Consider the following 144,179-nt stretch of genomic DNA (forward strand, 5'->3'; position numbering starts at 1 on the left):
TCGTGATACTACATGAAATAGTATCGAAATATTGGTAAAAAGGAATATATTTACGTAATATCAAACTACATGAAAAACGTGAAAAAAGTCACTATTTAACCATATTTGAGGATTTTAACTTCAAATCATAGAGCGAGGTTTCGTATTATTTAGTTCCAAGAAAAGACATATGACAATGTTGTTTCCAATACAAATGATAAAAAACAATGTTTTTCATTAGAATTAACTATAATGTTCTTGATTTTCCGTTTATATTAACGAGGGAAGATGTACACGTAAAACTGCTCTAATCCGCTGAAACGTCGATATATGCAATAAAAACCGAACTTCTCCCCTTTTCAATATCTTACTCAGTATTTTATCGAGAAACAAATAGATGATTGCAAATGAAGTATGTAAGGTTATTATCTAATCAATTATGTGTTTGCATCATTTTTATCGTATATATATGAAGTAATACCCATGGACTGAAAATTCACAAAAACGTGGAAAACGGCAAGATATTGCCTAATTCGATGATATTTTGTTTAAATCACATAAGGAAAAGGGGATGATAACGTCAAAATATTGCTAAATTCGATGATTTTTCGTACGAAACAAAATGCAAGAAAACTTGCTTAAAATGCAATATTATGCGAAATTCTGAGATTTGAAGGCCAAATCACATATCGTGATACTACATGAAATAGTATCGAAATATTGGTAAAAATGAATATATTTACGTAATATCGAAACTACATGAAAAACGTGAAAAAAGTCACTATTTAACCATATTTGAGGATTTTAACTTCAAATCATAGAGCGAGGTTTCGTATTATTTAGATCCAACAAAAGACATATGACAATGTTGTTTCCAATACAAATGATAAAATCAATGTGTTTTCATTAGAATTAACTAAAATGTTCCTGATTTTCCGTTTATATTACCGATGGAAGATGTACACGAAAACCTGCTCTATTCCGGCTGAAACGTCGATATATGCAATAAAACCGAACTTCTCCCCTTTCAATATCTTACTCAGTATTTTATACGAGAAACAAAATAGATTGATTGAAAATGAAGTATTTAAGGTTATTATCTAATCAATTATGTGTTTGCATCATTTTTATCGTATATATATGAATTAATACCCATGGACTGAAAAATTCACAAAAACGTGGAAAACGGCAAGATATTGCCTAATTCGATGATATTTTGTTTAAATCACATAAAGGAAAAGGGGATGATAAACGTCAAAATATTGCTAAATTCGATGATTTTTCGTACGAAACAAAATGCAAGAAAACTTGCTTAAAATGCAATATTATGCGAAATTCTGAGATTTGAAGGCCAAATCACATATCGTGATACTACATGAAATAGTATCGAAATATTGGTAAAAATGAATATATTTACGTAATATCAAACTACATGAAAAACGTGAAAAAGTCACTATTTAACCATATTTGAGGATTTTAACTTCAAATCATAGAGCGAGGTTTCGTATTATTTTGATCCAACAAAAGACATATGACAATGTTGTTTCCAATACAAATGATAAAAATCAATGTGTTTTCATTAGAATTAACTAAAATGTTCCTGATTTTCCGTTTATATTACCGATGGAAGATGTACACGAAACTTGCTCTATTCCGGCTGAAACGTCGATATATGCAATAAAATCAGAACTTCTCCCCTTTTCAATATCTTACTCAGTATTTTAACGAGAAAGCAAATAGTTGATTGAAAATGAAGTATTTAAGGTTATTATCTAATCAATTATGTGTTTGCATCATTTTTATCGTATATATATGAATTAATACCCATAGACTGAAAATTCACAAAAACGTGGAAAAACGGCAAAATATTGCCTAATTCGATGATATTTTGTTTAAATCACATAAAGGAAAAGGGGATGATAAACGTCAAAATATTGCTAAATTCGATGATTTTTCGTACGAAACAAAATGCAAGAAAACTTGCTTAAAATGCAATATTATGCGAAATTCTGAGATTGAAGGCCAAATCACATATCGTGATACTACATGAAATAGTATCGAAATATTGGTAAAAATGAATATATTTACGTAATATCAAACTACATGATAAAACGTGAAAAAAGTCACTATTTTACCATATTTGAGGATTTTAACTTCAAATCATAGAGCGAGGTTTCGTATTATTTAGATCCAAGAAAAGACATATGACAATGTTGTTTCCAATACAAATGATAAAAATCAATGTGTTTTCATTAGAATTAACTAAAATGTTCTGATTTTCCGTTTATATTACCGATGGAAGATGTACACGAAAACCGCTCTATTCCGGCTGAAACGTCGATATATGCAATAAAAATCAGAACTTCTCCCCTTTCAATATCTTACTCAGTATTTTAACGAGAAAGAAATAGTTGATTGAAAATGAAGTATTAGGTTATTATCTAATCAATTATGTGTTTGCATCATTTTTATCGTATATATATGAATTAATACCATTGGACTGAAAATTCACAAAAACGTGGAAAACGGCAAGATATTGCCTAATTCGATGATATTTTGTTTAAATCACATAAAGGAAAAGGGGATGATAAACGTCAAAATATTGCTAAATTCGATGATTTTTCGTACGAAACAAAATGCAAGAAAACTTGCTTAAAATGCAATATTATGCGAAATTCTGAGATTTCAAGGCCAAATCACATATCGTGATACTACATGAAATAGTATCGAAATATTGGTAAAAATGAATATATTTACGTAATATCAAACTACATGAAAAACGTGAAAAAAGTCACTATTTAACCATATTTGAGGATTTTAACTTCAAATCATAGAGCGAGGTTTCGTATTATTTTGATCCAACAAAAGACATATGACAATGTGTTTCCAATACAAATGATAAAAATCATGTGTTTTCATTAGAATTAACTAAAATGTTCCTGATTTTCCGTTTATATTACCGATGGAAGATGTACACGAAAATTGCTCTATTCCGGCTGAACGTCGATATATGCAATAAAAACCGAACTTCTCCCCTTTTCAATATCTTACTCAGTATTTTAACGAGAAACAAATAGTTGATTGAAAATGAAGTATTTAAGGTTATTATCTAATCAATTATGTGTTTGCATCATTTTTATCGTATATATATGAAATTAATACCCATGGACTGAAAATTCACAAAACGCTGGAAAAACGGCAAGATATTGCCTAATTCGATGATATTTTGTTTAAATCACATAAAGGAAAAGGGGATGATAAACGTCAAAATATTGCTAAATTCGATGATTTTCGTACGAAACAAAATGCAAGAAAACTTGCTTAAAATGCAATATTATGCGAAATTCTGAGATTTCAAGGCCAAATCACATATCGTGATACTACATGAAATAGTATCGAAATATTGTAAAAATGAATATATTTACGTAATATCAAACTACATGAAAAAACGTGAAAAAAGTCACTATTTAACCATATTTGAGGATTTTAACTTCAAATCATAGAGCGAGGTTTCGTATTATTTTGATCCAACAAAAGACATATGACAATGTTGTTTCCAATACAAATGATAAAAATCAATGTGTTTTCATTAGAATTAACTAAAATGTTCCTGATTTTCCGTTTATATTACCGATGGAAGATGTACACGAAAATTGCTCTATTCCGGCTGAAACGTCGATATATGCAATAAAAACAGAACTTCTCCCCTTTCAATATCTTACTCAGTATTTTAACGAGAAACAAATAGTTGATTGAAAATGAAGTATTTAAGGTTATTATCTAATCAATTATGTGTTTGCATCATTTTTATCGTATATATATGAATTAATACCCATAGGACTGAAAAATTCACAAAACGTGGAAAAACGGCAAGAATATTGCCTAATTCGATGATATTTTGTTTAAATCACATAAAGGAAAAGGGGATGATAAACGTCAAAATATTGCTAAATTCGATGATTTTTCGTACGAAACAAAATGCAAGAAAACTTGCTTAAAATGCAATATTATGCGAAATTCTGAGATTTCAAGGCCAAATCACATATCGTGATACTACATGAAATAGTATCGAAATATTGGTAAAAATGAATATATTGCGTAATATCAAACTACATGAAAAACGTGAAAAAAGTCACTATTTAACCATATTTGAGGATTTTAACTTCAAATCATAGAGCGAGGTTTCGTATTATTTTAGATCCAAGAAAAGACATATGACAATGTTGTTTCCAATACAAATGATAAAAATCAATGTGTTTTCATTAGAATTAACTAAAATGTTCCTGATTTTCCGTTTATATTACCGATGGAAGATGTACACGAAAACTGCTCTATTCCGGCTGAAACGTCGATATATGCAATAAAAACCGAACTTCTCCCCTTTTCAATATCTTACTCAGTATTTTATCGAGAAACAAATAGATGATTGCAAATGAAGTATTTAAGGTTATTATCTAATCAATTATGTGTTTGCATCATTTTTATCGTATATATATGAATTAATACCCATGGACTGAAAATTCACAAAAACGTGGAAAACGGCAAGATATTGCCTAATTCGATGATATTTTGTTTAAATCACATAAAGGAAAAGGGGATGATAAACGTCAAAATATTGCTAAATTCGATGATTTTTCGTACGAAACAAAATGCAAGAAAACTTGCTTAAAATGCAATATTATGCGAAATTCTGAGATTTAAGGCCAAATCACATATCGTGATACTACATGAAATAGTATCGAAATATTGGTAAAAATGAATATATTTACGTAATATCAAACTACATGAAAAACGTGAAAAAGTCACTATTTAACCATATTTGAGGATTTTAACTTCAAATCATAGAGCGAGGTTTCGTATTATTTTGATCCAACAAAAGACATATGACAATGTTGTTTCCAATACAAATGATAAAAATCAATGTGTTTTCATTAGAATTAACTAAAATGTTCCTGATTTTCCGTTTATATTACCGATGGAAGATGTACACGAAAATTGCTCTATTCCGGCTGAAACGTCGATATATGCAATAAAAACAGAACTTCTCCCCTTTTCAATATCTTACTCAGTATTTTAACGAGAAACAAATAGTTGATTGAAAATAAAGTATTTAAGGTTATTATCTAATCAATTATGTGTTTGCATCATTTTTATCGTATATATAATGAATTAATACCCATAGACTGAAAATTCACAAAAACGTGGAAAAACGGCAAAATATTGCCTAATTCGATGATATTTTGTTTAAATCAAATAAAGGAAAAGGGGATGATAAACAGTCAAAATATTGCTAAATTCGATGATTTTTCGTACGAAACAAAATGCAAGAAAACTTGCTTAAATGCAATATTATGCGAAATTCTGAGATTTCAAGGCCAAATCACATATCGTGATACTACATGAAATAGTATCGAAATATTGGTAAAAATGAATATATTTAGCGTAATATCAAACTACATGAATAACGTGAAAAAAGTCACTATTTAACCATATTTGAGGATTTTAACTTCAAATCATAGAGCGAGGTTTCGTAGTTATTTAGATCCAAGAAAAGACATATGACAATGTTGTTTCCAATACAAATGATAAAAATCAATGTGTTTTCATTAGAATTAACTAAAATGTTCCTGATTTTCCGTTTATATTACCGATGGAAGATGTACACGAAAACCGCTCTATTCCGGCTGAAACGTCGATATATGCAATAAAAATCAGAACTTCTCCCCCTTTCAATATCTTACTCAGTATTTTAACGAGAAAGAAATAGTTGATTGAAAATGAAGTATTTAAGGTTATTATCTAATCAATTATGTGTTTGCATCATTTTTATCGTATATATAATGAATTAATACCCATAGACTGAAAATTCACAAAAACGTGGAAAAACGGCAAAGATATTGCCTAATTCGATGATATTTTGTTTAAATCACATAAAGGAAAAGGGGATGATAAACGTCAAAATATTGCTAAATTCGATGATTTTTCGTACGAAACAAAATGCAAGAAAACTTGCTTAAAATGCAATATTATGCGAAATTCTGAGATTTCAAGGCCAAATCACATATCGTGATACTACATGAAATAGTATCGAAATATTGGTAAAAATGAATATATTTAGCGTAATATCAAACTACATGATAAACGTGAAAAAAGTCACTATTTAACCATATTTGAGGATTTTAACTTCAAATCATAGAGCGAGGTTTCGTATTATTTAGATCCAACGAAAAGACATATGACAATGTTGTTTCCAATACAAATGATAAAAATCAATGTGTTTTCATTAGAATTAACTAAAATGTTCCTGATTTTCCGTTTATATTACCGATGGAAGATGTACACGAAAATTGCTCTATTCCGGCTGAAACGTCGATATATGCAATAAAAACAGAACTTCTCCCCTTTTCAATATCTTACTCAGTATTTTAACGAGAAACAAATAGTTGATTGAATATAAAGTATTTAAGGTATTATCTAATCAATTATGTGTTTGCATCATTTTTATCGTATATATAATGAATTAATACCCATAGACTGAAAATTAACAAAAACGTGGAAAAACGGCAAAATATTGCCTAATTCGATGATATTTTGTTTAAATCACATAAAAGGAAAAGGGGATGATAAACGTCAAAATATTGCTAAATTCGATGATTTTTCGTACGAAACAAAATGCAAGAAAACTTGCTTAAAATGCAATATTATGCGAAATTCTGAGATTTGAAGGCCAAATCACATATCGTGATACTACATGAAATAGTATCGAAATATTGGTAAAAATGAATATATTTGCGTAATATCAAACTACATGAATAACGTGAAAAAAGTCACTATTTAACCATATTTGAGGATTTTAACTTCAAATCATAGAGCGAGGTTTCGTATTATTTAGATCCAAGAAAAGACATATGACAATGTTGTTTCCAATACAAATGATAAAAATCAATGTGTTTTCATTAGAATTAACTAAAATGTTCCTGATTTTCCGTTTATATTACCGATTGGAAGATGTACACGAAAACCGCTCTATTCCGGCTGAAAACGTCGATATATGCAATAAAATCAGAACTTCTCCCCTTTCAATATCTTACTCAGTATTTTAACGAGAAAGAAATAGTTGATTGAAAATGAAGTATTTAAGGTTATTATCTAATCAATTATGTGTTTGCATCATTTTTATCGTATATATATGAATTAATACCCATGGACTGAAAATTCACAAAAACGTGGAAAAACGGCAAGATATTGCCTAATTCGATGATATTTTGTTTAAATCACATAAAGGAAAAGGGGATGATAAACGTCAAAATATTGCTAAATTCGATGATTTTTCGTACGAAACAAAATGCAAGAAAACTTGCTTAAAATGCAATATTATGCGAAATTCTGAGATTTCGAAGGCAAAATCACATATCGTGATACTACATGAAATAGTATCGAAATATTGGTAAAAATGAATATATTTACGTAATATCAAACTACATGAATAACGTGAAAAAGTCACTATTTAACCATATTTGAGGATTTTAACATTCAAATCATAGAGCGAGGTTTCGTATTATTTAGTTCCAAGGAAAGACATATGACAATGTTGTTTCCAATACAAATGATAAAAACAATGTGTTTTCATTAGAATTAACTATAATGTTCTTGATTTTCCGTTTATATTAACGAGGGAAGATGTACACGTAAAACCGCTCTAATCCGGCTGAAACGTCGATATATGCAATAAAAACCGAACTTCTCCCCTTTTCAATATCTTACTCAGTATTTTAACGAGAAACAAATAGATGATTGAAAATGATGTATTTAAGGTTATTATCTAATCAATTATGTGTTTGCATCATTTTTATCGTATATATATGAATTAATACCCATGGACTGAAAATTCACAAAAACGTGGAAAACGGCAAGATATTGCCTAATTCGATGATATTTTGTTTAAATCACATAAAGGAAAAGGGGATGATAAACGTCAAAATATTGCTAAATTCGATGATTTTTCGTACGAAACAAAATGCAAGAAAACTTGCTTAAAATGCAATATTATGCGAAATTCTGAGATTTCAAGGCCAAATCACATATCGTGATACTACATGAAATAGTATCGAAATATTGGTAAAAATGAATATATTTACGTAATATCAAACTACATGAAAAACGTGAAAAAAGTCACTATTTAAACCATATTTGAGGATTTTAACTTCATATCATAGAGCGAGGTTTCGTATTATTTAGATCCAACAAAAGACATATGACAATGTTGTTTCCAATACAAATGATAAAAATCAATGTGTTTTCATTAGAATTAACTAAAATGTTCCTGATTTTCCGTTTATATTACCGATGGAAGATGTACACGAAAATTGCTCTATTCCGGCTGAAACGTCGATATATGCAATAAAAACCGAACTTCTCCCCTTTCAATATCTTACTCAGTATTTTATCGAGAAACAAATAGATTATTGCAAATGAAGTATTTAAGGTTATTATCTAATCAATTATGTGTTTGCATCATTTTTATCGTATATATATGAATTAATACCCATGGACTGAAAATTCACAAAAACGTGGAAAACGGCAAGATATTGCCTAATTCGATGATATTTTGTTTAAATCACATGAAGGAAAAGGGGATGATAAACGTCAAAATATTGCTAAATTCGATGATTTTTCGTACGAAACAAAATGCAAGAAAACTTGCTTAAAATGCAATATTATGCGAAATTCTGAGATTTCAAGGCCAAATCACATATCGTGATACTACATGAAATAGTATCGAAATATTGGTAAAAATGAATATATTTACGTAATATCAAACTACATGAAAAACGTGAAAAAGTCACTATTTAACCATATATGAGGATTTTAACTTCAAATCATAGAGCGAGGTTTCGTATTATTTTGATCCAACAAAAGACATATGACAATGTTGTTTCCAATACAAATGATAAAAATCAATGTGTTTTCATTAGAATTAACTAAAATGTTCCTGATTTTCCGTTGATATTACCGATGGAAGATGTACACGAAAATTGCTCTATTCCGGCTGAAACGTCGATATATGAAATAAAAACAGAACTTCTCCCCTTTTCAATATCTTACTCAGTATTTTAACGAGAAACAAATAGTTGATTGAATATAAAGTATTTAAGGTTATTATCTAATCAATTATGTGTTTGCATCATTTTTATCGTATATATAATGAATTAATACCCATAGACTGAAAATTAACAAACACGTGGAAAAACGGCAAAATATTGCCTAATTCGATGATATTTTGTTTAAATCAAATAAAGGAAAAGGGGATGATAAACATCAAAATATTGCTAAATTCGATGATTTTTCGTACGAAACAAAATGCAAGAAAACTTGCTTAAAATGCAATATTATGCGAAATTCTGAGATTTGAAGGCCAAATCACATATCGTGATACTACATGAAATAGTATCGAAATATTGGTAAACAGAATATATTTGCGTAATATCAAACTACATGATTAACGTGAAAAAGTCACTATTTTACCATATTTGAGGATTTTACAATTCAAATCATAGAGCGAGGTTTCGTATTATTTAGATTCCAAGAAAAGACATATGACAATGTTGTTTCCAATACAAATGATAAAAATCAATGATGTTTTCATTAGAATTAACTATAAATGTTCTGATTTTCCGTTTATATTAACGAGGGAAGATGTACACGTAAAACCGCTCTAATCCGGCTGAAACGTCGATATATGCAATAAAACAGAACTTCTCCCCTTTTCAATAGTCTTACTCAGTATTTTAACGAGAAACAAATAGATGATTGAAAATGAAGTATTTGAGGTTATTATCTAATCAATTATGTGTTTGCATCATTTTTATCGTATATATATGAATTAATACCCATAGACTGAAAATTAACAAAAACGTGGAAAAACGGCAAAATATTGCCTAATTCGATGATATTTTGTTTAAATCACATAAAGGAAAAGGGGATGATCAACGTCAAAATATTGCTAAATTCGATGATTTTTCGTACGAAACAAAATGCAAGAAAACTTGCTTAAAATGCAATATTATGCGAAATTCTGAGATTTCAAGGCCAAATCACATATCGTGATACTACATGAAATAGTATCGAAATATTGGTAAAAATGAATATATTTACGTAATATCAAACTACATGAAAAACGTGAAAAAAGTCACTATTTAACCATATTTGAGGATTTTAACTTCATATCATAGAGGGAGGTTTCGTATTATTTTGATCCAACAAAAGACATATGACAATGTTGTTTCCAATACAAATGATAAAAATCAATGTGTTTTCATTAGAATTAACTAAAATGTTCCTGATTTTCCGTTTATATTACCGATGGAAGATGTACTACGAAAATTGCTCTATTCCGGCTGAAACGTCGATATATGCAATAAAAACCGAACTTCTCCCCTTTTCAATATCTTACTCAGTATTTTATCGAGAAACAAATAGATTATTGCAAATGAAGTATTTAAGGTTATTATCTAATCAATTATGTGTTTGCATCATTTTTATCGTATATATATGAATTAATACCCATGGACTGAAAATTCACAAAAACGTGGAAAACGGCAAGATATTGCCTAATTCGATGATATTTTGTTTAAATCAAATAAAGGAAAAGGGGATGATAAACATCAAAATATTGCTAAATTCGATGATTTTTCGTACGAAACAAAATGCAAGAAAACTTGCTTAAAATGCAATATTATGCGAAATTCTGAGATTTGAAGGCCAAATCACATATTGTGATACTACATGAAAAAGTATCGAAATATTGGTAAAATGAATATATTTGCGTAATATCAAACTACATGATTAACGTGAAAAAGTCACTATTTTACCATATTTGAGGATTTTACATTCAAATCATAGAGCGAGGTTTCGTATTATTTAGTTCCAAGAAAAGACATATGACAATGTTGTTTCCAATACAAATGATAAAAAACAATGAGTTTTCATTAGAATTAACTATAATGTTCTTGATTTTCCGTTTATATTAACGAGGGAAGATGTACACGTAAAACCGCTCTAATCCGGCTGAAACGTCGATATATGAAATAAAAACCGAACTTCTCCCCTTTTCAATATCTTACTCAGTATTTTAACGAGAAACAAATAGATGATTGAAAATGATGTATTTGAGGTTATTATCTAATCAATTATGTGTTTGCATCATTTTTATCGTATATATATGAATTAATACCCATGGACTGAAAATTCACACAACGCGGAAAACGGCAAGATATTGCCTAATTCGATGATATTTTGTTTAAATCACATAAAGGAAAAGGGGATGATCAACGTCAAAATATTGCTAAATTCGATGATTTTTCGTACGAAACAAAATGCAAGAAAACTTGCTTAAAATGCAATATTATGCGAAATTCTGAGATTTCAAGGCCAAATCACATATCGTGATACTACATGAAATAGTATCGAAATATTGGTAAAAATGAATATATTTACGTAATATAAAACTACATGAAAAACGTGAAAAAGTCACTATTTAACCATATTTGAGGATTTTAACTTCAAATCATAGTGCGAGGTTTCGTATTATTTTGATCCAACAAAAGACATATGACAATGTTGTTTCCAATACAAATGATAAAAATCAATGTGTTTTCATTAGAATTAACTAAAATGTTCCTGATTTTCCGTTGATATTACCGATGGAAGATGTACACGAAAATTGCTCTATTCCGGCTGAAACGTCGATATATGAAATAAAAACAGAACTTCTCCCCTTTTCAATATCTTACTCAGTATTTTAACGAAAAACAAATAGTTGATTGAATATAAAGTATTTAAGGTTATTATCTAATCAATTATGTGTTTGCATCATTTTTATCGTATATATAATGAATTAATACCCATAGACTGAAAATTAACAAAAACGTGGAAAAACGGCAAAATATTGCCTAATTCGATGATATTTTGTTTAAATCAAATAAAGTAAAAGGGGATGATAAACATCAAAATATTGCTAAATTCGATAATTTTTCGTACGAAACAAAATGCAAGAAAACTTGCTTAAAATGTAATATTATGCGAAATTCTGAGATTTGAAGGCCAAATCACATATCGTGATACTACATGAAATAGTATCGAAATATTGGTAAAAATGAATATATTTGCGTAATGTCAAAGTACATGATTAACGTGAAAAAGTCACTATTTTACCATATTTGAGGATTTTAATTTCAAATCATAGAGCAAGGTTTCGTGTTATTTAGATCCAAGAAAAGACATATGACAATGTTGTTTCCAATACAAATGATAAAAATCCATGTGTTTTCATTAGAATTAACTATAATGTTCTTGATTTTCCGTTTATATTAACGAGGGAAGATGTACACGTAAAACCGCTCTAATCCGGCTGAAACGTCGATATATGCAATAAAAACCGAACTTCTCCCCTTTTCAATATCTTACTCAGTATTTTAACGAGAAACAACTAGATGATTGAAAATGATGTATTTAAGGTTATTATCTAATCAATTATGTGTTTGCATCATTTTTATCGTATATATATGAATTAATACCCATGGACGGAATATTTACAAAAACGTGGAAAACGGCAAAATATTGCCTAATTCGATGATATTTTGTTTAAATCCCATGAAGGAAAAGGAGATGATAAACGTCAAAATATTGCTAAATTCGATGATTTTTCGTACGAAACAAAATGCAAGAAAACTTGCTTAAAATGCAATATTATGCGAAATTCTGAGATTTGAAGGCCAAATCACATATCGTGATACTACATGAAATAGTATCGAAATATTGGTAAAAATGAATATATTTACGTAATATCAAACTTCATGAAAAACGTGAAAAAATCACTATTTACCCATATTTGAGGATTTTAACTTCAAATCATAGAGCGAGGTTTCGTGTTATTTAGATCCAAGAAAAGACATATGACAATGTTGTTTCCAATACAAATGATAAAAATCAATGTGTTTTCATTAGAATTAACTATAATGTTCTTGATTTTCCGTTTATATTAACGAGGGAAGATGTACACGTAAAACTGCTCTAATCCGGCTGAAACGTCGATATATGCAATAAAAACCGAACTTCTCCCCTTTTCAATATCTTACTCAGTATTTTAACGAGAAACAAATAGATGATTGAAAATGATGTATTTAAGGTTATTATCTAATCAATTATTTGTTTGCATCATTTTTATCGTATATATATGAATTAATACCCATGGACGGAAAATTCACAAAAACGTGGAAAACGGCAAAATATTGCCTAATTCGATGATATTTTGTTTAAATCCCATGAAGGAAAAGGAGATGATAAACGTCAAAATATTGCTAAATTCGATGATTTTTCGTACGAAACAAAATGCAAGAAAACTTGCTTAAAATGCAATATTATGCGAAATTCTGATATTTGAAGGCCAAATCACATATCGTGATACTACATGAAATAGTATCGAAATATTGGTAAAAATGAATATATTTACGTAATATCAAACTACATGAAAAACGTGAAAAAGTCACTATTTAACCATATTTGAGAATTTTAACTTCAAATCATAGAGGGAGGTTTCGTATTATTTTGATCCAACAAAAGACATATGACAATGTTGTTTCCAATACAAATGATAAAAATCAATGTGTTTTCATTAGAATTAACTAAAATGTTCCTGATTTTCCGTTTATATTACCGATGGAAGATGTACACGAAAATTGCTCTATTCCTACTGAAACGTCGATATATGCAATAAAAACAGAACTTCTCCCCTTTTCAATATCTTACTCAGTATTTTAACGACAAACAAATAGTTGATTGAAAATGAAGTATTTAAGGTTATTATCTAATCAATTATGTGTTTGCATCATTTTTATCGTATATATATAAATTAATACCCATGGACTGAAAATTCACAAAACGTGGAAAACGGCAAGATATTGCCTAATTCGATGATATTTTGTTTAAATCACATAAAGGAAAAGGGGATGATAAACGTCAAAATATTGCTAAATTCGATGATTTTCGTACGAAACAAAATGCAAAAACTTGCTTAAAATGCAATATTATGCGAAATTCTGAGATTTCAAGGCCAAATCACATATCGTGATACTACATGAAATAGTATCGAAATATTGGTAAAAATGAATATATTTGCGTAATATCAAACTACATGATTAACGTGAAAAAGTCACTATTTTACCATATTTGAGGATTTTACCTTCAAATCATAGAGCGAGGTTTCGTAATATTTAGTTCCAAGAAAAGACATATGACAATGTTGTTTCCAATACAAATGATAAAAAACAATGTGTTTTCATTAGAATTAACTATAATGTTCTTGATTTTCCGTTTATATTAACGAGGGAAGATGTACACGTAAAACCGCTCTAATCCGGCTGAAACGTCGATATATGCAATAAAAACCGAACTTCTCCCCTTTTCAATATCTTACTCAGTATTTTAACGAGAAACAAATAGATGATTGAAAATGATGTATTTAAGGTTATTATCTAATCAATTATTTGTTTGCATCATTTTTATCGTATATATATGAATTAATACCCATGGACGGAAAATTCACAAAACGTGGAAAACGGCAAAATATTGCCTAATTCGATGATATTTTGTTTAAATCCCATGAAGGAAAAGGAGATGATAAACGTCAAAATATTGCTATATTCGATGATTTTTCGTACGAAACAAAATGCAAGAAAACTTGCTTAAAATGCAATATTATGCGAAATTCTGATATTTGAAGGCCAAATCACATATCGTGATACTACATGAAATAGTATCGAAATATTGGTAAAAATGAATATATTTACGTAATATCAAACTACATGAAAAACGTGAAAAAAGTCACTATTTAACCATATTTGAGGATTTTAACTTCAAATCATAGAGGGAGGTTTCGTATTATTTTGATCCAACAAAAGACATATGACAATGTTGTTTCCAATACAAATGATAAAAATCAATGTGTTTTCATTAGAATTAACTAAAATGTTCCTGATTTTCCGTTTATATTACCGATGGAAGATGTACACGAAAATTGCTCTATTCCTACTGAAACGTCGATATATGCAATAAAAACAGAACTTCTCCCCTTTTCAATATCTTACTCAGTATTTTAACGACAAACAAATAGTTGATTGAAAATGAAGTATTTAAGGTTATTATCTAATCAATTATGTGTTTGCATCATTTTTATCGTATATATATAAATTAATACCCATGGACTGAAAATTCACAAAACGTGGAAAACGGCAAGATATTGCCTAATTCGATGATATTTTGTTTAAATCACATAAAGGAAAAGGGGATGATAAACGTCAAAATATTGCTAAATTCGATGATTTTTCGTACGAAACAAAATGCAAAAACTTGCTTAAAATGCAATATTATGCGAAATTCTGAGATTTCAAGGCCAAATCACATATCGTGATACTACATGAAATAGTATCGAAATATTGGTAAAAATGAATATATTTACGTAATATCAAACTACAGGAAAAACGTGAAGAAAGTCACTATTTAACCGATATTTGAGGATTTTATCTTCAAATCATAGAGGGAGGTTTCGTATTATTTTGATCCAACAAAAGACATATGACAATGTTGTTTCCAATACAAATGTTAAAAATCAATGTGTTTTCATTAAAATTAACTAAAATGTTCTTGATTTTCCGTTTATATTACCGATGGAAGATGTACACGAAAATTGCTCTATTCCGGCTGAAACGTCGATATATGCAATAAAAACAGAACTTCTCCCCTTTTCAATATCTTACTCAGTATTTTAACGACAAACAAATAGTTGATTGAAAATAAAGCATTTAAGGTTATTATCTAATCAATTATGTGTTTGCATCATTTTTATCGTATATATAATAAATTAATACCCATAGACTGAAAATTCACCAAAACGTGGAAAAACGGCAAAATATTGCCTAATTCGATGATATTTTGTTTAAATCAAATAAAGGAAAATGGGATGATAAACATCAAAATATTGCTAAATTCGATGATTTTTCGTACGAAACAAAATGCAAGAAAACTTGCTTAAAATGCAATATTATGCGAAATTCTGAGATTTGAAGGCCAAATCACATATCGTGATACTACATGAAATAGTATCGAAATATTGGTAAAAAGAATATATTTGCGTAATATCAAACTACATGATTAACGTGAAAAAGTTACTATTTTACCATATTTGAGGATTTTACATTCAAATCATAGAGCGAGGTTTCGTATTATTTAGTTCCAAGAAAAGACATATGACAATGTTGTTTCCAATACAAATGATAAAAAACAATGAGTTTTCATTAGAATTAACTATAATGTTCTTGATTTTCCGTTTATATTAACGAGGGAAGATGTACACGTAAAACCGCTCTAATCCGGCTGAAATGTCGATATATGCAATAAAAACCGAACTTCTCCCCTTTTCAATATCTTACTCAGTATTTTAACGAGAAACAAATAGATGATTGAAAATGATGTATTTGAGGTTATTATCTAATCAATTATGTGTTTGCATCATTTTTATCGTATATATATGAATTAATACCCATGGACTGAAAATTCACACAACGTGGAAAACGGCAAGATATTGCCTAATTCGATGATATTTTGTTTAAATCACATAAAGGAAAAGGGGATGATCAACGTCAAAATATTGCTAAATTCGATGATTTTTCGTACGAAACAAAATGCAAGAAAACTTGCTTAAAATGCAATATTATGCGAAATTCTGAGATTTCAAGGCCAAATCACATATCGTGATACTACATGAAATAGTATCGAAATATTGGTGAAAATGAATATATTTACGTAATATCAAACTACATGAAAAACGTGAAAAAAGTCACTATTTAACCATATTTGAGGATTTTACCTTCATATCAAAGAGGGAGGTTTCGTATTATTTTGATCCAACAAAAGACATATGACAATGTTGTTTCCAATACAAATGATAAAAATCAATGTGTTTTCATTAGAATTAACTAAAATGTTCCTGATTTTCCGTTTATATTACCGATGGAAGATGTACACGAAAATTGCTCTATTCCGGCTGAAACGTCGATATATGCAATAAAAACCGAACTTCTCCCCTTTTCAATATCTTACTCAGTATTTTATCGAGAAACAAATAGATTATTGCAAATGAAGTATTTAAGGTTATTATCTAATCAATTATGTGTTTGCATCATTTTTATCGTATATATATGAATTAATACCCATGGACTGAAAATTCACAAAAACGTGGAAAACGGCAAGATATTGCCTAATTCGATGATATTTTGTTTAAATCACATGAAGGAAAAGGGGATGATAAACGTCAAAATATTGCTAAATTCGATGATTTTTCGTACGAAACAAAATGCAAGAAAACTTGCTTAAAATGCAATATTATGCGAAATTCTGAGATTTCAAGGCCAAATCACATATCGTGATACTACATGAAATAGTATCGAAATATTGGTAAAAATGAATATATTTACGTAATATCAAACTACATGAAAAACGTGAAAAAGTCACTATTTAACCATATTTGAGGATTTTAACTTCAAATCATAGAGCGAGGTTTCGTATTATTTTGATCCAACAAAAGACATATGACAATGTTGTTTCCAATACAAATGATAAAAATCAATGTGTTTTCATTAGAATTAACTAAAATGTTCCTGATTTTCCGTTGATATTACCGATGGAAGATGTACACGAAAATTGCTCTATTCCGGCTGAAACGTCGATATATGAAATAAAAACAGAACTTCTCCCCTTTTCAATATCTTACTCAGTATTTTAACGAGAAACAAATAGTTGATTGAATATAAAGTATTTAAGGTTATTATCTAATCATTTATGTGTTTGCATCATTTTTATCGTATATATAATGAATTAATACCCATAGACTGAAAATTAACAAACACGTGGAAAAACGGCAAAATATTGCCTAATTCGATGATATTTTGTTTAAATCAAATAAAGGAAAAGGGGATGATAAACATCAAAATATTGCTAAATTCGATGATTTTTCGTACGAAACAAAATGCAAGAAAACTTGCTTAAAATGCAATATTATGCGAAATTCTGAGATTTGAAGGCCAAATCACATATCGTGATACTACATGAAATAGTATCGAAATATTGATAAAAAGAATATATTTGCGTAATATCAAACTACATGATTAGAGTGAAAAAGTCACTATTTTACCATATTTGAGGAATTTACATTCAAATCATAGAGCGAGGTTTCGTATTATTTAGTTCCAAGAAAAGACATATGACAATGTTGTTTCCAATACAAATGATAAAAAACAATGAGTTTTCATTAGAATTAACTATAATGTTCTCGATTTTCCGTTTATATTAACGAGGGAAGATGTACACGTAAAACCGCTCTAATCCGGCTGAAACGTCGATATATGAAATAAAAACCGAACTTCTCCCCTTTTCAATATCTTACTCAGTATTTTAACGAGAAACAAATAGATGATTGAAAATGATGTATTTGAGGTTATTATCTAATCAATAATGTGTTTGCATCATTTTTATCGTATATATATGAATTAATACCCATGGACTGAAAATTCACACAACGTGGAAAACGGCAAGATATTGCCTAATTCGATGATATTTTGTTTAAATCACATAAAGGAAAAGGGGATGATCAACGTCAAAATATTGCTAAATTCGATGATTTTTCGTACGAAACAAAATGCAAGAAAACTTGCTTAAAATGCAATATTATGCGAAATTCTGAGATTTCAAGGCCAAATCACATATCGTGATACTACATGAAATAGTATAGAAATATTGGTAAAAATGAATATATTTACGTAATATAAAACTACATGAAAAACGTGAAAAAGTCACTATTTAACCATATTTGAGGATTTTAACTTCAAATCATAGAGCGAGGTTTCGTATTATTTTGATCCAACAAAAGACATATGACAATGTTGTTTCCAATACAAATGATAAAAATCAATGTGTTTTCATTAGAATTAACTAAAATGTTCCTGATTTTCCGTTTATATTACCGATGGAAGATGTACACGAAAATTGCTCTATTCCGGCTGAAACGTCGATATATGCAATAAAAACCGAACTTCTCCCCTTTTCAATATTTTACTCAGTATTTTATCGAGAAACAAATAGATGATTGCAAATGAAATATTTAAGGTTATTATCTAATCAATTATGTGTTTGCATCATTTTTATCGTATATATATGAATTAATACCCATGGACTGAAAATTCACAAAAACGTGGAAAACGGCAAGATATTGCCTAATTCGATGCTATTTTGTTTAAATCACATAAAGGAAAAGGGGATGATAAACGTCAAAATATTGCTAAATTCGATGATTTTTCGTACGAAACAAAATGCAAGAAAACTTGCTTAAAATGCAATATTATGCGAAATTCTGAGATTTGAAGGCCAAATCACATATCGTGATACTACATGAAATAGTATCGAAATATTGGTAAAAATGAATATATTTACGTAATAACAAACTACAGGAAAAACGTGAAAAATGTCACTATTTAACCATATTTGAGGATTTTAACTTCAAATCATAGAGGGAGGTTTCGTATTATTTTGATCCAACAAAAGACATATGACAATGTTGTTTCCAATACAAATGATAAAAATCAATGTGTTTTCATTAGAATTAACTAAAATGTTCCTGATTTTCCGTTGATATTACCGATGGAAGATGTACACGAAAATTGCTCTATTCCGGCTGAAACGTCGATATATGAAATAAAAACAGAACTTCTCCCCTTTTCAATATCTTACTCAGTATTTTAACGAGAAACAAATAGTTGATTGAATATAAAGAATTTAAGGTTATTATCTAATCAATTATGTGTTTGCATCATTTTTATCGTATATATAATGAATTAATACCCATAGACTGAAAATTAACAAACACGTGGAAAAACGGCAAAATATTGCCCAATTCGATGATATTTTGTTTAAATCAAATAAAGGAAAAGGGGATGATAAACATCAAAATATTGCTAAATTCGCTGATTTTTCGTACGAAACCAAATGCAAGAAAACTTGCTTAAAATGCAATATTATGCGAAATTCTGAGATTTGAAGGCCAAATCACATATCGTGATACTACATGAAATAGTATCGAAATATTGGTAAAAATGAATATATTTGCGTAATATCAAAGTACATGATTAACGTGAAAAAGTCACTATTTTACCATATTTGAGGATTTTAACTTCAAATCATAGAGCGAGGTTTCGTGTTATTTAGATCCAAGAAAAGACATATGACAATGTTGTTTCCAATACAAATGATAAAAATCAATGTGTTTTCATTAGAATTAACTAAAATGTTCCTGATTTTCCGTTTATATTACCGATGGAAGATGTACACGAAAACCGCTCTATTCCGGCTGAAACGTCGAAATATGCAATAAAATCAGAACTTCTCACCCTTTCAATATCTTACTCAGTATTTTAACGAGAAAGAAATAGTTGATTGAAAATGAAATATTTAAGGTTATTATCTAATCAATTATGTGTTTGCATCATTTTTATCGTATATATATGAATTAATACCCATGGACTGAAAATTCACAAAAACGTGGAAAACGGCATGATATTGCCTAATTCGATGATATTTTGTTTAAATCATATAAAGGAAAAGGGGATGATGAACTTCAAAATATTGCTAAATTCGATGATTATTCGTACGAAACAAAATGCAAGAAAACTTGCTTAAAATGCAATATAATGCGAAATTCTGAGATTTGAAGGCCAAATCACATATCGTGATACTACATGAAATAGTATCGAAATATTGGTAAAAAGAATATATTTGCGTAATATCAAACTACATGATTAACGTGAAAAAGTCACTATTTTACCATATTTGAGGATTTTACATTCAAATCATAGAGCGAGGTTTCGTATTATTTAGTTCCAAGAAAAGACATATGACAATGTTGTTTCCAATACAAATGATAAAAAACAATGAGTTTTCATTAGAATTAACTATAATGTTCTTGATTTTCCGTTTATATTAACGAGGGAAGATGTACACGTAAAACCGCTCTAATCCGGCTGAAACGTCGATATATGCAATAAAAACCGAACTTCTCTCCTTTTTAATATCTTACTCAGTATTTTAACGATAAACAAATAGATGATTGAAAATGATGTATTTGAGGTTATTATCTAATCAATTATGTGTTTGCATCATTTTTATCGTATATATATGAATTAATACCCAAGGACTGAAAATTCACACAACGTGGAAAACGGCAAGATATTGCCTAATTCGATGATATTTTGTTTAAATCACATAAAGGAAAAGGGGATGATCAACGTCAAAATATTGCTAAATTCGATGATTTTTCGTACGAAACAAAATGCAAGAAAACTTGCTTAAAATGCAATATTATGCGAAATTCTGAGATTTCAAGGCCAAATCACATATCATGATACTACATGAAATAGTATCGAAATATTGGTAAAAATGAATATATTTACGTAATATGAAACTACATGAAAAACGTGAAAAAGTCACTATTTAACCATATTTGAGGATTTTAACTTCATATCATAGAGGGAGGTTTCGTATTATTTTGATCCAACAAAAGACATATGACAATGTTGTTTCCAATACAAATGATAAAAATCAATGTGTTTTCATTAGAATTAACTAAAATGTTCCTGATTTTCCGTTGATATTACCGATGGAAGATGTACACGAAAATTGCTCTATTCCGGCTGAAACGTCGATATATGAAATAAAAACAGAACTTCTCCCCTTTTCAATATCTTACTCAGTATTTTAACGAGAAACAAATAGTTGATTGAATATAAAGTATTTAAGGTTATTATCTAATCAATTATGTGTTTGCATCATTTTTATCGTATATATAATGAATTAATACCCATAGACTGAAAATTAACAAACACGTGGAAAAACGGCAAAATATTGCCTAATTCGATGATATTTTGTTTAAATCAAATAAAGGAAAAGGGGATGATAAACATCAAAATATTGCTAAATTCGCTGATTTTTCGTACGAAACCAAATGCAAGAAAACTTGCTTAAAATGCAATATTATGCGAAATTCTGAGATTTGAATGCCAAATCACATATCGTGATACTACATGAAATAGTATCGAAATATTGGTAAAAATGAATATATTTGCGTAATATCAAAGTACATGATTAACGTGAAAAAGTCACTATTTTACCATATTTGAGGATTTTAACTTCAAATCATAGAGCGAGGTTTCGTGTTATTTAGATCCAAGAAAAGACATATGACAATGTTGTTTCCAATACAAATGATAAAAATCAATGTGTTTTCATTAGAATTAACTAAAATGTTCCTGATTTTCCGTTTATATTACCGATGGAAGATGTACACGAAAACCGCTCTATTCCGGCTGAAACGTCGATATATGCAATAAAATCAGAACTTCTCACCCTTTCAATATCTTACTCAGTATTTTAACGAGAAAGAAATAGTTGATTGAAAATGAAGTATTTAAGGTTATTATCTAATCAATTATGTGTTTGCATCATTTTTATCGTATATATATGAATTAATACCCATGGACTGAAAATTCACAAAAACGTGGAAAACGGCATGATATTGCCTAATTCGATGATATTTTGTTTAAATCACATAAAGGAAAAGGGGATGATAAACGTCAAAATATTGCTAAATTCGATGATTATTCGTACGAAACAAAATGCAAGAAAACTTGCTTAAAATGCAATATTATGCGAAATTCTGAGATTTGAAGGCCAAATCACATATCGTGATACTACATGAAATAGTATCGAAATATTTGTAAAAAGAATATATTTGCGTAATATCAAACTACATGATTAACGTGAAAAAGTCACTATTTTACCATATTTGAGGATTTTACATTCAAATCATAGAGCGAGGTTTCGTATTATTTAGTTCCAAGAAAAGACATATGACAATGTTGTTTCCAATACAAATGATAAAAAACAATGAGTTTTCATTAGAATTAACTATAATGTTCTTGATTTTCCGTTTATATTAACGAGGGAAGATGTACACGTAAAACCGCTCTAATCCGGCTGAAACGTCGATATATGCAATAAAAACCGAACTTCTCCCCTTTTTAATATCTTACTCAGTATTTTAACGAGAAACAAATAGATGATTGAAAATGATGTATTTGAGGTTATTATCTAATCAATTATGTGTTTGCATCATTTTTATCGTATATATATGAATTAATACCCAAGGACTGAAAATTCACACAACGTGGAAAACGGCAAGATATTGCCTAATTCGATGATATTTTGTTTAAATCACATAAAGGAAAAGGGGATGATCAACGTCAAAATATTGCTAAATTCGATGATTTTTCGTACGAAACAAAATGCAAGAAAACTTGCTTAAAATGCAATATTATGCGAAATTCTGAGATTTCAAGGCCAAATCACATATCGTGATACTACATGAAATAGTATCGAAATATTGGTAAAAATGAATATATTTACGTAATATGAAACTACATGAAAAACGTGAAAAAGTCACTATTTAACCATATTTGAGGATTTTAACTTCATATCATAGAGGGAGGTTTCGTATTATTTTGATCCAACAAAAGACATATGACAATGTTGTTTCCAATACAAATGATAAAAATCAATGTGTTTTCATTAGAATTAACTAAAATGTTCCTGATTTTCCGTTGATATTACCGATGGAAGATGTACACGAAAATTGCTCTATTCCGGCTGAAACGTCGATATATGAAATAAAAACAGAACTTCTCCCCTTTTCAATATCTTACTCAGTATTTTATCGAGAAACAAATAGATGATTGCAAATGAAGTATTTAAGGTTATTATCTAATCAATTATGTGTTTGCATCTTTTTTATCGTATATATATGAATTAATACCCATGGACTGAAAATTCACAAAAACGTGGAAAACGGCAAGATATTGCCTAATTCGATGATATTTTGTTTAAATCAAATAAAGGAAAAGGGAATGATAAACATCAAAATATTTCTAAATTCGATGATTTTTCGTACGAAACAAAATGCAAGAAAACTTGCTTAAAATGCAATATTATGCGAAATTCAGAGATTTGAAGGCCAAATCACATATCGTGATACTACATGAAATAGTATCGAAATATTGGTAAAACTGAATATATTTGCGTAATATCAAAGTACATGATTAACGTGAAAAAGTCACTATTTTACCATATTTGAGGATTTTAACTTCAAATCATAGAGCGAGGTTTCGTGTTATTTAGATCCAAGAAAAGACATATGACAATGTTGTTTCCAATACAAATGATAAAAATCAATGTGTTTTCATTAGAATTAACTAAAATGTTCCTGATTTTCCGTTTATATTACCGTTGGAAGATGTACACGAAAACCGCTCTATTCCGGCTGAAACGTCGATATATGCAATAAAATCAGAACTTCTCCCCCTTTCAATATCTTACTCAGTATTTTAACGAGAAAGAAATAGTTGATTGAAAATGAAGTATTTAAGGTTATTATCTAATCAATTATGTGTTTGCATCATTTTTATCGTATATATATGAATTAATACCCATGGACTGAAAATTCACAAAAACGTGGAAAACGGCATGATATTGCCTAATTCGATGATATTTTGTTTAAATCACATAAAGGAAAAGGGGATGATAAACGTCAAAATATTGCTAAATTCGATGATTTTTCGTACGAAACAAAATGCAAGAAAACTTGCTTAAAATGCAATATTATGCGAAATTCTGAGATTTGAAGGCCAAATCACATATCGTGATACTACATGAAATAGTTTCGAAATATTGGTAAAAAGAATATATTTGCGTAATATCAAACTACATGATTAACGTGTAAAAGTCACTATTTTACCATATTTGAGGATTTTACATTCAAATCATAGAGCGAGGTTTCGTATTATTTAGTTCCAAGAAAAGACATATGACAATGTTGTTTCCAATACAAATGATAAAAAACAATGAGTTTTCATTAGAATTAACTATAATGTTCTTGATTTTCCGTTTATATTAACGAGGGAAGATGTACACGTAAAACCTCTCTAATCCGGCTGAAACGTCGATATATGCAATAAAAACCGAACTTCTCCCCTTTTTAATATCTTACTCAGTATTTTAACGAGAAACAAATAGATGATTGAAAATGATGTATTTGAGGTTATTATCTAATCAATTATGTGTTTGCATCATTTTTATCGTATATATATGAATTAATACCCATGGACTGAAAATTCACACAACGTGGAAAACGGCAAGATATTGCCTAATTCGATGATATTTTGTTTAAATCACATAAAGGAAAAGGGGATGATCAACGTCAAAATATTGCTAAATTCGATGATTTTTCGTACGAAACAAAATGCAAGAAAACTTGCTTAAAATGCAATATTATGCGAAATTCTGAGATTTCAAGGCCAAATCACATATCGTGATACTACATGAAATAGTATCGAAATATTGGTAAAAATGAATATATTTACGTAATATCAAACTACATGAAAAACGTGAAAAAGTCACTATTTAACCATATTTGAGGATTTTAACTTCAAATCATAGAGCGAGGTTTCGTATTATTTTGATCCAACAAAAGACATATGACAATGTTGTTTCCAATACAAATGATAAAAATCAATGTGTTTTCATTAGAATTAACTAAAATGTTCCTGATTTTCCGTTGATATTACCGATGGAAGATGTACACGAAAATTGCTCTATTCCGGCTGAAACGTCGATATATGAAATAAAAACAGAACTTCTCCCCTTTTCAATATCTTACTCAGTATTTTAACGAGAAACAAATAGTTGATTGAATATAAAGTATTTAAGGCTATTATCTAATCAATTATGTGTTTGCATCATTTTTATCGTATATATAATGAATTAATACCCATAGACTGAAAATTAACAAAAACGTGGAAAAACGGCAAAATATTGCCTAATTCGATGATATTTTGTTTAAATCAAATAAAGGAAAAGGGGATGATAAACATCAAAATATTGCTAAATTCGATGATTTTTCGTACGAAACAAAATGCAAGAAAACTTGCTTAAAATGCAATATTATGCGAAATTCAGAGATTTGAAGGCCAAATCACATATCGTGATACTACATGAAATAGTATCGAAATATTGGTAAAAATGAATATATTTGCGTAATATCAAAGTACATGATTAACGTGAAAAAGTCACTATTTTACCATATTTGAGGATTTTAACTTCAAATCATAGAGCGAGGTTTCGTGTTATTTAGATCCAAGAAAAGACATATGACAATGTTGTTTCCAATACAAATGATAAAAATCAATGTGTTTTCATTAGAATTAACTAAAATGTTCCTGATTTTCCGTTTATATTACCGATGGAAGATGTACACGAAAACCGCTCTATTCCGGCTGAAACGTCGATATATGCAATAAAATCAGAACTTCTCCCCCTTTCAATATCTTACTCAGTATTTTAACGAGAAAGAAATAGTTGATTGAAAATGAAGTATTTAAGGTTATTATCTAATCAATTATGTGTTTGCATCATTTTTATCATATATATATGAATTAATACCCATGGACTGAAAATTAACAAAAACGTGGAAAACGGCATGATATTGCCTAATTCGATGATATTTTGTTTAAATCACATAAAGGAAAAGGGGATGATAAACGTCAAAATATTGCTAAATTCGATGATTTTTCGTACGAAACAAAATGCAAGAAAACTTGCTTAAAATGCTATATTATTCGAAATTCAGAGATTTGAAGGCCAAATCACATATCGTGATACTACATGAAATAGTATCGAAATATTGGTAAAAATGAATATATTTGCGTAATATCAAAGTACATGATTAACGTGAAAAAGTCACTCTTTTACCATATTTGAGGATTTTAACTTCAAATCATAGAGCGAGGTTTCGTATTATTTTGATCCAACAAAAGACATATGACAATGTTGTTTCCAATACAAATGATAAAAATCAATGTGTTTTCATTAGAATTAACTAAAATGTTCCTGATTTTCCGTTGATATTACCGATGGAAGATGTACACGAAAATTGCTCTATTCCGGCTGAAACGTCGATATATGAAATAAAAACAGAACTTCTCCCCTTTTCAATATCTTACTCAGTATTTTAACGAGAAACAAATAGTTGATTGAATATAAAGTATTTAAGGTTATTATCTAATCAATTATGTGTTTGCATCATTTTTATCGTATATATAATTAATTAATACCCATAGACTGAAAATTAACAAAAACGTGGAAAAACGGCAAAATATTGCCTAATTCGATGATATTTTGTTTAAATCAAATAAAGGAAAAGGGGATGATAAACATCAAAATATTGCTAAATTCGATGATTTTTCGTACGAAACAAAATGCAAGAAAACTTGCTTAAAATGCAATATTATGTGAAATTCTGAGATTTCAAGGCCAAATCACATATCGTGATACTACATGAAATAGTATCGAAATATTGGTAAAAATGAATATATTTCCGTAATATGAAACTACATGAAAAACGTGAAAAAAGTCACTATTTAACCATATTTGAGGATTTTAACTTCATATCATAGAGGGAGGTTTCGTATTATTTTGATCCAACAAAAGACATATGACAATGTTGTTTCCAATACAAATGATAAAAATCAATGTGTTTTCATTAGAAGTAACTAAAATGTTCCTGATTTTCCGTTTATATTACCGATGGAAGATGTACACGAAAATTGCTCTATTCCGGCTGAAACGTCGATATATGCAATAAAAACCGAACTTCTCCCCTTTTCAATATCTTACTCAGTATTTTATCGAGAAACAAATAGATGATTGCAAATGAAGTATTTAAGGTTATTATCTTATCAATTATGTGTTTGCATCATTTTTATCGTATATATATGAATTAATACCCATGGACTGAAAATTCACAAAAACGTGGAAAACGGCAAGATATTGCCTAATTCGATGATATTTTGTTTAAACCACATAAAGGAAAAGGGGATGATAAACGTCAAAATATTGCTAAATTCGATGATTTTTCGTACGAAACAAAATGCAAGAAAACTTGCTTAAAATGCAATATTATGCGAAATTCTGAGATTTCAAGGCCAAATCACATATCGTGATACTACATGAAATAGTATCGAAATATTGGTAAAAATGAATATATTTACGTAATATCAAACTACATGAAAAACGTGAAAAAGTCACTATTTAACCATATTTGAGGATTTTAACTTCAAATCATAGAGCGAGGTTTCGTATTATTTTGATCCAACAAAAGACATATGACAATGTTGTTTCCAATACAAATGATAAAAATCAATGTGTTTTCATTAGAATTAACTAAAATGTTCCTGATTTTCCGTTGATATTACCGATGGAAGATGTACACGAAAATTGCTCTATTCCGGCTGAAACGTCGATATATGAAATAAAAACAGAACTTCTCCCCTTTTCAATATCTTACTCAGTATTTTAACGAGAAACAAATAGTTGATTGAATATAAAGTATTTAAGGTTATTATCTAATCAATTATGTGTTTGCATCATTTTTATCGTATATATAATGAATTAATACCCATAGACTGAAAATTAACAAACCGTGGAAAAACGGCAAAATATTGCCTAATTCGATGATATTTTGTTTAAATCAAATAAAGGAAAAGGGGATGATAAACATCAAAATATTGCTAAATTCGATGATTTTTCGTACGAAACAAAATGCAAGAAAACTTGCTTAAAATGCAATATTATGCGAAATTCTGAGATTTGAAGGCCAAATCACATATCGTGATACTACATGAAATAGTATCGAAATATTGGTAAAAATGAATATATTTGCGTAATATCAAAGTACATGATTAACGTGAAAAAGTCACTATTTTACCATATTTGAGAATTTTAACTTCAAATCATAGAGCGAGGTTTCGTGTTATTTAGATCCAAGAAAAGACATATGACAATGTTGTTTCCAATACAAATGATAAAAATCAAAGTGTTTTCATTAGAATTAACTAAAATGTTCCTGATTTTCCGTTTATATTACTGATGGAAGATGTACACGAAAATTGCTCTATTCCGGCTGAAACGTCGATATATGCAATAAAAACCGAACTTCTCCCCTTTTTAATATCTTACTCAGTATTTTAACGAGAAACAAATAGATGATTGAAAATGATGTATTTGAGGTTATTATCTAATCAATTATGTGTTTGCATCATTTTTATCGTATATATATGAATTAATACCCATGGACTGAAAATTCACACAACGTGGAAAACGGCAAGATATTGCCTAATTCGATGATATTTTGTTTAAATCACATAAAGGAAAAGGGGATGATCAACGTCAAAATATTGCTAAATTCGATGATTTTTCGTACGAAACAAAATGCAAGAAAACTTGCTTAAAATGCAATATTATGCGAAATTCTGAGATTTCAAGGCCAAATCACATATCGTGATACTACATGAAATAGTATCGAAATATTGGTAAAAATGAATATATTTACGTAATATCAAACTACATGAAAAACGTGAAAAAGTCACTATTTAACCATATTTGAGGATTTTAACTTCAAATCATAGAGCGAGGTTTCGTATTATTTTGATCCAACAAAAGACATATGACAATGTTGTTTCCAATACAAATGATAAAAATCAATGTGTTTTCATTAGAATTAACTAAAATGTTCCTGATTTTCCGTTGATATTACCGATGGAAGATGTACACGAAAATTGCTCTATTCCGGCTGAAACGTCGATATATGAAATAAAAACAGAACTTCTCCCCTTTTCAATATCTTACTCAGTATTTTAACGAGAAACAAATAGTTGATTGAATATAAAGTATTTAAGGCTATTATCTAATCAATTATGTGTTTGCATCATTTTTATCGTATATATAATGAATTAATACCCATAGACTGAAAATTAACAAAAACGTGGAAAAACGGCAAAATATTGCCTAATTCGATGATATTTTGTTTAAATCAAATAAAGGAAAAGGGGATGATAAACATCAAAATATTGCTAAATTCGATGATTTTTCGTACGAAACAAAATGCAAGAAAACTTGCTTAAAATGCAATATTATGCGAAATTCAGATGATTTGAAGGCCAAATCACATATCGTGATACTACATGAAATAGTATCGAAATATTGGTAAAAATGAATATATTTGCGTAATATCAAAGTACATGATTAACGTGAAAAAGTCACTATTTTACCATATTTGAGGATTTTAACTTCAAATCATAGAGAGAGGTTTCGTGTTATTTAGATCCAAGAAAAGACATATGACAATGTTGTTTCCAATACAAATGATAAAAATCAATGTGTTTTCATTAGAATTAACTAAAATGTTCCTGATTTTCCGTTTATATTACCGATGGAAGATGTACACGAAAACCGCTCTATTCCGGCTGAAACGTCGATATATGCAATAAAATCAGAACTTCTCCCCCTTTCAATATCTTACTCAGTATTTTAACGAGAAAGAAATAGTTGATTGAAAATGAAGTATTTAAGGTTATTATCTAATCAATTATGTGTTTGCATCATTTTTATCATATATATATGAATTAATACCCATGGACTGAAAATTAACAAAAACGTGGAAAACGGCATGATATTGCCTAATTCGATGATATTTTGTTTAAATCACATAAAGGAAAAGGGGATGATAACCGTCAAAATATTGCTAAATTCGATGATTTTTCGTACGAAACAAAATGCAAGAAAACTTGCTTAAAATGCAATATTATTCGAAATTCAGAGATTTGAAGGCCAAATCACATATCGTGATACTACATGAAATAGTATCGAAATATTGGTAAAAATGAATATATTTGCGTAATATCAAAGTACATGATTAACGTGAAAAAGTCACTATTTTACCATATTTGAGGATTTTAACTTCAAATCATAGAGCGAGGTTTCGTATTATTTTGATCCAACAAAAGACATATGACAATGTTGTTTCCAATACAAATGATAAAAATCAATGTGTTTTCATTAGAATTAACTAAAATGTTCCTGATTTTCCGTTGATATTACCGATGGAAGATGTACACGAAAATTGCTCTATTCCGGCTGAAACGTCGATATATGAAATAAAAACAGAACTTCTCCCCTTTTCAATATCTTACTCAGTATTTTAACGAGAAACAAATAGTTGATTGAATATAAAGTATTTAAGGTTATTATCTAATCAATTATGTGTTTGCATCATTTTTATCGTATATATAATGAATTAATACCCATAGACTGAAAATTAACAAACCGTGGAAAAACGGCAAAATATTGCCTAATTCGATGATATTTTGTTTAAATCAAATAAAGGAAAAGGGGATGATAAACATCAAAATATTGCTAAATTCGATGATTTTTCGTACGAAACAAAATGCAAGAAAACTTGCTTAAAATGCAATATTATGCGAAATTCTGAGATTTGAAGGCCAAATCACATATCGTGATACTACATGAAATAGTATCGAAATATTGGTAAAAATGAATATATTTGCGTAATATCAAAGTACATGATTAACGTGAAAAAGTCACTATTTTACCATATTTGAGAATTTTAACTTCAAATCATAGAGCGAGGTTTCGTGTTATTTAGATCCAAGAAAAGACATATGACAATGTTGTTTCCAATACAAATGATAAAAATCAAAGTGTTTTCATTAGAATTAACTAAAATGTTCCTGATTTTCCGTTTATATTACCGATGGAAGATGTACACGAAAATTGCTCTATTCCGGCTGAAACGTCGATATATGCAATAAAAACCGAACTTCTCCCCTTTTTAATATCTTACTCAGTATTTTAACGAGAAACAAATAGATGATTGAAAATGATGTATTTGAGGTTATTATCTAATCAATTATGTGTTTGCATCATTTTTATCGTATATATATGAATTAATACCCATGGACTGAAAATTCACACAACGTGGAAAACGGCAAGATATTGCCTAATTCGATGATATTTTGTTTAAATCACATAAAGGAAAAGGGGATGATCAACGTCAAAATATTGCTAAATTCGATGATTTTTCGTACGAAACAAAATGCAAGAAAACTTGCTTAAAATGCAATATTATGCGAAATTCTGAGATTTCAAGGCCAAATCACATATCGTGATACTACATGAAATAGTATCGAAATATTGGTAAAAATGAATATATTTACGTAATATCAAACTACATGAAAAACGTGAAAAAGTCACTATTTAACCATATTTGAGGATTTTAACTTCAAATCATAGAGCGAGGTTTCGTATTATTTTGATCCAACAAAAGACATATGACAATGTTGTTTCCAATACAAATGATAAAAATCAATGTGTTTTCATTAGAATTAACTAAAATGTTCCTGATTTTCCGTTGATATTACCGATGGAAGATGTACACGAAAATTGCTCTATTCCGGCTGAAACGTCGATATATGAAATAAAAACAGAACTTCTCCCCTTTTCAATATCTTACTCAGTATTTTAACGAGAAACAAATAGTTGATTGAATATAAAGTATTTAAGGCTATTATCTAATCAATTATGTGTTTGCATCATTTTTATCGTATATATAATGAATTAATACCCATAGACTGAAAATTAACAAAAACGTGGAAAAACGGCAAAATATTGCCTAATTCGATGATATTTTGTTTAAATCAAATAAAGGAAAAGGGGATGATAAACATCAAAATATTGCTAAATTCGATGATTTTTCGTACGAAACAAAATGCAAGAAAACTTGCTTAAAATGCAATATTATGCGAAATTCAGAGATTTGAAGGCCAAATCACATATCGTGATACTACATGAAATAGTATCGAAATATTGGTAAAAATGAATATATTTGCGTAATATCAAAGTACATGATTAACGTGAAAAAGTCACTATTTTACCATATTTGAGGATTTTAACTTCAAATCATAGAGAGAGGTTTCGTGTTATTTAGATCCAAGAAAAGACATATGACAATGTTGTTTCCAATACAAATGATAAAAATCAATGTGTTTTCATTAGAATTAACTAAAATGTTCCTGATTTTCCGTTTATATTACCGATGGAAGATGTACACGAAAACCGCTCTATTCCGGCTGAAACGTCGATATATGCAATAAAATCAGAACTTCTCCCCCTTTCAATATCTTACTCAGTATTTTAACGAGAAAGAAATAGTTGATTGAAAATGAAGTATTTAAGGTTATTATCTAATCAATTATGTGTTTGCATCATTTTTATCATATATATATGAATTAATACCCATGGACTGAAAATTAACAAAAACGTGGAAAACGGCATGATATTGCCTAATTCGATGATATTTTGTTTAAATCACATAAAGGAAAAGGGGATGATAAACGTCAAAATATTGCTAAATTCGATGATTTTTCGTACGAAACAAAATGCAAGAAAACTTGCTTAAAATGCAATATTATTCGAAATTCAGAGATTTGAAGGCCAAATCACATATCGTGATACTACATGAAATAGTATCGAAATATTGGTAAAAATGAATATATTTGCGTAATATCAAAGTACATGATTAACGTGAAAAAGTCACTATTTTACCATATTTGAGGATTTTAACTTCAAATCATAGAGCGAGGTTTCGTATTATTTTGATCCAACAAAAGACATATGACAATGTTGTTTCCAATACAAATGATAAAAATCAATGTGTTTTCATTAGAATTAACTAAAATGTTCCTGATTTTCCGTTGATATTACCGATGGAAGATGTACACGAAAATTGCTCTATTCCGGCTGAAACGTCGATATATGAAATAAAAACAGAACTTCTCCCCTTTTCAATATCTTACTCAGTATTTTAACGAGAAACAAATAGTTGATTGAATATAAAGTATTTAAGGTTATTATCTAATCAATTATGTGTTTGCATCATTTTTATCGTATATATAATTAATTAATACCCATAGACTGAAAATTAACAAAAACGTGGAAAAACGGCAAAATATTGCCTAATTCGATGATATTTTGTTTAAATCAAATAAAGGAAAAGGGGATGATAAACATCAAAATATTGCTAAATTCGATGATTTTTCGTACGAAACAAAATGCAAGAAAACTTGCTTAAAATGCAATATTATGCGAAATTCTGAGATTTCAAGGCCAAATCACATATCGTGATACTACATGAAATAGTATCGAAATATTGGTAAAAATGAATATATTTCCGTAATATGAAACTACATGAAAAACGTGAAAAAAGTCACTATTTAACCATATTTGAGGATTTTAACTTCATATCATAGAGGGAGGTTTCGTATTATTTTGATCCAACAAAAGACATATGACAATGTTGTTTCCAATACAAATGATAAAAATCAATGTGTTTTCATTAGAAGTAACTAAAATGTTCCTGATTTTCCGTTTATATTACCGATGGAAGATGTACACGAAAATTGCTCTATTCCGGCTGAAACGTCGATATATGCAATAAAAACCGAACTTCTCCCCTTTTCAATATCTTACTCAGTATTTTATCGAGAAACAAATAGATGATTGCAAATGAAGTATTTAAGGTTATTATCTTATCAATTATGTGTTTGCATCATTTTTATCGTATATATATGAATTAATACCCATGGACTGAAAATTCACAAAAACGTGGAAAACGGCAAGATATTGCCTAATTCGATGATATTTTGTTTAAACCACATAAAGGAAAAGGGGATGATAAACGTCAAAATATTGCTAAATTCGATGATTTTTCGTACGAAACAAAATGCAAGAAAACTTGCTTAAAATGCAATATTATGCGAAATTCTGAGATTTCAAGGCCAAATCACATATCGTGATACTACATGAAATAGTATCGAAATATTGGTAAAAAGAATATATTTGCGTAATATCAAACTACATGATTAACGTGAAAAAGTCACTATTTTACCATATTTGAGGATTTTACATTCAAATCATAGAGCGAGGTTTCGTATTATTTAGTTCCAAGAAAAGACATATGACAATGTTGTTTCCAATACAAATGATAAAAAACAATGAGTTTTCATTAGAATTAACTATAATGTTCTTGATTTTCCGTTTATATCAACGAGGGAAGATGTACACGTAAAACCGCTCTAATCCGGCTGAAACGTCGATATATGCAATAAAAACCGAACTTCTCCCCTTTTCAATATCTTACTCAGTATTTTAACGAGAAACAAATAGATGATTGAAAATGATGTATTTGAGGTTATTATCTAATCAATTATGTGTTTGCATCATTTTTATCGTATATATATGAATTAATACCCATGGACTGAAAATTCACACAACGTGGAAAACGGCAAGATATTGCCTAATTCGATGATATTTTGTTTAAATCACATAAAGGGGATGATCAACGTCAAAATATTGCTAAATTCGATGATTTTTCGTACGAAACAAAATGCAAGAAAACTTGCTTAAAATGCAATATCATGCGAAATTCTGAGATTTCAAGGCCAAATCACATATCGTGATACTACATGAAATAGTATCGAAATATTGGTAAAAATGAATATATTTACGTAATATCAAAGTACATGATTAACGTGAAAAAGTCACTATTTTACCATATTTGAGAATTTTAACTTCAAATCATAGAGCGAGGTTTCGTGTTATTTAGATCCAAGAAAAGACATATGACAATGTTGTTTCCAATACAAATGATAAAAATCAAAGTGTTTTCATTAGAATTAACTAAAATGTTCCTGATTTTCCGTTTATATTACTGATGGAAGATGTACACGAAAATTGCTCTATTCCGGCTGAAACGTCGATATATGCAATAAAAACCGAACTTCTCCCCTTTTTAATATCTTACTCAGTATTTTAACGAGAAACAAATAGATGATTGAAAATGATGTATTTGAGGTTATTATCTAATCAATTATGTGTTTGCATCATTTTTATCGTATATATATGAATTAATACCCATGGACTGAAAATTCACACAACGTGGAAAACGGCAAGATATTGCCTAATTCGATGATATTTTGTTTAAATCACATAAAGGAAAAGGGGATGATCAACGTCAAAATATTGCTAAATTCGATGATTTTTCGTACGAAACAAAATGCAAGAAAACTTGCTTAAAATGCAATATTATGCGAAATTCTGAGATTTCAAGGCCAAATCACATATCGTGATACTACATGAAATAGTATCGAAATATTGGTAAAAATGAATATATTTACGTAATATCAAACTACATGAAAAACGTGAAAAAGTCACTATTTAACCATATTTGAGGATTTTAACTTCAAATCATAGAGCGAGGTTTCGTATTATTTTGATCCAACAAAAGACATATGACAATGTTGTTTCCAATACAAATGATAAAAATCAATGTGTTTTCATTAGAATTAACTAAAATGTTCCTGATTTTCCGTTGATATTACCGATGGAAGATGTACACGAAAATTGCTCTATTCCGGCTGAAACGTCGATATATGAAATAAAAACAGAACTTCTCCCCTTTTCAATATCTTACTCAGTATTTTAACGAGAAACAAATAGTTGATTGAATATAAAGTATTTAAGGCTATTATCTAATCAATTATGTGTTTGCATCATTTTTATCGTATATATAATGAATTAATACCCATAGACTGAAAATTAACAAAAACGTGGAAAAACGGCAAAATATTGCCTAATTCGATGATATTTTGTTTAAATCAAATAAAGGAAAAGGGGATGATAAACATCAAAATATTGCTAAATTCGATGATTTTTCGTACGAAACAAAATGCAAGAAAACTTGCTTAAAATGCAATATTATGCGAAATTCATGAGATTTGAAGGCCAAATCACATATCGTGATACTACATGAAATAGTATCGAAATATTGGTAAAAATGAATATATTTGCGTAATATCAAAGTACATGATTAACGTGAAAAAGTCACTATTTTACCATATTTGAGGATTTTAACTTCAAATCATAGAGAGAGGTTTCGTGTTATTTAGATCCAAGAAAAGACATATGACAATGTTGTTTCCAATACAAATGATAAAAATCAATGTGTTTTCATTAGAATTAACTAAAATGTTCCTGATTTTCCGTTTATATTACCGATGGAAGATGTACACGAAAACCGCTCTATTCCGGCTGAAACGTCGATATATGCAATAAAATCAGAACTTCTCCCCCTTTCAATATCTTACTCAGTATTTTAACGAGAAAGAAATAGTTGATTGAAAATGAAGTATTTAAGGTTATTATCTAATCAATTATGTGTTTGCATCATTTTTATCATATATATATGAATTAATACCCATGGACTGAAAATTAACAAAAACGTGGAAAACGGCATGATATTGCCTAATTCGATGATATTTTGTTTAAATCACATAAAGGAAAAGGGGATGATAAACGTCAAAATATTGCTAAATTCGATGATTTTTCGTACGAAACAAAATGCAAGAAAACTTGCTTAAAATGCAATATTATTCGAAATTCAGAGATTTGAAGGCCAAATCACATATCGTGATACTACATGAAATAGTATCGAAATATTGGTAAAAATGAATATATTTGCGTAATATCAAAGTACATGATTAACGTGAAAAAGTCACTATTTTACCATATTTGAGGATTTTAACTTCAAATCATAGAGCGAGGTTTCGTATTATTTTGATCCAACAAAAGACATATGACAATGTTGTTTCCAATACAAATGATAAAAATCAATGTGTTTTCATTAGAATTAACTAAAATGTTCCTGATTTTCCGTTGATATTACCGATGGAAGATGTACACGAAAATTGCTCTATTCCGGCTGAAACGTCGATATATGAAATAAAAACAGAACTTCTCCCCTTTTCAATATCTTACTCAGTATTTTAACGAGAAACAAATAGTTGATTGAATATAAAGTATTTAAGGTTATTATCTAATCAATTATGTGTTTGCATCATTTTTATCGTATATATAATGAATTAATACCCATAGACTGAAAATTAACAAACCGTGGAAAAACGGCAAAATATTGCCTAATTCGATGATATTTTGTTTAAATCAAATAAAGGAAAAGGGGATGATAAACATCAAAATATTGCTAAATTCGATGATTTTTCGTACGAAACAAAATGCAAGAAAACTTGCTTAAAATGCAATATTATGCGAAATTCTGAGATTTGAAGGCCAAATCACATATCGTGATACTACATGAAATAGTATCGAAATATTGGTAAAAATGAATATATTTGCGTAATATCAAAGTACATGATTAACGTGAAAAAGTCACTATTTTACCATATTTGAGAATTTTAACTTCAAATCATAGAGCGAGGTTTCGTGTTATTTAGATCCAAGAAAAGACATATGACAATGTTGTTTCCAATACAAATGATAAAAATCAAAGTGTTTTCATTAGAATTAACTAAAATGTTCCTGATTTTCCGTTTATATTACCGATGGAAGATGTACACGAAAATTGCTCTATTCCGGCTGAAACGTCGATATATGCAATAAAAACCGAACTTCTCCCCTTTTTAATATCTTACTCAGTATTTTAACGAGAAACAAATAGATGATTGAAAATGATGTATTTGAGGTTATTATCTAATCAATTATGTGTTTGCATCATTTTTATCGTATATATATGAATTAATACCCATGGACTGAAAATTCACACAACGTGGAAAACGGCAAGATATTGCCTAATTCGATGATATTTTGTTTAAATCACATAAAGGAAAAGGGGATGATCAACGTCAAAATATTGCTAAATTCGATGATTTTTCGTACGAAACAAAATGCAAGAAAACTTGCTTAAAATGCAATATTATGCGAAATTCTGAGATTTCAAGGCCAAATCACATATCGTGATACTACATGAAATAGTATCGAAATATTGGTAAAAATGAATATATTTACGTAATATCAAACTACATGAAAAACGTGAAAAAGTCACTATTTAACCATATTTGAGGATTTTAACTTCAAATCATAGAGCGAGGTTTCGTATTATTTTGATCCAACAAAAGACATATGACAATGTTGTTTCCAATACAAATGATAAAAATCAATGTGTTTTCATTAGAATTAACTAAAATGTTCCTGATTTTCCGTTGATATTACCGATGGAAGATGTACACGAAAATTGCTCTATTCCGGCTGAAACGTCGATATATGAAATAAAAACAGAACTTCTCCCCTTTTCAATATCTTACTCAGTATTTTAACGAGAAACAAATAGTTGATTGAATATAAAGTATTTAAGGCTATTATCTAATCAATTATGTGTTTGCATCATTTTTATCGTATATATAATGAATTAATACCCATAGACTGAAAATTAACAAAAACGTGGAAAAACGGCAAAATATTGCCTAATTCGATGATATTTTGTTTAAATCAAATAAAGGAAAAGGGGATGATAAACATCAAAATATTGCTAAATTCGATGATTTTTCGTACGAAACAAAATGCAAGAAAACTTGCTTAAAATGCAATATTATGCGAAATTCAGAGATTTGAAGGCCAAATCACATATCGTGATACTACATGAAATAGTATCGAAATATTGGTAAAAATGAATATATTTGCGTAATATCAAAGTACATGATTAACGTGAAAAAGTCACTATTTTACCATATTTGAGGATTTTAACTTCAAATCATAGAGAGAGGTTTCGTGTTATTTAGATCCAAGAAAAGACATATGACAATGTTGTTTCCAATACAAATGATAAAAATCAATGTGTTTTCATTAGAATTAACTAAAATGTTCCTGATTTTCCGTTTATATTACCGATGGAAGATGTACACGAAAACCGCTCTATTCCGGCTGAAACGTCGATATATGCAATAAAATCAGAACTTCTCCCCCTTTCAATATCTTACTCAGTATTTTAACGAGAAAGAAATAGTTGATTGAAAATGAAGTATTTAAGGTTATTATCTAATCAATTATGTGTTTGCATCATTTTTATCATATATATATGAATTAATACCCATGGACTGAAAATTAACAAAAACGTGGAAAACGGCATGATATTGCCTAATTCGATGATATTTTGTTTAAATCACATAAAGGAAAAGGGGATGATAAACGTCAAAATATTGCTAAATTCGATGATTTTTCGTACGAAACAAAATGCAAGAAAACTTGCTTAAAATGCAATATTATTCGAAATTCAGAGATTTGAAGGCCAAATCACATATCGTGATACTACATGAAATAGTATCGAAATATTGGTAAAAATGAATATATTTGCGTAATATCAAAGTACATGATTAACGTGAAAAAGTCACTATTTTACCATATTTGAGGATTTTAACTTCAAATCATAGAGCGAGGTTTCGTATTATTTTGATCCAACAAAAGACATATGACAATGTTGTTTCCAATACAAATGATAAAAATCAATGTGTTTTCATTAGAATTAACTAAAATGTTCCTGATTTTCCGTTGATATTACCGATGGAAGATGTACACGAAAATTGCTCTATTCCGGCTGAAACGTCGATATATGAAATAAAAACAGAACTTCTCCCCTTTTCAATATCTTACTCAGTATTTTAACGAGAAACAAATAGTTGATTGAATATAAAGTATTTAAGGTTATTATCTAATCAATTATGTGTTTGCATCATTTTTATCGTATATATAATTAATTAATACCCATAGACTGAAAATTAACAAAAACGTGGAAAAACGGCAAAATATTGCCTAATTCGATGATATTTTGTTTAAATCAAATAAAGGAAAAGGGGATGATAAACATCAAAATATTGCTAAATTCGATGATTTTTCGTACGAAACAAAATGCAAGAAAACTTGCTTAAAATGCAATATTATGCGAAATTCTGAGATTTCAAGGCCAAATCACATATCGTGATACTACATGAAATAGTATCGAAATATTGGTAAAAATGAATATATTTCCGTAATATGAAACTACATGAAAAACGTGAAAAAAGTCACTATTTAACCATATTTGAGGATTTTAACTTCATATCATAGAGGGAGGTTTCGTATTATTTTGATCCAACAAAAGACATATGACAATGTTGTTTCCAATACAAATGATAAAAATCAATGTGTTTTCATTAGAAGTAACTAAAATGTTCCTGATTTTCCGTTTATATTACCGATGGAAGATGTACACGAAAATTGCTCTATTCCGGCTGAAACGTCGATATATGCAATAAAAACCGAACTTCTCCCCTTTTCAATATCTTACTCAGTATTTTATCGAGAAACAAATAGATGATTGCAAATGAAGTATTTAAGGTTATTATCTTATCAATTATGTGTTTGCATCATTTTTATCGTATATATATGAATTAATACCCATGGACTGAAAATTCACAAAAACGTGGAAAACGGCAAGATATTGCCTAATTCGATGATATTTTGTTTAAACCACATAAAGGAAAAGGGGATGATAAACGTCAAAATATTGCTAAATTCGATGATTTTTCGTACGAAACAAAATGCAAGAAAACTTGCTTAAAATGCAATATTATGCGAAATTCTGAGATTTCAAGGCCAAATCACATATCGTGATACTACATGAAATAGTATCGAAATATTGGTAAAAATGAATATATTTACGTAATATCAAACTACATGAAAAACGTGAAAAAGTCACTATTTAACCATATTTGAGGATTTTAACTTCAAATCATAGAGCGAGGTTTCGTATTATTTTGATCCAACAAAAGACATATGACAATGTTGTTTCCAATACAAATGATAAAAATCAATGTGTTTTCATTAGAATTAACTAAAATGTTCCTGATTTTCCGTTGATATTACCGATGGAAGATGTACACGAAAATTGCTCTATTCCGGCTGAAACGTCGATATATGAAATAAAAACAGAACTTCTCCCCTTTTCAATATCTTACTCAGTATTTTAACGAGAAACAAATAGTTGATTGAATATAAAGTATTTAAGGTTATTATCTAATCAATTATGTGTTTGCATCATTTTTATCGTATATATAATGAATTAATACCCATAGACTGAAAATTAACAAACCGTGGAAAAACGGCAAAATATTGCCTAATTCGATGATATTTTGTTTAAATCAAATAAAGGAAAAGGGGATGATAAACATCAAAATATTGCTAAATTCGATGATTTTTCGTACGAAACAAAATGCAAGAAAACTTGCTTAAAATGCAATATTATGCGAAATTCTGAGATTTGAAGGCCAAATCACATATCGTGATACTACATGAAATAGTATCGAAATATTGGTACAAATGAATATATTTGCGTAATATCAAAGTACATGATTAACGTGAAAAAGTCACTATTTTACCATATTTGAGAATTTTAACTTCAAATCATAGAGCGAGGTTTCGTGTTATTTAGATCCAAGAAAAGACATATGACAATGTTGTTTCCAATACAAATGATAAAAATCAATGTGTTTTCATTAGAATTAACTAAAATGTTCCTGATTTTCCGTTTATATTACCGATGGAAGATGTACACGAAAATTGCTCTATTCCGGCTGAAACGTCGATATATGCAATAAAAACCGAACTTCTCCCCTTTTCAATATCTTACTCAGTATTTTATCGAGAAACAAATAGATGATTGCAAATGAAGTATTTAAGGTTATTATCTAATCAATTATGTGTTTGCATCATTTTTATCGTATATATATGAATTAATACCCATGGACTGAAAATTCACAAAAACGTGGAAAACGGCAAAATATTGCCTAATTCGATGATATTTTGTTTAAATCACATAAAGGAAAAGGGGATGATAAACGTCAAAATATTGCTAAATTCGATGATTTTTCGTACGAAACAAAATGCAAGAAAACTTGCTTAAAATGCAATATTATGCGAAATTCTGAGATTTCAAGGCCAAATCACATATCGTGATACTACATGAAATAGTATCGAAATATTGGTAAAAATGAATATATTTACGTAATATCAAACTACATGAAAAACGTGAAAAAGTCACTATTTAACCATATTTGAGGATTTTAACTTCAAATCATAGAGCGAGGTTTCGTATTATTTTGATCCAACAAAAGACATATGACAATGTTGTTTCCAATACAAATGATAAAAATCAATGTGTTTTCATTAGAATTAACTAAAATGTTCCTGATTTTCCGTTGATATTACCGATGGAAGATGTACACGAAAATTGCTCTATTCCGGCTGAAACGTCGATATATGAAATAAAAACAGAACTTCTCCCCTTTTCAATATCTTACTCAGTATTTTAACGAGAAACAAATAGTTGATTGAATATAAAGTATTTAAGGTTATTATCTAATCAATTATGTGTTTGCATCATTTTTATCGTATATATAATGAATTAATACCCATAGACTGAAAATTAACAAAAACGTGGAAAAACGGCAAAATATTGCCTAATTCGATGATATTTTGTTTAAATCAAATAAAGGAAAAGGGGATGATAAACATCAAAATATTGCTAAATTCGATGATTTTTCGTACGAAAAAAAATGCAAGAAAACTTGCTTAAAATGCAATATTATGCGAAATTCTGAGATTTGAAGGCCAAATCACATATCGTGATACTACATGAAATAGTATCGAAATATTGGTAAAAATGAATATATTTGCGTAATATCAAAGTACATGATTAACGTGAAAAAGTCACTATTTTACCATATTTGAGGATTTTAACTTCAAATCATAGAGCGAGGTTTCGTGTTATTTAGATCCAAGAAAAGACATATGACAATGTTGTTTCCAATACAAATGATAAAAATCAATGTGTTTTCATTAGAATTAACTAAAATGTTCCTGATTTTCCGTTTATATTACCGTTGGAAGATGTACACGAAAACCGCTCTATTCCGGCTGAAACGTTGATATATGCAATAAAATCAGAACTTCTCCCCCTTTCAATATCTTACTCAGTATTTTAACGAGAAAGAAATATTTGATTGAAAATGAAGTATTTAAGGTTATTATCTAATCAATTATGTGTTTGCATCATTTTTATCGTATATATATGAATTAATACCCATGGACTGAAAATTCACAAAAACGTGGAAAACGGCATGATATTGCCTAATTCGATGATATTTTGTTTAAATCACATAAAGGAAAAGGGGATGATAAACGTCAAAATATTGCTAAATTCGATGATTTTTCGTACGAAACAAAATGCAAGAAAACTTGCTTAAAATGCAATATTATGCGAAATTCTGAGATTTGAAGGCCAAATCACATATCGTGATACTACATGAAATAGTATCGAAATATTGGTAAAAAGAATATATTTGCGTAATATCAAACTACATGATTAACGTGAAAAAGTCACTATTTTACCATATTTGAGGATTTTACATTCAAATCATAGAGCGAGGTTTCGTATTATTTAGTTCCAAGAAAAGACATATGACAATGTTGTTTCCAATACAAATGATAAAAAACAATGAGTTTTCATTAGAATTAACTATAATGTTCTTGATTTTCCGTTTATATCAACGAGGGAAGATGTACACGTAAAACCGCTCTAATCCGGCTGAAACGTCGATATATGCAATAAAAACCGAACTTCTCCCCTTTTCAATATCTTACTCAGTATTTTAACGAGAAACAAATAGATGATTGAAAATGATGTATTTGAGGTTATTATCTAATCAATTATGTGTTTGCATCATTTTTATCGTATATATATGAATTAATACCCATGGACTGAAAATTCACACAACGTGGAAAACGGCAAGATATTGCCTAATTCGATGATATTTTGTTTAAATCACATAAAGGGGATGATCAACGTCAAAATATTGCTAAATTCGATGATTTTTCGTACGAAACAAAATGCAAGAAAACTTGCTTAAAATGCAATATTATGCGAAATTCTGAGATTTCAAGGCCAAATCACATATCGTGATACTACATGAAATAGTATCGAAATATTGGTAAAAATGAATATATTTACGTAATATCAAACTACATGAAAAACGTGAAAAAGTCACTATTTAACCATATTTGAGGATTTTAACTTCAAATCATAGAGCGAGGTTTCGTATTATTTTGATCCAACAAAAGACATATGACAATGTTGTTTCCAATACAAATGATAAAAATCAATGTGTTTTCATTAGAATTAACTAAAATGTTCCTGATTTTCCGTTGATATTACCGATGGAAGATGTACACGAAAACCGCTCTATTCCGGCTGAAACGTCGATATATGCAATAAAATCAGAACTTCTCCCCCTTTCAATATCTTACTCAGTATTTTAACGAGAAAGAAATATTTGATTGAAAATGAAGTATTTAAGGTTATTATCTAATCAATTATGTGTTTGCATCATTTTTATCGTATATATAATGAATTAATACCCATAGACTGAAAATTAACAAAAACGTGGAAAAACGGCAAAATATTGCCTAATTCGATGATATTTTGTTTAAATCAAATAAAGGAAAAGGGGATGATAAACATCAAAATATTGCTAAATTCGATGATTTTTCGTACGAAACAAAATGCAAGAAAACTTGCTTAAAATGCAATATTATGCGAAATTCTGAGATTTGAAGGCCAAATCACATATCGTGATACCACATGAAATAGTATCGAAATATTGGTAAAAATGAATATATTTGCGTAATATCAAAGTACATGATTAACGTGAAAAAGTCACTATTTTACCATATTTGAGGATTTTAACTTCAAATCATAGAGCGAGGTTTCGTGTTATTTAGATCCAAGAAAAGACATATGACAATGTTGTTTCCAATACAAATGATAAAAATCAATGTGGTTTCATTAGAATTAACTAAAATGTTCCTGATTTTCCGTTTATATTACCGATGGAAGATGTACACGAAAACCGCTCTATTCCGGCTTAAACGTCGATATATGCAATAAAATCAGAACTTCTCCCCCTTTCAATATCTTACTCAGTATTTTAACGAGAAAGAAATAGTTGATTGAAAATGAAGTATTTAAGGTTATTATCTAATCAATTATGTGTTTGCATCATTTTTATCGTATATATATGAATTAATACCCATGGACTGAAAATTCACAAAAACGTGGAAAACGGCATGATATTGCCTAATTCGATGATATTTTGTTTAAATCACATAAAGGAAAAGGGGATGATAAACGTCAAAATATTGCTAAATTCGATGATTTTTCGTACGAAACAAAATGCAAGAAAACTTGCTAAAATGCAATATTATGCGAAATTCTGAGATTTGAAGGCCAAATCACATATCGTGATACTACATGAAATAGTATCGAAATATTGGTAAAAATGAATATATTTGCGTAATATCAAAGTACATGATTAACGTGAAAAAGTCACTATTTTACCATATTTGAGGATTTTAACTTCAAATCATAGAGCGAGGTTTCGTATTATTTAGATCCAAGAAAAGACATATGACAATGTTGTTTCCAATACAAATGATAAAAATCAATGTGTTTTCATTAGAATTAACTAAAATGTTCCTGATTTTCCGTTTATATTACCGATGGAAGATGTACACGAAAACCGCTCTATTCCGGCTGAAACGTCGATATATGCAATAAAATCAGAACTTCTCCCCCTTTCAATATCTTACTCAGTATTTTAACGAGAAAGAAATAGTTGATTGAAAATGAAGTATTTAAGGTTATTATCTAATCAATTATGTGTTTGCATCATTTTTATCGTATATATATGAATTAATACCCATGGACTGAAAATTCACAAAAACGTGGAAAACGGTAAGGATATTGCCTAATTCGATGATATTTTGTTTAAATCACATAAAGGAAAAGGGGATGATAAACGTCAAAATATTGCTAAATTCGATGATTTTTCGTACGAAACAAAATGCAAGAAAACTTGCTTAAAATGCAATATTATGCGAAATTCTGAGATTTCAAGGCCAAATCACATATCGTGATACTACATGAAATAGTATCGAAATATTGGTAAAAATGAATATATTTACGTAATATCAAACTACATGAAAAACGTGAAAAAGTCACTATTTAACCATATTTGAGGATTTTAACTTCAAATCATAGAGCGAGGTTTCGTATTATTTTGATCCAACAAAAGACATATGACAATGTTGTTTCCAATACAAATGATAAAAATCAATGTGTTTTCATTAGAATTAACTAAAATGTTCCTGATTTTCCGTTTATATTACCGATGGAAGATGTACACGAAAACTGCTCTATTCCGGCTGAAACGTCGATATATGCAATAAAATCAGAACTTCTCCCCTTTTCAACATCTTACTCAGTATTTTAACGAGAAACAAATAGATGATTGAAAATGAAGTATTTAAGGTTATTATCTAATCAATTATGTGTTTGCATCATTTTTATCGTATATATAATGAATTAATACCCATAGACTGAAAATTCACAAAAACGTGGAAAAACGGCAAAATATTGCCTAATTCGATGATATTTTGTTTAATCAAATAAAGGAAAAGGGGATGATAAACGTCAAAATATTGCTAAATTCGATGATTTTTCGTACGAAACAAAATGCAAGAAAACTTGCTTAAAATGCAATATTATGCGAAATTCTGAGATTTGAAGGCCAAATCACATATCGTGATACTACATGAAATAGTATCGAAATATTGGTAAAAATGAATATATTTACGTAATATCAAACTACATGATAAACGTGAAAAAAGTCACTATTTAACCATATATTGAGGATTTTAACTTCAAATCATAGAGCGAGGTATCGTGTTATTTAGATCCAAGAAAATACATATGACAATGTTGTTTCCAATACAAATGATAAAAATCAATGTGTTTTCATTAGAATTAACTAAAATGTTCCTGATTTTCCGATTATATTACCGATGGAAGATGTACACGAAAACCTGCTCTATTCCGGCTGAAACGTCGATATATGCAATAAAATCAGAACTTCTCCCCTTTTCAATATCTTACTCAGTATTTTAACGAGAAAGAAATAGTTGATTGAAAATGAAGTATTTAAGGTTATTATCTAATCAATTATGTGTTTGCATCATTTTTATCGTATATATATGAATTAATACCCATGGACTGAAAATTCACAAAAACGTGGAAAACGGCAATGATATTGCCTAATTCGATGATATTTTGTTTAAATCACATAAAGGAAAAGGGGATGATAAACGTCAAAATATTGCTAAATTCGATGATTTTTCGTACGAAACAAAATGCAAGAAAACTTGCTTAAAAATGCAATATTATGCGAAATTCTGAGATTTGAAGGCCAAATCACATATCGTGATACTACATGAAATAGTATCGAAATATTGGTAAAAATGAATATATTTGCGTAATATCAAAGTACATGATTAACGTGAAAAAGTCACTATTTTACCATATTTGAGGATTTTAACTTCAAATCATAGAGCGAGGTTTCGTATTATTTAGATCCAAGAAAAGACATATGACAATGTTGTTTCCAATACAAATGATAAAAATCAATGTGTTTTCATTAGAATTAACTAAAATGTTCCTGATTTTCCGTTTATATTACCGATGGAAGATGTACACGAAAACCGCTCTATTCCGGCTGAAACGTCGATATATGCAATAAAATCAGAACTTCTCCCCCTTTCAATATCTTACTCAGTATTTTAACGAGAAAGAAATAGTTGATTTAAAATGAAGTATTTAAGGTTATTATCTAATCAATTATGTGTTTGCATCATTTTTATCGTATATATATGAATTAATACCCATGGACTGAAAATTCACAAAAACGTGGAAAACGGTAGGATATTGCCTAATTCGATGATATTTTGTTTAAATCACATAAAGGAAAAGGGGATGATAAACGTCAAAATATTGCTAAATTCGATGATTTTTCGTACGAAACAAAATGCAAGAAAACTTGCTTAAAATGCAATATTATGCGAAATTCTGAGATTTCAAGGCCAAATCACATATCGTGATACTACATGAAATAGTATCGAAATATTGGTAAAAATGAATATATTTACGTAATATCAAACTACATGAAAAACGTGAAAAAAGTCACTATTTAACCATATTTGAGGATTTTAACTTCAAATCATAGAGCGAGGTTTCGTATTATTTTGATCCAACAAAAGACATATGACAATGTTGTTTCCAATACAAATGATAAAAATCAATGTGTTTTCATTAGAATTAACTAAAATGTTCCTGATTTTCCGTTTATATTACCGATGGAAGATGTACACGAAAATTGCTCTATTCCGGCTGAAACGTCGATATATGCAATAAAAACAGAACTTCTCCCCTTTTCAATATCTTACTCAGTATTTTAACGATAAACAAATAGTTGATTGAAAATAAAGTATTTAAGGTTATTATCTAATCAATTATGTGTTTGCATCATTTTTATCGTATATATAATGAATTAATACCCATAGACTGAAAATTCACAAAAACGTGGAAAAACGGCAAAATATTGCCTAATTCGATGATATTTTGTTTAATTCAAATAAAGGAAAAGGGGATGATAAACGTCAAAATATTGCTAAATTCGATGATTTTTCGTACGAAACAAAATGCAAGAAAACTTGCTTAAAATGCAATATTATGCGAAATTCTGAGATTTGAAGGCCAAATCACATATCGTGATACTACATGAAATAGTATCGAAATATTGGTAAAAATGAATATATTTACGTAATATCAAACTACATGAAAAACGTGAAAAAAGTCACTATTTAACCATATATGAGGATTTTAACTTCAAATCATAGAGCGAGGTATCGTGTTATTTAGATCCAAGAAAATACATATGACAATGTTGTTTCCAATACAAATGATAAAAATCAATGTGTTTTCATTAGAATTAACTAAAATGTTCCTGATTTTCCGATTATATTACCGATGGAAGATGTACACGAAAATTGCTCTATTCCGGCTGAAACGTCGATATATGCAATAAAATCAGAACTTCTCCCCTTTTCAATATCTTACTCAGTATTTTAACGACAAACAAATAGTTGATTGAAAATAAAGCATTTAAGGTTATTATCTATACAATTATGTGTTTGCATCATTTTTATCGTATATATAATGAATTAATACCCATAGACTGGAAATTCACAAAAACGTGGAAAAACAGCAAAATATTGCCAAATTCGATGATATTTTGTTTAAATCAAATAAAGGAAAAGGGGATGATAAACGTCAAAATATTGCTAAATTCGATGATTTTTCGTACGAAACAAAATGCAAGAAAACTTGCTTAAAATGCAATATTATGCGAAATTCTGAGATTTGAAGGCCAAATCACATATCGTGATACTACATGAAATAGTATCGAAATATTGGTAAAAAGAATATATTTGCGTAATATCAAACTACATGATTAACGTGAAAAAGTCACTATTTTACCATATTTGAGGATTTTAACTTCAAATCATAGAGCGAGGTTTCGTATTATTTAGATCCAAGAAAAGACATATGACAATGTTGTTTCCAATGCAAATGATAAAAATCAATGTGTTTTCATTAGAATTAACTAAAATGTTCCTGATTTTCCGTTTATATTACCGATTGAAGAAAACCGCTCTATTCCGGCTGAAACGTCGATATATGCAATAAAATCAGAACTTCTCCCCCTTTCAATATCTTACTCAGTATTTTAACGAGAAAGAAATAGTTTATTTAAAATGAAGTATTTAAGGTTATTATCTAATCAATTATGTGTTTGCATCATTTTTATCGTATATATATGAATTAATACCCATGGACTGAAAATTCACAAAAACGTGGAAAACGGTAGGATATTGCCTAATTCGATGATATTTTGTTTAAATCACATAAAGGAAAAGGGGATGATAAACGTCAAAATATTGCTAAATTCGATGATTTTTCGTACGAAACAAAATGCAAGAAAACTTGCTTAAAATGCAATATTATGCGAAATTCTGAGATTTCAAGGCCAAATCACATATCGTGATACTACATGAAATAGTATCGAAATATTGGTGAAAATGAATATATTTACGTAATATCAAACTACATGAAAAACGTGAAAAAAGTCACTATTTAACCATATTTGAGGATTTTAACTTCAAATCATAGAGCGAGGTTTCGTATTATTTTGATCCAACAAAAGACATATGACAATGTTGTTTCTAATACAAATGATAAAAATCAATGTGTTTTCATTAGAATTAACTAAAATGTTCCTGATTTTCCGTTTATATTACCGATGGAAGATGTACACGAAAATTGCTCTATTCCGGCTGAAACGTCGATATATGCAATAAAAACAGAACTTCTCCCCTTTTCAATATCTTACTCAGTATTTTAACGACAAACAAATAGTTGATTGAAAATAAAGTATTTAAGGTTATTATCTAATCAATTATGTGTTTGCATCATTTTTATCGTATATATAATGAATTAATACCCATAGACTGAAAATTCAAAAAACCTGGAAAAACGGCAAAATATTACCTAATTCGATGATATTTTGTTTAATTCAAATAAAGGAAAAGGGGATGATAAACGTCAAAATATTGCTAAATTCGATGATTTTTCGTACGAAACAAAATGCAAGAAAACTTGCTTAAAATGCAATATTATGCGAAATTCTGAGATTTGAAGGCCAAATCACATATCGTGATACTACATGAAATAGTATCGAAATATTGGTAAAAATGAATATATTTACGTAATATCAAACTACATGAAAAACGTGAAAAAAGTCACTATTTAACCATATATGAGGATTTTAACTTCAAATCATAGAGCGAGGTTTCGTGTTATTTAGATCCAAGAAAATACATATGACAATGTTGTTTCCAATACAAATGATAAAAATCAATGTGTTTTCATTAGAATTAACTAAAATGTTCCTGATTTTCCGATTATATTACCGATGGAAGATGTACACGAAAATTGCTCCATTCCGGCTGAAACGTCGATATATGCAATAAAATCAGAACTTCTCCCCTTTTCAATATCTTACTCAGTATTTTAACGACAAACAAATAGTTGATTGAAAATAAAGCATTTAAGGTTATTATCTATACAATTATGTGTTTGCATCATTTTTATCGTATATATAATGAATTAATACCCATAGACTGGAAATTCACAAAAACGTGGAAAAACAGCAAAATATTGCCAAATTCGATGATATTTTGTTTAAATCAAATAAAGGAAAAGGGGATGATAAACGTCAAAATATTGCTAAATTCGATGATTTTTCGTACGAAACAAAATGCAAGAAAACTTGCTTAAAATGCAATATTATGCGAAATTCTGAGATTTGAAGGCCAAATCACATATCGTGATACTACATGAAATAGTATCGAAATATTGGTAAAAAGAATATATTTGCGTAATATCAAACTACATGATTAACGTGAAAAAGTCACTATTTTACCATATTTGAGGATTTTAACTTCAAATCATAGAGCGAGGTTTCGTATTATTTAGATCCAAGAAAAGACATATGACAATGTTGTTTCCAATGCAAATGATAAAAATCAATGTGTTTTCATTAGAATTAACTAAAATGTTCCTGATTTTCCGTTTATATTACCGATTGAAGAAAACCGCTCTATTCCGGCTGAAACGTCGATATATGCAATAAAATCAGAACTTCTCCCCCTTTCAATATCTTACTCAGTATTTTAACGAGAAAGAAATAGTTTATTTAAAATGAAGTATTTAAGGTTATTATCTAATCAATTATGTGTTTGCATCATTTTTATCGTATATATATGAATTAATACCCATGGACTGAAAATTCACAAAAACGTGGAAAACGGTAGGATATTGCCTAATTCGATGATATTTTGTTTAAATCACATAAAGGAAAAGGGGATGATAAACGTCAAAATATTGCTAAATTCGATGATTTTTCGTACGAAACAAAATGCAAGAAAACTTGCTTAAAATGCAATATTATGCGAAATTCTGAGATTTCAAGGCCAAATCACATATCGTGATACTACATGAAATAGTATCGAAATATTGGTGAAAATGAATATATTTACGTAATATCAAACTACATGAAAAACGTGAAAAAAGTCACTATTTAACCATATTTGAGGATTTTAACTTCAAATCATAGAGCGAGGTTTCGTATTATTTTGATCCAACAAAAGACATATGACAATGTTGTTTCTAATACAAATGATAAAAATCAATGTGTTTTCATTAGAATTAACTAAAATGTTCCTGATTTTCCGTTTATATTACCGATGGAAGATGTACACGAAAATTGCTCTATTCCGGCTGAAACGTCGATATATGCAATAAAAACAGAACTTCTCCCCTTTTCAATATCTTACTCAGTATTTTAACGACAAACAAATAGTTGATTGAAAATAAAGTATTTAAGGTTATTATCTAATCAATTATGTGTTTGCATCATTTTTATCGTATATATAATGAATTAATACCCATAGACTGAAAATTCACAAAAACGTGGAAAAACGGCAAAATATTGCCTAATTCGATGATATTTTGTTTAATTCAAATAAAGGAAAAGGGGATGATAAACGTCAAAATATTGCTAAATTCGATGATTTTTCGTACGAAACAAAATGCAAGAAAACTTGCTTAAAATGCAATATTATGCGAAATTCTGAGATTTGAAGGCCAAATCACATATCGTGATACTACATGAAATAGTATCGAAATATTGGTAAAAATGAATATATTTACGTAATATCAAACTACATGAAAAACGTGAAAAAAGTCACTATTTAACCATATATGAGGATTTTAACTTCAAATCATAGAGCGAGGTTTCGTGTTATTTAGATCCAAGAAAATACATATGACAATGTTGTTTCCAATACAAATGATAAAAATCAATGTGGTTTCATTAGAATTAACTAAAATGTTCCTGATTTTCCGTTTATATTACCGATGGAAGATGTACACGAAAACCGCTCTATTCCGGCTTAAACGTCGATATATGCAATAAAATCAGAACTTCTCCCCCTTTCAATATCTTACTCAGTATTTTAACGAGAAAGAAATAGTTGATTGAAAATGAAGTATTTAAGGTTATTATCTAATCAATTATGTGTTTGCATCATTTTTATCGTATATATATGAATTAATACCCATGGACTGAAAATTCACAAAAACGTGGAAAACGGCATGATATTGCCTAATTCGATGATATTTTGTTTAAATCACATAAAGGAAAAGGGGATGATAAACGTCAAAATATTGCTAAATTCGATGATTTTTCGTACGAAACAAAATGCAAGAAAACTTGCTTAAAATGCAATATTATGCGAAATTCTGAGATTTGAAGGCCAAATCACATATCGTGATACTACATGAAATAGTATCGAAATATTGGTAAAAATGAATATATTTGCGTAATATCAAAGTACATGATTAACGTGAAAAAGTCACTATTTTACCATATTTGAGGATTTTAACTTCAAATCATAGAGCGAGGTTTCGTGTTATTTAGATCCAAGAAAAGACATATGACAATGTTGTTTCCAATACAAATGATAAAAATCAATGTGTTTTCATTAGAATTAACTAAAATGTTCCTGATTTTCCGTTTATATTACCGATGGAAGATGTACACGAAAACCGCTCTATTCCGGCTGAAACGTCGATATATGCAATAAAATCAGAACTTCTCCCCCTTTCAATATCTTACTCAGTATTTTAACGAGAAAGAAATAGTTGATTTAAAATGAAGTATTTAAGGTTATTATCTAATCAATTATGTGTTTGCATCATTTTTATCGTATATATATGAATTAATACCCATGGACTGAAAATTCACAAAAACGTGGAAAACGGTAGGATATTGCCTAATTCGATGATATTTTGTTTAAATCACATAAAGGAAAAGGGGATGATAAACGTCAAAATATTGCTAAATTCGATGATTTTTCGTACGAAACAAAATGCAAGAAAACTTGCTTAAAATGCAATATTATGCGAAATTCTGAGATTTCAAGGCCAAATCACATATCGTGATACTACATGAAATAGTATCGAAATATTGGTAAAAATGAATATATTTACGTAATATCAAACTACATGAAAAACGTGAAAAAAGTCACTATTTAACCATATTTGAGGATTTTAACTTCAAATCATAGAGCGAGGTTTCGTATTATTTTGATCCAACAAAAGACATATGACAATGTTGTTTCCAATACAAATGATAAAAATCAATGTGTTTTCATTAGAATTAACTAAAATGTTCCTGATTTTCCGTTTATATTACCGATGGAAGATGTACACGAAAATTGCTCTATTCCGGCTGAAACGTCGATATATGCAATAAAAACAGAACTTCTCCCCTTTTCAATATCTTACTCAGTATTTTATCGACAAACAAATAGTTGATTGAAAATAAAGTATTTAAGGTTATTATCTAATCAATTATGTGTTTGCATCATTTTTATCGTATATATAATGAATTAATACCCATAGACTGAAAATTCAAAAAACCTGGAAAAACGGCAAAATATTACCTAATTCGATGATATTTTGTTTAATTCAAATAAAGGAAAAGGGGATGATAAACGTCAAAATATTGCTAAATTCGATGATTTTTCGTACGAAACAAAATGCAAGAAAACTTGCTTAAAATGCAATATTATGCGAAATTCTGAGATTTGAAGGCCAAATCACATATCGTGATACTACATGAAATAGTATCGAAATATTGGTAAAAATGAATATATTTACGTAATATCAAACTACATGAAAAACGTGAAAAAAGTCACTATTTAACCATATATGAGGATTTTAACTTCAAATCATAGAGCGAGGTTTCGTGTTATTTAGATCCAAGAAAATACATATGACAATGTTGTTTCCAATACAAATGATAAAAATCAATGTGTTTTCATTAGAATTAACTAAAATGTTCCTGATTTTCCGATTATATTACCGATGGAAGATGTACACGAAAATTGCTCCATTCCGGCTGAAACGTCGATATATGCAATAAAATCAGAACTTCTCCCCTTTTCAATATCTTACTCAGTATTTTAACGACAAACAAATAGTTGATTGAAAATAAAGCATTTAAGGTTATTATCTATACAATTATGTGTTTGCATCATTTTTATCGTATATATAATGAATTAATACCCATAGACTGGAAATTCACAAAAACGTGGAAAAACAGCAAAATATTGCCAAATTCGATGATATTTTGTTTAAATCAAATAAAGGAAAAGGGGATGATAAACGTCAAAATATTGCTAAATTCGATGATTTTTCGTACGAAACAAAATGCAAGAAAACTTGCTTAAAATGCAATATTATGCGAAATTCTGAGATTTGAAGGCCAAATCACATATCGTGATACTACATGAAATAGTATCGAAATATTGGTAAAAAGAATATATTTGCGTAATATCAAACTACATGATTAACGTGAAAAAGTCACTATTTTACCATATTTGAGGATTTTAACTTCAAATCATAGAGCGAGGTTTCGTATTATTTAGATCCAAGAAAAGACATATGACAATGTTGTTTCCAATGCAAATGATAAAAATCAATGTGTTTTCATTAGAATTAACTAAAATGTTCCTGATTTTCCGTTTATATTACCGATTGAAGAAAACCGCTCTATTCCGGCTGAAACGTCGATATATGCAATAAAATCAGAACTTCTCCCCCTTTCAATATCTTACTCAGTATTTTAACGAGAAAGAAATAGTTGATTTAAAATGAAGTATTTAAGGTTATTATCTAATCAATTATGTGTTTGCATCATTTTTATCGTATATATATGAATTAATACCCATGGACTGAAAATTCACAAAAACGTGGAAAACGGTAGGATATTGCCTAATTCGATGATATTTTGTTTAAATCACATAAAGGAAAAGGGGATGATAAACGTCAAAATATTGCTAAATTCGATGATTTTTCGTACGAAACAAAATGCAAGAAAACTTGCTTAAAATGCAATATTATGCGAAATTCTGAGATTTCAAGGCCAAATCACATATCGTGATACTACATGAAATAGTATCGAAATATTGGTAAAAATGAATATATTTACGTAATATCAAACTACATGAAAAACGTGAAAAAAGTCACTATTTAACCATATTTGAGGATTTTAACTTCAAATCATAGAGCGAGGTTTCGTATTATTTTGATCCAACAAAAGACATATGACAATGTTGTTTCCAATACAAATGATAAAAATCAATGTGTTTTCATTAGAATTAACTAAAATGTTCCTGATTTTCCGTTTATATTACCGATGGAAGATGTACACGAAAATTGCTCTATTCCGGCTGAAACGTCGATATATGCAATAAAAACAGAACTTCTCCCCTTTTCAATATCTTACTCAGTATTTTAACGACAAACAAATAGTTGATTGAAAATAAAGTATTTAAGGTTATTATCTAATCAATTATGTGTTTGCATCATTTTTATCGTATATATAATGAATTAATACCCATAGACTGAAAATTCACAAAAACGTGGAAAAACGGCAAAATATTGCCTAATTCGATGATATTTTGTTTAATTCAAATAAAGGAAAAGGGGATGATAAACGTCAAAATATTGCTAAATTCGATGATTTTTCGTACGAAACAAAATGCAAGAAAACTTGCTTAAAATGCAATATTATGCGAAATTCTGAGATTTGAAGGCCAAATCACATATCGTGATACTACATGAAATAGTATCGAAATATTGGTAAAAATGAATATATTTACGTAATATCAAACTACATGAAAAACGTGAAAAAAGTCACTATTTAACCATATATGAGGATTTTAACTTCAAATCATAGAGCGAGGTTTCGTGTTATTTAGATCCAAGAAAATACATATGACAATGTTGTTTCCAATACAAATGATAAAAATCAATGTGTTTTCATTAGAATTAACTAAAATGTTCCTGATTTTCCGTTTATATTACCGACGGAAGATGTACACGAAAACCGCTCTTTTCCGGCTGAAACGTCGATATATGCAATAAAATCAGAACTTCTCCCCCCTTTCAATATCTTACTCAGTATTTTAACGAGAAAGAAATAGTTGATTGAAAATGAAGTATTTAAGGTTATTATCTAATCAATTATGTGTTTGCATCATTTTTATCGTATATATATGAATTAATACCCATGGACTGAAAATTCACAAAAACGTGGAAAACGGCAAGATATTGCCTAATTCGATGATATTTTGTTTAAATCCCATGAAGGAAAAGGAGATGATAAACGTCAAAATATTGCTAAATTCGATAATTTTTCGTACGAAACAAAATGCAAGAAAACTTGCTTAAAATGCAATATTATGCGAAATTCTGATATTTGAAGGCCAAATCACATATCGTGATACTACATGAAATAGTATCGAAATATTGGTAAAAATGAATATATTTACGTAATATCAAACTACATGAAAAACGTGAAAAAGTCACTATTTAACCATATTTGAGAATTTTAACTTCAAATCATAGAGGGAGGTTTCGTATTATTTTGATCCAACAAAAGACATATGACAATGTTGTTTCCAATACAAATGATAAAAATCAATGTGTTTTCATTAGAATTAACTAAAATGTTCCTGATTTTCCGTTTATATTACCGATGGAAGATGTACACGAAAATTGCTCTATTCCTACTGAAACGTCGATATATGCAATAAAAACAGAACTTCTCCCCTTTTCAATATCTTACTCAGTATTTTAACGACAAACAAATAGTTGATTGAAAATGAAGTATTTAAGGTTATTATCTAATCAATTATGTGTTTGCATCATTTTTATCGTATATATATAAATTAATACCCATGGACTGAAAATTCACAAAACGTGGAAAACGGCAAGATATTGCCTAATTCGATGATATTTTGTTTAAATCACATAAAGGAAAAGGGGATGATAAACGTCAAAATATTGCTAAATTCGATGATTTTCGTACGAAACAAAATGCAAAAACTTGCTTAAAATGCAATATTATGCGAAATTCTGAGATTTCAAGGCCAAATCACATATCGTGATACTACATGAAATAGTATCGAAATATTGGTAAAAATGAATATATTTGCGTAATATCAAACTACATGATTAACGTGAAAAAGTCACTATTTTACCATATTTGAGGATTTTACCTTCAAATCATAGAGCGAGGTTTCGTAATATTTAGTTCCAAGAAAAGACATATGACAATGTTGTTTCCAATACAAATGATAAAAAACAATGTGTTTTCATTAGAATTAACTATAATGTTCTTGATTTTCCGTTTATATTAACGAGGGAAGATGTACACGTAAAACCGCTCTAATCCGGCTGAAACGTCGATATATGCAATAAAAACCGAACTTCTCCCCTTTTCAATATCTTACTCAGTATTTTAACGAGAAACAAATAGATGATTGAAAATGATGTATTTAAGGTTATTATCTAATCAATTATTTGTTTGCATCATTTTTATCGTATATATATGAATTAATACCCATGGACGGAAAATTCACAAAAACGTGGAAAACGGCAAAATATTGCCTAATTCGATGATATTTTGTTTAAATCCCATGAAGGAAAAGGAGATGATAAACGTCAAAATATTGCTAAATTCGATGATTTTTCGTACGAAACAAAATGCAAGAAAACTTGCTTAAAATGCAATATTATGCGAAATTCTGATATTTGAAGGCCAAATCACATATCGTGATACTACATGAAATAGTATCGAAATATTGGTAAAAATGAATATATTTACGTAATATCAAACTACATGAAAAACGTGAAAAAGTCACTATTTAACCATATTTGAGGATTTTAACTTCAAATCATAGAGGGAGGTTTCGTATTATTTTGATCCAACAAAAGACATATGACAATGTTGTTTCCAATACAAATGATAAAAATCAATGTGTTTTCATTAGAATTAACTAAAATGTTCCTGATTTTCCGTTTATATTACCGATGGAAGATGTACACGAAAATTGCTCTATTCCTACTGAAACGTCGATATATGCAATAAAAACAGAACTTCTCCCCTTTTCAATATCTTACTCAGTATTTTAACGACAAACAAATAGTTGATTGAAAATGAAGTATTTAAGGTTATTATCTAATCAATTATGTGTTTGCATCATTTTTATCGTATATATATAAATTAATACCCATGGACTGAAAATTCACAAAACGTGGAAAACGGCAAGATATTGCCTAATTCGATGATATTTTGTTTAAATCACATAAAGGAAAAGGGGATGATAAACGTCAAAATATTGCTAAATTCGATGATTTTTCGTACGAAACAAAATGCAAAAACTTGCTTAAAATGCAATATTATGCGAAATTCTGAGATTTCAAGGCCAAATCACATATCGTGATACTACATGAAATAGTATCGAAATATTGGTAAAAATGAATATATTTACGTAATATCAAACTACAGGAAAAACGTGAAGAAAGTCACTATTTAACCGATATTTGAGGATTTTATCTTCAAATCATAGAGGGAGGTTTCGTATTATTTTGATCCAACAAAAGACATATGACAATGTTGTTTCCAATACAAATGATAAAAATCAATGTGTTTTCATTAAAATTAACTAAAATGTTCTTGATTTTCCGTTTATATTACCGATGGAAGATGTACACGAAAATTGCTCTATTCCGGCTGAAACGTCGATATATGCAATAAAAACAGAACTTCTCCCCTTTTCAATATCTTACTCAGTATTTTAACGACAAACAAATAGTTGATTGAAAATAAAGCATTTAAGGTTATTATCTAATCAATTATGTGTTTGCATCATTTTTATCGTATATATAATAAATTAATACCCATAGACTGAAAATTCACAAAAACGTGGAAAAACGGCAAAATATTGCCTAATTCGATGATATTTTGTTTAAATCAAATAAAGGAAAAGGGGATGATAAACATCAAAATATTGCTAAATTCGATGATTTTTCGTACGAAACAAAATGCAAGAAAACTTGCTTAAAATGCAATATTATGCGAAATTCTGAGATTTGAAGGCCAAATCACATATCGTGATACTACATGAAATAGTATCGAAATATTGGTAAAAAGAATATATTTGCGTAATATCAAACTACATGATTAACGTGAAAAAGTTACTATTTTACCATATTTGAGGATATTACATTCAAATCATAGAGCGAGGTTTCGTATTATTTAGTTCCAAGAAAAGACATATGACAATGTTGTTTCCAATACAAATGATAAAAAACAATGAGTTTTCATTAGAATTAACTATAATGTTCTTGATTTTCCGTTTATATTAACGAGGGAAGATGTACACGTAAAACCGCTCTAATCCGGCTGAAATGTCGATATATGCAATAAAAACCGAACTTCTCCCCTTTTCAATATCTTACTCAGTATTTTAACGAGAAACAAATAGATGATTGAAAATGATGTATTTGAGGTTATTATCTAATCAATTATGTGTTTGCATCATTTTTATCGTATATATATGAATTAATACCCATGGACTGAAAATTCACACAACGTGGAAAACGGAAAGATATTGCCTAATTCGATGATATTTTGTTTAAATCACATAAAGGAAAAGGGGATGATCAACGTCAAAATATTGCTAAATTCGATGATTTTTCGTACGAAACAAAATGCAAGAAAACTTGCTTAAAATGCAATATTATGCGAAATTCTGAGATTTCAAGGCCAAATCACATATCGTGATACTACATGAAATAGTATCGAAATATTGGTGAAAATGAATATATTTACGTAATATCAAACTACATGAAAAACGTGAAAAAAGTCACTATTTAACCATATTTGAGGATTTTACCTTCATATCAAAGAGGGAGGTTTCGTATTATTTTGATCCAACAAAAGACATATGACAATGTTGTTTCCAATACAAATGATAAAAATCAATGTGTTTTCATTAGAATTAACTAAAATGTTCCTGATTTTCCGTTTATATTACCGATGGAAGATGTACACGAAAATTGCTCTATTCCGGCTGAAACGTCGATATATGCAATAAAAACCGAACTTCTCCCCTTTTCAATATCTTACTCAGTATTTTATCGAGAAACAAATAGATTATTGCAAATGAAGTATTTAAGGTTATTATCTAATCAATTATGTGTTTGCATCATTTTTATCGTATATATATGAATTAATACCCATGGACTGAAAATTCACAAAAACGTGGAAAACGGCAAGATATTGCCTAATTCGATGATATTTTGTTTAAATCACATGAAGGAAAAGGGGATGATAAACGTCAAAATATTGCTAAATTCGATGATTTTTCGTACGAAACAAAATGCAAGAAAACTTGCTTAAAATGCAATATTATGCGAAATTCTGAGATTTCAAGGCCAAATCACATATCGTGATACTACATGAAATAGTATCGAAATATTGGTAAAAATGAATATATTTACGTAATATCAAACTACATGAAAAACGTGAAAAAGTCACTATTTAACCATATTTGAGGATTTTAACTTCAAATCATAGAGCGAGGTTTCGTATTATTTTGATCCAACAAAAGACATATGACAATGTTGTTTCCAATACAAATGATAAAAATCAATGTGTTTTCATTAGAATTAACTAAAATGTTCCTGAATTTCCGTTGATATTACCGATGGAAGATGTACACGAAAATTGCTCTATTCCGGCTGAAACGTCGATATATGAAATAAAAACAGAATCTTCTCCCCTTTTCAATATCTTACTCAGTATTTTAACGAGAAACAAATAGTTGATTGAATATAAAGTATTTAAGGTTATTATCTAATCAATTATGTGTTTGCATCATTTTTATCGTATATATAATGAATTAATACCCATAGACTGAAAATTAACAAACACGTGGAAAAACGGCAAAATATTGCCTAATTCGATGATATTTTGTTTAAATCAAATAAAGGAAAAGGGGATGATAAACATCAAAATATTGCTAAATTCGATGATTTTTCGTACGAAACAAAATGCAAGAAAACTTGCTTAAAATGCAATATTATGCGAAATTCTGAGATTTGAAGGCCAAATCACATATCGTGATACTACATGAAATAGTATCGAAATATTGATAAAAAGAATATATTTGCGTAATATCAAACTACATGATTAGAGTGAAAAAGTCACTATTTTACCATATTTGAGGAATTTACATTCAAATCATAGAGCGAGGTTTCGTATTATTTAGTTCCAAGAAAAGACATATGACAATGTTGTTTCCAATACAAATGATAAAAAACAATGAGTTTTCATTAGAATTAACTATAATGTTCTCGATTTTCCGTTTATATTAACGAGGGAAGATGTACACGTAAAACCGCTCTAATCCGGCTGAAACGTCGATATATGAAATAAAAACCGAACTTCTCCCCTTTTCAATATCTTACTCAGTATTTTAACGAGAAACAAATAGATGATTGAAAATGATGTATTTGAGGTTATTATCTAATCAATAATGTGTTTGCATCATTTTTATCGTATATATATGAATTAATACCCATGGACTGAAAATTCACACAACGTGGAAAACGGCAAGATATTGCCTAATTCGATGATATTTTGTTTAAATCACATAAAGGAAAAGGGGATGATCAACGTCAAAATATTGCTAAATTCGATGATTTTTCGTACGAAACAAAATGCAAGAAAACTTGCTTAATATGCAATATTATGCGAAATTCTGAGATTTCAAGGCCAAATCACATATCGTGATACTACATGAAATAGTATAGAAATATTGGTAAAAATGAATATATTTACGTAATATAAAACTACATGAAAAACGTGAAAAAGTCACTATTTAACCATATTTGAGGATTTTAACTTCAAATCATAGAGCGAGGTTTCGTATTATTTTGATCCAACAAAAGACATATGACAATGTTGTTTCCAATACAAATGATAAAAATCAATGTGTTTTCATTAGAATTAACTAAAATGTTCCTGATTTTCCGTTTATATTACCGATGGAAGATGTACACGAAAATTGCTCTATTCCGGCTGAAACGTCGATATATGCAATAAAAACCGAACTTCTCCCCTTTTCAATATTTTACTCAGTATTTTATCGAGAAACAAATAGATGATTGCAAATGAAATATTTAAGGTTATTATCTAATCAATTATGTGTTTGCATCATTTTTATCGTATATATATGAATTAATACCCATGGACTGAAAATTCACAAAAACGTGGAAAACGGCAAGATATTGCCTAATTCGATGCTATTTTGTTTAAATCACATAAAGGAAAAGGGGATGATAAACGTCAAAATATTGCTAAATTCGATGATTTTTCGTACGAAACAAAATGCAAGAAAACTTGCTTAAAATGCAATATTATGCGAAATTCTGAGATTTGAAGGCCAAATCACATATCGTGATACTACATGAAATAGTATCGAAATATTGGTAAAAATGAATATATTTACGTAATAACAAACTACAGGAAAAACGTGAAAAATGTCACTATTTAACCATATTTGAGGATTTTAACTTCAAATCATAGAGGGAGGTTTCGTATTATTTTGATCCAACAAAAGACATGACAATGTTGTTTCCAATACAAATGATAAAAATCAATGTGTTTTCATTAAAATTAACTAAAATGTTCTTGATTTTCCGTTTATATTACCGATGGAAGATGTACACGAAAATTGCTCTATTCCGGCTGAAACGTCGATATATGCAATAAAAACAGAACTTCTCCCCTTTTCAATATCTTACTCAGTATTTTAACGACAAACAAATAGTTGATTGAAAATAAAGCATTTAAGGTTATTATCTAATCAATTATGTGTTTGCATCATTTTTATCGTATATATAATGAATTAATACCCATAGACTGAAAATTCACAAAAACGTGGAAAAACGGCAAAATATTGCCTAATTCGATGATATTTTGTTTAAATCAAATAAAGGAAAAGGGGATGATAAACATCAAAATATTGCTAAATTCGATGATTTTTCGTACGAAACAAAATGGAAGAAAACTTGCTTAAAATGCAATATTATGCGAAATTCTGAGATTTGAAGGCCAAATCACATATCGTGATACTACATGAAATAGTATCGAAATATTGGTAAAAATGAATATATTTGCGTAATATCAAAGTACATGATTAACGTGAAAAAGTCACTATTTTACCATATTTGAGGATTTTAACTTCAAATCACAGAGCGAGGTTTCGTGTTATTTAGATCCAAGAAAAGACATATGACAATGTTGTTTCCAATACAAATGATAAAAATCAATGTGTTTTCATTAGAATTAACTAAAATGTTCCTGATTTTCCGTTTATATTACCGATGGAAGATGTACACGAAAACCGCTCTATTCCGGCTGAAACGTCGATATATGCAATAAAATCAGAACTTCTCACCCTTTCAATATCTTACTCAGTATTTTAACGAGAAAGAAATAGTTGATTGAAAATGAAGTATTTAAGGTTATTATCTAATCAATTATGTGTTTGCATCATTTTTATCGTATATATATGAATTAATACCCATGGACTGAAAATTCACACAACGTGGAAAACGGCAAGATATTGCCTAATTCGATGATATTTTGTTTAAATCACATAAAGGAAAAGGGGATGATCAACGTCAAAATATTGCTAAGTTCGATGATTTTTCGTACGAAACAAAATGCAAGAAAACTTGCTTAAAATGCAATATTATGCGAAATTCTGAGATTTGAAGGCCAAATCACATATCGTGATACTACATGAAATAGTATCGAAATATTGGTAAAAATGAATATATTTGCGTAATATCAAACTACATGATTAACGTGAAAAAGTCACTATTTTACCATATTTGAGGATTTTACATTCAAATCATAGAGCGAGGTTTCGTATTATTTAGTTCCAAGAAAAGACATATGACAATGTTGTTTCCAATACAGATGATAAAAAAACAATGAGTTTTCATTAGAATTAACTATAATGTTCTTGATTTTCCGTTTATATTAACGAGGGAAGATGTACACGTAAAACCGCTCTAATCCGGCTGAAACGTCGATATATGCAATAAAAACCGAACTTCTCCCCTTTTTAATATCTTACTCAGTATTTTAACGAGAAACAAATAGATGATTGAAAATGATGTATTTGAGGTTATTATGTAATCAATTATGTGTTTGCATCATTTTTATCGTATATATATGAATTAATACCCATGGACTGAAAATTCACACAACGTGGAAAACGGCAAGATATTGCCTAATTCGATGATATTTTGTTTAAATCACATAAAGGAAAAGGGGATGATCAACGTCAAAATATTGCTAAGTTCGATGATTTTTCGTACGAAACAAAATGCAAGAAAACTTGCTTAAAATGCAATATTATGCGAAATTCTGAGATTTCAAGGCCAAATCACATATCGTGATACTACATGAAATAGTATCGAAATATTGGTAAAAATGAATATATTTACGTAATATCAAACTACATGAAAAACGTGAAAAAGTCACTATTTAACCATATTTGAGGATTTTAACTTCATATCATAGAGGGAGGTTTCGTATTATTTTGATCCAACAAAAGACATATGACAATGTTGTTTCCAATACAAATGATAAAAATCAATGTGTTTTCATTAGAATTAACTAAAATGTTCCTGATTTTCCGTTGATATTACCGATGGAAGATGTACACGAAAATTGCTCTATTCCGGCTGAAACGTCGATATATGAAATAAAAACAGAACTTCTCCCCTTTTCAATATCTTACTCAGTATTTTAACGAGAAACAAATAGTAGATTGAATATAAAGAATTTAAGGTTATTATCTAATCAATTATGTGTTTGCATCATTTTTATCGTATATATAATGAATTAATACCCATAGACTGAAAATTAACAAACACGTGGAAAAACGGCAAAATATTGCCTAATTCGATGATATTTTGTTTAAATCAAATAAAGGAAAGGGGATGATAAACATCAAAATATTGCTAAATTCGCTGATTTTTCGTACGAAACCAAATGCAAGAAAACTTGCTTAAAATGCAATATTATGCGAAATTCTGAGATTTGAAGGCCAAATCACATATCGTGATACTACATGAAATAGTATCGAAATATTGGTAAAAATGAATATATTTGCGTAATATCAAAGTACATGATTAACGTGAAAAAGTCACTATTTTACCATATTTGAGGATTTTAACTTCAAATCATAGAGCGAGGTTTCGTGTTATTTAGATCCAAGAAAAGACATATGACAATGTTGTTTCCAATACAAATGATAAAAATCAATGTGTTTTCATTAGAATTAACTAAAATGTTCCTGATTTTCCGTTTATATTACCGATGGAAGATGTACACGAAAACCGCTCTATTCCGGCTGAAACGTCGATATATGCAATAAAATCAGAACTTCTCACCCTTTCAATATCTTACTCAGTATTTTAACGAGAAAGAAATAGTTGATTGAAAATGAAAGTATTTAAGGTTATTATCTAATCAATTATGTGTTTGCATCATTTTTATCGTATATATATGAATTAATACCCATGGACTGAAAATTCACAAAAACGTGGAAAACGGCATGATATTGCCTAATTCGATGATATTTTGTTTAAATCATATAAAGGAAAAGGGGATGATAAACGTCAAAATATTGCTAAATTCGATGATTATTCGTACGAAACAAAATGCAAGAAAACTTGCTTAAAATGCAATATTATGCGAAATTCTGAGATTTGAAGGCCAAATCACATATCGTGATACTACATGAAATAGTATCGAAATATTGGTAAAAAGAATATATTTGCGTAATATCAAACTACATGATTAACGTGAAAAAGTCACTATTTTACCATATTTGAGGATTTTACATTCAAATCATAGAGCGAGGTTTCGTATTATTTAGTTCCAAGAAAAGACATATGACAATGTTGTTTCCAATACAAATGATAAAAAACAATGAGTTTTCATTAGAATTAACTATAATGTTCTTGATTTTCCGTTTATATTAACGAGGGAAGATGTACACGTAAAACCGCTCTAATTCCGGCTGAAACGTCGATATATGCAATAAAAACCGAACTTCTCCCCTTTTCAATATCTTACTCAGTATTTTAACGAGAAACAAATAGATGATTGAAAATGATGTATTTGAGGTTATTATCTAATCAATTATGTGTTTGCATCATTTTTATCGTATATATATGAATTAATACCCAAGGACTGAAAATTCACAAAACGTGGAAAACGGCAAGATATTGCCTAATTCGATGATATTTTGTTTAAATCACATAAAGGAAAAGGGGATGATCAACGTCAAAATATTGCTAAATTCGATGATTTTTCGTACGAAACAAAATGCAAGAAAACTTGCTTAAAATGCAATATTATGCGAAATTCTGAGATTTCAAGGCCAAATCACATATCGTGATACTACATGAAATAGTATCGAAATATTGGTAAAAATGAATATATTTACGTAATATCAAACTACATGAAAAACGTGAAAAAAGTCACTATTATGCCAAATTTGAGGATTTTAACTTCGAATCATAGAGCGAGGTTTCGTATTATTTAGATCCAAGAAAAGACATAGGACAATGTTGTTTCCAATACAAATGATAAAAATCAATGTGTTTTCATTAGAATTAACTTAAATGTTCCTGATTTTCCGTTTATATTACCGATGGAAGATGTACACGTAAAACCGCTCTATTCCGGCTGAAACGTCGATATATGCAATAAAAACCGAACTTCTCCCCTTTTCAATATCTTACTCAGTATTTTAACGAGAAACAAATAGATGATTGAAAATGAAGTATTTAAGGTTATTATCTAATCAATTATGTGTTTGCATCATTTTTATCGTATATATAATGAATTAATAACAATAAACTGAAAATTCACAAAAACGTTGAAAAACGGCAAAATATTGCCTAATTTGATGATATTTCGTTTAAATCACATAAAGGAAAAAGGGATGATAAACGTCAAAATATTGCTAAATTCGATGATTTTTAGTACGAAACAAAATGCAAGAAAACTTGCTTAAAATGCAATATTATGCGAAATTCTGAGATTTCAAGGCCAAATCACATATCGTGATACTACATGAAATAGTATCGAAATATTGGTAAAAATGAATATATTTACGTAATATCAAACTACATGAAAAACGTGAAAAAAGTCACTATTATACCAAATTTGAGGATTTTAACTTCGAATCATAGAGCGAGGTTTCGGAATTATTTAGATCCAAGAAAAGACATATGACAATGTTGTTTCCAATACAAATGATAAAAATCAATGTGTTTTCATTAGAATTAACTAAAATGTTCCTGATTTTCCGTTTATATTACAGATGGAAGATGTACACGTAAAACCGCTCTATTCCGGCTGAAACGTCGATATATGCAATAAAAACCGAACTTCTCCCCTTTTCAATATCTTACTCAGTATTTCAACGAGAAACAAATAGATGATTGAAAATGAAGGTATTTAAGGTTATTATCTAATCAATTATGTGTTTGTCATCATTTTTATCGTATATATAATGAATTAATAACAATAAACTGAAAATTCACAAAAACGTTGAAAAACGGCAAAATATTGCCTAATTCGATGATATTTTGTTTATAATCACATAAGGAAAAGGGGATGATAAACGTCAAAATATTGCTAAATTCGATGATTTTTAGTACGAAACAAAATGCAAGAAAACTTGCTTAAAATGCAATATTATGCGAAATTCTGAGATTTGAAGGCCAAATCACATATCGTGATACTACATGAAATAGTATCGAAATATTGGTAAAAATGAATATATTTACGTAATATCAAACTACATGAAAAACGTGAAAAAAGTCACTATTATACCAAATTTGAGGAATTTAACTTCGAATCATAAAGCGAGGTTTCGTATTATTTTAGATCCAAGAAAAGACATATGACAATGTTGTTTCCAATACAAATGATAAAAATCAATGTGTTTTCATTAGAATTAACTAAAATGTTCCTGATTTTCCAGTTATATTACCGACGGAAGATATACACGTAAAACCGCTCTAATTCCAGCTGAAACGTCGATATATGCAATAAAAACCGTAACTTCTCCCCTTTTCAATATCTTACTCAGTATTTTAACGAGAAACAAATAGATTGATTGAAAATGATGTATTTAAGGTTAATTTCTAATCAATTATGTGTTTGCATCATTTTTATCGTATATATAATGAATTAATAACAATAAACTGAAAATTCACAAAAACGTTGAAAACGGCAAAATATTGCCTAATTCGATGATATTTTGTTTAAATCACATAAAGGAAAAGGGGATGATAAACGTCAAAATATTGCTAAATTCGATGATGTTTAGTACGAAACAAAATGCAAGAAAACTTGCTTAAAATGCAATATTATGCGAAAATCTGAGATATGAAGGCTAAATCACCTATCGTGATACTACATGAAATAGTATCGAAATATTGGTAAAAATGAATATATTTACGTAATATCAAACTACTGAAAAACGTGAAAAAAGTCACTATTATACCAAATTTGAGGAATTTAACTTCGAATCATAAAGCGAGGTTTCGTATTATTTAGATCCAAGAAAATACATATGACAATGTTGTTTCCAATACAAATGATAAAAATCAAGGTGCTTTCATTAGAATGAACTAAAATGTTCCTGATTTTCCGTTTATATTACCGATGGAAGATGTACACGTAAAACCGCTCTATTCCGGCTGAAACGTCGATATATGCAATAAAAACCGAACTTCTCCCCTTTTCCATATCTTACTCAGTATTTCAACGAAAAACAAATAGATGATTGAAAATGAAGTATTTAAGGTTATTATCTAATCAATTATGTGTTTGTCTCATTTTTATCGTATATTTCATGAATTAATAACAATAAACTGGAAATTCACAAAAACGTTGAAAAACAGCAAAATATTTCCTAATTCGATGATATTTTGCTTATATCAAATTAAGGAAAAGGGGGATGATAAACGTCAAAATATTACTAAATTCGATGATTTTTAGTACGAAATAAAATGCAAGAAAACTTGCTTAAAATGCAATATTATGCGAAATTCTGAGATTTGAAGGCCAAATCACATATCGTGATACTACATGAAAGAGTATCGAAATATTGTTAAAAATGAATATATTTACGTAATATCAAACTACATGAAAAACGTGAAAAAAGTCACTATTATGCCAAATTTGAGGATTTTAACTTCGAATCATAGAGCGAGGTTTGGAATTTTTAGAACCAAGAAAAGACATATGACAATGTTGTTTCCAATACAAATGATAAAAATCAATGTGTTTTCATTAGAATTAACTAAAATGTTCCTGATTTTCCGTTTATATTACAGATGGAAGATGTAGACGTAAAACCGCTCTATTCCGGCTGAAACGTCGATATATGCAATAAAAACCGAACTTCTCCCCTTTTCAATATCTTACTCAGTATTTCAACGAGAAACAAATAGATGATTGAAAATGAAGTTTTTAAGGTAATTACCTAATCAATTATGTGTTTGTCTCATTTTTATCGTATGAATTAGTAACAATAAACTGGAAATTCACAAAAACGTTGAAAAACAGCAAATTATTGCCTAATTCGATGATATTTTGTTTATATCACATTAAGTAAAAGGGGGATGATAAACGTCAAAATATTACTAAATTCGATGATTTTTAGTACGAAACAAAATGCAAGAATACTTGCTTAAAATGCAATATTAGGCGAAATTCTGTGATTTGAAAGCCAAATCATTATATCGTGATAATACATGAAATAGTATCGAAATATTGGTAAAAATGAATATATTTAAGTAATATCAAACTACATTAAAAACGTGAAAAAAGACACTATTATACCAAATTTGAAGAATTTAACTTCGAATCATAAAGCGAGGTTTCGTATTATTTAGATCCAAGAAAAGACATATGACAATGTTGTTTCCAATACAAATGATAAAAATCAATGTGTTTTCATTAGAATTAACTTAAATGTTCCTGATTTTCCGTTTATATTACCGATGGAAGATATACACGTAAAACCGCTCTATTCCGGCTGAAACGTCGATATATGCAATAAAAACCGAACTTCTCCCCTTTTCAATATCTTACTCAGTATTTTAACGAGAAACAAATAGATGATTGAAAATGAGGTATTTAAGGTTAATTTCTAATCAATTACGTGTTTGCATCATTTTTATCGTATATATAATGAATTAATAACAATAAACTGAAAATTCACATAAACGTTGAAAAACGGCAAAATATTGCCTAATTTGATGATATTTTGTTTAAATCACATAAAGGAAAAAGGGATGATAAACGTCAAAATATTGCTAAATTCGATGATGTTTAGTACGAAACAAAATGCAAGAAAACTTGCCTAAAATGCAATATTATTCGAAAATCTGAGATATGAAGGCCAAATCATATATCGTCATACTACATGAAATAGTATCGAAATATTGGTAAAAATAAATAGATTTACGTAATATCAAACTACATGAAAAACGTGAAAAAAGTCACTATTATGCCAAATTTGTGGATTTTAACTTCGAATCATTGAGCGAAGTTTGGAATTTTTAGATCCAAGAAAAGACATATGACAATGTTGTTTCCAATACAAATGATAAAAATCAATGTGTTTTCATTAGAATTAACTAAAATGTTCCTGATTTTCCGTTTATATTACAGATGGAAGATGTAGACGTAAAACCGCTCTATTCCGGCTGAAACGTCGATATATGCAATAAAAACCGAACTTCTCCCCTTTTCAATATCTTACTCAGTATTTCAACGAGAAACAAATAGATGATTGAAAATGAAGTTTTTAAGGTTATTACCTAATCAATTATGTGTTTGTCTCATTTTTATCGTATGAAATAGTAACAATAAACTGGAAATTCACAAAAACGTTGAAAAACAGCAAATTATTGCCTAATTCGATGATATTTTGTTTATATCACATTAAGTAAAAGGGGGATGATAAACGTCAAAATATTACTAAATTCGATGATTTTTAGTACGAAACAAAATGCAAGAATACTTGCTTAAAATGCAATATTAGGCGAAATTCTGTGATTTGAAAGCCAAATCACATATCGTGATACTACATGAAATAGTGTCGAAATATTGGTAAAAATGAATATATTTAAGTAATATCAAACTACATTAAAAACGTGAAAAAAGACACTATTATACCAAATTTGAGGAATTTAACTTCGAATCATAAAGCGAGATTTCGTATTATTTAGATCCAAGAAAAGACATATGACAATGTTGTTTCCAATACAAATGATAAAAATCAATGTGTTTTCATTAGAATTAACTTAAATGTTCCTGATTTTCCGTTTATATTACCGATGGAAGATATACACGTAAAACCGCTCTATTCCGGCTGAAACGTCGATATATGCAATAAAAACCGAACTTCTCCCCTTTTCAATATCTTACTCAGTATTTTAACAAGAAACAAATAGATGATTGAACATGAGGTATTTAAGGTTAATTTCTAATCAATTACGTGTTTGCATCATTTTTATCGTATATATAATGAATAAATAACAATAAACTGAAAATTCACATAAACGTTGAAAAACCGCAAAATATTGCCTAATTCGATGATATTTTTTTGAATCACATAAAGGAAAAAGGGATGATAAACGTAAAAATATTGCTAAATTCGATGATGTTTAGTACGAAACAAAATGCAAGAAAACTTGCTTAAAATGCAATATTATGCGAAAATCTGAGATATGAAGGCCAAATCACATATCGTGATACTACATGAAATAGTATCGAAATATTGGTAAAAAGGAATATATTTACGTAATATCAAACTACTGAAAAACGTGAAAAAAGTCACTATTATGCCAAATTTGTGGATTTTAACTTCGGATCATAAAGCGAGGTTTGGAATTTTTAGATCCAAGAAAGACATATGACAATGTTGTTTCCAATACAAATGATAAAAATCAAGGTGCTTTCATTAGAATGAACTAAAATGTTCCTGATTTTCCGTTTATATTACCGATGGAAGATGTACACGTAAAACCGCTCTATTCCGGCTGAAACGTCGATATATGCAATAAAAACCGAACTTCTCCCCTTTTCCATATCTTACTCAGTATTTCAACGAAAAACAAATAGATGATTGCAAATGAAGTATTTAAGGTTATTATCTAATCAATTATGTGTTTGTCTCATTTTTATCGTATATTTCATGAATTAATAACAATAAACTGGAAATTCACAAAAACGTTGAAAAACAGCAAAATATTTCCTAATTCGATGATATTTTGCTTATATCAAATTAAGGAAAAGGGGGATGATAAACGTCAAAATATTACTAAATTCGATGATTTTTAGTACGAAATAAAATGCAAGAAAACTTGCTTAAAATGCAATATTATACGAAATTCTGAGATTTCAAGGCCAAATCACATATCGTGATACTACATGAAAGAGTATCGAAATATTGTTAAAAATGAATATATTTACGTAATATCAAACTACATGAAAAACGTGAAAAAAGTCACTATTATGCCAAATTTGAGGATTTTAACTTCGAATCATAGAGCGAGGTTTGGAATTTTTAGAACCAAGAAAAGACATATGACAATGTTGTTTCCAATACAAATGATAAAAATCAATGTGTTTTCATTAGAATTAACTAAAATGTTCCTAATTTTCCGTATATATTACAGATGGAAGATGTAGACGTAAAACCGCTCTATTCCGGCTGAAACGTCGATATATGCAATAAAAACCGAACTTCTCCCCTTTTCAATATCTTACTCAGTATTTCAACGAGAAACAAATAGATGATTGAAAATGAAGTTTTTAAGGTTATTACCTAATCAATTATGTGTTTGTCTCATTTTTATCGTATGAATTAGTAACAATAAACTGGAAATTCACATAAACGTTGGAAAACAGCAAATTATTGCCTAATTCGATGATATTTTGTTTATATCACATTAAGTAAAAGGGCGACGATAAACGTCAAAATATTACTAAATTCGATGATTTTTAGTACGAAACAAAATGCAGGAATACTTGCTTAAAATGCAATATTAGGCGAAATTCTGTGATTTGAAAGCCAAATCACATATCGTGATACTACATGAAATAGTATCGAAATATTGGTAAAAATGAATATATTTAAGTAATATCAAACTACATTAAAAACGTGAAAAAAGACACTATTATACCAAATTTGAGGAATTTAACTTCGAATCATAAAGCGAGGTTTCGTATTATTTTGATCCAAGAAAAGACATGACAATGTTGTTTCCAATACAAATGATAAAAATCAATGTGTTTTCATTAGAATTTCCTAAAATGTTCCTGATTTTTCAATTATATTACCGACGGAAGATATACACGTAAAACCGTTCAATTCCAGCTGAAACGGCGATATATGCAATAAAAACCGTACGTCTCCCCTTTTCAATATCTTGCTCAGTATTTTAACGAGAAACAAATAGTTGATTGAAAATGATGTATTTAAAGGTTAATTTCTAATCAATTATGTGTTTGCATCATTTTTATCGTATATATAATGAATTAATAACAATAAACTGAAAATTCACAAAAACGTTGAAAACGGCAAAATATTGCCTAATTCGATGATATTTTGTTTAAATCACATAAAGGAAAAGGGGATGATAAACGTCAAAATATTGCTAAATTCGATGATGTTTAGTACGAAACAAAATGCACGAAAACTTGCTTAAAATGCAATATTATGCGAAAATCTGAGATATGAAGACCAAATCACATATCGTGATACTACATGAAATAGTATCGAAATATTGGTAAAAAGGAATATATTTACGTAATATCAAACCTACATGAAAAACGTGAAAAAAGTCACTATTATACCAAATTTGAGGATTTTAACTTTGAACCATAAAGCGAGGTTTCGTATTATTTAGATCCAAGAAAAGACATATGACAATGTTGTTTCCAATACAAATGATAAAAATCAAGGTGCTTTCATTAGAATGAACTAAAATGTTCCTGATTTTCCGTTTATATTACCGATGGAAGATGTACACGTAAAACCGCTCTATTCCGGCTGAAACGTCGATATATGCAATAAAAACCGAACTTCTCCCCTTTTCCATATCTTACTCAGTATTTCAACGAAAAACAAATAGATGATTGAAAATGAAGTATTTAAGGTTATTATCTAATCAATTATGTGTTTGTCTCATTTTTATCGTATATTTCATGAATTAATAACAATAAACTGGAAATTCACAAAAACGTTGAAAAACAGCAAAATATTTCCTAATTCGATGATATTTTGCTTATATCAAATTAAGGAAAAGGGGGATGATAAACGTCAAAATATTACTAAATTCGATGATTTTTAGTACGAAATAAAATGCAAGAAAACTTGCTTGAAATGCAATATTATACGAAATTCTGAGATTTCAAGGCCAAATCACATATCGTGATACTACATGAAAGAGTATCGAAATATTGTTAAAAATGAATATATTTACGTAATATCAAACTACATGAAAAACGTGAAAAAAGTCACTATTATGCCAAATTTGAGGATTTTAACTTCGAATCATAGAGCGAGGTTTGGAATTTTTAGAACCAAGAAAAGACATATGACAATGTTGTTTCCAATACAAATGATAAAAATCAATGTGTTTTCATTAGAATTAACTAAAATGTTCCTGATTTTCCGTTTATATTACAGATGGAAGATGTAGACGTAAAACTCCGGCTCTATTCCGGCTGAAACGTCGATATATGCAATAAAAACCGAACTTCTCCCCTTTTCAATATCTTACTCAGTATTTCAACGAGAAACAAATAGATGATTGAAAATGAAGTTTTTAAGGTAATTACCTAATCAATTATGTGTTTGTCTCATTTTTATCGTATGAATTAGTAACAATAAACTGGAAATTCACAAAAACGTTGAAAAACAGCAAATTATTGCCTAATTCGATGATATTTTGTTTATATCACATTAAGTAAAAGGGGGATGATAAACGTCAAAATATTACTAAATTCGATGATTTTTAGTACGAAACAAAATGCAAGAAAACTTGCTTAAAATGCAATATTAGGCGAAATTCTGTGATTTGAAAGCCAAATCATTTATATCGTGATACTACATGAAATAGTATCGAAATATTGGTAAAAATGAATATATTTAAGTAATATCAAACTACATTAAAAACGTGAAAAGAGACACTATTATACCAAATTTGAGGAATTTAACTTCGAATCATAAAGCGAGGTTTCGTATTATTTAGATCCAAGAAAAGACATATGACAATGTTGTTTCCAATACAAATGATAAAAATCAATGTGTTTTCATTAGAATTAACTTAAATGTTCCTGATTTTCCGTTTATATTACCGATGGAAGATATACACGTAAAACCGCTGTATTCCGGCTGAAACGTCGATATATGCAATAAAAACCGAACTTCTCCCCTTTTCAATATCTTACTCAGTATTTTAACGAGAAACAAATAGATGATTGAAAATAAGGTATTTAAGGTTAATTTCTAATCAATTACGTGTTTGCATCATTTTTGTCGTATATATAATGAATTAATAACAATAAACTGAAAATTCACATGAACGTTGAAAAACGGCAAAATATTGCCTAATTCGATGATATTTTGTTTAAATCACATAAAGGAAAAAGGGATGATAAACGTAAAAATATTGCTAAATTCGATGATGTTTAGTACGAAACAAAAAGCAAGAAAACTTGCTTAAAATGCAATATTATGCGAAAATCTGAGATATGAAGGCCAAATCACATATCGTGATACTACATGAAATAGTATCGAAATATTGGTAAAAATGAATATATTTACGTAATATCAAACTACTAAAAAACGTGAAAAAGTCACTATTATGCCTAATTTGTGGATTTTAACTTCGAATCATCAAGCGAGGTTTGGAATTTTTAGATCCAAGAAAAGACATATGACAATGTTGTTTCCAATACAAATGATAAAAATAAATGTGTTTTCATTAGAATTTCCTAAAATGTTCCTGATTTTCCAATTATATTACCGACGGAAGATATACACGTAAAACCGTTCAATTCCAGCTGAAACGGCGATATATGCAATAAAAACCGTACGTCTCCCCTTTTCAATATCTTACTCAGTATTTTAACGAGAAACAAATAGTTGATTGAAAATGATTTATTTAAGGTTAATTTCTAATCCATTACGTGTTTGCATCATTTTTATCGTATATATAATGAATTAATAACAATAAACTGAAAATTCACAAAAACGTTGAAAAACAGCAAATTATTGCCTAATTCGATGATATTTTGTTTATATCACATTAAGTAAAAGGGGGATGATAAACGTCAAAATATTACTAAATTCGATGATTTTTAGAACGAAACAAAATGCAAGAATACTTGCTTAAAATGCAATATTAGGCGAAATTCTGTGATTTGAAAGCCAAATCACATATCGTGATACTACATGAAATAGTGTCGAAATATTGGTAAAAATGAATATATTTAAGTAATATCAAACTACATTAAAAACGTGAAAAAAGACACTATTATACCAAATTTGAGGAATTTAACTTCGAATCATAAAGCGAGGTTTCGTATTATTTAGATCCAAGAAAAGACATATGACAATGTTGTTTCCAATACAAATGATAAAAATCAATGTGTTTTCATTAGAATTAACTTAAATGTTCCTGATTTTCCGTTTATATTACCGATGGAAGATATACACGTAAAACCGCTCTATTCCGGCTGAAACGTCGATATATGCAATAAAAACCGAACTTCTCCCCTTTTCAATATCTTACTCAGTGTTTTAACAAGAAACAAATAGATGATTGAACATGAGGTATTTAAGGTTAATTTCTAATCAATTACGTGTTTGCATCATTTTTATCGTATATATAATGAATAAATAACAATAAACTGAAAATTCACATAAACGTTGAAAAACCGCAAAATATTGCCTAATTCGATGATATTTTTTTGAATCACATAAAGGAAAAAGGGATGATAAACGTAAAAATATTGCTAAATTCGATGATGTTTAGTACGAAACAAAATGCAAGAAAACTTGCTTAAAATGCAATATTATGCGAAAATCTGAGATATGAAGGCCAAATCACATATCGTGATACTACATGAAATAGTATCGAAATATTGGTAAAAAGGAATATATTTACGTAATATCAAACTACTGAAAAACGTGAAAAAGTCACTATTATGCCAAATTTGTGGATTTTAACTTCGGATCATAAAGCGAGGTTTGGAATTTTTAGATCCAAGAAAGACATATGACAATGTTGTTTCCAATACAAATGATAAAAATCAAGGTGCTTTCATTAGAATGAACTAAAATGTTCCTGATTTTCCGTTTATATTACCGATGGAAGATGTACACGTAAAACCGCTCTATTCCGGCTGAAACGTCGATATATGCAATAAAAACCGAACTTCTCCCCTTTTCCATATCTTACTCAGTATTTCAACGAAAAACAAATAGATGATTGCAAATGAAGTATTTAAGGTTATTATCTAATCAATTATGTGTTTGTCTCATTTTTATCGTATATTTCATGAATTAATAACAATAAACTGGAAATTCACAAAAACGTTGAAAAACAGCAAAATATTTCCTAATTCGATGATATTTTGCTTATATCAAATTAAGGAAAAGGGGGATGATAAACGTCAAAATATTACTAAATTCGATGATTTTTAGTACGAAATAAAATGCAAGAAAACTTGCTTAAAATGCAATATTATACGAAATTCTGAGATTTCAAGGCCAAATCACATATCGTGATACTACATGAAAGAGTATCGAAATATTGTTAAAAATGAATATATTTACGTAATATCAAACTACATGAAAAACGTGAAAAAAGTCACTATTATGCCAAATTTGAGGATTTTAACTTCGAATCATAGAGCGAGGTTTGGAATTTTTAGAACCAAGAAAAGACATATGACAATGTTGTTTCCAATACAAATGATAAAAATCAATGTGTTTTCATTAGAATTAACTAAAATGTTCCTAATTTTCCGTATATATTACAGATGGAAGATGTAGACGTAAAACCGCTCTATTCCGGCTGAAACGTCGATATATGCAATAAAAACCGAACTTCTCCCCTTTTCAATATCTTACTCAGTATTTCAACGAGAAACAAATAGATGATTGAAAATGAAGTTTTTAAGGTTATTACCTAATCAATTATGTGTTTGTCTCATTTTTATCGTATGAATTAGTAACAATAAACTGGAAATTCACATAAACGTTGGAAAACAGCAAATTATTGCCTAATTCGATGATATTTTGTTTATATCACATTAAGTAAAAGGGCGACGATAAACGTCAAAATATTACTAAATTCGATGATTTTTAGTACGAAACAAAATGCAGGAATACTTGCTTAAAATGCAATATTAGGCGAAATTCTGTGATTTGAAAGCCAAATCACATATCGTGATACTACATGAAATAGTATCGAAATATTGGTAAAAATGAATATATTTAAGTAATATCAAACTACATTAAAAACGTGAAAAAAGACACTATTATACCAAATTTGAGGAATTTAACTTCGAATCATAAAGCGAGGTTTCGTATTATTTTGATCCAAGAAAAGACATGACAATGTTGTTTCCAATACAAATGATAAAAATCAATGTGTTTTCATTAGAATTTCCTAAAATGTTCCTGATTTTTCAATTATATTACCGACGGAAGATATACACGTAAAACCGTTCAATTCCAGCTGAAACGGCGATATATGCAATAAAAACCGTACGTCTCCCCTTTTCAATATCTTGCTCAGTATTTTAACGAGAAACAAATAGTTGATTGAAAATGATGTATTTAAAGGTTAATTTCTAATCAATTATGTGTTTGCATCATTTTTATCGTATATATAATGAATTAATAACAATAAACTGAAAATTCACAAAAACGTTGAAAACGGCAAAATATTGCCTAATTCGATGATATTTTGTTTAAATCACATAAAGGAAAAGGGGATGATAAACGTCAAAATATTGCTAAATTCGATGATGTTTAGTACGAAACAAAATGCACGAAAACTTGCTTAAAATGCAATATTATGCGAAAATCTGAGATATGAAGACCAAATCACATATCGTGATACTACATGAAATAGTATCGAAATATTGGTAAAAAGGAATATATTTACGTAATATCAAACCTACATGAAAAACGTGAAAAAAGTCACTATTATACCAAATTTGAGGATTTTAACTTTGAACCATAAAGCGAGGTTTCGTATTATTTAGATCCAAGAAAAGACATATGACAATGTTGTTTCCAATACAAATGATAAAAATCAAGGTGCTTTCATTAGAATGAACTAAAATGTTCCTGATTTTCCGTTTATATTACCGATGGAAGATGTACACGTAAAACCGCTCTATTCCGGCTGAAACGTCGATATATGCAATAAAAACCGAACTTCTCCCCTTTTCCATATCTTACTCAGTATTTCAACGAAAAACAAATAGATGATTGAAAATGAAGTATTTAAGGTTATTATCTAATCAATTATGTGTTTGTCTCATTTTTATCGTATATTTCATGAATTAATAACAATAAACTGGAAATTCACAAAAACGTTGAAAAACAGCAAAATATTTCCTAATTCGATGATATTTTGCTTATATCAAATTAAGGAAAAGGGGGATGATAAACGTCAAAATATTACTAAATTCGATGATTTTTAGTACGAAATAAAATGCAAGAAAACTTGCTTGAAATGCAATATTATACGAAATTCTGAGATTTCAAGGCCAAATCACATATCGTGATACTACATGAAAGAGTATCGAAATATTGTTAAAAATGAATATATTTACGTAATATCAAACTACATGAAAAACGTGAAAAAAGTCACTATTATGCCAAATTTGAGGATTTTAACTTCGAATCATAGAGCGAGGTTTGGAATTTTTAGAACCAAGAAAAGACATATGACAATGTTGTTTCCAATACAAATGATAAAAATCAATGTGTTTTCATTAGAATTAACTAAAATGTTCCTGATTTTCCGTTTATATTACAGATGGAAGATGTAGACGTAAAACTCCGGCTCTATTCCGGCTGAAACGTCGATATATGCAATAAAAACCGAACTTCTCCCCTTTTCAATATCTTACTCAGTATTTCAACGAGAAACAAATAGATGATTGAAAATGAAGTTTTTAAGGTAATTACCTAATCAATTATGTGTTTGTCTCATTTTTATCGTATGAATTAGTAACAATAAACTGGAAATTCACAAAAACGTTGAAAAACAGCAAATTATTGCCTAATTCGATGATATTTTGTTTATATCACATTAAGTAAAAGGGGGATGATAAACGTCAAAATATTACTAAATTCGATGATTTTTAGTACGAAACAAAATGCAAGAAAACTTGCTTAAAATGCAATATTAGGCGAAATTCTGTGATTTGAAAGCCAAATCATTTATATCGTGATACTACATGAAATAGTATCGAAATATTGGTAAAAATGAATATATTTAAGTAATATCAAACTACATTAAAAACGTGAAAAGAGACACTATTATACCAAATTTGAGGAATTTAACTTCGAATCATAAAGCGAGGTTTCGTATTATTTAGATCCAAGAAAAGACATATGACAATGTTGTTTCCAATACAAATGATAAAAATCAATGTGTTTTCATTAGAATTAACTTAAATGTTCCTGATTTTCCGTTTATATTACCGATGGAAGATATACACGTAAAACCGCTGTATTCCGGCTGAAACGTCGATATATGCAATAAAAACCGAACTTCTCCCCTTTTCAATATCTTACTCAGTATTTTAACGAGAAACAAATAGATGATTGAAAATAAGGTATTTAAGGTTAATTTCTAATCAATTACGTGTTTGCATCATTTTTGTCGTATATATAATGAATTAATAACAATAAACTGAAAATTCACATGAACGTTGAAAAACGGCAAAATATTGCCTAATTCGATGATATTTTGTTTAAATCACATAAAGGAAAAAGGGATGATAAACGTAAAAATATTGCTAAATTCGATGATGTTTAGTACGAAACAAAAAGCAAGAAAACTTGCTTAAAATGCAATATTATGCGAAAATCTGAGATATGAAGGCCAAATCACATATCGTGATACTACATGAAATAGTATCGAAATATTGGTAAAAATGAATATATTTACGTAATATCAAACTACTAAAAAACGTGAAAAAGTCACTATTATGCCTAATTTGTGGATTTTAACTTCGAATCATCAAGCGAGGTTTGGAATTTTTAGATCCAAGAAAAGACATATGACAATGTTGTTTCCAATACAAATGATAAAAATAAATGTGTTTTCATTAGAATTTCCTAAAATGTTCCTGATTTTCCAATTATATTACCGACGGAAGATATACACGTAAAACCGTTCAATTCCAGCTGAAACGGCGATATATGCAATAAAAACCGTACGTCTCCCCTTTTCAATATCTTACTCAGTATTTTAACGAGAAACAAATAGTTGATTGAAAATGATTTATTTAAGGTTAATTTCTAATCCATTACGTGTTTGCATCATTTTTATCGTATATATAATGAATTAATAACAATAAACTGAAAATTCACAAAAACGTTGAAAACGGCAAAATATTGCCTAATTCGATGATATTTTGTTTAAATCATATAAAGGAAAAAGGGATGATAAACGTCAAAATATTGCTAAATTCAATGATGTTTAGTACGAAACAAAATGCAAGAAAACTTGCCTAAAATGCAATATTTTTCGGAAATCTGAGATATGAAGGCCAAATCATATACCGTGATACTACATGAAATAGTATCGAAATATTGGTAAAAATGAATATATTTACGTAATATCAAACTACATGAAAAACGTGAAAAAAGTCACTATTATGCCAAATTTGAGAAATTTAACTTCGAATCATAAAGCGAGGTTTCGTATTATTTAGATCCAAGAAAAGACATATGACAATGTTGTTTCCAATACAAATGATAAAAATCAATGTGTTTTCATTAGAATTAACTTAAATGTTCCTGATTTTCCGTTTATATTACCGATGGAAGATATACACGTAAAACCGCTCTATTCCGGCTGAAACGTCGATATATGCAATAAAAACCGAACTTCTCCCCTTTTCAAAATCTTACTCAGTATTTTAACGAGAAACAAATAGATGATTGAAAATGAGGTATTTAAGGGTTATTTCTAATCAATTACGTGTTTGCATCATTTTTATCGTATATTTAATGAATTAATAACAATAAACTGAAAATTCACATAAACGTTAAAAAACGGCAAAATATTGCCTAATTCGATGATATTTTGTTTGAATCACATAAAGGAAAAAGGGATGATAAACGTAAAAATATTGCTAAATTCGATGATGTTTAGTACGAAACAAAATGCAAGAAAACTTGCTTAAAATGCAATGTTATGCGAAAATCTGAGATATGAAGGCCAAATCATATATCGTGATACGACATGAAATAGTATCGAAATATTGGTAAAAATGAATATATTTACGTAATATCAAACTACATGAAAAACGTGAAAAAAGTCACTATTACGCCAAATTTGTGGATTTTAACTTCGAATTATAAAGCGAGGTTTCGTATTATTTAGATCCAAGAAAAGACATATGACAATGTTGTTTCCAATACAAATGATAAAAATCATTGTGTTTTTATTAGAATTGACTAAAATGTTCCTGATTTTCCGTTTATATTACCGATGGAAGATGTACACGTAAACCCGCTCTATTCCGGCTGAAACGTCGATATATGCAATAAAAACCGAACTTCTCCCCTTTTCCATATCTTACTCAGTATTTCAACGAGAAACAAATAGATGATTGAAAATGAAGTATTTAAGGTTATTATCTAATCAATTATGTGTTTGTCTCATTTTTATCGTATATTTCATGAATTAATAACAATAAACTGAAAATTCACATAAACGTTGAAAAACGGCAAAATATTGCCTAATTCGATGATATTTTGTTTATATCACATAAAGGAAAAGGGGATGATAAACGTCAAAATATTGCTAAATTCGATGATGTTTAGTACGAAACAAAATGCAAGAAAACTTGCTTAAAATGCAATATTATGCGAAAATCTGAGATATGAAGGCCAAATCACATATCGTGATACTACATGAAATAATATCGAAATATTGTTAAAATTGAATATATTTATGAAATATCAAACTACATGAAAAACGTGAAAAAAGTTACTATTATACCAAATTTGAGGATTTTAACTTCGAATCATAAAGCGAGGTTTCGTATTATTTAAATCCAAGAAAAGACATATGACAATGTTGTTTCCAATACAAATGATAAAAATCAATGTGTTTTCATTAGAATTGACTAAAATGTTCCTGATTTTCCGTTTATATTACCGATGGAAGATGTACACGTAAAACCGCTCTATTCCGGCTGAAACGTCGATATATGCAATAAAAACCGAACTTCTCCTTTTTTCCATATCTTACTCAGTATTTCAACGAAAAACAAATAGATGATTGAAAATGAAGTATTTAAGGTTATTTTCTAATCAATTTTATGTTTGTCTCATTTTTATCGTATGAATTAGTAACAATAAACTGGAAATTCACAAAAACGTTGAAAAACGGCAAAATATTGCCTAATTCGATGATATTTTGTTTAAATCATATAAAGGAAAATTCACATTAAGTAAAAGGGGGATGATAAACGTCAAAATATTGCTAAAATCGATGATGTTTAGTTCGAAACAAAATGCAAGAAAACTTGCTTAAAATGCAATATTATGCGAAAATCTGTGATTTGAAAGCCAAATCACATATCGTGATACTACATGAAATAGTATCGAAATATTGGTAAAAATGAATACATTTAAGTAATATCAAACTACATTAAAAACGTAAAAAAAGACACTATTATACCAAATTTGAGGATTTTAACTTCGAATCATAGAGCGAGGTTTGGAATTTTTAGAACCAAGAAAAGACATATGACAATGTTGTTTAAAATACAAATGATAAAAATCAATGTGTTTTCATTAGAATTAACTAAAATGTTCCTGATTTTCCGTTTATATTACAGATGGAAGATGTAGACGTAAAACCGCTCTATTCCGGCTGAAACGTCGATATATGCAATAAAAACCGAACTTCTCCCCTTTTCAATATCTTACTCAGTATTTTAACGAGAAACAAATAGTTGATTGAAAATGAGGTATTTAAGGTTAATTTCTAATCAATTACGTTTTTGCATCATTTTTATCGTATATTTAATGAATTAATAACAATAAACTGAAAATTCACAAAAACGTTGAAAAACGGCAAAATATTACCTAATTCGGTGATATTTTGTTTCAATCACATAAAGGAAAAGGGGATGATAAACGTCAAAATATTGCTAAATTCGATGATGTTTAGTACGAAACAAAATGCAAGAAAACTTGCTTAAAATGCAATATTATGCGAAAATCTGAGATATGAAGGCCAAATCACATATCGTGATACTATATGAAATAGTATCGAAATATTGGTAAAAATGAATATATTTACGTAATATCAAACTACATGAAAAACGTGATAAAAGTCACTATTATACCAAATTTGTGGATTTTAACATCGAATCATAAAGCGAGGTTTCGTATTATTTAGATCCAAGACATATGACAATGTTCTTTCCCAGTACAAAGGGGAAAAGGGGAGAAGTTAGGTTTTTATTGCATATAACGACGTTACAGCCGGAATTGTGCGGTTTTACGTTTCTATCTTCCATCGGTAATATAAACGGAAAATCAGGAACATTTTAATTCATTCTAATGAAAACACATTGATTTTTATCATTTGTATTGGAAACAACATTGTCATGTATTTTCTTGGATCTAAATAATACGAAACCTCGCTTTATGATTCCAAGTTAAATTCCTCAAATTTGGTATAATAGTGTCTTTTTTCACGTTTTAAATGTAGTTTGATATTACATAAATATATTCATTTTTACCAATATTTCGATACTATTTTATGTAGTATCACGATATGTTATTTGGCCTTCAAATCTCAGAAAATCGCATAATATTGCATTTTAAGCAAGTTTTCTTGGCAAAATGTGACCTATCGCTGCTCTCAGTAATAGACATATTTTCGGTATAAAAGTCGTAATTTAAAACTGCGAATAGGTGCAGAGAGCCAGAATTTGGCTCCAAAATATGGCTCAAGCGTCGAATTTAGGATGTTTTGGATATTTTGAAAACTGCACGGAGGGTTTGGGCAAAATGTGATCCATCGCCGCTTTCAGTAATTGGCATATTTTCGATACAAAAAGTCGTTATTTCAAACTGCGAATACGTGCAGAAAGCCCGAATTTGGCTAGAAAATATAGCTCAAGGGGCCAATTTGGGATGTTTTGGATATTTTGAAAACTGCACGGAGGGTTTGGGCAAAAAGTGACCTATCGCCGCTCTCAGTAGTTGACAGATTTTCGGTATAAAAATTCGTAATTTCAAACTGCGAATATGTGGAGAGAGCCAGTATTTGGCTCCAAAATATGGCTCAAGGGACGAATTTGGGATGTTTGGGCGATTTTGAAAACTGCAGGGAGGGTTTGGGCAAAATGTGACCCATCACTGTTTTCAGTAATTGGCGTATTTTCAGAATAAAAAGTCGCAATTTCAAAATGCGAATACGTGCAGAGAGCAAGAATTTGGCTCCAAAATAAGGTTCAAGGGTCGAATTTGGGATGTTTGGTATATATTGAAAACTGCAGGTAGGGTTTGGGCAAAATGTGGTCCATTGCCGCTCTCCGTAATTGGAATATTTTCGGTATAAAAATTCGCAATTTCAAACTTCGAATACGTGCAGAGAGCCTGAATTTGGCTCCAAAATATGGCTCAAGGATCGAATTTGGGATGTTTGGGATATCTTGAAAACTGCTGGTAGGGTTTGGGCAAAATGTGATCCATCGCTGCTTTCATTAATTGGCATATTTTCGGTTTAAAAAGTCGAAATGTCAAAATGCGAATACGTGCAGAGAGCCATAATTTGGTTTCAAAATTTGGCTCAATCGTCGAGTTTGGGATGTTTGGGATATTTTGAAAACTGCACGGAGGATTTGGGCAAAATGTGATCCATCGCTGCTCTAAGTAATTGATATATTTTCGGTAAAAAAATTCCTAATTTAAAACTGCGAATGCGTGCAGAGAGCCAGAATTTGGCTCCAAAATATGGCTCAAGGGTCGAAATTGGGATGTTTGGGATATTTGAAAACTACAAAGGTGGTTTGTGCAAAATGTGACGCATCGCGGCTTTCAGTAGTTGGCATATTTTCAGTATAAAAAATCGTAATTTCAAACTGCGAATACGTGCAGAGAGCCAGAATTTGGCTCCAAAATAAGGCTCCAGGGACGAATTTGGGATGTTTGGGATATTTTGAAAACTGCAGGGGGGTTTGGGCAAAATGTGACCCATCGCTTCTTTCAGTAATTGGCATATTTTGAAGCGTCAAATTTGGGATGTTTGGGATAAAAAGTCGTAATTTCAAACTGCGAATACGTGCAGAGAGCCAGAATTTGGCTCCAAAAACATTCTCAATGGTCGAATTTGGGATGTTTGGGATATTTTGAAAACTGCAAGGAGGGGGTTTCGGCTAAATGTGACCTATCGCCTCTCTCAGTAATTGACATATTATCGGTATAAAAAGTAGTAATTTCAAACTGCGAATATGTGCAGAGAGCCACAATTTGGCTCCAAAATTTCGCTCACGGGTCGAATTTGGGATGTTAGGGATATTTTGAAAACTGCAGGGGGGTTTGGGCAAACTGTGACCCATCGCCGCTATCAGTAATTGGCATATTTTCGGTATAAAAAGTCGTAATTTCATACTGCGAATACGTGAATAGAGTCAGAATTTGGCTCCAAAATATGGCTCAAGCGTCGAAATTAGGAAGTTTGGCATATTTTGAAAACTGCCGGGGGGAGGGGGTGTTTGTGCAAAATATGACCTATCGCTGCTCCAGTAATTGGCATATATTCGGTATAAAAAATCCTAATTTCAAACTGCAAATACGTGCAGAGAGCGAGAATTTGGCTTCAAAAAGTGTTGCTCAAGCGTCGAATTTAGTATGTTTGCGATATTTTGAAAAGTGCATGGAAGGTTTGGGCAAAATGTAACCAATCGCTGCTCTCAGTAATTGGCATATTTTCGGTATAAAAAGTCGTAATTTCAAACTGCGAATACGTGCAGATGTCCGGAATTTGGCTCCAAAATATGGCTCAAGGGTCGAATTTGGGATGTTTGGGATATTTTGAAAACTGCAAAATGTGACCCATCGCCTCTCTCAGAAATGTGCATATTTTCGGTATAAAAAGGGGTAATTTCGAATCGGCGAACACGTGCAGAGAGCCAGAATTTGGCTCCTATATATGGCTCAAGCGTCAAATTTGGGATGTTTTGGATATTTTGAAAACTGCCTGGGAGGGTTTAGGCAAAATTTGACCCATCGACGCTCTCAGTAATTGGCAAATTTTCGATATAAAAAGTCGTAATTTCAATCGGCGAATACGTGCAGAGAGTCAGAATTTGCCTCCAAAATATGCCTCAAGCGACGAAATTAGGAAGTTTGGGATATTTTGAAAACTGCAGGGAGTGTTTTGGCAAAATGTGATCCATCGATGCCTAAAGTAATTGGCATATTTTCTGTATAAAAATTCGTATTTCCAAACTGCGAATACGTGCAGAGAGCCAGAATTTAGCTACAAAATATGGCTCATGGGTTGAATTTGGGATGTTTGGGATATTTTAAAAACTGCAGGGGGGTTTGGGCAAAATGTGACCCATCGCTGCTCTCAGAAATTTGCATATTTTCGGTATAAAAAGTCGATATTTTAAACAGCGAATACGTGCAGAGAGCCAGAATTTGGCTCCAAAATATGGCTCAAGCGTCGAATTTGGGATGTTTATGATATTTTGAAAACTGCAGAGAGGATTTGGGCAAAATGTTATCCATTGCCGATCTCAGTAATTGGCATATTTTCGGTATAAAAATTCGTAATTTCAAACTGCAAATACGTGCAGAGAGGCAGAATATGGCTCCAAAATATGGCTCAATCGTCAAATTTGGGATGTTTGGAATATTTTGAAAACTGCAGGGGGGGTTTGGGCAATATGTGATCCATCGCAGCTTTCAGTAATTGGCATTTTTTCGGTATAAAAAGTCGTAATTTCAAACTGCGAATATGTGCAGAGAGCCGGAATTTGGCTCCAAAATATAGCTCAAGGGTCTAATTTGGGATGTTTAGGATATTTTGAAAACTTCAGAGGGGTATCGGAAAAATGTGATCCATCGCCGCTCTCATTAATTGGCATATTTTCGGTGTAAAAAGTCGTAATTTCAAATTGCGAATACGTGCAGAAAGCCAGAATTTGGCTCCAAAATATGGTTCAAAGGTCGAATTTGGAATGTTTGGGATATTTTGAAAACTGCATGGGGGTTTTGGGCAAATGTGACCCATCGCTGGTCTCAGAAATTGGCATATTTTCGGTGTAAAAAGTCGAAATTTCAAACTGCGAATACGTGCAGAAAACCAGAACTTGGCTCTAAAATATGGCTCAAGCATCGAATTTGGGATGTTTTTGATACTATGAAAACTGCAGGGGGGCAGGGGGGGCAAAATGTGACCCATCGCTGCTCTCAAAAATGGCATATTTTCGGTATAAAATTCGTAATTTCATACAGTGAATACGTGCAGAGAGAATAAATTTGGATCCAAAATATGGCTGAAGGGTCGAATTTGAGATTTTTGGGATATTTTGAAAACTCCAGAGGGGTTTGGGCAAAATGTGATCCATTGCCGCTTTCAGTAATTGGTATATTTTCTGTATAAAAAGTCGTAATTTCAATCTGCGAATACGTGCAGAATTTGGCTCCAAAGCCAGAGCCAGAATTTGGCTCCAAAATATGGCTCAAGGCTCGAATTTGGGATAATTGGGATATTTCGAAAACTGCCGGGGAGGCTTTGGGCAAAAATTGACCCATCGCTGCTCCCAGTAGTTGACATTTTTCGGTATAAAAAGTCGTAATTTCAAACTGCGAATATGTGCAGAGAGCCAGAATTTGGCTTCCAAATATGGCTCAAGCGTCGAATTTGGGACGTTTGGGATATTGTGAAAACTGCAGGGAAAGTTTGGGCAAAATGTGATCCACCGCCGCTCTCAGTAATTGGCATATTTTCGGCATAAAAAATCGTAATTTCAATCTGCGAATACGTGCAGAGAGCAAGAATTTTTTCTCAAGCGTCCAATTTGGGATGTTTGGGATATTTTGAAAATTGCGGAGAGGGTTTGGGCAAAATGTTATCCATTGCCGATCTCAGTAATTGGCATATTATCGGTATGAAAATTCGTAATTTCAAACTGCAAATACGTGCACAGATGCAGAATTTGGCTCTAAAATATGGCTCAAGGATCGAATTTGGGATATTTTGAAAACTGCAGGGGGGGTTTGGGCAAAATGTGACCCATCCCTGCTCTCAGAAATTTGCATATTTTCGGCATAAAATTCGTAATTTCAAAGGGCGAATACGTGTAAAGAGGCAGAATTTGGCTCCAAAATATGGCTCAAGCGTCGAATTTGGGATGTTTGGTATATTTTAAAAACTGCAGGGGGGGTTTGGGCAAAATGTGATCCTTCGATGCTTTCAGTATTTGGCATATTTTCGGTAAAAAATGTCCTAATTGCAAACTGCGAATACGTGCACAGATGCAGAATTTGGCTCCAAAATACAGCTCAAGCGTCGAATTTGGGATGTTTCAGATATTTTCAAAACTGCAGGGTGGGTTTGGGCAAAATGAGACTCATCGCTGCTCTCAGTAATGGGCATATTTTCGGTACAAAGTTCGTAATTTCAAAGTGCGAATACGTTACCAGAGCCAGAATTTGGCTCCAAAATATAGCGTCGAATTTAGAGTGTTTGGGATATTTTGAAACTGCAGGGTGGGTTCAGGAAAATTGTGACTCAATTGTAACTGAGAGCAGCGATGAGTCACATTTTGCCCAAACCCTCTATGCACTTTTCAAAATATCGCAAACATCCCAAATTCGACGCTTGAGCAACATTTTGCAGCCAAATTCTCGCTCTCTGCACGTATTTCTAATTTCAACGCTTGAGCCATATTTTGGAGCCCAATTCTTACTCTATTCACGTAATCGCAGTTTGAAATTACGACTTTTTATACCGACAATATGCCAATTACTGAGAGCGGCGATGGGTCACATCTTGCCCAAACCCCTCTGCAGTTTCCAAAATATCCCAAACATCTCAAATTCGACCATTGAGCCATATTTTGGAGCCAAATTCTGGCTCTCTGCACGTATTCGCAGATTGAAACTACGACTTTTTATACAGAAAATATGCCAATTACTGAGAGCGGCGATGGATCACATTTTGCCCAAAACCTCCCTGAAATTTTTAAAATATCCCAAACATCCCATATTCGACGCTTGAGCTATATTTTGGAGGCAAATTCTGGCTCTTTTCACGTATTTGCAGATTGAAATTACGAATTTTTATACCGAAAATATGCCAATTACTGAGAGCGGCGATTGGTCACATTTGGCCCAAACCCCCTTGCTGTTTTCAAAATATCCCAAACATCCCAAATTCGACCTTTGAGCCATATTTTGGAGCAAAATTCTGGTTCTCTGCACATATTCGCAGTTTGAAATTATGACTATTTATATCGAAATTAAGCCAATTACTGAAAGCTGCGATGGATAACACTTTGCCAAACCCACCCTGTAGTTTTCAAAATATCCCAAACAATACAAATTCGACGCTTGAGCCATATTTTGCAGCCAAATTCTCTCTCTCTGCACGTATTCGCAGTTTGAAATTACGACGTTTTGTTCCGAAAATATGCCAAATTCTGAGAGCGGCGCGGGGTCACCTTTTGCCGAAACACCCATGCAGTTTTCAAAATATCCCAAACATCCCAAATTTGACCCTTGAGCCACATTTTGGATTCAAATTCTGGTTCTCTGCACGTATTCGCAGTTTGATATTACGAATTTTTATACCGAAAATATGCCAATTACTAAAAGCGGCGATGGATCACATTTTGCCCAAACCCTCCCTGCAGTTTTTAAAACATGATAAACATCCCTAATTCAATGATTGAGCCATATTTTGGAGCCAAATTGTGGCTCTCTGCACGTACTCGCAGTTTGAAATTACGAATTTGTACACCGAGAATATGTAAATTACTGAGAGCAGCGATAGGTCACAATTTTCCCAAACCTCCTTGCAGTTTTCAAAAAACAAAACGCAAGATATCATTGAAATCATTTGAAATCAAAAAGTCGTAATTTCAAACTGCGAAAACGTGCAGAGAGCCAGAATTTGGATCCAAAATATTGCTCAACCGTCGAATTTGGGATGTTTGGGATATTTTAAAAATTGCAGGGAGGGTTTGGGCAAAATGTGAAACATGGCTGCTTTCATTAATTGGCATATTAGCGGTATGAAAGGTCGTAATTTAAAACTGTGAATACGTGCATAGAGCCAGAATTTAGCTCCAAAATATGGCTCAAGGGTCGAATTTGGGATGTTTGGGATATTTTGAAAACTACTGGGAGGGTTTAGCCAAATGTGATCCATCGCCGCTTTCAGTAATTGGCACGTGCTAGCTAGATAGCCAGATAGCTCAAGCGTCGAATTTGGGATGTTTGGGATATCTTGAAAACTGCAGTGGAGGTTTGGGCAAAATGTGACCCATCGCCGCTATCAGTAATTGGCATATTTTCGGTATAAAAATTCGTAATTTCAAACTGCGAATACGTGCAGAGAGCCAGAATTTGGCTCCAAATAATGGCTTAAGCGTCGAATTTGGGATGTTTGGGATATTTTGAAAACTGCAGCGAGGGTTTGGGCAAAATATGATCCCAGAATTTGGCTCCAAAACATAGCTCAAGGATCGAATTTGGGATGTTTGTGATATTTTAACTACTGCATGGGGGTTTGGGCAAAATGTGACCCATCGCCGCTTTCAGTAATTGGCATCTTTTCGGTATAAAAAGTCGTAATTTCAAACTGCGAATGCGTTCAGAGAGCCAGAATTTGGCTCCTAAATATGGCTCAAGCGTCGAATTTGGGATGTTTGGAATATTTTGAAAACTGCAGGGGCTGTTTGGGCAAAAAGTGACCGATCGCTGCTCTTAGAAATTTGCATATATTCAGTATAAAAACTCGTAATTTCAGACTGCGAATACGTGTTGAAAGCCAGAATTTGGCTCCATAATATGGCACTAGGGTCGAATTTGGGATGTTAGGATGTTTTGAAAACTCAGGGAGGTTTAGACAAAATGTGACCTATCGCTGCTCTCAGTAATTGCGTATTTTCGATTTAAAAAGTAGTAATTTCAAACTACGAATACGTGGTGAGAGCCAGAAATTGGCTCCAAAATATGGCTCTAGCGTCGAAATTGGGATGTTTGTAATATTTTGAAAACGCAGGGGGGGGGGAGTCTGTGCAAAATGTGACTCATCGCCGCTCTCAGTAATTGGCATATATTCGGTATAAAAAGCCGTAATTCCAGACTGCGAATACGTGAAGAGATGCCATAATTTGGCTCCAAAATATAACTCAAGCGACGAATTTGGGATGTTTGGGATATTTTGAAAACTGCAGGAGGGTTTGGGCAAAATGTGACCCATCGCTGATCTCAGTAATTGGCATATTTTCGATATAAAAAGTCGTAATTTCAAACTGCGAACATGTGCAGGGAGCCAGAATTTGGCTCCAAAATATTGCTCAAGCGTCGAATTTGGGATGTTTGGGATATTTTGAAAACTGCAGGGGGGTTTGGGAAAAATGTGACCCATCGATGCTCACAGTTTTAGACATAATTTCGGAATAAAAAGTCGTAATTTCAAACTGCGAGTACGTGCAGTGAGCCAGAAATTGGCTCCAAAATAAGACTCATTGGTCGAATTTGGGATGATTGGGATACTTTTAAAACTGCATGGGGGTTTGGGCAAAATGTGACCCATTGCCGCTCTCAGTAATTGACATATTTTCGATATAAAAGTCGTAATTTCAAACTGCGAATGCGTGCAGAGAGTCAAAATTTGGCTCCAAAGTATGGTTAAAGCGTCGAACTTGGAATGTTTGGGATATTTTGAAAACTGCAGGGGGAAGGGGTTTGAGTAAAATGTGAACCATCGCCTGTCTCAATAATTGGCATATTTTCGGTATAAAAATTCGTAATTTCAAACTGCAAATACGTGCAGAGCGCCAGAATTTGGCTCCAAAATATTGCTCAAGCGTCGAATTTGGGATGTTTGGGATATTTAAAAAACTGCAGGGATGGGCTTGGGCAAAATGTGATCCATCGCCCTCTTTCAATAATTGGCATACTTTCGGTAAAAAAAATTCGTAATATCAAACTGCGAATACGTGCAGATTGCCAGAATTTGGCTCCAAAACGTGGCTCAAGGGGCGAATTTGAGATGTTTGGGATATTTTGAAAACTGCAGGGAGGGTTTGGGCAAAATGCGATCCATCGCAGCTTTCAGTAATGGGCATATTTTCGGTAAAAAAATTCGTAATTTCAAACTGCGAATACGTGCGGAGAGCCAGAATTTGGCCCCAAATTTTGGATCAAGCTTCGAAAATGGGACGTTTGGGATATTTTAAAAACTGCAGGGAAGGTTTGGGCAAAATGTGATCCATTGCCGCTTTCAGTAACTGGCATATTTTCGGTATAAAAAGTCGTAATTTCATACTGCGAATATGTGCAGAGAGCCAGAATTTGGCTCCAATATATGGATCTAGCGTCGAATTTGGGATGTTTGGAATATTTTGACAACTGCAGGGGGGGGGGGGGCATGGACAAAATGTGACCCATCGCTGCTCTCAGTAATTTGCATATTTTCGGTCCAAAAATTCGTAATTTCAAACGGCGAATACGTGCAGAGAGCCAGAATTTGGCTCCAAAATATGGCTCAAGGGTCGAATTTGGGATGTTTTGGATATTTTGAAAACTGCTGGGGGGTTTGGGCAAAATGTGACCCATCGCCGCACTTCGATATGAAAAGTCGTAATTTCAAACTGCGAATATGTGCAGAGAGACAGAATTTGGCTCCAATATATGGATCTAGCGTCGAATTTGGGATGTTTGGAATATTTTGACAACTGCAGGGGGGGGGGGGGGCATGGACAAAATGTGACCCATCGCTGCTCTCAGTAATTTGCATATTTTCGGTATAAAAAGTCGTAATTTCATACTGCGAATATGTGCAGAGAGCCAGAATTTGGCTCCAAAATATGGCTCTAGCGTCGAATTTGGGATGTTTGTGATATTTTGAATATGTAGGGTGGGAGGGGGGGTCTGGGCAGAAGAAGAAGAGGTAAAACCGCTCTAATCCGGCTGAAACGTAGATATATGCAATAAAAACAGAAATTCTCTCATAATCAACACCATTCTCACTATTTTAACGAGGTTCATATTGATGACCGAAAATCTTGTATTTAAGGGTAATTTACAATTATTTACGTGTTTGCATCATATTTATCGTAAATTTAATGAATTAATGTCACTAAATCGAATGCAAATAAATAAAATGCAAAATTTGCGAAATATATTTACGTAAAGTCACACTACATAGAAAACATGAACAAAATCGCTCTATTACCATATATGAGGATTTAAACTTCTAATAATAAAGCGAGGTTTCGTATTATTTAGATCCTTGAAAAGACATATAAGAATTTTGTTTCCAATACAAATGATAAAAATCAATGTGTTTTCATTAGAATTAACAAAAATGTTCCTGAAAAGACATAAAAGTGTTGTTTCCAATACAAATGATAAAAATCAATGTGTTTTCATTAGAATTAACTAAAATGTTCCTGATTTTCCGTCTATATTACCGATGGAAGATGTACACGTAAAACCGCTCTAATCCGGCTGAAACGTCGATATATGCAATAAAAACAGAACTTCTCCCCTTTTCAATATCATTCTCAGTATTTTAACGAGAAACAAATAGTTGATTGAAAATGAAGTATTTAAGTTTTTTTCTAATCAATTATGTGTTTGCATCATTTTATTCGTATATATAATGAATTAATACCAATAAACTGAAAATTCACAAAAACGTGGAAAACGGCAAAATATTGCCTAATTCGATGATATTTTGTTTAAATCACATAAAGGAAAGGGGATGACAAACGTCAAAATATTTCTAAATTCGATGATTTTTAGTACAAAACAAAATGCAAAAAAACTTGCATAAAAATGCAAAATTTGCGATATTCTGAGATTTGAAGGCCAAATCACATAACATGAGAAAACATGAAGTATTATCGAAATATTGGTAAAAATGAATATATTTACGTACAATCACACGACATGAAAAACGTGAAAAAAATCGCTATATTACCAAATTTGAGGATTTTATCATCAAATCTTTTTCAAGCGAGGTTACATATTATTTAGATCCTAGAAAAGACATATAAAGATGTTGTTTCCAATACAAATGATAAAAATCAATGTGTTTTCATTAAAATACTCTAAAATGTTCCTGATTTTCCGTTTATATTACCGATGGAAGATGTACACGTAAAAACCGCTCTAATCCGGCTGAAACGTCGATATATGCAATAAAAACATAACTTCTTGCTTTTTCAATATTTTACTCAGTTTTTTAACGAGAAACAAATAGTTGATTCAAAATGCAGTATTTAATGTTAATTTCTAATCAATTTTGCATCATCATCATCGTACGATGCAAAGTTTTGCAGTTTTGCACTTTGCATCATTTTTATCGTATATATATATATAATGAATTAATAACAATATACTGAAAACTCACATAAACGGGGAAAAACGGCAAAATATTGCCTGATTCGATGATATTTTGTTTAAATTACATAAAGGAAAAAAGGATGATAAACGTCAAAATATTGCTAAATTCAATGATTTTTACTGATCAAATCAAAACAAAACGCAAGAAAACTTGCTTAAAATGCAAAATTTGCGAAATTCTGAGATTTGAAAGCCAAATCACATATCACGAGAAAATATGAAGTAGTATCGAAAGATTGGTAAAACGAATATATTTACGTAATATCAAACTACATGAAAAACGTGAAAAAAATCGCTATATTACCAAACTTGAGGATTTTAACTTCAAATCATAAAGCGAGGTTTCGTATTATTTAGATCCTAGAAAAGACATATAAAAATTTTGTTTCCAATACAAATGATAAAAATCAATGTGTTTTCATTAGAATTAACTAAAATGTTCCTGATTTTCCGTTTATATTACCGATGGAAGATGTACACGTAAAACCGCTCTAATCCGGCTGAAACGTCGATATATGCAATAAAAACAGAACATCTCGCTTTTTTAATATCTTACTCAGTTTTTTAACGAGAAACAAATATTTGATTGAAAATGAAGTATTTAATGTTAATTTCTAATCAATTATGTGTTTGCATCATTTTTATCGTATATATATTGAATTAATAACAATAAACTAAAAATTCACAAAAACGTGGAAAAACGACAAAATATTGCCTAATTCGATGATATTTTGTTTAAATCACATAAAGAAAAAGAGGATGATAAACGTCAAAATATTGCTAAATTCAATGATTTTTAGTATGAAACAAAACGCAAGAAAACTTGCTTAAAAATGCAAAATTTGCGAAATCCTGAGATTTGAAGGTCAAATCACATATCGTGAGAAAACATGAAGTAGTATCGAAATATTGGTAAAAACGAATATATTTACGTAATGTCATACTACATTAAAAACGTGAAAAAAATTGTTATTTTACCAAATTTGAGGATTTTAACTTCAAATCATAAAGCGAGGTTCCATATTATTTAGATCCTAGAAAAGACATATAAAGATGTTGTTTCCAATACAAATGATAAAAATCAATGTGATTTTATTACCTCACTTGAGGTAATTACCTCACTTTCATCCCTCACTTGAGCCTCTGCATCCCTCTCTTGAGCCTCAGCCTCACTCTCTTGAATGCCTGCATTCCTCTCATGAGCCTCTGCATCCCTCACTTGAGCATTTGCATCACTCTCTTAAACCTCTGCATCCCTCTCTTGATCCTCTGCATCACTCTCAAGAGCCTCTGCATCCCTCTCTTGTGCCTCTGCTTCCCTCACTTGAGCCTCTGCATCCCTCTCTTGAGCCCCTGCATCCCTCTCTTGAGCCTCTGCATCACTCTCTTGAGCCTCTGCATCACTCTAGTAAGCCTCTGAATCACTCTGTTGAGCCTCTGCATCACTCTCTTGAGCCTCTCCATCACTCTCTTGAGCCTCTGCATCCATCTCTTAAGACTCTGCATCATTCTCTTCAGCCTCTGCTTCCCTCTCTTAAGCCTCTGCATCACTCTCTTGATCCTCTGCATCTCTCTCTTAAGCCTCTGCATCATTCTCTTGAGTCCCTGCATCATTGTCTTGAGCCTCTGCATCCCTCACTTTAGCCTCTACATCATTCTCCTGTGCCTCTGCATCACTCTCTTGAACCTCTGCATCACTCCCTTAAGCCTCTGCATCTCTCTCTTCAGCCTCTGCATCACTCTCTTGAACCTCTGCATCCCGCTCTTAAGCCTCTGCAACACTCTCTTCAGCCTCTGCATCACTTTCTTAAGCCTCTGCATCCCTCTCTTGAGCCTCTGCATCCCTCTCTTAAGCCTCTGCAACACTCTCTTCAGCCTCTGCATCACTCTCTTGCGCCTTTGCATCACTCTCTGGAGCCTCTGCATCCCTCTCTTACCCTCTGCAACACTCTCTTCAGCATCTGCATCACTCTCTTAAGCCTCTGCGTCCCTTTTTTGAGCCTCTGCATCACTTTCTTAAGCCTTTGCATCCCTTTCTTGAGCCTCTGCATCACTCTCTTGAACTCCTGCATCCCTCTCATGAGCCTCTGTATCCCTCTCCTGAGCCATTGCATCACTCTCAAGAGCCTCTGTATCCCTCTCTTGTGCCTCTGCATCCCTCACTTGAGCCTCTGCATCCCTCTCTTGATCCTCTGCATCCCTCTCTTGAGCCCCTGCATCCCTCTCTTAAGCCTCTGCATCACTCTCTTAAGCCTCTGCATCACTCTCGTAAGCCTCTGAATCACTCTCCTGAGCCTCTGCATCCCTCTCCGGAACTTCTGCATCCCTCTCATGAGCCTCTGCATCCCTCTCTTGAGCCTTTGCCTCACTCTCTTAAGCCTCTGCATCCCTCTCTTGAGCCTCTGCATCACTCTCATGAGACTCTGCATCCCTCTCTTAGGCCTCTGCATCCCTCACTTGAGCCTCTGCATCCCTCTCTTGAGCCTCTGCATCCCTCTTATGGGCCTCTACATCCCTCTCTTGAGCCTCTGCATTCCTCTCTTAAGCCTCTGCATCACTCTCTTAAGCCTCTGCATCACTCTCTTAAGCCTCTGCATCACTCTCTTGAGCCCCTGCATCCCTCTCTCAAGCCTCTGCATCACTCTCTTGAGCCTCTGCATCCCTCTCTTGAGCCTCTGCATCACTCTCTTCAGCCTCTTCATCCCTCTCTTGAGCCTCTGCAACACTCTCTTCAGCCTCTGCATCACTCTCTTAAGCCTCTGAATCCCTGTCTCGAGGCCTCTGCATAACTCTCTCGAGCCTCTGCATCACTCTCTTGATTCTCTGCATCACTCTCGTAAGCCTCTGAATCACTCGCGTGAGCCTCTGAATCACTCTCTTGAGCCTCTGCATCCCTCTCTTAAGCCTCTGCATCCCTCTCTTAAGCCTCTGCATCACTCTCTTAAGCCTCTGCATCCCTCTCTTGATTCTCTGCATCACTCTCTTGAGCCTCTGCTTCCCTCTCCTGATCCTCTGCATCACTCTCTTGAGCCTCTGCATCACTCTCTTGATCGTCTGCATCACTCTCGTGAGCCTCTGCATCACTCTCTTGAGCCTCTCTATCACTCTCTTGAGCCTCTGCATCACTCCCATGAGCCTCTGCATCACTCACTTAAGCCTCTGCATCCCTATCTTGAGGTTATCTTGAGATGATTTCGGGGGTTTTAGTGTCCCCGCGGCCCGGTCCTCGACCAGGCCTCCACCCCCAGGAAGCAGCCCGTGACAGCTTACTAACTCCCAGGTACCTATTTACTGCTAGGTAACAGGGGCATTCAGGGTGAAAGAAACTTTGCCCCTTTGTTTCTGCCTCGTGCGGGAATCGATCCCGCGCCACAGAATTACGAGTCCTGCGCGCTATCCACCAGGCTACGAGGGCCCCTCTCTTGATTCTCTGCATCACTCTCTTGAGCCTCTGCATCATACTCTTGAGCCTCTGCATCCCTCTCTTAAGCCTCTACATCATTCTCTTGAGCCTCTTCATCACTCTCTTAAGCCTCTGCATCACTCTCTTAAGCCTCTGCCTTTCTCTCTTGAGCCTCTGCATCACTCTCTTGAGCCTCTGCATCCCTCTCTGGAGCCTCAGCATCCCTCTCTTGAGCCTTTTGCAGCACTCTCTTGAGCCTCTGCATCATTCTCTTGAGCCTCATCATCTCTCTCTTAAGCCTCTGCATTACTCTCTTGAGCCTCTGCATCCCTCTAAAAAGCCTCTGCATCACTTTCTTGAGAATGTGCACCCGTCTCTTGAGCCTCTGCATCTCTCTCTTCAGCCTCTACATCACTCTCTTGAGCCTTTGCATCACTCTCGTGAGCCTCTGCATCCCGCTCTTAAGCCTCTGCAACACTCTCTTCAGCCTCTGCATCACTTTCTTAAGCCTCTGCATCCCTCTCTTGAGCCTCTGCATCCCTCTCTTAAGCCTCTGCAACACTCTCTTCAGCCTCTGCATCACTCTCTTGCGCCTTTGCATCACTCTCTGGAGCCTCTGCATCCCTCTCTTACCCTCTGCAACACTCTCTTCAGCCTCTGCATCACTTTCTTAAGCCTCTGCATCCCTTTTTTGAGCCTCTGCGTCACTTTCTTAAGCCTTTGCATCCCTTTCTTGAGCCTCTGCATCACTCTCTTGAACTCCTGAATCCCTCTCATGCCTCTGTATCCCTCTCCTGAGCCATTGCATCACTCTCAAGAGCCTCTGTATCCCTCTCTTGTGCCTCTGCATCCCTCACTTGAGCCTCTGCATCCCTCTCTTGATCCTCTGCATCCCTCTCTTGAGCCCCTGCATCCCTCTCTTAAGCCTCTGCATCACTCTCTTAAGCCTCTGCATCACTCTCGTAAGCCTCTGAATCACTCTCCTGAGCCTCTGCATCCCTCTCCGGAACTTCTGCATCCCTCTCATGAGCCTCTGCATCCCTCTCTTGAGCCTTTGCCTCACTCTCTTAAGCCTCTGCATCCCTCTCTTGAGCCTCTGCATCACTCTCATGAGACTCTGCATCCCTCTCTTAGGCCTCTGCATCCCTCACTTGAGCCTCTGCATCCCTCTCTTGGGCCTCTGCATCCCTCTTATGGGCCTCTACATCCCTCTCTTGAGCCTCTGCATTCCTCTCTTAAGCCTCTGCATCACTCTCTTAAACCTCTGCATCACTCTCTTAAGCCTCTGCATCACTCTCTTGAGCCCCTACATCCCTCTCTCAAGCCTCTGCATCACTCTCTTGAGCCTCTGCATCCCTCTCTTGAGCCTCTGCATCACTCTCTTCAGCCTCTTCATCCCTCTCTTGAGCCTCTGCAACACTCTCTTCAGCCTCTGCATCACTCTCTTAAGCCTCTGAATCCCTGTCTCGAGGCCTCTGCATAACTCTCTCGAGCCTCTGCATCACTCTCTTGATTCTCTGCATCACTCTCGTAAGCCTCTGAATCACTCGCGTGAGCCTCTGAATCACTCTCTTGAGCCTCTGCATCCCTCTCTTAAGCCTCTGCATCCCTCTCCTAAGCCTCTGCATCACTCTCTTAAGCCTCTGCTTCCCTCTCCTGATCCTCTGCATCACTCTCTTGAGCCTCTGCATCACTCTCTTGATCGTCTGCATCACTCTCGTGAGCCTCTGCATCACTCTCTTGAGCCTCTCTATCACTCTCTTGAGCCTCTGCATCACTCTCATGAGCCTCTGCATCACTCACTTAAGCCTCTGCATCCCTATCTTGAGGTTATCTTGAGATGATTTCGGGGGTTTTAGTGTCCCCGCGGCCCGGTCCTCGACCAGGCCTCCACCCCCAGGAAGCAGCCCGTGACAGCTTACTAACTCCCAGGTACCTATTTACTGCTAGGTAACAGGGGCATTCAGGGTGAAAGAAACTTTGCCCCTTTGTTTCTGCCTCGTGCGGGAATCGATCCCGCGCCACAGAATTACGAGTCCTGCGCGCTATCCACCAGGCTACGAGGGCCCCTCTCTTGATTCTCTGCATCACTCTCTTGAGCCTCTGCATCATACTCTTGAGCCTCTGCATCCCTCTCTTAAGCCTCTACATCATTCTCTTGAGCCTCTTCATCACTCTCTTAAGCCTCTGCATCACTCTCTTAAGCCTCTGCCTTTCTCTCTTGAGCCTCTGCATCACTCTCTTGAGCCTCTGCATCCCTCTCTGGAGCCTCAGCATCCCTCTCTTGAGCCTTTTGCAGCACTCTCTTGAGCCTCTGCATCATTCTCTTGAGCCTCATCATCTTTCTCTTAAGCCTCTGAATTACTCTTTTGAGCCTCTGCATCCCTCTAAAAAGCCTGTGCATCACTTTCTTGAGAATGTGCACCCGTCTCTTGAGCCTCTGCATCTCTCTCTTCAACCTCTACATCACTCTCTTGAGCCTTTGCATCACTCACGTGAGCCTCTGCATCCCGCTCTTAAGCCTCTGCAACACTCTCCTCAGCCTCTGCATCACTTTCTTAAGCCTCTGCATCCCTCTTTTGAGCCTCTGCATCCCTCTCTTAAGCCTCTGCAACACTCTCTTCAGCCTCTGCATCACTCTCTTGCCCCTTTGCATCACTCTCTGGAGCCTCTGCATCCCTCTCTTACCCTCTGCAACACTCTCTTCAGCCTCTGCATCACGCTCTTAAGCCTCTGCATCCCTTTTTTGAGCCTCTGCATCACTTTCTTAAGCCTTTGCATCCCTTTCTTGAGCCTCTGCATCACTCTCTTGAACTCCTGCATCCCTCTCATGCCTCTGTATCCCTCTCCTGAGCCATTGCATCACTCTCAAGAGCCTCTGTATCCCTCTCTTGTGCCTCTGCATCCCTCACTTGAGCCTCTGCATCCCTCTCTTGATCCTCTGCATCCCTCTCTTGAGCCCCTGCATCCCTCTCTTAAGCCTCTGCATCACTCTCTTAAGCCTCTGCATCACTCTCGTAAGCCTCTGAATCACTCTCCTGAGCCTCTGCATCCCTCTCCGGAACTTCTGCATCCCTCTCATGAGCCTCTGCATCCCTCTCTTGAGCCTTTGCCTCACTCTCTTAAGCCTCTGCATCCCTTCTCGAGCCTCTGCATCACTCTCATGAGACTCTGCATCCCTCTCTTAGGCCTCTGCATCCCTCACTTGAGCCTCTGCATCCCTCTCTTGAGCCTCTGCATCCCTCTTATGGGCCTCTACATCCCTCTCTTGAGCCTCTGCATTCCTCTTTTAAGCCTCTGCATCACTCTCTTAAGCCTCTGCATCACTCTCTTAAGCCTCTGCATCACTCTCTTGAGCCCCTGCATCCCTCTCTCAAGCCTCTGCATCACTCTCTTGAGCCTCTGCATCCCTCTCTTGAGCCTCTGCATCACTCTCTTCAGCCTCTTCATCCCTCTCTTCAGCCTCTGCAACACTCTCTTCAGCCTCTGCATCACTCTCTTAAGCCTCTGAATCCCTGTCTCGAGGCCTCTGCATAACTCTCTCGAGCCTCTGCATCACTCTCTTGATTCTCTGCATCACTCTTGTAAGCCTCTGAATCACTCGCGTGAGCCTCTGAATCACTCTCTTAAGCCTCTGCATCCCTCTCTTGATTCTCCGCATCACTCTCTTGAGCCTCTGCTTCCCTCTCCTGATCCTCTGCATCACTCTCTTGAGCCTCTGCATCACTCTCTTGATCGTCTGCATCACTCTCGTGAGCCTCTGCATCACTCTCTTGAGCCTCTCTATCACTCTCTTGAGCCTCTGCATCACTCTCATGAGCCTCTGCATCACTCACTTAAGCCTCTGCATCCCTATCTTGAGGTTATCTTGAGATGATTTCGGGGGTTTTAGTGTCCCCGCGGCCCGGTCCTCGACCAGGCCTCCACCCCCAGGAAGCAGCCCGTGACAGCTTACTAACTCCCAGGTACCTATTTACTGCTAGGTAACAGGGGCATTCAGGGTGAAAGAAACTTTGCCCCTTTGTTTCTGCCTCGTGCGGGAATCGATCCCGCGCCACAGAATTACGAGTCCTGCGCGCTATCCACCAGGCTACAAGGGCCCCTCTCTTGATTCTCTGCATCACTCTCTTGAGCCTCTGCATCATACTCTTGAGCCTCTGCATCCCTCTCTTAAGCCTCTACATCATTCTCTTGAGCCTCTTCATCACTCTCTTAAGCCTCTGCATCACTCTCTTAAGCCTCTGCCTTTCTCTCTTGAGCCTCTGCATCACTCTCTTGAGCCTCTGCATCCCTCTCTGGAGTCTCAGCATCCCTCTCTTGAGTCTTTTGCAGCACTCTCTTGAGCCTCTGCATCATTCTCTTGAGCCTCATCATCTCTCTCTTAAGCCTCTGCATTACTCTCTTGAGCCTCTGCATCCCTCTAAAAAGCCTCTGCATCACTTTCTTGAGAATGTACACCCGTCTCTTGAGCCTCTGCATCACTCTCTTGAGCCTCTGCATCACTCTCTTAAACCTCTGCATCCCTCTCTTGATCCTCTGCATAACTCTCTTGAGCCTCTGCATCATTCTCTTGAGCCTCTACATCCTTCTCTTAAGGCTCTACATCATTCTCTTGAACCCCTGCATCACTCTCTTGAGCCTCTGCATCACTCTCTTTAGCCTCTGCATCTCTCTCTTCAGCCTCTGCATCACTCTCTTGATCCTCTGCATCACTCTCTTGAACCTCTGCTTCACTCTCATGAGCCTTTGCATCACTTTCTTGAGCCTATGCATCACTCACTTTAGCCTCTACATCATTCTCCTGTACCTCTGCATTACTCTCTTGAACCTCTGCATCACTCTCTTAAGCCTCTGCATCACTCTCTTGAGCCTCTGCATCACTCTCTTGACCCTCTACATCCCTCTCTTGAGCCTCTGCATCCCTCTCTTACGTCTCTGCATCACTCTCTTGAGCCTTTGCATCACTCTCTTGAGCCTCTGCTTCCCTCTCTTAAGCCTCTGCAACATTCTCTTCAGCCTCTGCATCACTCTCTTAAGCCTCTACATCCCTCTCATGAGCCTCTGCATTCCTCTCTTAAACCTCTGCATCACTCTCTTGAGCCTTTGCATCACTCTCTTGAGCCTCTGCACCCCTCTCATAAGCCTCTGCAACACTCTCTTCAGCCTCTGCATCACTCTTTTAAGCCTCTGCATCGCTTTTTGAGCCCCTGCATCACTTTCTTAATCCTTTGCATCCCTTTCGTGAGCCTCTGCATCACTCTCTTGAACTCCTGCATCCCTCTCATGAGCCTCTGCATCCCTCTCCTGAGCCTTTGCATCACTCTCTTAAGCCTCTGCATCCCTCTCATGAGCCTCTGCGTCACTCTCAAGAGCCTCTGCATCGCTCACTTGAGCGTCTGCATCCCTCTCTTGAGCCCCTGCATCCCTCTCTTGAGCTTCTGCATCCCTCGCTTGAGCCTCTGCATCCCTCTCTTAAGCCTTTGCATCACTCTCTTAAGCCTCTGCATCACTCTCGTAAGCCTCTGCATCACTCTCTTGAGCCTCTGCATCCCTCTCTTGAGCCTCTGCATCACTCACTACAGCCTCTTCATCCCTCTCTTGAGCCTCTGCAACACTCTCTTCAGCCTCTGCATCACTCTCTTAAGCCTCTAAATCCCTCTCTTGAGGCCTCTGCATAACTCTCTCGAGCCTCTGCATCACTCTCTTGAGCCCCTGCATCGCTCTCTTAAACCTTTGCATCCATCTCTTGATCCTCTGCATCACTCTCTTGAACCTCTGCATCATTCTCTTGAGCCTCTACATCCTTCTCATAAGCCTTTACATCATTCTCTTGAGCCCCTGCATCACTCTCGAGCCTCTGCATCACTCTCTTTAGCCTCTGCATCTCTCTCGTCAGCCTCTGCATCGCTCTCTTGATCCTCTGCATCACTCTCTTCAGCCTCTGCATCATTCATTTGAGCCTCTGCATCCCTCTCTTAGGCCTCTACGTCATTCTCTTGAGCCACTGCATCCCTCTCTTGAGCCTTTGCATCACTCTCTTTAGCCTCTGCATCCCTCTCTTGATCCTCTGCATCCCTCTCTTGAGCCTGTTCATCCCTCTCTTGAGCCTCTGCATCCCTCTCTTGAGCCTCTGCACCACTCTCTTAAGCCTCTGCATCACTCTCGTAAGCCTCTGCATCACTCTCGTAAACCTCTGAATCACTCTCATGAGCCTCTCTATCACTCTCTTGAGCCCCTGCATCCCTCTATTGAGCCTCGGCATCACTCTCCTGAGCCTCTGCATCACCCTCTAAAGCCTCTGCATCCCTCTTTTGAGCAACTGCATCTCTTTCTTTAGCCTCTGCATCCCTTTCTTGATCCTCTGCATCTCTCTCTCTTGAACTCCTCCATCCCTCTCATGAGCCTTTGCATCCTTCTCTTGAGCCTTTGCATCACTCGCTTAAGCCTCAACATCCTTCTCTTGAGCCTCTGCATCACTCTCAAGTGCATCATTCTCCTATGCCTCTGCATCACTCACTTGAGCTTCTGCATCACTCTCTTGAGCCTCTGCATCACTCACTACAGCCTCTTCATCCCTCTCTTGAGCCTCTGCAACACTCTCTTCAGCCTCTGCATCACTCTCTTAAGCCTCTAAATCCCTCTCTTGAGGCCTCTGCATAACTCTCTCGAGCCTCTGCATCACTCTCTTGAGCCCCTGCATCGCTCTCTTAAACCTTTGCATCCATCTCTTGATCCTCTGCATCACTCTCTTGAACCTCTGCATCATTCTCTTGAGCCTCTACATCCTTCTCATAAGCCTTTACATCATTCTCTTGAGCCCCTGCATCACTCTCGAGCCTCTGCATCACTCTCTTTAGCCTCTGCATCTCTCTCGTCAGCCTCTGCATCGCTCTCTTGATCCTCTGCATCACTCTCTTCAGCCTCTGCATCATTCATTTGAGCCTCTGCATCCCTCTCTTAGGCCTCTACGTCATTCTCTTGAGCCACTGCATCCCTCTCTTGAGCCTTTGCATCACTCTCTTTAGCCTCTGCATCCCTCTCTTGATCCTCTGCATCCCTCTCTTGAGCCTGTTCATCCCTCTCTTGAGCCTCTGCATCCCTCTCTTGAGCCTCTGCACCACTCTCTTAAGCCTCTGCATCACTCTCGTAAGCCTCTGCATCACTCTCGTAAACCTCTGAATCACTCTCATGAGCCTCTCTATCACTCTCTTGAGCCCCTGCATCCCTCTATTGAGCCTCGGCATCACTCTCCTGAGCCTCTGCATCACCCTCTAAAGCCTCTGCATCCCTCTTTTGAGCAACTGCATCTCTTTCTTTAGCCTCTGCATCCCTTTCTTGATCCTCTGCATCTCTCTCTCTTGAACTCCTCCATCCCTCTCATGAGCCTTTGCATCCTTCTCTTGAGCCTTTGCATCACTCGCTTAAGCCTCAACATCCTTCTCTTGAGCCTCTGCATCACTCTCAAGTGCATCATTCTCCTATGCCTCTGCATCACTCACTTGAGCTTCTGCATCACTCTCTTGAGCCTCTGCATCCCTCTCTTAAGCCTCTGCATCACTCTCTTAAGCCTCTGCATCACTCTGTTTAGCCTCTGCATCACTCTCTTGAGCCTCTGCATCACTCTCTTGAGCCTCTGTATCACTCTCCTAAGCCTCTACATCACTCTCCTAAGCCCCTGCATCACTCTCTTGATCCTCTGCATCACTCTCTTGAGCCTCTGCATCAATCTCTTGAGCCTTTGCATCACTCTCTTGAGCCTCTGCATCTCTCTCTTAAGCCTCGGCAACACTCTCTTGAGCCTCTGCATCACTCCCTTAAGCCTCTGCGACCCACTCTTGAGCCTCTGCATCCCTCTGTTAAGCCTCTGCATCCCTCTCTTGAGCCTCTGCAACACTCTTCAGCCTCTACATCACTCTCCTGAGCCTCTGCATCCCTCTCTTAAGCCTCTGCAACACTCTCTTCAGCCTCTGCATCACTCTCTTCAGCCTCTGCATCATTCTCTTGAGCCTTTGCATCACTCTCTTGAGACTCTGCATCCCTCTCTTAAGCCTCTGCAACACTCTCTTCAGCCTCTGCATCACTCTCTTCAGCCTCTGCATTACTCTCTTGAGCCTTTGCATCACTCTCTTGAGCCTGTGCATCACTCTCTTAAGCCTCTGCAACACTCTCTTCAGCCTCTGCATCACTCTCTTAAGCCTCTGCATCGCTTTTTTGAGCCTCTGCATCACTTTCTTAAGCCTTTGCATCCTTTTCTTGAGCCTCTGCATCACTCTCTTGAACTCTTGCATCCCTCTCATGAGCCTCTGCATCCCTCTCCTGAGCCTTTGCATCACTCTCTTAAGCCTCTGCATCCCTCTCTTGTGCCTCTGCATCCCTCACTTGAGCGTCTGCATCCCTCTCTTCAGCCCCTGCATCCCTCTCTTGAGCCACTGCATCCCTCGCTTGAGCCTCTGCATCATTCTCTTGAGCCTCTACATCCTTCTCATAAGCCTCTACATCATTCTCTTGAGCCCCTGCATCACTCTTGAGCCTCTGCATCACTCTCTTTAGCCTCTGCATCTCTCTCTTCAGCCTCTGCATCACTCTGTTGATCCTCTGCATCACTCTCTTGAGCCTCTGCATCATTCTCTTGAGCCTCTGCATCCCTCTCTTAGGCCTCTACATCATTGTCTTGAGCCTCTGCATCCCTCTCTTGAGCATTTGCATCACTCTCTAAAGCCTCTGCATCCCTCGTTTGAGCCTCTGCATCCCTCTCTTGATCCTCTGCATCCCACTCTTCAGACTGTTCATCCCTCTCTTGAGCCTCTGCATCCCTCTCTTGAGCCTCTGCACCACTCTCTTAAGCCTCTGCATCACTCTCGTAAGCCTCTGCATCACTCTCTGAAGCCTCTGCATCACTCTCGTAAACCTTTGAATCACTCTCATGAGCCTCTCTATCACTCTCTTGAGCCCCTGCATCCCTCTATTTAGCCTCTGCATCACTCTCTTGAGCCTCTGTATCACCCTCTTAAGCCTCCGCATCCCTCTTTTGAGCCTCTGCATCTCTTTCGTAAGCCTCTGCATCCCTTTCATGAACCTTTGCATCTCTCTCTTGAACTTTTCCATCCATCTCAGGAGCCTTTGCATCCTTCTCTTGAGCCTTTGCATCACTCGCTTAAGCCTCAACATCCCTCGCTTGAGCCTCTGCATCCCTCTCCTAAACCTCTGCATCACTCTCTTGAGCCTTTGCATCACTCTCTTGAGCCTCTGCATCTCTCTCATAAGCCTCTGCAACACTCTCTTCAGCCTCTGCATCACTCTCTTAAGCCTCTGCATCGCATTTTTGAGCCTCTGCATCACTTTCTTAAGCCTTTGCATCCCTTTCGTGAGCCTCTGCATCACTCTCTTGAACTCCTGCATCCCTCTCATGAGCCTCTGCATCCCTCTCCTGAGCCTTTGCGTCTCTCTATTAAGCCTCTGCATCCCTCTCATGAGCCTCTGCGTCACTCTCAAGAGCCTCTGCATCCCTCACTAGAGCGTCTGCATCCCTCTCTTGAGCCCCTGCATCCCTCTCTTGAGCCTCTGCATCCCTCGCTTGAGCCTCTGCATCACTCTCTTAAGCCTTTGCATCACTCTCTTAAGCCTCTGCATCACTCTCGTAAACCTCTGAATTACTTTCTTGAGCCTCTGCATCACCCTCTTAAGCCTCTGCATTACTCTCTTGATCCTCTGCATCCATCTCCTAAGCCTTTGCATCACTCTCTTAAGCCTCTGCATCACTCTCTTGAGCCTCTGCATCCCTCTCTTGAGCCTCTGCATCACTCTTTTCAGCCTCTTCATCCCTCTCTTGAGCCTCTGCAACACTCTCTTCAGCCTCTGCATCACTCTCTTAAGCCTCTGAATCCCTCTCTTGAGGCCTCTGCATAACTCTCTCGAGCCTCTGCATCACTCTCTTGAGCCCCTGCATCGCTCTCTTAAACCTTTGCATCCCTCTCTTGATCCTCTGCATCACTCTCTTGAGCCTCTGCATCATTCTCTTGAGCCTCTACATCCTTCTCATAAGCCTCTACATCATTCTCTTGAGCCCCTGCATCACTCTGGAGCCTCTGCATCACTCTCTTTAGCCTCTGCATCTCTCTCTTCAGCCTCTGCATCACTCTCTTGATCCTCTGCATCACTCTCTTCAGCCTCTGAATCATTCTCTTGAGCCTCTGCATCCCTCTCTTGAGCCTTTGCATCACTCTCTTAAGCCTCTGCTTCCCTCTCTTGAGCCTCTGCATCCCTCTCTTGATCCTCTGCATCCCTCTCTTCAGCCATTTCATCCCTCTCTTGAGCCTCTGCATCCCTCTCTTGAGCCTCTGCACCACTCTCTTAAGCCTCTGCATCACTCTCGTAAGCCTCTGCATCACTCTCTTAAGCCTCTGCATCACTCTCGTAAGCCTTTGCATCACCCTCTTAAGCCTCTGCATTACTCTCTTGAGCCTCTGCGTCCCTCTCGTAAGCCTCTGCCTCACTCTCCTAAGCCTCTGCATCACTCTCTTGAGCCTCTGCATCACTCTCTTCAGCCTCTTCATCCCTCTCTTGAGCCTCTGCATCACTCTCTTAAGCCTCTGAATCCCTCTCTTGAGGCCTCTGCATAACTCTCTCGAGCCTCTGCATCACTCTCTTGAGCCTCTGCATCACTCTCTTAAACCTATGCATCACTCTCTTGATCCTCTGCATCACTCCCTTGAGCCTCTGCATCATTCTCTTGAGCCTCTACATCCTTCTCGTAAGCATCTACATCATTCTCTTGAGCCCTTGCATCACTCTTTTGATCCTCTGCATCACTCTATTGAGCCTCTGCATCATTCTGTTGAGCCTCTGCATCCCTCTCTTCAGCCTCTACATCATTCTCTTGAGCCTCTGCATCCCTCTCCTGAGCCTTTGCATCACTCTCTTAAGCCTTTGCATCCCTCTCTTGAGCCTCTGCATCCCTTTCTTGAGCCTCTGCATCCCTCTTTTGAGCCTGTTCATCCCTTTATTGAGCATCTGCATCCCTCTCTTGAGCCTCTGCACCACTCTCTTAAACCTCTGCATCACTCTCGTAAGCCTCTGCATCACTCTGGTAAACCTCTGAATCACTCACTTGAGCCTCTCTATCACTCTCTTGAGCCCCTGAATCCCTCTATTGAGCCTCTGCATCACTCTCTTGAGCCTCTGCATCACCCTGTTAAGCCTCTGCATCCCTCTTTTTTTGCCTCTGCATCACTTTCTTAAGCCTCTGCATCCCTTTCATGAGCCTCCGCATCTCCCTCTTGAACTCCTCTATCCCTCTCATGAGCCTTTGCATCCATCTCCTGATGCCTTTGCATCACTTGCTTAAGCCTCTGCATCCCTCTCTTGAGCCTCTGCATCACTCTCAAGAGCCTATGCATCCCTCTCTTGAGCCTCTGCATCCCTCTCTTGCTCCTCTGCATCCCTCTCTTAAGCCTCTGCAATACTTTCTTCAGCCTCTGCATCACTCTCGTAAGCCTCTGCATCACTCTCTTGAGCCTCTGCGTAACTCTCTTGAGCCTCTGCAAAACTCTCTTGAGCCTCTGCATCCCTCTTTTAAGCCTCTGCATCTCTCTCTCTTAAGCCTCTGCATCACTCTCTTAGGCCTCTGAATCACTCTCTTGAGCCTCTGCATAAATTTTTTGAGCCCCTGCATCCCTCTCTCAAGCCTCTGCATCACTCTCTTGAGCCTCTGCATCCCTCTCTTGAGCCTCTTCATCACTCTTTTCAGCCTCTGTATAATTCTCTTGAGCCCCTGCATCCCTCTCTCAAGCCTCTACATCGATTTTTTCAGCCACTTCATCCCACTCTTGAGACTCTGTAACACTCTCTTCAGCCTCTGCATCATTCTCTTAAGCCTCTGAATCACTATCTTGATCCTCTGCATTACTCTCTTGAGCCCCTGCAACCCTCTCTCAAGCCTCTGCATCACACTCTTGAGCCTCTGCATCCCTCTCTTGAGCCTCTTCATCCCTCTCTTGAGCCTCTGCATCACTCTCTTCAGTCTCTTCATCCCTCTCTTGAGCCTCTGCAACACTCTCTTCAGCCTATGCATCACTCTCGTAAGCCTCTAAATCACTCTCTCGAGCCTCTGCATCACTCTCTTGATCCTCTGCATCACTCTCTTGAGCCCCTGCATCACTCTCTTGATCCTCTGCATCACTCTCATCACTCTCCTGAACTCCTGCATCCCTCTCATGAGCCTCTGCATCACTCTCTTGAGGCTCTGTATCACTCTTTTGGTCCTCTGCTTCCATCTCGTAAGCCTCTGCAACACTCTCTTCAGTCTCTGCATCACTCTTTTAAGCCTCTGCATCCCTCTCCTGATCATCTTCATCAATCTCGTAAGCCTCTGCATCCCTCTCTTGAGCCTCTGCATCACTCTCTTAAGCCTCTGCATCACTCTCTTGAGCCCCTGCATCCCTCTCTCAAGCCTCTGCATCACTCTCTTGAGCCTCTGCATCCCTCTCTTGAGCCTTTGCATCACTCTCTTCAGCCTCTTCATCCCTCTCTTGAGCCTCTGCAACACTCTCTTCAGCCTCTGCATCACTCTCTTAAGCCTCTGAATCCCTGTCTCGAGGCCTCTGCAGAACTCTCTCGAGCCTCTGCATCACTCTCTTGATTCTCTGCATCACTCTCGTAAGCCTGTGAATCACTCGCGTGAGCCTCTGAATCACTCTCTTGAGCCTCTTCATCCCTCTCTTAAGCCTCTGCATCCCTCTCTTCAGCCTCTGCATCACTCTCTAAAGCCTCTGCATCTCTCTCCTGAGCCTCTGCTTCCCTCTCTTGAGCCTCTGCATCATTCTCTTGAGCCTTTGCATCACTCTCTTGAGCCTCTGCATCCCTCTCTAAAGCCTCTGCAACACTCTCTTCAGAATCTGCATCACTCTCTTCAGCCTCTGCATCACTCTCTTGAGCCTTTGCATCACTCTCCTGAGCCTGTGCATCACTCTCTTAAGCCTCTGCAACACTCTCTTCAACCTATGCGGCATTCTCTTAAGCCTCTGCTTCGCTTTTTTGAGCCTCTGCATCACTTTCTTAAGCCTTTGCATCCCTTTCTTGAGCCTCTGCATCACTCTCTTGAACTCTTGCATCCCTCTCATGAGCCTCTGCATTCCTCTCCTGAGCCTTTGCATCACTCTCTTAAGCCTCTGCATCCCTCTCTTGTGCCTCTGCATCCCTCACTTGAGCGTCTGCATCCCTCTCTTCAGCCCCTGCATCCCTCTCTTGAGCCTCTGCACCCTCGCTTGAGCCTCTGCATCATTCTCTTGAGCCTCTACATCCTTCTCATAAGCCTCTACATCATTCTCTTGAGACCCTGCATCACTCTTGAGCCTCTGCATCACTCTCTTTAGCCTCTGCATCTCTCTCTTCAGCCTCTGCATCACTCTCTTGATCCTCTGCATCACTCTCTTCAGCCTATGCATCATTCTCTTGAGCCTCTGCATCCCTCTCTTAGGCCTCTACATCATTGTCTTGAGCCTCTGCATCCCTCTCTTGAGCATTTGCATCACTCTCTAAAGCCTCTGCATCCCTCGTTTGAGCCTCTGCATCCCTCTCTTGATCCTCTGCATCCCACTCTTCAGACTGTTCATCCCTCTCTTGAGCCTCTGCATCCCTCTCTTGAGCCTCTGCACCACTCTCTTAAGCCTCTGCATCACTCTCGTAAGCCTCTGCATCACTCTCCTAAGCCTCTGCATCACTCTCGTAAACCTTTGAATCACTCTCATGAGCCTCTCTATCACTCTCTTGAGCCCCTGCATCCCTCTATTGAGCCTCTGCATCACTCTCTTGAGCCTCTGTATCACCCTCTTAAGCCTCTGCATCCCTCTTTTGAGCCTCTGCATCTCTTTCGTAAGCCTCTGCATCCCTTTCATGAACCTTTGCATCTCTCTCTTGAACTTTTCCATCCATCTCATGAGCCTTTGCATCCTTCTCTTGAGCCTTTGCATCACGCGCTTAAGCCTCTGCATCCCTCTCATAAGCCTCTGCAACACTCTCTTCAGCCTCTGCATCACTCTCTTACGCCTCTGCATCGCATTTTTGAGCCTCTGCATCACTTTCTTAAGCCTTTGCATCCATTTCTTGAGCCTCTGCATCACTCTCTTGAACTCCTGCATCCCTCTCATGAGCCTCTGCATCCCTCTCCTGAGCCTTTGCATCTCTCTCTTAAGCCTCTGCATCCCTCTCATGAGCCTCTGCGTCACTCTCAAGAGCCTCTGCATCCCTCACTTGAGCGTCTGCATCCCTCTCTTGAGCCCCTGCATCCCTCTCTTGAGCCTCTGCATCCCTCGCTTGAGCCTCTGCATCCCACTCTTAAGCCTTTGCATCACTCTCTTAAGCCTCTGCATCACTCTCGTAAGCCTCTGAATTACTCTCTTGAGCCTCTGCATCACCCTCTTAAGCCTCTGCATTACTCTCTTGATCCTCTGCATCCATCTCCTAAGCCTTTGCATCACTCTCTTAAGCCTCTGCATCACTCTCTTGAGCCTCTGCATCCCTCTCCTGAGCCTCTGCATCACTCACTTCAGCCTCTGCATCACTCTCTTAAGCCTCTGAATCCCTCTCTTGAGGCCTCTGCATAACTCTCTCGAGCCTCTGCATCACTCTCTTGAACCCCTGCATCGCTCTCTTAAACCTTTGCATCCCTCTCTTTATCCTCTGCATCACTCTCTTGAGCCTCTGCATCATTCTCTTGAGCTTCTACATCCTTCTCATAAGCCTCTACATCATTCTCTTGAGCCCCTGCATCACTCTGGAGCCTCTGCATCACTCTCTTTAGCCTCTGCATCTCTCTCTTCAGCCTCTGCATCACTCTCTTGATCCTCTGCATCACTCTCTTCAGCCTCTGAATCATTCTCTTGAGCCTCTGCATCCCTCTCTTTGGCCTCTACATCATTCTCTTGAGCCTCTTCATCCCTCTCTTGAGCCTTTGCATCACTCTCTTAAGCCTCTGCTTCCCTCTCTTGAGCCTCTGCATCCATCTCTTGATCCTCTGCATCCCTCTCTTCAGCCTGTTCATCCCTCTCTTGAGCCTCTGCACCACTCTCTTAAGCCTCTGCATCACTCTCGTAAGCCTCTGCATCACTCTCTTAAGCCTCTGCATCACTCTCGTAAGCCTTTGCATCACCCTCTTAAGCCTCTGCATTACTCTCTTGAGCCTCTGCGTCCCTCTCCTAAGCCTCTGCCTCACTCTCCTAAGCCTCTGCATCACTCTCTTGAGCCTCTGCATCACTCTCTTCAGCCTCTTCATCCCTCTCTTGAGCCTCTGCATCACTCTCTTAAGCCTCTGAATCCCTCTCTTGAGGCCTCTGCATAACTCTCTCGAGATTCTGCATCATTCTCTTGAGCCTCTGCATCACTCTCTTAAACCTATGCATCACTCTCTTGATCCTCTGCATCACTCCCTTGAGCCTCTGCATCATTCTCTTGAGCCTCTACATCCTTCTCTTAAGCCTCTACATCATTCTCTTGAGCCCTTGCATCACTCTTTTGATCCTCTGCATCACTCTCTTGAGCCTCTGCATCATTCTGTTGAGCCTCTGCATCCCTCTCCTGAGCCTTTGCATCACTCTCTTAAGCCTTTGCATCCCTCTCTTGAGCCTCTGCATCCCTTTCTTGAGCCTCTGCATCCCTCTTTTGAGCCTGTTCATCCCTCTATTGAGCATCTGCATCCCTCTCTTGAGCCTCTGCACCACTTTCTTAAACCTCTGCATCACTCTCCTAAGCCTCTGCATCACTCTGGTAAACCTCTGAATCACTCACTTGAGCCTCTCTATCACTCTCTTGAGCCCCTGAATCCCTCTATTGAGCCTCTGCATCACTCTCTTGAGCCTCTGCATCACCCTGTTAAGCCTCTGCATCCCTCTCTTTTTGCCTCTGCATCACTTTCTTAAGCCTCTGCATCCCTTTCATGAGCCTCCGCATCTCTCTCTTGAACTCCTCCATCCCTCTCATGAGCCTTTGCATCCATCTCCAAATGCCTTTGCCTCACTTGCTAAAGCCTCTGCATCCCTCTCTTGAGCGTCTGCATCACTCTCAAGAGCCTATGCATCCCTCTCTTGTGCCTCTGCATCCCTCACTTGAGCCTCTGCATCCCTCTCTTGAGCCCCTGCATCCCTCTCTTGAGCCTCTGCATCCCTCTCTTGCTCCTCTGCATCCCTCTCTTAAGCCTCTGCAATACTCTCTTCAGCCTCTGCATCACTCTCGTAAGCCTCTGCATCACTCTCTTGAGCCTCTGCATAACTCTCTTGAGCCTCTGCAAAACTCTCTTGAGCCTCTGCATCCCTCTTTTAAGCCTCTGCATCTCTCTCTCTTAAGCCTCTGCATCACTCTCTTAGGCCTCTGAATCACTGTCTTGAGCCTCTGCATAAATCTTTTGAGCCCCTGCATCCCTCTCTCAAGCCTCTGCATCACTCTCTTGAGCCTCTGCATCCCTCTCTTCAGCCTCTTCATCACTCTTTTCAGCCTCTGCATAATTCTCTTGAGCCCCTGCATCCCTCTCTCAAGCCTCTGCATCAATATTTTCAGCCTCTTCATCCCACTCATGAGACTCTGTAACACTCTCTTCAGCCTCTGCATCATTCTCTTAAGCCTCTGAATCACTATCTTGATCCTCTGCATTACTCTCTTGAGCCCCTGCATCCCTCTCTCAAGCCTCTGCATCACTCTCTTGAGCCTCTGCATCCCTCTCTTGAGCCTCTTCATCACTCTTTTCAGCCTCTGCATCACTCTCCTGAGCCTCTGTATCCCTCTCTTGAGCCTCTGCATCACTCTCTTCAGTCTCTTCATCCCTCTCTTGAGCCTCTGCAACACTCTCTTCAGCCTCTGCATCACTCTCGTAAGCCTCTGAATCACTCTCTCGAGCCTCTGCATCACTCTCTTGATCCTCTGCATCACTATCTTGAGCCCTTGCATCACTCTCTTGATCCTCTGCATCACTCTCATCACTCTCTTGAACTCCTGCATCCCTCTCCTGAGCCTCTGCATCACTCTCTTGAGGCTCTGTATCACTCTTTTGGGCCTGTGCTTCCATCTCGTAAGCCACTGCAACACTCTCTTCAGTCTCTGCATCACTCTTTTAAGCCTCTGCATCCCTCTCTTGATCATCTTCATCAATCTCGTAAGCCTCTGCATCCCTCTCTTGAGCCTCTGCATCACTCTCTTAAGCCTCTGCATCACTCTCTTGAGCCCCTGCATCCCTCTCTCAAGCCTCTGCATCTTTCTCTTGAGCCTCTGCATCCCTCTCTTGAGCCTCTGCATCACTCTCTTCAGCCTCTACATCCCTCTCTTGAGCCTCTGCAACACTCTCTTCAGCCTCTGCATCACTCTCTTAAGCCTCTGAATCCCTGTCTCGAGGCCTCTGCATAACTCTCTCGAGCCTTTTGCATCACTCTCTTCATTCTCTGCATCACTCTCGTAAGCCTCTGAATCACTCGCGTTAGCCTCTGAATCACTCTCTTGAGCCTCTGCATTCCTCTCTTAAGCCTCTGCATCCCTCTCTTAAGCCTCTGCATCACTCTCTTAAGCCTCTGCATCCCTCTCTTGATTCTCTGCATCACTCTCTTGAGCCTCTGCTTCCCTCTCCTGATCCTCTGCATCACTCTCTTGAGCCTCTGCATCACTCTCTTGATCGTCTGCATCACTCTCGTGAGCCTCTGCATCACTCTCTTGAGCCTCTCTATCACTCTCTTGAGCCTCTGCATCACTCGCATGAGCCTCTGCATCACTCACTTAAGCCTCTGCATCCCTATCTTGAGGTTATCTTGAGATGATTTCGGGGCTTTTTAGTGTCCCCGCGGCCCGGTCCTCGACTAGGCCTCCACCCCCAGGAAGCAGCCCGTGACAGCTTACTAACTCCCAGGTACCTATTTACTGCTAGGTAACAGGGGCATTCAGGGTGAATGAAACTTTGCCCCTTTGTTTCTGCCTCGTGCGGGAATCGATCCCGCGCCACAGAATTACGAGTCCTGCGCGCTATCCACCAGGCTACGAGAGCCCCTCTCTTGATTCTCTGCATCACTCTCTTGAGCCTTTGCATCATACTCTTGAGCCTCTGCATCCCTCTCTTAAGCCTCTACATCATTCTCTTGAGCCTCTTCATCACTCTCTTAAGCCTCTGCATCACTCTCTTAAGCCTCTGCCTTTCTCTCTTGAGCCTCTGCATCACTCTCTTGAGCCTCTGCATCCCTCTCTGGAGCCTCAGCATCCCTCTCTTGAGCCTTTTGCAGTACTCTCTTGAGCCTCTGCATCATTCTCTTGAGCCTCATCGTCTCTCTCTTAAGCCTCTGCATTACTCTCTTGAGCCTCTGCATCCCTCTAAAAAGCCTCTGCATCACTTTCTTGAGAATGTGCCCCCGTCTCTTGAGCCTCTGCATCACTCTCTTGAGCCTCTGCATCACTCTCTTAAACCTCTGCATCCCTCTCTTGATCCTCTGCATCACTCTCTTGAGCCTCTGCATCATTCTCTTGAGCCTCTGCATCCCTCTCTTAAGCCTCTGCATCACTCTCTTAAGCCTCTGAATCCCTCTCTTGAGGCCTCTGCATAACTCTCTCGAGCCTCTGCATCACTCTCTTGAGCCCCTGCATCGCTCTCTTAAACCTTTGCATCCCTCTCTTGAGCCTCTGCAACACTCTTCAGCCTCTACATCACTCTCTAAAGCCTCTGCATCCCTCTCCTGAGCCTCTGATTCCCTCTCTTGAGCCTCTGCATCATTCTCTTGAGCCTTTGCATCACTCTCTTGAGCCTGTGCATCACTCTCTTAAGCCTCTGCAACACTCTCTTCAGCCTCTGCATCACTCTCTTAAGCCTCTGCATCGCTTTTTTGAGCCTCTGCATCACTTTCTTAAGCCTTTGCATCCCTTTCTTGAGCCTCTACATCACTCTCTTGAACTCTTGCATCCCTCTCATGAGCCTCTGCATCCCTCTCCTGAGCCTTTGCATCACTCTCGTAAGCCTCTGCATCACTCTCTTGTGCCTCTGCATCCCTCACTTGAGCGTGTGCATCCCTCTCTTCAGCCCCTGCATCCCTCTCTTGAGCCTCTGCATCCCTCGCTTGAGCCTCTGCATCATTTTCTTGAGCCTCTACATCCTTCTCTTAAGGCTCTACATCATTCTCTTGAACCCCTGCATCACTCTCTTGAGCCTCTGCATCACTCTCTTTAGCCTTTGCATCTCTCTCTTCAGCCTCTGCATCACTCTCTTGATCCTCTGCATCACTCTCTTGAACCTCTGCTTCACTCTCATGAGCCTTTGCATCACTTTCTTGAGCCTCTGCATCACTCACTTTAGCCTCTACATCATTCTCCTGTGCCTCTGCATCACTCTCTTGAACCTCTGCATCACTCTCATAAGCCTCTGCATCACTCTGTTGAGCCTCTGCATCACTTTCTTGACCCTCTACATCCCTCTCTTGAGCCTCTGCATCCCTCTCTTACGCCTCTGCATCACTCTCTTGAGCCTTTGCATCACTCTCTTGAGCCTCTGCTTCCCTCTCTTAAGCCTCTGCAACATTCTCTACAGCCTCTGCATCACTCTCTTAAGCCTCTGCATCCCTCTCTTGAGCCTCTGCATTCCTCTCTTAAACCTCTGCATCACTCTCTTGAGCCTTTGCATCACTCTCTTGAGCCTCTGCACCCCTCTCATAAGCCTCTGCAACACTCTCTTCAGCCTCTGCATCACTCTTTTAAGCCTCTGCATCGCTTTTTTGAGCCTCTGCATCACTTTCTTAAGCCTTTGCATCCCTTTCTTGAGCCTCTGCATCACTCTCTTGAACTCCTGCATCCCTCTCATGAGCCTCTGCATCCCTCTTCTGATCCTTTGCATCACTCTCTTAAGCCTCTGCATCCCTCTCATGAGCCTCTACGTCACTCTCAAGAGCCTCTGCATCGCTCACTTGAGCGTCTGCATCCCTCTCTTGAGCCCCTGCATCCCTCTCTTGAGCCTCTGCATCCCTCGCTTGAGCCTCTGCATCCCTCTCTTAAGCCTTTGCATCACTCTCTTAAGCCTCTGCATCACTCTCTTAAGCCTCTGCATCACTCTCTTGAGCCTCTGCATCCCTCTCTTGAGCCTCTGCATCACTCACTACAGCCTCTTCATCCCTCTCTTGAGCCTCTGCAACACTCTCTTCAGCCTCTGCATCACTCTCTTAAGCCTTTGAATCCCTCTCTTGAGGCCTCTGCATAACTCTCTCGAAGGTCTGCATCACTCTCTTGAGCCCCTGCATCGCTCTCTTAAACCTTTGCATCCATCTCTTGATCCTCTGCATCACTCTCTTGAACCTCTTCATCATTCTCTTGAGCCTCTACATTCTTCTCATAAGCCTCTACATCAATCTTTTGAGCCCCTGCATCACTCTCGAGCCTCTGCATCACTCTCTTTAGCCTCTGCATCTCTCTCGTCAGCCTCTGCATCGCTCTCTTGATCCTCTGCATCACTCTCTTCAGCCTCTGCATCATTCATTTGAGCCTCTGCATCCCTCTCTTAGGCTTCTACGTCATTCTCTTGAGCCTCTGCATCCCTCTCTTGAGCCTTTGCATCACTCTCTTTAGCCTCTGCATCCCTCTCTTGATCCTCTGCATCCCTCTCTTGAGCCTGTTCATCCCTCTCTTGAGCCTCTGCATACCTCTCTTGAGCCTCTGCACCACTCTCTTTAGCCTCTGCAACACTCTCGTAAGCCTCTGCATCACTCTCGTAAACCTCTGAATCACTCTCGTAAACCTCTGAATCACTCTCATGAGCCTTTCTATCACTCTCTTGAGCCCCTGCATCCCTCTATTGAGCCTCTGCATCACTCTCCTGAGCCTCTGCATCACCCTCTTAAGCCTCTGCATCCCTCTTTTGAGCCTCTGCATCTCTTTCTTTAGCCTCTGCATCCCTTTCTTGAGCCTCTGCATCTCTCTCTCTTGAACTCCTCCATCCCTCTCATGAGCCTTTGCATCCTTCTCTTGAGCCTTTGCATCACTCGCTTAAGTCTCAACATCCTTCTCTTGAGCCTCTGCATCACTCTCAAGTGCATCATTCTCCTATGCCTCTGCATCACTCTCTTGAGCTTCTGCATCACTCTCTTGAGCCTCTGCATCCCTCTCTTAAGCCTCTGCATCACTCTCTTAAGCCTCTGCATCACTCTGTTTAGCCTCTGCATCACTCTCTTGAGCCTCTGCATCACTCTCTTGAGCCTCTGTATCACTCTCCTAAGCCTCTACATCACTCTCCTTAGCCCCTGCATCACGCTCTTGATCCTCTGCATCACTCTCTTGAGCCTCTGCATCACTCTCTTGAGCCTTTGCATCACTCTCTTGAGCCTCTGCATCTCTCTCTTAAGCCTCGGCAACACTCTCTTGAGCCTCTGCATCACTCTCTTAAGCCTCTGCGACCCTCTCTTGAGCCTCTGCATCCCTCTCTTGATCCTCTGCATCCCTCTCTTCAGCCTGTGCATCCCTTTCTTGAGCCTCTGCATCACTCTCTTGAACTCCTGCATCCCTCTCATGAGCCTCTGCATCCCTCTCCTGAGCCTTTGCATCTCTCTCTTAAGCCTCTGCATCCCTCTCATGAGCCTCTGCGTCACTCTCAAGAGCCTCTGCATCCCTCACTTGAGCGTCTGCATCCCTCTCTTGAGCCCCTGCATCCCTCTCTTGAGCCTCTGCATCCCTCGCTTGAGCCTCTGCATCCCTCTCTTAAGCCTTTGCATCACTCTCTTAAGCCTCTGCATCACTCTCGTAAGCCTCTGAATTACTCTCTTGAGCCTCTGCATCACCCTCTTAAGCCTCTGCATTACTCTCATGATCCTCTGCATCCATCTCCTAAGCCTTTGCATCACTCTCTTAAGCCTCTGCATCACTCTCTTGAGCCTCTGCATCCCTCTCTTGAGCCTCTGCATCACTCACTTCAGCCTCTTCATCCCTCTCTTGAGCCTCTGCAACACTCTCTTCAGCCTCTGCATCACTCTCTTAAGCCTCTGAATTACTCTCTTGAGCCCCTGCATCGCTCTCTTAAACCTTTGCATCCCTCTCTTGATCCTCTGCATCCATCTCCTAAGCCTCTGCATCACTCTCTCGAGCCTCTGCATAATTCTCTTGAGCCCCTGCATCCCTCTCTTGATCTTCTGCATCCCTCTCTTGATCCTCTGCATCACTCTCTTGAGCCTCTGCATCTCTCTCTTCAGCCTCTGCTTCACTCTCTTGATCCTCTGCATCACTCTCTTCAGCCTCTGAATCATTCTCTTGAGCCTCTGCATCCCTCTCTTGAGCCTGTGCATCACTCTCTTAAGCCTCTGCTTCCCTCTCTTGAGCCTCTGCATCCCTCTCTTGATCCTCTGCATCCCTCTCTTCAGCCTGTTCATCCCTCTCTTGAGCCTCTGCATCCCTCTCTTGAGCCTCTGCACCACTCTCTTAAGCCTCTGCATCACTCTCGTAAGCCTCTGCATCACTCTCTTAAGCCTCTGCATCACTCTCGTAAGCCTTTGCATCACCCTCTTAAGCCTCTGCATTACTCTCTTGAGCCTCTGCGTCCCTCTCCTAAGCCTCTGCCTCACTCTCCTAAGCCTCTGCATCACTCTCTTGAGCCTCTGCATCACTCTCTTCAGCCTCTTCATCCCTCTCTTGAGCCTCTGCATCACTCTCTTAAGCCTCTGAATCCCTCTCTTGAGGCCTCTGCATAACTCTCTCGAGCCTCTGCATCACTCCCTTGAGCCTCTGCATCATTCTCTTGAGCCTCTACATCCTTCTCTTAAGCCTCTACATCATTCTCTTGAGCCCTTGCATCACTCTTTTGATCCTCTGCATCACTCTCTTGAGCCTCTGCATCATTCTGTTGAGCCTCTGCATCCCTCTCTTAAGCCTCTACATCATTCTCTTGAGCCTCTGCATCCCTCTCCTGAGCCTTTGCATCACTCTCTTAAGCCTTTGCATCCCTCTCTTGAGCCTCTGCATCCCTTTCTTGAGCCTCTGCATCCCTCTTTTGAGCCTGTTCATCCCTCTATTGAGCATCTGCATCCCTCTCTTGAGCTTCTGCACCACTCTCTTAAGCCACTGCGTCACTCTCGTAAGCCTCTGCATCACTCTGGTAAACCTCTGAATCACTCACTTGAGCCTCTCTATCACTCTCTTGAGCCCCTGAATCCCTCTATTGAGCCTCTGCATCACTCTCTTGAGCCTCTGCATCACCCTGTTAAGCCTCTGCATCCCTCTTTTTTTGCCTCTGCATCACTTTCTTAAGCCTCTGCATCCCTTTCATGAGCCTCCGCATCTCTCTCTTGAACTCCTCCATCCCTCTCATGAGCCTTTGCATCCATCTCCTGATGCCTTTGCATCACTTGCTTAAGACTCTGCATCCCTCTCTTGAGCCTCTGCATCACTCTCAAGAGCCTATGCATCCCTCTCTTTTGCCTCTGCATCCCTCACTTGAGCCTCTGCATCCCTCTCTTGAGCCCCTGCATCCCTCTCTTTAGCCTCTACATCCCTCTCTTGCTCCTCTGCATCCCTCTCTTAAGCCTCTGCAATACTCTCTTCAGCCTCTGCATCACTCTCGTAAGCCTCTGCATCACTCTCTTGAGCCTCTGCATAACTTTCTTGAGCCTCTGCAAAACTCTCTTGAGCCTCTGCATCCCTCTTTTAAGCCTCTGCATCTCTCTCTCTTAAGCCTCTGCATCACTCTCTTAGGCCTCTGAATCACTCTCTTGATCCTCTGCATAAATCTTTTGAGCCCCTGCATCCCTCTCTCAAGCCTCTGCATCACTCTCTTGAGCCTCTGCATCCCTCTCTTGAGCCTCTTCATCACTCTTTTCAGCCTCTGCATAACTCTCTTGAGCCCCTGCATCCCTCTCTCAAGCCTCTGCATCAATCTTTTCAGCCTCTTCATCCCACTCTTGAGACTCTGTAACACTCTCTTCATCCTCTGCATCATTCTCTTAAGCCTCTGAATCACTATCTTGATCCTCTGCATTACTCTCTTGAGCCCCTGCATCCCTCTCTCATGCCTCTGCATCACTCTCTTGAGCCTCTGCATCCCTCTCTTGAGCCTCTTCCTCACTCTTTTCAGCATCTTCATCACTCTCCTGAGCCTCTGTATCCCTCACTTGAGCCTCTGCATCACTCTCTTCATTCTCTTTATCCCTCTCTTGAGCCTCTGCAACACTCTCTTCAGCCTCTGCATCACTCTCGTAAGCCTCTGAATCACTCTCTCGAGCCTCTGCATCACTCTCTTGATCCTCTGCATCCCTCTCATGAGCCTCTGCATCACTCTCTTGAGGCTCTGTATCACTCTTTTGGGCCTCTGCTTCCATCTCGTAAGCCTCTGCATCCCTCTCTTGATCTTCTTCATCAATCTCGAAAGCCTCTGCATCCCTCTCTTGAGCCTCTGCATAACTCTCTTGAGCCTCTGTAACACTCACTTGAACCTCTGCATCCTTCTTTTAAGCCTCTGCATCTCTCTCTTAAGCCTCTGCATCACTCTCTTAGGCCTCTGAATCACAGAGGAAGCAGAGGCCCAGCCTCTGATTCAGAGGCTGAAGCGAGTGTTGCAGAGGCATAAGAGAGGGATGCAGAGGCTCAAGAGAGTAATGCAAAGGCTTAAGAGAGTGATGCAGAGGCTTAAGAGAGGGATGCAGAGGCTCAAGAGAGGGATGTAGAGGCTCAAGAGAGTGATGCAGAGGCTCAAGAGAGGGATGCAGAGGCTGAAGAGAGAGATGCAAAGGCTTAGGAGAGTGATGGAGAGGTTCAAGAGAGTGATGCAGAGGCTTAAGAGAGGAATGCAGAGGCTGAAGAGAATGATGTAGAGGCTTACGAGAGGGATGCAGAGGCTGAAGAGAATGATGCAGAGCTTAAGAGAGAGATGCAGAGGCTCAAGAGAGTGATGGAGAGGCTCACGAGAGTGATGCAGAGGATCAACAGAGTGATTCAGAGGCTTACGAGAGTGATGTAGGGGCTTAAGAGAGTGATGCAGAGGCTTAAGAGAGTGATGCAGAGGCTCAAGAGAGGGATGCAGGGGCTCAAGAGAGGGATGCAGAGGCTCAAGTGAGGGAAGCAGAGGCACAAGAGAGGGATGCAGAGGCTCTTGAGAGTGAAGCAGAGGCTCAAGAGAGGGATGCAGAGGCTCAGGAGAGTGATGCAAAGGCTCAAGTGAGGGATGCAGAGGCTCATGAGAGGGATGAAGAGGCACAAGAAAGGGATGCAGAGGCTCAAGTGAGGGAAGCAGAGGCACAAGAGAGGGATGCAGAGGCTCTTGAGAGTGACGCGGAGGCTCAAGAGAGGGATGCAGAGGCTCAGGAGAGTGATGCAAAGGCTCAAGTGAGGGATGCAGAGGCTCATGAGAGGACGAAGAGGCAGAAGAGAGGAATGCAGAGCCTCTTGGGAGTGATGCAGAGGCTCAGGAGATGGATGCAGAGGCTTAAAGAGAGTGATTCAGAGGCTTACGAGAGTGATACAAAGGCTTAAGAGAGTGATGCAGAGGCTTAAGAAAGTGATGCAAAGGCTCAAAAGAGGGAAGCAGAGGCTTAAACGGGTGATGCAGAGGCTCAAGAGAGTGATGCAGAGGCTCAAGAGAGGGATGCAGGGGCTCAAGAGAGTGATGCAGAGGCTCAATAGAGTTATTCAGAGGCTTATGAGAGTGATTCAGAGGCTTAAGAGAGTGATGCAGAGACTTATGAGAATGATGCAAAGATCAGAGAGGGAAGCAGAGGCTTAAGAGAGTGATGCAGAGGCTGAAGAGGGTAAGGCAGAGGCTCTAAAGAGTGATGCAGAGGTTCAAGAAAGTGATGCAGGTGCTCAAGAGAGTGATGCAGAGGAACAAGAGAGTGGTGCAGAGGCTCGAGAGAGTGATTCAGATGCTTACGAGAGTGATGCAGAGAATCAAGAGAGTGATGCAGAGGCTCGAGAGAGTTATGCAGAGGCTTAAGAGGGGGATGCAAAGGCTCAAGAGAGGGATGAAGAGACTAAAGAGAGTGATGCAGAGGCTCGAGAGAGGGATACAGAGGCTCAAGAGAGTGATGCAGAGACTTAAGAGAGTGAGGCAGAGGCTTAGGAGAGGGATGCAGAGGCTCAAGAGAGTAAAGCAGAGGCTTAAGAGGGTGATGCAGAGGCTCAAAAGAGTGATGCAGAGGCTTGAGAGAGGGACGCAAGGGCTCAACACAGTGATTCAAATGCTTACGAGAGTGATGCAGAGGCTCATGGGAGGGATGCAGAGGCTTAAGAGAGGGATGCAGAGGCTCAAGAGAGGATGCAGAGGCTCAAGAGAATGATGCAGAGGCTCAAGTGAGGGAAGCAGAGGCACAAGAGAGGGATGCAGAGGCTCTTGAGAGTGACGCAGAGGCTCAAGAGTGGGATGCCGAGGCTTAAGAGAGTGATGCAAAGGCTCAAGTGAGGGATGAAGAGGCTAATGAGAGGGATGCAGGAGTTCAAGAGAGTGATGCAGAGTCTCAAGAGAGGGATGCCGAGGCTCAAGTGAGTCATGAAGAGGCAAAAGAGAGAGATGCAGAGGCTCTTGGGAGTGATTCAGAGGCTTACGAGAGTGATACAAAGGCTTAAGAGAGTGATGCAGAGGCTCAAGAGAGTGATGCAGTGGATCAAGAGAGGGATGCAGAGGCTACAGGGAGTGATCCAGAGGCTCAATAGAGTGATGCAGAGGTTCAAGAGAGTGATGCAGAGGAGCAAGAGAGTGATGCAGAGGCTCAAGAAAGGGATGCAAAGGCTTAAGAAAGTGATGCAGAGGCTCAAAAAAGGGATGCAGAGGCTTAAGAGAGTGATGCATAGGCTGAAGAGAGTGTTGCAGAAGCTAAAGAGAGGGATGCAGAGGCTCAAGAGAGTGATGCAAAGGCTCAAGAAAGTGATGCAGAGGCTGAAGAGATTGTTGCAGAGGCTTAAGAGAGGGATGCAGACGCTCAAGAGAGAGATGCAGAGGCTTAAGAGAGTGATGCAGAGGCTGAAGAGAGTGTTACAGAGGCTTAAGAGAGGGATGCAGAGGCTCAAGAGAGTGATGCAAAGGTTGATGCAAAGGTGATGAGAGTTTTCTTGTGTTTTGTTTCGTACTAAAAATCATTGAATTTAGCAATATTTTGACGATTATCATCCTCTTTTCCTTTATGTGATTTAAACAAAATATCATCGAATTAGGCAATATTTTGCCGTTTTTTCACGTTTTTGTGAATTTTCAGTTTATTGTTATTATTCAATATATATACGATAAAAATGATGCAAACACATAATTGATTAGAAATTAACATTAAATACTTCATTTTCAATCAACTATTTGTTTCTCGTTAAAAAACTGAGTAAGATATTAAAAAGCGAGAAGTTCTGTTTTTATTGCATATATCGACGTTTCAGCCGGATTACAGCGATTTTACGTGTACATCTTCCATCGGTAATATAAACGGAAAACCAGGAACATTTTAGTTAACTCTAATGAAAACACATTGATTTTTATCATATGTATTGGAAACAACATTTTTATATGTCTTTTCTAGGATCTAAATAATACGAAACCTCGCTTTATGATTTGAAGTTAAAATCCTGAAGTTGGTAATATAGCGATTTTTTTCACTTTTCCATGTAGTGTGACTTTACGTAAATATATTCGTTTTACCAATCTTTCGATACTACTTCATATTTTTTCATGATATGTGATTTGGCTTTCAAATCTCAGAATTTCGCAAATTTTGCATTTTAAGCAAGTTTCTTGCGTTTTGTTTTGTACTAAAATCATTGAATTTAGCAATATTTTGACGTTTATCATCCTCTTTTCCTTTATGTGATTTTAACAAAATATCATCGAATTAGGCAATATTTTGCCGTTTTTCCTCGTTTATGTGAATTTTCAGTATATTGTTATTAATTCATTATATATACGATAAAAATGATGCAAACTGCAAAATTGCAAAACTTTGCATCATACGATGGTGATGATGCAAAATTTATTAGAAATTAACATTAAATACTGCATTTTGAATCAACTATTTGTTTCTCGTTAAAAAACTGAGTAAAATATTGAAAAAGCGAGAAGTTATGTTTTTATTGTATATATCGACGTTTCAGCCGGATTAGAGCGGTTTTACGTGTACATCTTCCATCGGTAATATAAATGGAAAATCAGGAACATTTTCGAGTATTTTAATGAAAACACATTGATTTTTATCATTTGTATTGGAAACAACATCTTTATATGTCTTTTCTAGGATTTAAATAATATGGAACCTCGATTTATGATTTAAAGTTAAAATCCTCAAATTTGGTTATATAGCGATTTTTTTTCACGTTTTTCATGTAGTGTGATTGTACGTAAATATATTCATTTTTACCAATATTTCGATAATACTTCATATTTTTTCATGATATGTGATTTGGCTTTCAAATCTCAGAATATCGCAAATTTTTCATTTTAAGCAAGTTTTATTGCATTTTGTTTTGTACTAAAAATCATCGAATTTAGAAATATTTTGACGTTTGTCATCCTCTTTCCTTTATGGGATTTAAACAAAATATCATCGAATTAGGCAATATTTTGCCGTTTTCCACGTTTTTGTGAATTTTCAGTTATTGGTATTAATTCATTATATATACGATAAAAATGATGCAAACACATAATTGATTAGAAATTAACATTAAATACTTCATTTTCAATCAACTATTTGTTTCTCGTTAAAATGCTGAGAATGATATTGAGAAGGGGAGAAGTTCTGTTTTTATTGCATATTTCTACGTTTCAGCCGGATTAGAGCGGTTTTACGAGTTCCTCTTCCTGAAGTAATATAAACGGAAATTCAGGAACATTTTAGTTAATTTTAAAGAAAGCACATTGATTTTTATCATTTAAATTGGAAACAACGTTTTCACATGCCATTTTAATGATCAAAATTGTACGCATCCTCGCTCTATGATTTGATGTAAAAGTCCTCGAATTTGGTAATATAGTGACTTTTCTCACGTTTTTCATGTAGATTGATTTCAGGTAAAAACGTTCGAATTTATTAATATTTTGATACTACTTCATGTTGTCTCACTATATGTGATTTGGCCTACAAATCTCAGAATTTCACATAATATTGCGTTTTTAAGCAAGTTTTTTTTGCAATGTGCTTTGTACATAAAATCATCGAACTTAGCAATATTTTGAGGTTTTTCAATCTTGTTTCCTTTCTGAGATTTCATCCAAATATCAACGATAAGCAGTATTTTGCCGTTTTTTCCGCGTTTTCAAACATTTTCGATTTAATGACATTAATTCATTACATTTACGATAAATATGATGCAAACACGTAAATAATTGTAAATTAACCTTAAATACAAGATTTTCAGTCATCAATATGAACCTCGTTAAAATAGTGAGAATGGTGTTGATTATGAGAGAATTTCTGTTTTTATTGCATATATCTACGTTTCAGCCGGATTAGAGCGGTTTTACCTCTTCTTCTTCTGCCCAGACCCCCCCCTCCCACCCTACATATTCAAAATATCACAAACATCCCAAATTCGACGCTAGAGCCATATTTTGGAGCCAAATTCTGGCTCTCTACACTTATTCGCAGTTTGAAATTACGACTTTTCATATCGAAAATATGCCAATTACTGAGGGCGGCGATGGGTCACATTTTGTCCTAACCACCCTGCAGTTTTCAAAACATCCTAACATCCCAAATTCGACCCTACAGCCATATTTTGGAGCCAAATTATGACTCTCTGCACGTATTCGCCGTTTGAAGTTACGACCTTTTTATACTGAAAATATGCAAATTTCTGAGAGCAGCTATCAGTCACTTTTTGCTCAAACAGCCCCTGCAGTTTTCAAAATATTCCAAACATCCAAAATTCGACGCTTGAGCCATATTTAGGAGCCAAATTCTGGCTCTCTGAACGTATTTGCAGTTTGAAATTACAATTTTAATACCGAAAAGTTGCCAATTACTGAGAGTGGCGATGGGTCACATTTTGCCCAAACCCCCATGCAGTTTTCAAAATATTACAATCATCCCAAATTCGACGCATGAGCCATATTTTGGAGCCAAATTCTGGTGCTCTGCACGTATTTGCAGTTTGAAATTACGAATTTTTATACCGAAAATTTGCCAATTATTGAGACAGGCGATGGTTCACATTTACTCAAACCCTCTTCCCCCTGCAGTTTTCAAAATATCCCAAACATTCCAAGTTCGAACGCTTTAACCATACTTTGGAGCCAAATTTTGGCTCTCTGCACGCATTCGCAGTTTGAAATTAGACTTTTATACCGAAAATATGTCAATTACTGAGAGCGGCAATGGGTCACATTTTGCCCAAACACCCATGCAGTTTTAAAAGTATCTCAAACATCCCAAATTTGACCACTGAGTCTTATTTTGGAGCCAATTTATGGCTCTCTGCACGTACTCGCAGTTTGAAATTACGACTTTTTATATCGAAAATATGCCAATTACTGAGATCAGCGATGGGTCACATTTTTCCCAACCCCCCTGCAGTTTTCAAAATATCCCAAACATCCCAAATTCGACGCTTGAGCAATATTTTGGAGCCAAATTCTGGCTCTCTGCATTTATTCGCAGTTTGAAATTACGAATTTTATACCGAAAATATGCCAATTACTGAGAGCGGCGATGGGCCACATTTTGACTAACCCATCCCAGCAGTTTTCAAAATATCCTAAACATCCCAAATTCGACGCTTGAGCCATATTTTGGAGCCAAATTCTTACTCTCATCACGTATTTGCAGTTTGAAACAACGATATTTTATACCGAATATATGCCAATTACTGAGAGCGGCGATGGGTCACATATTACCCAAACTCCCCTGCAGCTTTCAAAATATCCCAAACATCTCAAATTCGACGCTTGAGTCATATGTTGGAGCCAAATTCTGGCTCCCTGCACATGTTCGCAGTTTGAAATTACGACTTTTTATATCGAAAATATGCCAATTACTGAGATCAGCGATGGGTCACATTTTGCCCAAACCCTCCTGCAGTTTTCAAAATATCCCAAACATCCCAAATTCGTCGCTTGAGTTATATTTTAGAGCCAAATTCTGGCTCCCTGCACATGTTCGCAGTCTGAAATTACGGCTTTTTATACCGAAAAGATGCCAATTACTGAGAGCGGCGATAGGTCACATTTTGTTCAAACCCCACTGCAGTTTTCAAAACATCCTAACATCCCACATTTGACCCCTTTAGCCATATTTTGGAGCCAAATTCTGGCTCTCGTCACGTATTCGCAGTTTGAAATTACGACTTTTTATACCGAATTTATGCCAATTACTGAGAGCGGCGATGAGTCTCATTTTGCCCAAACCCCCCCCCCCCCCCTGCGTTTTCAAAATATTACAAACATTCTAATTTCGACGCTAGAGCAATATTTTGGAGCCAATTTCTGGCTCTCACCACGTATTCGTAGTTTGAAATTACTACTTTTTAAATCGAAAATACGCCAATTACTGAGAGCAGCGATAGGTCACATTTTGTCCAAACCCCCCTGAATTTTCAAAACATCCTAACATCCCAAATTCGACTCTAGTGCCATATTATGGAGCCAAATTCTGGCTCTGAACACGTATTCGCAGTCTGAAATTACGAATTTTTATACTGAATATATGCAAATTTCTAAGAGCAGCGATCGGTCACTTTTTGCCCAAACAGCCCCTGCAGTTTTCAAAATATTTCAAACATCCCAAATTCGACGCTTGAGCCATATTTAGGAGCCAAATTCTGACTCTCTGAACGTATTCGCAGTTTGAAATTACGACTTTTTATACCGAAAAGATGCACATTACTGAGAGCGGCGATGAGTCACATTTTGCCCAAACCCCCATGCAGTAGTTAAAATATCACAAACATCCCAAATTCGATCCTTGAGCCATGTTTTGGAGCCAAATTCTGGGATCACATTTTGCCCAAACCCTTGCTGCAGTTTTCAAAATATCCCAAACATCCCAAATTCGACGCTTAAGCCATTATTTGGAGCCAAATTCCTGGCTCTCTGCACGTATTCGCAGTTTGAAATTACGAATTTTTATACCGAAAATATGCCAATTACTGATAGCAGCGATGGGTCACATTTGCCCAAACCCCCACTGCAGTTTTCAAGATATCCCAAACATATTAAATTCGACGCTTGAGCTATCTGGCTATCTAGCTGGCTATCTGCACGTGCCAATTACTGAAAGCGGCGATGGATCACATTTTGCCTAAACCCTCCCAGTAGTTTTCAAAATATCCCAAACATCCCAAATTCGACCCTTGAGCCATATTTTGGAGCCAAATTCTGGCTCTATGCACGTATTCACAGTTATAAATTACGACTTTTATACCGCAAATATGCCAATTAATGAAAGTAGCCATGTTTCACATTTTGCCCAAACCCTCCCTGCAGTTTTTAAAATATCCCAAACATCCCAAATTCGACGGTTGAGCAATATTTTGGATCCAAATTCTGGCTCTCTGCACGTTTTCGCAGTTTGAAATTACGACTTTTTATACCGAGAATATGACAATTATTGAGAGCGGCGATGGGTCACATTTTGCTCAAACCACCCTGCAGTTTTCAAAATATCCCAAACATCCCAAATTCGACGCTTGAGCCATATTTTGGAGGCAAGTTCTGGCTCTCTGCACGTATTCGGAGTTTGAAATTACGACTTTTTATGCCGAAAATATGCCAAATACTGAAAGTAGCGATGGGCAACCTTTTGCCCAAACCCTCCTTTGCAGTTTTCAAAATATCCCAAACATCCCAAAATCGACCCTTAAGCCATATGTTGGAGCCAAATTTTGTCTCTGCACTTATTCGCAGTTTGAAATTACGACTTTTTATACCAAAATATGCCAATTACTGAAAACGGCGATTGGTCACATTTTGCCAACCCCCCCCCCCCCTGCAGTTTTCAAAATATCCCAAACATCTCAAATTCGACGCTTGAGCTATATTTTGCACCCAAATTCTGGCTCTCTGCACGTATTCGCAGTTTGAAATTACGACTTTTTTTTACCGAAAATATGCATATTTCTGAGAGAAGCGATGGGTCACTTTTTGCTCAAACAGCCCCTGCAATTTTCAAAATATCCCAAACATCCCAAATTCGACGCTTGAGCTATATTTTGCACCCAAATTCTGGCTCTCTGCACGTATTCGCAGTTTGAAATTACGAATTTTATACCGAAAATATGAAAAAAAATTGATAGCGGCGATGGGACACATTTTACCCAAACCCTCCCTGCTGTTTTCAAAAAATTCACAAACATCCAAATTCGACGCTTGAGCCATATTTTGGAGCCAAATTCTGGCTCCCTACACGAACTCGCCGTTTGAAATTACGAAGTTTTATACCAAAAATATGTAAATTTCTGAGAGAAGCGATGGGTCACATTTTGCCCAAGCCCCCCACCCCTCCACCCTGCAGTTGTCAAAATATTCGAAACATCCCAAATTCGTCGCTTGAGCCATATTTTAGAGCCAAATTCTGGCCCTCTGCACGTATTCGCAGTATGAAATTACGACTTTTTATACCGAAAACATGCCAGTTACTGAATGCGGCGATGGTCACAGTTTGCCCAAACCCACCTTGCAGTTTTGAAAATATCCTAAACATCCCAAATTCGACGCTTAAGCCAAATTCTGGAGCCAAATTCTGGCTCTCTGCACGTATTCGCAGTTTTAAATGACTACTTTTTTACCGAAAATACGCCAATTTCTGAAAGCTACGATATGTCACATTTTGCAAAAACCCCCCTGCAGTTTTCAAAACATCCTAACATCCCAAATTCGACCCTGTAGCCATATTTTAGACCCACATTCTGGCTCTCTGCACGTATTCGCAGTTTGAAATTACGACTTTTTATTCCGAAAATATGCCAATTACTGAAAGTCACGATGGATCGCATTTTTCCCAAACCTTCCCTGCAGTTTTCAAAATATCTCAAACAACCCAAATTCGACTCGTGAGCCATATTTTGGAGCCAAATTCTCGCTCTCTGCACGTATTCGCAGTTTGAAATTATGACTTTTTATACCGAAAATATGCCAATTTCTGAGAGCGGCGATGTATCCCATTTTGTCCAAACCTTCCCTGCAGTTTTCAAAATATCCCAAACATCCCAAATTCGACGCTTCAGCCATATTTTGGAGCCAAATTCTGGCTCTTTGCACGTATTCGCAGTTTGAAATTTCGAATTTTTATACCGAAAATATGCCAATTACTGAAAACGGCGACGATTTTGCCCAAACCCCCACTTCAGTTTTTTTAAGATATCCCAAGCATCCCAAATTCGACCCTTGGGCCATATTTTGGAGCCAAATTCTGACTCTCTGCACGTATTTGCAGTTTGAATTTACGAACTTTTTATACCGAAAATAAGCCAATTACTGAGAGCGGCGATGGGTCACATTTTGCCCAAACCCCCACTGCAGTTTTCAAAATATGATCCCAAATTCGACTCTTGATCCATATTTTAGAGCCAAATTTTGGCTCTCTGCACGTATTCGCAGTTTGAAATTTCGAGTTTTTAAGCCGAAAATATGCATATTACTTAGAGCAGCGATGGGTTACATTTGGCCCAATCCCCCCTGCAGTTTTAAAATATATCACAAACATCCGAAATTCTACCCTTGAGCCATATTTTGGAGACAAATTCTGGCTCTATGCACATATTCGCAGTTTGAAATTAAGAATTTTTATACCGAAAATATGCCAATTACTGAAAGCAGCGATGGATCGCATTTTGCCCAAACCTTCCCCTCAATTTTCAAAATATCCAAAACATCCCAAACGTGACGCTTGAGCCATATTTTGGAGCCAAATTCTGGCTCTCGGCAATATTCGCAGTTTGAAATTTCGACTTTTTATACCGAAAATATGTCAATTACTTAAAGCAGCGATGGATCGCATTTTGCCCAAACCCCCACTGCAGTTTTCAAAATATTCCAAACATGCCAAATTCGAAGCTTGAGCCTTATTTTGGACCCAAATTCTGACTCTCAGAACGTATTCGCAGTTTGAAATTACGACTTTTTATACCGAAAATTTCCCAAATACTGAAAGCGGCGATGGAACTTATTTTGCCTAAACCCTCCCTGCAGTTTTCAAAATATCCCAAACATCCCAAATTCGACCCTTGAGCTATATTTTGGACCCAAATTCTGACTCTCAGAACGTATTCGCAGTTTGAAATTACGACTTTTTATACCGAAATTATGCCAAATACTGAAAGCAGCGATGGAACTCATTTTGCTCAAACCCTCCCTGCAGTTTAAAAAATATCCCAAACATGCCAAATTCGAAGCTTGAGCCATATTTTGGAGCCAATTTCTGGCACTCTGCACGTATTCGCTGTTTGAAATTTCGACTTTTTATACTGAAAATATGCCAATTACTGAGAGCGGCGATGGGTCACATTCTGCCCAAACCCCACTGCATTTTTCAAAATATCACAAACATACCAAATTCGACCCTTGAGCCATGTTTTGGAGCCAAATTCTGGCACTCTGCACGTATTTGCTGTTTGAAATTTCGACTTTTTATACTGAAAATATGCATATTTCTGAGAGCAACGATCGGTCACTTTTTGCCCAAACAGCCCCTGCAGTTTTCAAAATATCCCAAACATCCCAAATTCGACGCTTGAGCCATATTTTGGAGCCAAATTCTGACTCTACGAAAGTATTCGCAGTTTGAAATTACGGCTTTTTATACCGAAAGTATGCCAATTACTGAAAGCGGCGATGGATCACATTTTGCCCAAACCCATCCCTGCAGTTTTCAAAATATCCGAAACATCCCAAAATCGACGCTTGAGCCATATTTTGCACCCAAATTCTGGCTCTCTGCACGTATTCGCAGTTTGAAATTACGAATTTTATACTGAAAATATGCCAATTATTGAGAGCGGCGAAGGGTCACAATCTGCCCAAACCTCCACTGCAGTTTTCAAAATATTCCAAACATCCCAAATTCGACCCTTGAGCCATATTTTGGAGCCAAATTCTTGCTCTCTACACGTATTTGCAGTTTGAAATTACGACATTTTATACCGAAAATTTGCCAAATACTGAAAGCGGCGATGGAACTTATTTTGCCTAAACCCTCCCTGCAGTTTTCAAATATCACAAACATCCGAAATTCGACGCTTGAGCCATGTTTTGGAGCCAAATTATATGTCCTAGAAAAGACATAAAAAAATGTTTTTTTTCCAATACAAATGATAAAAAACACATCAATAATGATGTGTTTTCATTAGAATTAACTAAAATGTTCCTGATTTTCCGTTTATATTACCGATGGAAGATGTACACGTAAAACCGCTTGAATCCGGCTGAAACGTCGATATATGCAATAAAAACCAGAACTTCTTCCCTTTTAAATATCTTACTGAGTATTTTATCGAGAAACAAATAGTTGATTGAATATGAAGTATTTAAGTTTTTTTCTAATCAATTATGTGTTTGCATCATTTTTATCGTATATTTAATGAATTATTAACAATAAACTGAAAATTCACAAAAACGTGGAAAAACGGCAAAATATTGCCTAATTCGATGGTATTTTGTTTAAATCACATAAAGGAAAAGAGGATGATAAACGTCAAAATATTGCTAAATTCAATGATTTTTAGTACGAAACAAAACGCAAGAAAACTTTCTTAAAAATGCAAAATTTGCGAAATTCTGAGATTTGAAGGCCAAATCACATGTGAGAAAACATGAAGTATTATCGAAATATTGGTAAAAACGAATACATTTACGTAATGTCACACTACATGAAAAACGTGAAAAAATCGCTATTTTACCATATATGAGGATTTTAACTTCAAATCATAAAGCGAGGTTTCGTATTATTTAGATTCTAGAAAAGACATATAAAGATGTTGTTTCCAATACAAATGATAAAAATCAATGTGTTATCATTAGAATTAACTAAGGTGTTCCTGATTTTCCGTTTATATTACCGATAGAAGATGTACACGTAAAACCGCTCTAATCCGGCTGAAACGTCGATATTGACAATAAAAATAGAACTTCTCGCATTTTCAATATCTTACCCAGTTTTATAACGAGAAACCAATAGTTGATTGAAAATGAAGTATTTAATGTTACTTTCTAATCAATTATGTGTTTGCATCATTTTTATCGTATATATAATGAATTAATACAATAAACTGAAAATTCACAAAAACGTGGAAAACGGCAAAATATTGCCCAATTCGATGATATTTTGTTTATATCACATAAAGGAAAAGGGGATGATAAACGTCAAAATATTGCTATATTCGATGATTTTTAGTACGAAACAAAATGCCAGAAAACTTGCTTAAAATGCAATATTATGCTAAAGTCTGAGATTTGAAGGCCAAATTATATATCGTGATACTACATGAAATAGTATCGAAATATTGGTAAAACGAATATATTCACGTGAAGGGGGGATAACTAGGTTAAATTAAACATTGTTCCATTTACTTATAAATTTATTTTTGAAATGGTTATAGAAAGCTCTGCAACTGGTCCAAGTTTCACCATCACACCCTAAACAGAAAAGGAGAAAAAAAATACACAACGTATTATGCAACGAATTTTCAACATTTTCAAATAATTTCAGGGAACACATGTGTCAACTAAAATCATTTCTATAACACTCAGATATTAAAAGTATCATATAATAAAGGATTGTTTTGATCAGTTTTATCAAAAAAGTGTTTAGTGCAATAATATAATTTTTCAAATTTACCCTTCCAAAAATATGCAATATATGATGTTTATAAATTTTTATAAAATCAACAAATGGACTTTTGACTAAAATGTCTACTACGTTTTGTAGAAGCACAAACCCTACATATAAGGTGTCATTTGCATGTAAATCGATTAATAAATGAAAGCTGAGAAACACCTTGAAGTTGTAAATTACTTACCTGAGTAAAATAAGATCAAAGTTCGGCCACCTGTAGCCGAGTTTGACATCGACCTATTTCGTTCATAATTGGCACCCTTGCAGATAGGCATCCATTGAGCAAGTTGTGCAAGTTCCATGCACATCCCCTGATAACAAACGAAAAAAAAAAAATTGAAAAAAAAAAAAAAAAAAAATAATTATACATATATATATCCTGCACATACATATTACAATTATTACAAAATACCAAATTATAACACTGAAACATACTAACCTATTGACATTGGTCCGAATTGTGGGTCACCAAGGTGGCACTGCATTGGGCACTAGTAGGCACCTGCATGATTGCTGGATCACCTTCCTCAGGAGCCTGTTTCGGCTTGTTGGAGGGAAGGAAGTCTAGGAAGGTGTGTGAGGAGGGTCTAGGAGGGTTGAGGAAGGTGTGTGAGGAAGGTTGAGGAGGTGTGAGAGGAAGGTTGAGGAGGTGTGGTGCGCCACCATCTCTCGCTGGATATTACTCTTCGCGCTAAAGCGGCTTTCTTTTAGTGATAAAGACGGCGACCTAGTGCCAGATTTGCTGCTCTTATCTTCTGGCACTATCCTTTTATAAGAGTTTGTGCAGTAGACGCAAAAATGCGCTATTAGGAACGATAATGGAGCGCGCATCAGAACATATCCGCACTCTATCAGACACACGAGGTGACTGGGGGCTGGGACCTCCCCTATAGCACAGCAAGGGATGAGAAGGTTGCCAATGAGTGTATATTTACTCCTTATGCATGCATCGATATTTACGACGTTATTACGAAAAATTTGACGTTTAGAACGTACGACGCAATACTCTTGGCGCGCCACAGCCGCGGGGCACAGGATTCTGCACAATTACGCATGGAAATGTACTATAAATACTTTATTTATATCATAACATTATCGGGTTTGCGCCAAAGTGTTGCCAGAACGTTGTAGTATTTTTATAAATTTTTCAAAAAGATTCGATTTTTTCCGAATTTTGCGTTTGATAAGCCCCCTGAAGTCACACTACATGAAAAACGTGGAAAAAAATCGATATATTACCAAATTTGAGGATTTTAACTTCAAATCATAAAGCGAGGTTTCGTATTATTTAGATCCTAGAAAAAGACATATAAAGATGTTGTTTCCAATACAAATGATAAAAATCAATGTGTTTTCATTAAAATACTCTAAAATATTCCTGATTTTCTTTTATATTACCGATGGAAGATGTACACGTAAAACCGCTTGAATCCGGCTGAAACGTCGATATATGCAATAAAAACCAGAACTTCTCCCCTTTTAAATATCTTACTAAGTATTTTATCGAGAAACAAATAGTTGATTGAATATGAAGTATTTAAGTTTTTTTCTAATCAATTATGTGTTTGCATCATTTTTATCGTATATTTAATGAATTATTAACAATAAACTGAAAATTCACAAAAACGTGGAAAAACGGCAAAATATTGCCTAATTCGATGGTATTTTGTTTAAATCACATAAAGGAAAAAGGATGATAAACGTCAAAATATTGCTAAATTCAATGATTTTTAGTACGAAACAAAACGCAAGAAAACTTGCTTAAAAATGCAAAATTTGCGAAATTCTGAGATTTGAAGGCCAAATCACATGTGAGAAAAACATAAGTATTATCGAAATATTGGTAAAAACGAATATATTTACGTAATGTCACACTACATGAAAAACGTGAAAAAAGTCGCTATTTTACCATATTTGAGAATTTTAACTTCAAATCATAAAGCGAGGTTTCGTATTATTTAGATCCTAGAAAAGACATATAAAGATGTTGTTTCCAATACAAATGATAAAAATCAATGTGTTTTCATTAAAATACTCTAAAATATTCCTGATTTTCCTTTTATAGTACCGATGGAAGATGTACACGTAAAACCGCTCTAATCCGGCTGAAACGTCGATATATGCAATAAAAACAGAACTTCTCCCCTTTTCAATATCTTACTCAGTATTTTACCGAAAATCAAATATTTGATTGCAAATGAAGTATTTATTATTAATTTCTAATCGATTATGTGTTTGCATCATTTTTATCGTATATATAATGAATTAATAACATTAAACTGAAAATTCACAAAAACGTGGGAAAAAAGCAAAATATTGCCTAATTCGATGATATTTTGTTTATATCACATAAAGGAAAATGGGATGATAAACGTCAAAATATTGCTATATTCGATGATTTTTAGTACGAAACAAAATGCAAGAAAACTTGCTTAAAATGCAATATTATGCGAAATTCTGATATTTAAAGGCCAAATCACATATCGTGATACAACATGAAATAGTATCGAAATATTGGTAAAACGAATATATTCACGTGAAGTCACACTACATGAAAAACGTGAAAAAAATCGCTATATTACCAAATTTGAGGATTTTAACTTCAAATCATAAAGCGAGGTTTCGTATTATTTAGATCCTAGAAAAGACATATAAAGATGTTGTTTCCAATACAAATGATAAAAATCAATGTGTTTTCATTAAAATACTCTAAAATATTTCTGATTTTCCGTTTATATTACCGATGGAAGATGTACACGTAAAACCGCTCTAATCCGGATGAAACGTCGATATATGCAATAAAAACAGAACTTCTCGCATTTTCAATATCTTACTCAGTTTTTTTAATGAGAAACAAATAGTGGATTAAAATGAAGGATTTAATGTTATTTTGTAATCAATTATGTCTTTACATCATTTTTTTTCGTATATATAATGAATTAATAACAATAAACTGAAAATTCACAAAAACGTGGAAAATGGCAAAATATTGCCTAATCAGATGATATTTCGTTTATATCACATAAAGGAAAAGGGGGATGATAAACGTCAAAATATTGCTATATTCGATGATTTTTAGTACGAAACAAAATGAAAGAAAACTGGCTTAAAATGCAATATTATGCTAAAGTCTGAGATTTGAAGGCCAAATTATATATCGTGAGGCTCCTGAGCTACCGTGCAGTGAGGACGTGTCGCCTGCTGCTCCGGTGGTTTGAGTCGGTTCTCACTACGTGTAGAGAGCCATGGGGAAGGCTCAGCGCAAGAGGGAATGGAAGCAGCTTTCGGACGAGGAAGGACGGGGGACCGATGTGCAGCAGGCCCCAAAGAAAACTGCTATCGAGGCTTTACCACTTGCTTCTACCAGCAAGTCAGCGGACGTAATGGACCTAGAGAGGACAGCGTCAGTCACACACCAGCCAGTGTCAGTCAATGCTTCTCTGTCCGCAACGCTGCCGCGGGACGGCAGTATGAGTCAGGAGAGGACACCACCGGTTTCACGCCAGCCAATGTCGGCCATTGTTCCTCTCTCCACAGCCCAGTCGCAGGACAGCAGTATGGGACAGGGGAGGACACCACCAGTCTCACACCAGACATCGCCAGCCTCTGCACTTCTTCCGAAATTCAAGATCATGCAGACCGACCACTTTCCTACAGCATATGGAGTAGTAACGGCGATGGAAAAAGAACAACCGGAGCTCAAACTTTCCATTACAGTCAACCTGAAGGGAGAAATAATACTGACACCTCAAGACCAACAGACTGCCCGTTACTTAGAGAAGGTAAGAGTCCTGCAGGGGAAACCTGTGTGCTTGGTAAAGCTGGACCCTTCAGAACGACGCACACGAGTCGTGCTTTTGGGATACCCAATCGACTTTCCCCTGGATCCAGTGCTAGAACACAAGCAAGTCCTGAGTGCGGAACGTTGCCACACAAAAGTAGACAAGGCAGCGACGCGTCAGGTTCTGGTGACCGTCATGGGACATGTGCCGGAAACTTTCGGTCTTGGAAATTGGGGGACATACCGACAGAGGCCATACGTCCCGGAACCCCTACGCTGCTTCAGGTGTCAGAAATACGGCCACCATTAGTCACGCTGCACAGGACAGGAGAGGTGCGGAGTGTGCAGCCTGAGACATCCCACCAAAGACTGTATTGCCAAGCACAAGGCAAACCAGACCACAACAGCCAAATGTCCAAATTGTGGAGGCAAACATCATGCCTGGAGCACAACCTGCTCTGCACGGAAACAAAAAGTGCAGACAGCTCAGGCCAGGGTCAACACACTGACCAGCGGTACATCCACCAACACCAACGTCTGGAACACTCGTGCACAGCCACAACAGCCACCCGCTCTCACAGTGCAAAATTTCCCGAATCTGTCAATTCCGAATCAGACATTACACGAAAGTGTTGCAGAAGTCCAGCAAGTGCAAATGAGCAGAAAAACACTTACTTTCGGAATCTACTCACCAGCTATACAGTTTTACCGAGGTCCAGCTGCAAACCATCGTGAAGATCATGGCAGAGACCATTATCAATTGCCTACAGATGACGCAGAACGCCTCACAACAACAGACTCAAGACATCACTTGTGTGATAATGGACAAGATCGTGCAGCAGACCACAGTTACACGAGAAATAGACAGTCTCCGACAGGATGGAGCACAAGAGGACAAACAACGCAACTTGGACTTACTGACTACCGACAACAGTCGGCTAGTCAAGACACCGGAACATCGACATTCACAAACGCAACTGCAAGACGCAGTGACCACCCACGATCAACAGAATCTTCCAACACAGGAGACAGACGACAACAGCCAATGCAGTCTGATCTGCAGCAACGCCAACAAAGACGTATTGAACAGCAGAGATGCGCAGGTTCCGCCAACACAAGAAACGGCTGCGAGCAATCAATGCAGTCCGACTTGCAGCATTACCACCAACAAAGTGATGGACCACAGTTCTGCACAGATTCCAACATTGCCGGGGTTGACCACGGACAATCAATGCCGTCCGACCTGCAGCACTTCCAACAACATAGCGATGGACCACAGTTATGCACAGATTCCAACAACGTCGGGGATGACCACGGACAATCAATGCAGTCCGATTTGCAGCGACACGACTTGCGAGGCGGAGAA

This window comes from Procambarus clarkii, chromosome 85 (genome assembly GCF_040958095.1).
Source record: "Procambarus clarkii isolate CNS0578487 chromosome 85, FALCON_Pclarkii_2.0, whole genome shotgun sequence".
Classification (NCBI taxonomy): domain Eukaryota; kingdom Metazoa; phylum Arthropoda; class Malacostraca; order Decapoda; family Cambaridae; genus Procambarus; species Procambarus clarkii.